At 41.4% G+C, this 121,896-nt stretch overlaps 1 protein-coding gene and 1 non-coding gene across 4 annotated transcripts; one reads left to right on the top strand and one right to left on the bottom strand.

The window, feature by feature from the left end:
• The first annotated feature begins 57,231 nt into the window (after positions 1-57,231).
• SMAD5 (SMAD family member 5) lies at positions 57,232-106,390 on the top strand. 3 transcript variants are annotated; one of them, XM_005557848.5, is made up of 7 exons: positions 57,232-58,335; positions 77,077-77,648; positions 84,358-84,609; positions 86,786-86,905; positions 95,867-96,088; positions 97,807-98,063; positions 101,025-106,390. In XM_005557848.5, the coding sequence occupies exons 2-7, from the start codon at positions 77,246-77,248 to the stop codon at positions 101,166-101,168; spliced, it is 1,398 nt and encodes a 465-aa protein (XP_005557905.1). In that variant the 5' UTR covers positions 57,232-58,335; positions 77,077-77,245; the 3' UTR covers positions 101,169-106,390. The 3 variants fall into 3 exon arrangements, with proteins under 3 accessions (XP_005557905.1, XP_073850375.1, XP_005557901.1); XM_073994274.1 differs by having other exon boundaries at positions 57,232-57,483; XM_005557844.4 differs by having other exon boundaries at positions 57,232-57,349.
• An 8,683-nt stretch (positions 106,391-115,073) lies between these two features.
• Positions 115,074-116,731, bottom strand: LOC101865158 (small integral membrane protein 32). Its single transcript, XR_006698866.2, has one exon. It is a non-coding gene; the product is annotated as a small integral membrane protein 32 (transcript).
• Positions 116,732-121,896: the final 5,165 nt, after the last annotated feature.

Consider the following 121,896-nt stretch of genomic DNA (forward strand, 5'->3'; position numbering starts at 1 on the left):
CTCTGAGTGGCAAATACTTCAACAGGTGTGGAAGAGCTTCCCTAGGCTAAAGTTTCTAAAAGAGTAGTCCTGGGACTAGCAGCATCACCTGGGAACTTGTTAGAAATGGAAATTGGGAGACCCCCCTCAGCCCTACTGGATCAACAATTCAAGGAGTGGTGCCCAGCTGTTTGAGAAAGTCCCCACCCCAGGTGATACAGGGTACAGTTTGGGAACCACCACCAGAAGGGACCACATCTGCTGACAGCCACTCAGGGCAAGCAGAGTGTAAGGGTCTTACAGGTCTCTTCTTTGCTCAAAGGCAAAACTCTGTTTCCCCAGGGGGCCCAGTCAGGTTGAGTAGTAAGAAGATTAGCGTCCTATCAGCCACATCTGGAACCCAGCATGAATTCTCCAGTTTCCCGACAAGGTCAGGGGCAGCCATGTTGGTATCATTATGTAAATATGCAAAAAGCAACATTCTTGAAGGAAAGCGCTTGACTTTGATTTTAATGAGATCTGGCTCAGTCCTCTCTCCAGATGTCTATTTACTGGCTTACCAATAGCTGCCAGGGAGATGCAATGCAGGGTTGGTTTTTTTGTTTTCTCTCAATTTAATGCATCAGTTTCTGGAGCCTAAATATACCTGGAAAGCTGTGGGATTTCCATGGCCTGGGGACATACAGAAAGTTAATACCTTCTTGAAAGGAGGAGTAAGATTATCATTCTGAACATGTATTGATTTATTCATTCTTTCAGTAATCATGTATTGAATGCCTGTTGTATGCCAAGCACTATGCTAGGGAGAAATAATAATACCCTTTATTGTGTTAGTCATATCTTTATCATTTTCACATCTCACTTCTATGAGGTAGACAATATTATTAACCTCCCCTCGATTTTGTAGATCAAGGAGTTGGGGCTCAGAGAAATCATCACATGCACCCAGTCACAGGTTGATTGTGGGGCCATGAGGCAGGGAGGAAAGTGGGAAGTAGGGTGGCTTTATCCATTACCTGTGGGCCTGCAAAACTGTGGATTGAGGCACTTGTTAAAGATCCTAAAGCAAATGGCTACTTGTGCAGAATTAGCCAGCTTGTGTCTGCTAGGTTGGCATACAGTGACTCCCTGTGCCACTGCTCCATACAGGTCTATACCATCCCCAGGAGAGCTAGAGAAAAGAAGAGCTATTGACTCTGAATGTCCTCCTGGGACAACCGCCATTTGGTAAGCTGTCTCTAATTTGTCCATTTATTCACTGTCTCTTCATTGGCCCCTACTTCATGCCAGCAGTTTCTCATCACAGGGGAGTGAGAAAAACAAGAGAGGGATGGAGAAGACAGGTTAGACTCACTGGTCCACTTCTCAGGATAGGTGGGATCCCACAGCATCCTCTTCCTTCTCTACTCTGAAGAGATCCATCCCACCAAGCCCACACCCCCTCCAGGGTTCAGGTGCCAGGATCCCCTCCCCCAAAGGTCATCAGGTACCCTTTTCAGGGGTCTTTGGCCTGGGCAAGAAATCTAAATAAGCTCCCTTAAAAAGCAGAACCAAGAATGGCTGTGCCTCTCTGAGTTGGAGCCCTGGCCCTCTGAAGACAGCGTGCTCAGTTACAGTTGAATGTGGAAGGAGCAAGAGAGCTGGACCTCAGGATGGGGGTCAGAAGTGGTTCCTTCTGCTTTCTCGGAAAATGGTTCCTGTCCTCCAGTTTCCCACCCATGGGCTCTGGGGAGATCACATGAGTCTCCCATTTAAAGCTCAGCTGCTCTGCCTGGCCCTGAAATGGAAGCTTTCAAAATCCAGGACACCTACAAGAGGAGCCAAACAGGCAGCAGGGCACAACCCCACCGAGAAGTCTCTTATAGCTGAGGGATGAGTTCCGCACTAAGAAGTTGTGTTGCCGTAATGCTGTTTCAAGTCTGAAACAAAGGGAGCATTAAGAACCATACATCAACAGCTTCAGAAGGCAGCCAGTTAGAGTTCCCTTTGAGCAGGAAGAGGAGAGTGCTGTCTCCATTTCATCTTCTGCCAAATACATGCGTTTTTCATCATCCACTGGTTTCCTGCCTGAGGCTCTTTTGGATTAAGATGGGGTGTGTCTCCAGCCAATCTCACAAGGTTCAGATGTAGGGATTTAAATAGACTCAGAGCATCCCCCCACATCCCTCTAGGCCAGCTAGCTTCTATATCCCAATATGACCCCAGGAGCTTTGAGCATTTCCTTGCCTTTTTCATAAAAGAAAATTAGAAGGAAAGGAGGATCAAAATGGATCATCAGTCCACTCTACTGTGTGAAGAATGGGCCAAAGGGTGCTCACAGAAAGCAGGGAGCCCAGATAAATGGCTGTTAAGTAGTCCAGGTGAAAAGGAATGGAGTCAGAATTTATTTGGACCAGGTTGCGGTGGCAATGATAAGTGATTGAATTCAGGATGTATTTTACAAGTAGAACCAACAGGACCCATCCTCCCCTCCCAAAGACCTCTTGTCTAGAAGCCAGTAGTCACCAGGGTAAAGGAATATATGTCCCTGAAAAGGGAATGTGGTGATCTTATGAGGGAAGGGATCCCGGTACCTGACCCCTGGAGTAGGTGTGGACTGGTGGGATGGATCTCTTCACTGTAGAGAAGGAAGACCATGCTGTGGGATCTCACCTATTCTGAGAACTGGACCAGTGTGTCCAAGCTGTCTTCTCCATCCCTCTCTTGTTTTTCTCACTCCCCTGTGATGAGAACTTGCTGGCATGGAGCAGAGGCCAATGAAGAGATAGTCAATACATGAATCAGGTAGGGACAGACAGGCTTTGCCATAAAGGGGACAAAGAAATAGATGTTGTCAGGAAGGGACATGGGTTAGGGGAGTTTTGTTTGTGTTTTACTTCGTTTTGTTTTTGCTGTGAGGGGGACCATATTAAGGCGAGTTTGAAGGTTGATGGGAATATTTTGGTAGAGCTGGGGAGCTGGTGGTGTGAGAGGTTAGGCAGGGGTGTTCAATCTTTTGGCTTCCCTGGGCCACATTGGAAGAAGGAGAATTATCTTGGGCCACACGTAAAATACACTAGCACTAATGATACCCGATGAGCTTTTAAAAAATCGCAAAAAAAAAAAAAAAAAAAAAGAAAAGAAAAATCTCATAATGTTTTAAGCAAGCGTATGAATCCGTGTTGGCCTGCATTCAAAGCCGTCCTGGGCCAGGTATGGCCTGTGGGCCACAGGTGGGACAAACTTGGGTTAGGGGCTGGGATCTGGAGTTGCAGGAGGCGTCTCCTGTAGTGATGCCCCTACCCCTCCACTAGAAATGGTGAGAAGGCAGGCAGAGAGCCTAGAACCATTGTGGCAAAGATATTGGCTTTGATGGTGGGAAGGTGAGGAGACTCTCAGGTTTACATAAATTCATTGCATGAAATAAAAGGCAGATAAATCAGTTTGGGAGAATGTTTGAGGAGAGGAAATATGAAATAGTCATACTAGTGTTCTTTAAAAATGCAGGTTCCTGCGCACCACCCAGTGATTCTGATTCAGCTGTCTGGGATGGGTCAGGGGAGGAAGTTGAAGTTTTTAAAAGACCCTCAGTTGGTGCTGGTGTGGGGCTTGTCCCTTTCCTACCCACAGCAGGAAGGATTTGGTGTTGGTTTTATTTTACATTAAGTAATCTGTGTTCTTTACGGTAAACTGGAAAATGAGGATTGACCAAATGTCGAGTTGAATCCCCCTACTCCCTCACTCCGCCACCACCATCACCACTGCTGATGTCTCGGCTTCCACCATAGGTCTAGCTCAGTAGTTTCCCCTTAGCTCAGTTTCTCTCCCTTAAAAGGTTCAAGTTTGGGCTCCTCTTTCTGTGCCTGGGTTGCTTCTCTCCCAGAGGGAGGTGCTCGCTCCTGATGGTTCGCTCTTCTGAAACCCCTATAAGGATCCTTCAGTCAAACCTCTTGGGTGGGGAACAGAGGGGGTCCGTGAGTCTGCAAAGGCCTTCTCCTGGTTGCCAAACTGAGGGAGGAACTCCCACTAGCCCTAGGTGTAGCAGGGGGCCTGCCAACAGTTCCCGGGGCTCTCTGCTTGTGGGCGAGCGTAGGAGGGGAGGCGCACAGGGGAGGGGAGGCGCACAGGGGAGGGGAGGCGCACAGGGGAGGGGAGGCGCGCGGGACCGGAGGCGCACAACGGAGGGGAGGTGACCCCACCAAAATTTAAGTGTGGCACAACGTGCACCACAGGTAGGGGCATTACCGGGCAAAAAGACTTGGTGAATGCGAGGGCCGGGCCTGATCAAAGGTGCCTGTGGTGGTACCAGAGCAAGGCAGAACAGCTGCTCAGTGGTCCCCAACCGGGTCAAGGGACAAGAAGACAATTCTGGATTGTAGGCCGCCCGAAAGCGTCCCCAGGAGCCCATCACTGCAAACACCCACTGCCTCTGGGCTTGCATTCTCTGCCTCCCTAGAGACGCAGGCATTTTCTCCCCTGGGAAAGACCCCTCCCCATACCAGCCCAACCTTTCCCAAGGGAACTGAGGCAACTTCAATCTAAAGCCTTGAGTATAGGCAAGTTGTGTTCCACAGTTCTACTTACAGGAATTTAATATGAAAAACACGTGTGCTTGTCCCTGTGCATTAAGCTACTTAAGTCAGCTAATACTCAAATCTGGTCAACAATGTACTAGACGCTGTGAGGACAGCAAGGGCAGACGCCTCTGCCCTTGTGCGGCTTCTAGCGGGGAGCCCCCACACTAAAGGAAAAGAAAAATTGTGTAAAATGTCTGGACACCATGCAAACAGGTGAGAACAGCGTAGGCACAGGCCACCAGGGAGGAAGAAACTTGGAGCTTTCAAAGATGTAAAGAAAAATTCCGAGCGGGTCTCACTTGCTGTGGTCCAACAGGCAAGTCCTGGTGGGCGGCAATATATGTGAAGAAAACAGTCATACAGATAAAATAATAGACGGCAGCTATTGCTGTTAAACTCCCACTCTACTTGGGACGAAATCTGTAACGCATTCCGCGGTCCGAAGTTGTGGGGTCTTGGAGCTTCAAGGTGTGTCTCGTGAACTGCACGAGCATTTTTTTCTCCCCCTGCGTCCCACCTGGCAGTACAGGCCGGTCACGCACTCCATGTAAGACCAGTGGCCCACCTCCATACTTTCTGTCGCACCATCAAAGCGACACCAACTTATGTTATCAACCTATTAATTTAGCAAAGTTAAAAGAGACAAAAAGTAACAAAGTCTTCAAAGTGACAGAGTATACCGAATTTAGTGCATAAAAGGGTCAGTAAGCACCCGCGGGTCTCGAACCCCAGCACAGAGATGGACAGTTAGAAAGTCCGGCATGAGGAGGTAACCGCTTGAGCTAACTCCGACCCGGTTAGAAGTGTGCGATTGAAACTTCTAAACCATAGAAGAGTGACGACGTGGAGAGGGACGGGCTGCATGTGCTCCCCGCCCCCAAGAGGCCTGCGTCATGCGGTCCCGCCCGCTCTGCGCCAGGCGTCCTGCTAGCGTGTCCTGGAGGGCCTCTCGGTTCCTCCCGCTCCCCATCCTGCGCAGGAACCGTGGAAGGGGGCACAATCCACCGCAGGAGGGGAGGCGACGAGGGCGCGGGGGAACATGTGGGCCGCCTACCTAGGTCCAGCAGCCAGGCTGCTGAGGAGTACCGCCACCAAGGGCTTTTTGGGGTTCTCTCCAGCAGACCGGGGCAGCCTAAGGCCTCCATAAAACTGCCCCCAAGCAGCCTATGAACTTGCCGAAGGCAGGGGTTCTGTGGTTTCATTTCTAGCCAGGTCCTGGGCTGGACCCTGGAGACGGAGTTCATGATCAGCAAATCCTCTTTGGATGGGGAGTTGAATGAATTAATGAGTGATTATCAGGGCGCCAGGGCCCAAGGAGTAAGCCCAGAATTGAGACCACCGGCTGAAGACGTAAAAGCTTCATAGCTCAAGAGAAACGCTCTGTTAAGACTGAAGGAGAATGAATCATTCCTCTTTTTCCCCAACCCACCCCCTTGTCTACACTACTTTTCTTTTGAAAGATTCAGGAGCTGGATGGAGACAATTGCTAACAAAGAAAATGGGACCTTCAGGATATTAATAATGTCCCTGTTTGCTGAGCACACACACACCATGTGCCATGCTCTGGGTTAAACATTTACCTCATTTCATGGTCAGAACAACTCTGTGAGATCCATAATGTTGCCCCCATTTTGCAAATGAGTAAACTGAGAATCAGTGGTCGTAAGTAACTGAAATGTTAGGAATTACAAAAAGTGACATATTCAGGAACAGAACCAAAATTTGAACTCTCAAGAAAAAGAGTTGCCTGTAGCATCTGTTTGTCTGCCTGTCTTGCTTAAAAGTATCTCAAACAACTGGTAAACTGCACTAGACAGGGATCTTCCATTCTGTCCTTTTCTGTTTCTCTATATCCTCCTTAGTTCCTAGCCTGGTCCACAGTAGACACTCAATAAACATTTAAGTGAGTGAGTGACTGGGAATAGTAGGACCCCATTATACTAGAAACTGTGCTGTCCCTACCTGGGTTTGAATCCAGCTTCCCTTCTTCCTAGCTGTGTTTCTTTAAGCTTTTTAATAATTACTTATCATATTCATTTTGTATTAAACAAAAACCATGAGTACAGTAAAAATTAAAACAGTAAAGGTAGTGAAAGCCAGCCACCCTTGACCTAATTGCAGCTTCCAATCCAGATCCCTCCCCAGAGGTAACCACTGTTTTTTAAAATTTTGCTGTATCTCCTTCTAGTCCTCTATTATATAAAGATAAATAAAAATATATAGCTTTATTTGGGTTATGGCTGTGTTTTGATATGAAGGACTATACTGTACACATTGTTCTGCACTTGCTTTGTGGGAAATTCCACAGCATGCCTGGGAGGTCTCTCATTATTTATAATGGCTCCCAAGAGTGCATAAAGCATGATTTGTTTTGCCATCCTCTGTGAAGGCTAGACATTGAAGTGGTTTTTGTTTGTTTGTTTGTTTCCATGAGTTTACTAATAGCGCTCCAATGAACACCTTTGCACAAGCCTTTTTGTGAACATGAGCAATATCATGAATGTGAGGATAAACTCCCAAAAGTGGAATTGCTGGGCTGAATAGCATATACGTTAATTGTAATTGCCACGTTGTCATTCAAAAATGGGGCTATTGATAATGCACCCCTGATGGAGGGAGGTATGGGAAGTTATGCTGAAATAACACATTTTATTCAGGCTGGGTACCTAGTAGTCTCGGTAAACAATTACAAAAATAACTGCCAATGACCATTTTCCTGCTAGCCATTTCCAGCCCCTGATCTGATCCAGCCCTGGCTTCGTTGCCTGGAGCCTGGGTTTAGGAATGAAAACTGGCCCGCAGAAAGGAAAGGACCCAGCGGGTGCGTTCCAGGTGCTCCCCCTGGTGGGGAAATGTCCCTGGACAGTAAGGAAAATCCCCGTCTTTGTACACTCTAAATCAAATCACATCCCTCCCAGCTCAGAACCTTGAAAGACCTCCTTTCATACTTATAATCCAATCCAGACAGGATTTGCTGGATGATTGGGTGCCCACCTAACTTTCTGACGGTACCTGGTGCCTCTCTCCTCTTTCCTTGCTCTGCTGCAACCACCTTGCCTTCTCTGGTTCCTCAGACATGCCCTTTCCATCCTGTTCACTCTCAGAGATTCCCCACCCTCCAGTCTCATTCTTTAACACTCAATTCTTATGTCACCACCTCAGAGAACTCTGTTGAACACTGTCTAAAGGGCCAGACCACCTCTCTCCTCTCTGCACACCCTCCTTACTGTTTGTCACATCAGCCTACGTCTTTCCACCATTAACAAGACATTAACCCAGACATTGCCAAATGCGGTAGAGACAAGCGTCATGAAGACAGAGACCATATCTGTCTTATGTATGCTCCTTGTCTCCCAGTGCCTGCCACAGCACCTGGTAGTAGAAAGTGCTCAACATTTGTTACATGAATGGATGAATTAATTAATAAATGATACCAACAAGCAGGAGTAGAATCGAAATTGAAGGCTAGCAGCGGATGAGGCAGGACATACCTCCCGGGGGTTTGTTTCCTCCCCTTCATATACCCTTTCGTGATCAATATAATAATTTTTTCCTGGGGTAGCCTTTAGCCAGAGGCATTATCCTGAGTGCCCTGGAATAGTGAAAAGAAGATAGAGGAGCTTTCCACACCTTTACTTCCATAATCTTCACCAAAATCTGCAAGGTAGACCCTTTTATTTGCTGGATGAGTAAACTGAGGCTCAAAGGCGAAGTAGCATGTGCAGCTAGTGTTGCGCTCAAAGAATGGGAGTACCTGGTGAGGGGAAGGTTAGAAAACAGTCTCTTCCTCTAGTCCAAAAGGACATATAGCCCAAAAGGAAGTACAACCTCATGCTTGTGGAATGGTGGTACTTCTTAGCGGGGAAATGCTGGCTAAAGTGGCAGGCTATTCAGTACATCTTTAAAGATCATCTACTTTGTGCCAAACCCTTCAGAGATGATTAAGGGAGTAATTTCAGCCTTCAAAAGCCTTACAGCCACGACATGTAACAGATCATTGTTCTGTAGGATGTCAAGTGATATGTTTGGAGTATGTACAGGCAAGGCTATCACATATGGCCAAGTTGTGCATAACTCAAATTTGGGTGTTGCCCTTCAGAATGACTGTGATGTGAGTGGTACTCTCTGGAGTTATACAGTATACAACCTGAGCAGACATACGTGGCTGCCAGTGGGAATGGGATATGTCATCTGGATTTAGGGGCACAATCTGATGAGTGAGAAGAGAAGAGAAACGAGATCTCAGAAGACCGTCAATATGTAGGGTTCTATGCAAGAAGCAGAAGCTTAGAACCAGGGCATTAGAGAAGTCAACAGAACAGAGATCAAGATGGAGGTGAGGCCAGCAGTGCCAGAGACTGCAGACAGTCAAGCTCCCAAATGACTGGCAACAAGGAGTTTGTTGTTCACCTTGGCAGGAGAGGTGAGACTGAGAGTCAGCTTTTTGATGGTTGAGTAATGGATGGGACATGGGACAGAGTGAGTGTGTTCAGCTCTTTCTGGAAGTTGGGCTGTGAAAGGAGAGAGGGAGCAAGGGTTGTAAGGATCTTCAGGACTAGGGAGAGCTTTGTTTTGTTGTAGGTTTTTCAGATGGGAGCCTTGCACATGTCTAAACATTGTTGAGAAGGAGCAGTAGCAAAAAAAAAAAAAAAGTGGAAAATACATTAGAGCATATTTTCACTAGCATAATTCATATAGGAAGGTTGCAGAAGAAGTGGAATTCATAGTAGGCAAGGATTCCAAATGATAGCTAGTCAGGATTCCAGAAGGCTTCATGGAGGTGGCATGCCTTAGTCCTGGGCCGAAGGGGCCCCTGCCCTAAGCCTAATGCTTTAAAGACCCCTCCCTGTAACCCTCTCCACAGTGCAATAAGGAACTGTGAAGGAACCAAGGGAAAGGTTTGAACTATATCTCCTTCCATATACAAAATGCAACCATTTAAAAAATAAAATATAGGTAATGATAGAGCATAGATTTAAATGTATAACCTAACCCAGAAGTCTTTTAGATCATGCTCTACATAACCAGAACACTCAAATCACCTGCCAGAATGGCCCTGTGCCTGCCTGCTTTCAGCATCTATGTGGGCCTTTTTCTCAGGGCATCCTTCCAAAGACAGAGCATGCCAACAGGGAAGCCAGCTCATTTTATGAGCCAGACAAGCTCATTATAAGAAAACAGCGGAAAATGTCCCTCATGAACATAGATGCAAAAATTCTAAATAATAATTTAGCAAATAAATCTAACAATCTACACAAAGGATAATACAACATGACTAAGTGGGGTTTATCCCAGAAATGGAAGGTTGGTTAGACATTTGAAAATCAATCAACATAGTTTACTATATTAAGAAACAAAAAAAGAAAACTCATATTATCATAACAATAGATACAGAAAAGGCATTTGAACATTTTAACATCAGGAATGCCTGATTTTTTTTAAAAACCTCCCAGCAAACTAGGAATGATAGGAAACTTCCTTCACCTGATAATGGCATCTACCAAGGGGATACCACTAATACCATACTTAAATAGAAAAGATTAACTGTTTTCCCCCTATGATCACAAACCAAACAGGAAAACCTGCTCTTACCATTTTTAAATATCATGTTGAAGGTTTTAGCCAGTGCAATAAATCAAGTAAAAGAAATAAAGGTTATCCAATTGAGAAAGGAAGAAGTAGAATTGTTGGCAGAATATAGAAAATCTGATGGAATCTAGAAAAAGCTGCTAGAACTAGTGAGTGAGTTAGCAAAGTTGCAAGATACAAGATCAGCATACAAAAATCAATTGTATTTTCATTTGTTAGCAACAAGCAATTAGACATTGAAATTTTTAAAATACCATTTATAAAAGCACAAAAGCTTATGAAATACTCAGGAATGGATATGACAAAATATGTGCAAGACCCGTACACTGAAAACTACAAAACACTTCTGAGAGAAATTAAAACCTAAATAAACAGAGAAACATCTTGTCCATGGGCCAAAACACTCAATATTGTTAAGTTGTCAGTTCTCTCTCAATTGTTCTGTAGATTCAGTACACTCCTGATCAAATCCCAGCAGGCTTTTTTGTAAAAAGTTGACGAGCTGATTTTAAAATTTATATACAAAGTAAAGGACCTATATTAGCCAAATAACTTTGAAAAAGAAGAATAAATATGGAAGCCTATCACCACTCAATTTTAAGACTACAGAAATCAAGACAGTGTAGTATTGGTATAAAGATAGACAAACAGTTCAATGGAACAGAATAGACTCCAAAAATAGGCTCACACATATATAGCCTCCCACATATATAGATAACTGATTCTTGACAAAGTTGCAAAGGTAATTAGATGGAGAAGGTGTAGTCTTTTTAACGAATGGGGCTGAATCATCTGGTTATCCATATGCAGAAAAATAAAGTTTGAACCACACTTTCTGCCATACACAAAATGAAACCATTAAATAAAATTAAAAGTAATGCTGAATCACAGATTTAAACATATAACTTAAAAAGCATAAAGCTTTGGCTGGCCATAGTGGCTCACACCTGTAATCCCAACACTTTGAGAGTCCAAGGTGGGAGGATTGCTTGAGGCTAGGAGTTCCACACTAGCCTGGGAAATATAGTGAGACCTTACTTGTAAGAAAAAATTAATTAATTTAAAAATATTTTAAAAGTAAAAACCATACAACTTCTAGGAGAAAATCTTTTTGACCTTCAGTTAGACAAAGATTTATTAGATAAAAGATCAAAAATCAAAAGAATCACAAAAGAAAAAAAACTGACCAACTGAATTACATCAAAATTTAAAACTCTGTTCTCTAAAAGATGCTGTTAGGAGAATAAAAAGACAAACCACAGACTGAGAAAATATTTGTAAATGGCATACATGATAAAGGGCTTGTATAAAGAATAAAAAACAACTCAATAGTGAGAAAACAAACAGCTCATTTTTCTCCATGGACCAAAGATGTGAATAGACATTTTGCCAAAGAAGATACATGATAGCAAATAAGCACATGAAAAAAAAAAAATCTCAGCATTGTTAGTCTTTAGGGAAATGCAAGTTAAAACCATAGTAAGATACTACTACACATTTGTTAGAATGATTGGAACAAAAGACCATTTTAAGTGTTGGCAAGGACGTGAACACATATGCTGCTGATGGGGATGTAGAATGATATCATTACTTTGGAAGAGAAAGAGTTTGGCAGTTTCTTAAAAAGCTAAACATACACCTATGACATGATCCAACCATTCTACTATAAGATATTTACTCAAGGGAAAAGAAAGCATATATAGAAACAGAGTCTTGTACATGAATATTCCTAGTGCCTTCATTTGTTATAGCCCCAAAGTGGAAATGACTCAAATGTTCCTAAACAGATCAATGGATAAACAATCTGTGTTATATTCATACAAAGGGATACTACTCAGCAACGAAAAGAAATGAAATAGTGATCTATGCATCAACGTGGATGAATCTCATAACAATTTTGCTGAAAGAAACCAAATGAAAAGAGTACTACTATTTTGTTCCATTTATATAAAACTCTAAAAAATGCAAACTAATCTATTTTGACAAAAGTAGATGCAGAGCAAAAGTTGCCTGGGGCTGGAGAGTGGGTACAGTGGGACGGTGGGAGGGTGGACTCACAAAGGGGGCAGAGGGGGGATCTTTGGAGTGTATTTGATATGTTCCCTATCTTGATTGTGATGATGTTTTCATGGAGGTATATATAGGTATATACAATGTCAAAATCAATTGCGGACAGTTTATTGTGTATCAATTTCACTTCACTAAAGCTATTAAAAGACTATATAGTATATGAGTCTCCTTATGTACTGTAGTCTGGGGCTGCACAAATGTTAGGAACCAGCTTGGTGATAAGACATCAGTGGAAAAGAGTTAAACATTCAGAAAGGTGAGGAACAAAGAGCCTTTTCTGAGTGTGTCTGTGTCAGCGTGCTGTGTTTGTGAGACAGAGAAAGGATGTTTTTCTCAATTGCCCAAATACCTGGAGGTTTCAAAAAGTCACCAGGTAATATAATTAACAGCAAGTATTTATTTGGAAACCACCACGTCTCCAGCCTGTGTTAGATTCTTGACAAACTTGTACACTAATCATTTTGATATTCCCAACAAATTTACACTATTTTGGCAGTTTACAAAACCGAGGCTCAGAAATCTCGAGTCAGCTGTCCGAAGTTGAACCACAAGGAAATGACAGGGCCAAGACCTGGACTGACAGGGCTGGACTTGTTTCCTCTCCCTTTCTCCGGCCCCTCCCTGCAGATAGCTCCCAGTTGGGCGGCTCCAAGTCACTGCACGTGGGCGGGTGCTGAGACAATGGGCCAAGCCTGTCCAAGTGCTCAGCCCTCCAAGGTTAGATATTGTGTGAGGAGCTATATATAGCTGATTGTTGGGTGGAAATAGAAAATAAGATTTACTTTTTTGGAGGCTCAGAGGATTTGGACAACTTGAAGGCCTTTGCAGGACAGAACCGAAAGATCATTGTCTAAGCACAGTTGGAGTGTGGTTTCTTGGCAGGGGGGAGATGTCCTGGCCCAGGAGGTGTGACACGTTCCTCTGCTCAAAATAGAGACAGGCCATTTCCTGAGTGGGAGTCAGCTGAGTGTGGGGCGGCAGCCCCAGCCCTACAGCCCTGGTGGGGAATGGGAAATGAGGCGAATACTCAGGGCCCTGAGGTTCTAGGACTGGAGTTGGGGGATGCAGACAAGGCCAATGGGATAGATAGTTGCTATATTGCAGAAGGTGCCGGACGTGGCTCCCACCTCTGGTTTGGCGGGGGTGAAGAGGAACGGAGCATGGAGTGAGCCTTGAGACTCACTCAAGCTGGCTCGCAGGGAAGAATTTCCAGGGAGAGACTAGTCCCTGCAAAAGTGTGAGAGTGGAGGTGGGGTTGAGGCTGCCAGTCGCTGGCTGTGGAGGAAATGATGGTTCCTGTGCAGGAAGTGACTAAAGAAGGGGTCTGGATAAGGAAGCAGAGGCCAGATAATGACCCTGACGGTGTGAGCGAGCATTCAGAGGTGATTTTCTAACTGGGTGAGCACCAGCAGCACCCTTGGGTTTAGATCCTCCGTAAGATCCAACTTAGTAGTTGGTGGTGAGTTGGTTTGCACTGGTATAGCCATTCTGGTAGTTAAATGTATAAATAACTGGGTGGTAACTAGCCACTTCCCAGATCCCCCAAAATGGCCCCCCACCATGATGGCCAACCTTGTCCTCCCCCTTCATCCCATGGGCTCCTCCTCTTCACTTCCCACAAAATCCAACCACCAGAAGGTTAATGCCTAGCCTCCCTCTGATTGGCCAGTGCCAGGGTTGCTAAATATTTCAATATCACTTTCTCTGGACCCCAAAGAGCAACAGCAGTCATTTATATTCGCTATGTGCCAGGTACAATTCCAGGGGGTTTACCTATATTAACAAAAACAGCAATAACATTAAGACAACAACAATAGCTAACAAGTATTGGGTGCTCATTAGATGTCAGGTATTGTGCTCTGTTTGGCATTGATTATTATCCTTAATGCCCACTCATTCACTATAACCCTAAATGGTAGGTTCTGATATTATCCCCCATTTTCAGAAGGATAAAACACTTGAAGCCTGAAAAAGGTTAAGTAACTTGCACATAGATAGTAAGTGGCAGGGCCTGATCCAAATTCAGGCATTGCTGACTCCAAAGCCCTTGTTCTGCAATTACTCTATGCTGTAAGAAATAATCCGCAGATGCTCATAAAATTGCTTGAAAACCATGGTTCTAATAATCAAAGTGCTCCCTTCTCTTCTGATCTGAGAGTTTAGCACCTTCATTAGGCAGTTCCTCCAACTTCACTGCTTAACATTCCTAATACATTCTCTGAATTTGGTGGACACCATTTGCATGCTGTGAAAATAAATTTGATTGTACCAAGAGTTTCCCACTTAATCTGATTTAACAGTGGCCTGTAACACTCTATATAGGAGATGTACGTGAGCCCTGGCCACTCTCTGCAAGGGACTGATAGGAACACAGAGCCTTCCCTAGTTCCATGCCATTCATTTGTTCTTTAGACGCTAGAGCTTTCCTGGAAACTCTGTTTCCGGATTCTTTTTTTATTGTTGTGCTGAAGTCAACGCAAAGGCCATTAATCTCTGCAGTGTCTCTTTGGCAAGCCTCATAAAAGATGCCCTGTTCCTGAAAGCAGCCCTCTTGCTGACTGTGTTCCAGGAACTGTCCAGAGTATTAATGGCTAGCCATGAGCATGCACTCATCCATTCCTCAACCATCTAGAGAAGGTCAACCATGTGTCGGCACTGGGGACCAGGCTATGGGCCACATAGACGCTGTTCCTGACCTTGTGGGGCTTATAGTCTAGAGAAAGAAGTAGATATTAGGCACATGAATACAGAAATACAGGTAACTATGTAATTATGTTTTGTGATAAGTGCTATGAAAGAACAGTGAAGAGTGAAATGAGAGCTGATGTCAGATCTTAGAATGGAGTGTAAGAAAGTAGGAAGAAGGAAGATTACGAATAATATTCGGACTGACATACAAAACGTCAGCCAAGGGAAAGGAGAGGATCTCAGAATAAAGTAAGTTCCAGGCAGTATGAACAGCATGGTGAAGGCCCCAAGGTGAGGTAAAAGTTTGGCATTGTTGAAGTCAAGAAAAGAAACCATGGTGTCTGGAGTTTAATGAGCAGGGGCAAAAGTGAAAGAGAATGAGGCCGGAATGGGGTGGGGCAGATCTCCTATGGATGGGGATTTCTTAGGAGGTGCAGATGAGGATTTAAGACCTGTGGAGAGGGGGGAACCATCCCAAAGCAACACCTCTGGGAACAGATAACCCACTTGATAATGGCAAGAGGAGGAGCCCAAAAAGACTCTCTATGCCCACAAGGAGAGTGAGAATGGGCAGTTCATTTCATAGAAAAACTTATCTGAGGCTAAAATCATAACATACTGGCAAGGGAAAGCATTCTTGATTAAAGTAAACCCAAAGAAGCCATGATAGAAATGTGTTCCTGACTTTTAGAGGCTGGGACATTGCCTGAGTCAGGATTCTTTTAGTTAAATGATGGAAACCAACTCAATTAGCTCAAGTGAAAAGATAAATGTATAGGCTATGACAACAGAGGAGTCCAAGGAATAAGCTAGCAGAGTAGAAAGGTTCACCTTGTTCTCAGTTGTCTTTCTCTGTGTCTTTCCTCTCCCTTACCTTCTATCTCCTTGCCGATTTACCCTGACATGCCTTCATTCCTGCACAGGTAAAGATGACATTGTGCTACTTCAGATAAAAGAGCTGGATTGTCATCTGAATTCTGAGTGTCTGGCTTGGATCATGTGCCTGTCCTTGAGCCAACTGCCAGGAGAACAGAGCAGTCTGGTGGCTTTGGATCAGTCCCACCCAAACCAAGTGGATCAGACTGGAATGCCAGGAGTATGAAATGTGAGAGGGGTCATTCCCCCAAAGACATACTGGCAGACAAATAGACCACCTGGTATCACAGAAAACAAAATTTGTCCTTGCTTCCACATGTAGAATGTTACTGTTCTATTATATATATACTTCTATATATATTGTTCTATCATATATAGAGAGACTGAGTCTCACTCTATATATATTATATTATTTTATATATTATATAGTTCTATATATTATATTGTTCTCTATATATTCTATATATAGAACAGATATAGTTCTATGTGTATTGTTCATATACACACACACACACACACACATATATATATTTTTTCGAGACTGAGTTTTGCACTGTTGCCCAGGCTGGAGTGCAGGGGTGCAATCTCAGCTCACTGCAACCTCCACCTCCTGGGTTCTATATATATTATATTGTTCTATATATTCCATATATATATAGAACATACAGAATATATAGAGAGAATATATATAGAATATGTAGTTCTATATATATTGTTCATATGTATGTGTGTGTGTGTGTGTGTGTGTGTGTGTGTACATATATATATGTAGAGAGAGAGAGAAAGAGACTGAGTCTCGCTCTATCGCCCAGGCTGGAGTGCAGTGGCACGATCTCAGCTCACTGCAACCTCTGCCTCCTGGGTTCAAGCGATTCTCTTGCCTCAGCCTCCTGAGTAGCTGGGATTACAGGCACCTGCCATCGTGCCTGGCTAATTTTTGTATTTTTAGTAGAGATGGGGTTTCACCATGTTGGCCAGGCTAGTCTCAAACTCGTGACCTCAAGTGATCCACCCACCTCAGCCTCCCAAAGTGCTGGGATTACAGGCTTGAGCCACCATACCCAGCCTGTTCTATTATTTTTATAAGTAAAAAAGAAGAAATAAATTACCCATACTTCTACCATTTCTTGTTAACATTTTTCTGTACATCCTATCAGTTATACACACACACACACACACACACACACACACACAGAGATACACATATTTTATTGGTTTGTTCTTTTTTTTTTTTTTTTTTTTGAGATGGAGTCTTGCTCTGTTGCCCAGGCTGGAGTACAGTGGTGCAATCTCAGCTCACTACAAACTCCACCTCCCAGGTTCAAGCAATTCTCCTGCCTTAGCCTCCCAAGTAGCTGGGATTACAGGTATGCACCACTATGCCTGGCTAATTTAGTATTTTTATTAGAGACAGGGATCCACCATGTTGGCCAGGCTGGTCTCAAACTCGTGACCTCAAGGGATCCATCTGCCTCGGTCTCCCAAAGTGCTGGGATTACAGGCTTGAGCCACCGTGGCTGGCCTATTCTATTATTTTTGAAAGTAAAAAAGAAGAAATAAATTACCCATAATTCTACCTTTCTTGTTAATATTTTTCTGTACATCCTATCAGTTATACACATGCGCGCGCGCGCACACACACACACACACACACAGACATATACATATTTTATTGGTCTGTTCCTTTTTTTTTTTTTTTTGAGATGGAGTCTTGCTCTGTTGCCCAGGCTGGAGTGCAGTGGCACAATCTCGGCTCACTACAACCTCAACCTCCGAAGTTCAAGCAATTCTCCTGCCTCACCCTCCTGAGTAATTGGGATTACAGGCGTGCACCATCATGCCCGGCTAATTTTTGTATTTTTAGTAGAGACAGGGTTTCACCATTTTGGCCACGCTGGTCTCAAACTGTTCCTTTTTTTTTAAAGTAGCCATTTGGTAGGAGAATTTAATTCCGATAGTATTAATATTTAATTTTTCCAAAGAAGCATAAACCTATATTCCTGTAATCAGTGATGTCCTAAATGAAACTTCCGTTGGCACTCCTCTATGTAAACATCATTCAAAAGCTTTAACTCCCTCCTATCTTTCTTAATACTTAACGACTATTACCACTATCCCCAGTCACATTATCATCATTGGTTTGATATTTAATCATAAATCTTACAGTGTTCATGTTCCCAAATGTTAACTCGTCGTCTTACTTTAATTTGCATTCTTCATTTTGTAATTTAAATTTAACCTGACTAGAGTACTTACTACTTTTTACCTAGGAAACACTAGTGTACTTTCTAAGTCCTGGTACAGTGAGAAAAATGGTTTTTACATATGAATGATAACTTGGTTGGACATACAGTTCTTGGAATGTAGTTCTCTTTTCTCAATGTCTGGTATCATTGTTTCACTGTCTTCTAATTTTCGCTGTTGTCGATGAGAAGTTTCTTACCAATCTGATTCATTTTCCTTCATAAGTAAACTTCTCTTCACCTGGAAAAGTGTTGAATTTTCTCTTTAATCTCAGATTTAAGAAATTTCACCAAGAAGTTTTGGGCTTTTTGTGCAGCTTGGAATTTGATTTGCAGCCTTTTAGTTCTTAAAATGCAAATTTTTCTACATTTAGAGTTATCTTGCATTGTTTCTTTAATATTTTTCTCCTTCTGTGCTTTTTGCCTTAAGGATCTCCTGTTATTTGTTTATCAGATATCCCAGACCTACTTGTTATGAATCTTATCTTGTTCTCATTATTTGCATTTATTTGTGTATTTGCTTTTGGTTTTTGTGGATATTTTTTGCCTTTTGTAAGTGTGTGAGTGAGAGATGCTTCCTTTATTTGATTTTCCAGAACACAAATTCCATTTTAATCAGTAATTGTTCTTTTCCTTTGTTCCTTGGTTAATTTTAAAAATTGCAATTTTTACATCATAACTTCCTTAAAATATTCAATTTTAGAGACCTCTTCTTGTTCTTCCATTAGAACTGCCTCCATAGGTGTAATCCGTGCCTGTTGGGGACAAGGCTTCCCTCCTTAAAATAGCCTGTGAACTTTCTTTCTCCAAAACATTGAGAGTTTTGTCTCCTATTAAATTGTCTCCTGCTATTTAGTATTGTTGAGGACAAGTCTAATACACGCCTGATTTTTATTCTTTTTTGGGGCTCCAGTATTTTCCCCCAGTGCTTAGAAAGCACTCAGAAAGCAGTGCCTATAATGGGGTGGCTCATGGGGCAGCTTCTCTCTTTATTAGAAAAAGAGATATCTTACAAGTGGTTGCCTCCACTGAGATCGGTTGGAAACTCCAATATCTCATTTATCTCCCCATTGTCTCCTTGCATCCCAAACAATCAGCCTTTGGACTTTATCCAGGCTGTCACAGATGGAGAGTCCCCTGATGTCCAGAATCATTGCCCAACAGTCTGGTGTCTAATGTTCTAATGAAATGTCATATTTACTTATATGTTTGCATGGATATGTCCATGAGAAAATGGTTTTGGGGGAGGAGAAATGGTTCAGTATAATAGTTAAACTGCTTAATTGCAAGCAATATAAACTCTGTTATTTTATTTGATAGTTACTGGGAAGCTCCAAGAAGGGATGGACAGATTAGAGAAGCAGGCTTGGAAAATGGGTAGGAACCAATGGAAGTGGGATGATGGGGAACTGCACTATGGAAGCAGTCTGATTATGACATGTTGCCAGTTGTCTGCTGTTCCCAGACACTCACTGTGCTTCTGCTGGACTTTGAGCTTGGCTACTGCCACCATAAATAGTCACTGAGTGTGCCTGAATCTTTGTGCCACTGCCTGGCCTCATATGCAGCAGGCAGAGTATAATTATTCCCCATTTGGGCTTTCTCAGTGGCAAGGGGGCTCAGTCTCTCTCAAAGACATGCAGAATAAAGAAGTCTCCCCCAAAGAAGGGAGTTTTATATTCTGGGCTGCTAAAAATTGGCATGTGTCATCTAGGCAAACATCAGTAGACTTCTGATTTCTATCACTAAGTAGCAGTCTTCAGTTCTGTTGGAGACTGTGATACTTCCCAAAAGATGACAAGGCAGAGGTTGTCACTGCCCCGCTCATCCTCTCTGCACTCACCCCTACCAGGCAGAGGGGATTCTTTCCAACACCTGCAGCTCTCTGCCAGCTGCAGAAGCACACTTGACCTCTCCCTGGAACAAGTGGAAAGAGCCAGATACCTGAGGCCCCTTGATTCAGTTGTCATCCAACAATTCGATATGGTCATGATGAATGAATACCACAGCTTCTGTGTCCCACAGCTGGGGTAACTCTGGGGTGTTTACTACACTGTTTCCCTGCAAGATTAGTCCCAGCTGCCCACAGTGAGAAGTGGCGTGATGAGACACCCTTTCTTACCTGTCTCACTTCTGCACACCCCTACTTGTAGGCCTGGAGATCTCCTGCCAACTAAGCTACTGGCACTTGAATACTTGCCTTAGGGTCTGCTCTTAGATATGCTCTCACGCTAACACAGTTGGTAAAGCCCTGTTGAGTAGTCAAGAGTACTTGGAATAAAAGGACAAGGCAGAAGAGAGTTCCTGATCTTATTCTCACTTCCTACTTAAAGTTTTTGAAGAAGTGGATTATCCTGAAATTCTACCTTGTGTAAGCCTTTTGACCCAGTCTTTTCCCTCCTAGTCATTTATCCTACAGAAGGACTTACACTCATGTGCAAAAGTAACACAAAATGATGTTGTTTGTGGCTTTGGCTGCGACAGAAAATAAATTGGACGCACCTAAGTGTTCATCAATGAAGTTAAATAAATTACAATGCATCCCTACAAGGTAATACAAAGCAGCGATTAACAATGATGCTACCAATTTCTAGGAGCTAGTAGGGAATGAGGCCCAAAATATGTTGTTAAGAGAGAAAACCATATTGCAAAGGAGAATTATAGTTTTATTTTGCCAACAGATATTTCAATACATATTTCCTGAGTGTCTACTGTGTGCCAGGCCTTCACTGTCCTGTTTGTAAAAATTTCATCTGTTCTTTTGCCTGAACTGTGTTTTGTTTGAAAAATTGTGTCTCTTCCAATAGTATTAAAAGAAAAGGGGAGTATGCTTGAGGGTAGCTTTTGAAAACTGCTTAGAGTTAACAGTGTGAATACCTTATAGAAGCATTTTTCTCCAATTTTTCATAAATGACCTAATTTGAAGATAAACATTGTATATGTGTGTGTGTGGAGAGGGGGAGGAGTTGGGGGGCGGTGGTGGAGAAACAGATTTTCTGACTATAATAAAACTTAAATCACCTTATGCCTTCTGCACTATTTGAATTTTACCCTGAGGATGAATTACTTTCATAATACAAAAAAACATACTAATTCAGGCCAGGTGCAGTGGCTCACACCTATAATCCCAGCACTTTGGGAGGCCAAGGCAGGTAGATCACTTGAGGTCAGGAGTTCGAGACCAGCCTGGCCAACACTGCGAAACCCCGTCTACCCCAGCTAAGTGCAAAAAGTAGCTGGGCATGCTGGTGCGTGTCTGTAATCTCAGCTGCTCAGGAGGCTGCAGCAGGAGAATGGCTTGAACCCAGGAGGCGGAGGCTGCAGTGAGCCGAAATCATGCCACTGCACTCCAGCCTGGGTGGCAGAGTGAGACTGTCTCAAAAACAAACTAGTTCATTTAAAAAGCTTGACACCCACACACACACACACACACACACACACACACACACACAGTTTTTCTTTGTAACAGAACTCTGTCTTCAGTGACTTGCTATTCTCTGGAAGCTTTGCCCTTTCTCATGCACTGCCAGATGCCTCAAGGTCTCCTTTGAACTGTCTGCCCCACTAGGGAGCCATATTCAACCACCCTGATCTGTTGGTTTTCTTTTTTCAGGACCCTAACAATTCTATCTCTTTCAAAGACGTTCCAAGAAGATGAGGAAGAATATAGGGGAGTGTTTTAGAATCGTCTGAGTCCCTATCTTGAATACCTTAATAACAGCTTTAAGAAATGTTTTTCTTCATAAAAACCTTGAGCTGAAGAAAAACATGCGCTGAAATAATTTCCTAAGCCCCACCCTGTGCATGACTGGCGTAGGGAATTGCTCATTGTAAAGCTATTGGTTATTCTAACTCCTTCCGCAAATTAATTTACCTCAGGAAGCCATGTTCCTCCATAAATGGGGGGAAACAATGGGGTCTTTTACATTCCCAATAGTATGGTGCTCATTAGTTAAACACTGACTTTGTTGGGCTCTGGAACAGAACAAAATATCCTAAAGCAAGGTCATGACTGTAGCAACCCGGGAAGCAAGGGGACTATGACACCTGTGTCTGAGCCCTGGTAGGGAAGGAGCCAGGCTGACTGGTCTAGGACAGGAGGGATGATACCCAGGTATTCTCCTCCTCCCCTCTATGGTGAGGCCCCAAAAAGCCTGGGCCCAGAGGGATCACTGACGGAGGGAGGGAGAGTGGCACCTGGACCTCCTGAGCCAGAAGTGCCAGAGGGTCTTACAGACTGGTGGTCTTCACACTGGTTCCCTCCCCCCAGGCTGTTTTGAGCACAACTACTTCTATTGATAAAAATGTCTGAGCATATAATTCTAATGTATATTGTCATGATATATTGAATATCTTATAAACCAAAAACTGTCAAAAATTTAAAGGATACAATTTAAATATAAAGACCACTTCTATAGATGAGGCAGGAGCAGTGCCCATGGTCCCCATGATGTCTACTCAGTCATGAAATAATCCTTGGAACTTGAACTTTTAAACACGAGCAAGCAGCTTCGTACTAACTCCTATCCCAAATTTCCCACCAAAATACCCCTGAAGGTACAGAAAAGGCCCCAAGGCTCACAATGCCTGGCAAATAGCCTATAAATTGAATTTGGGGAGAATTTCTACCAAATATAGGGCAAATGGAGTAAGACTAAGGGGAAAAACGAAGCCAACTGTGCTCACCCATGAAGCAGGGCATTTCTGCTTCCCCAAAAGAAGGCAGAAAGAATCTTCGGCAATCTCCCTTTTTACCCGCTAGAGGTTTCTGCAACAGCCATACAATCAGGCAGGCATTTCGGAACAGCAGGAGGCTGCCTTTTGAGGTGCTCTGAAAACTATCATTTCCCACTCCCTGCTGACACCACATGTTTCTACCTCCATTCAGAGTGCAAATCCCAGAAAGGAGGGAGCAGGGAGATTGGGGGTAGGCAAGAGAGAAAGAGGGGGGATGGAGCATTTTAGAGTGGCAGAACCCAAGGTCAAAGCCTTAAAAAAGAGAGGAAATCTTCATAACAGCACATGATGAAGGTTCACAACTCTCAGGTATTCCATCCTTTCAACTCTTCAGAGAGCCAAGAACTGGGAAGCAGGAGAAAATGTGCCTTAGGGCAAGAGAGGCACAGGACAGGAATGCTATTCTGAGCTCTTATCTGTCACTTCACTCAAGCATTTATGATTGCATAGATTTTTATCTTGAGGTTTTAAGTAAGGTATTTTTCTGAAAAAAAAAAATGTTTTACTGAAAGCCACGACAGTTATTCCTCCTGGACTTTGGAAATTGGGTCATGAGCTATTCCAGCCACCTGCTCTGCTGCTGAATTAATGGGAAGTGGGGCTGGGCACACATCCACTCATCTGTCCCCACAGTTCCTTCTTTGTGCAGAGCCAAGTGGAGCAGGGGAATCCTGACAAGGAACAACAAAAACCCTAGTGAAGACGACAGGAGCACCACAGGAAACGACAGCCTGAAAATTCCGAAGAAGAGCATCACAATGAAAATAACTTATGGCAAATCCCAGAAGATTTTAGAAAACTGTTCGGCGCTTTCCATAAACATAACTTTTATAAAAATGGAAGTAGAAAGCCATGAGAAGAAAACTAGATGAGATGAAAAGGGCTATAAGAAGGGCAAGGAAACTCATATATTAATGATAAGATTAAAATCATGAAATTAGAGGCAATAAAAACTATAATTAATGCCAGAAAATTAAATCATTCACATGGAGGATAAATTTCAACAGCCTTTACAAAATGCAAAGGAAATGGGAAAAGCAATAAAGATTATGAGAAAGGAAATGATTTACTTGGAGGGCAAATAATGGAGGCAAATTCCAAGAAGTGTAGGTTATCCTAAGTAAGAATCAAAATATGTGGGTGTAGAACCAATAAAGCATCATTGAATAAAACCTTGCAAAGATGTTTTTTAAATTTTTGAGTATGTGAATAAAAACCAAAACCATAAAAAAAAGAAGAAAATACAGGTGAGGATTTATCTGATGTCGGAAGGACACTAACTCTCTAAACAGATAAAAAACCTCAACAACAGTATATTATATATACTAATTTATTGTTTTTATATGGAGGAGGCTTGTATAGACAGATTTCTTAAAGTTTAAAGAACATCCCAAAATTGAGCTAAATAACAAATTTGGAAAAATGTCTATGATAAATGTGACAGAGAATTAATATACTGACTATATAAAGAACTTTTCAAAAATAAACAGGAAAGATACTACCAATAAAAAACTTAAGCACTTTGGGAGACCGAGGCAGGTGGATCACTCGAGGTCAGGAGTTCGAAACCAGCCTAGCCAACATGGTGAAACCCTGTCTCTACTAAAAATACCAAAAAAAAAAAAAAAAAAAAAAAAATTCACCAGGCATGGTGACGGGGCCTATAATTCCAGCTACTTGGGAGGCTGAGGCAGGAGAATCACTTGAACCTGGGAGGCGGAGGTTGCAGTGAGCCAAGATGGTGCCATTGCACTCCAGCCTGGGCAACAGAACGAGGCTGTGTCTCAAAAAATAATAATAGTAATTAAAGACTCAAATGACTGTCACAAATATTTGTATCTCTGAAAACAGATTTTACCTTATTAATAATCAAAGACATGCAAATACAAAATAGTACTGACATACACGTTTTTGCTTTTTACGTTTGTGGATTTTCTAAAGTTATAATACTTGAGCATTCAAGGTGATTCTGATACAGTTGGTTTTTGAAAAGCACAATTTGAATAGTACTGCCCCCCTTCCATTTGACAGACTCCTCTCACCATTTAGATTTCAGTATTACCTTCACTTCCTCCTGGGAGTTTTCTCTGACCACCCAGGCTAGATTCTGTCCTCTTATTGAGATTTTTCATTGTACTTTACACTATGTGGCATTTATCTCAGTCATATTGTGATAATGTGTATGATTTATTTATTCAATATTTGGCATCCCAATGAGACTGTAATAATGCTTATATTGAGAATTTGCTTTGTGCTAGGCAATTTTAAATGCTTTAATTTCATTTAATCCTCTCAATAACCTTATGCTGAAAGGACTTACCTGAAGCTTAGAGAGTACCTTCAGTACCTTGTTCTAGGTAACAGGTCTGATACCTACTCCGTCTAAATTGATCACACAGAAGCAAAGCTCCCTGCCTCTAGGAAGACACTGGATCTTTCCTTTCCTGAGCTTCAGGCAGCTCCATAACACCTTCTTCTGAGGCTACACTAGCAGACCAAGGTTACTTCTCAAAGATGTAAAGCAAGTAGGTGAATTAGAAAATACTCAAAATCGATTGACCTTCATGTGTTTGTTTATTTCAGGAAGCAAAACTTTTGCCCCTGGCAATCATATCCATATTCCAAGATGTCACATTCTGTCATAAAGATACAAAGCAAAACTGGGGCCACTGCATGATTCAAGTGTCCAGATCCTTTCTCAGTTCTCCAAAGGAAAATACCTTGCCACTTTCATAGGCTGCTTTGTAAATGTCAGAAACATTTTTTTTTAGGATACAAGGCACATTAGAATGATTCAAGGTAAATTCAAGTGAAGACAGGGTTATGTCCCTTTGTTCACAAGGAGATAGACATGAGCCTCCACCATGGTATGGGCTAGTGCGAGGGGCTTTGATTTTGGAGGAGACGGGTGAGTGGGCAGTTGGAAGAGAGAGAGGGGTTGTCCAGTGAACATCTGTAACTGACGGGAGCAGAGGAAGGCACACTATTTTATAGGATGGAAACACTTCTACGCACCTCTAATCTGCCACAACTTCTTTAATGCAAGATTCATACAAAAAAAACTAAGCAGCTAGGGCAATTGTTTAAGAAGCAGACCTTCATTGCTAGAAAGTTCTGAGTTTGAGTCAGCTCTGTAGCTTTCCTGTGTGCCTATGAGCAAGTTTCTTCGCCTTATTGAGCCCAACTCTCCCATAAAATTAGGATAATAAAAAAGACCACTTTATATGATTGTAATGAGAAGTACATGAGATAGGTAAGAAAAGTGCTTTGCCTAGAGCCTGGTGTAAGTTTTCAATAGGCATTAAGCATATTTCATAGAGGAAACTTGACCTGCCAATGAAAAGGACCCTTTCCTTTATATCTTAATTATTTTAAATGGAAACATTCTAAACTGAAGTGTATATTTTCCAAGCTCATTAAATATAACATACTGAGTGATTTTGTTTTTGTCCAGCTTTTGTTATGGTTAATATACCTTGCTGTACAAACATAACAATGCAAGAGTCTAGGCAGTCAGGGCTGAAAGTCTGCCTGGGCTGCTCCTATCCTCCAGGAAACCACCCTTAAGAGTTATGGCAAAGTCCTTCCTGACTTTGAATTTTCCCACAAGCTCCATCAAGTGCTGTGATGCAGAGAGGCTCTATCTAGAGCTATGACAATACATGGGGCCATTCACCCTTACACAGCATGGCCTGGCCAGCCAATCCCTGCAGGCCCCAGGCCTGCTTCTCTATCTTCTTGCCTGACCCTTGACGTCAGCTTTGCAGCAGATGGGTCAGTTTTCCCCAGTGCTGCTTCCCGTATTCATTATAGTTTCTAATCTCCTTTATTTGGGAAATTAAAACTTGTGTTGATTATAAGCGTGGGCTATTTGGATAACCATTTCAGATATTTCTTATATATGATATTTCTGAGCTTAAGATTATGCCACAGAAAGAGAGGTAGTATCCCAGAGAGAGTTCTAGAGGAGAAATCTAGGGATCTGATTTCTAGCCTAGCCCTACCATTTAATACCTGTAAGAACTTGGAAAAGTTGCTGAGCCCTGCGAAGCCTCAGTTGTCCCATCTGTAAAATGGGATTCATTAATTCCTTAAACTCATAGTTACTGATTGCTTACTATAGGCCTGGCATATTTCTAGATGCTGTGCACACAACAGTGACCAAAAGAGACAGGTTTCCTCAAGTTTACATTCTAGAAGTAGGAAAAGAGGTGATCAACAAAATATATCCATGCGTTAATATCCAATGGTGCAATCAGATAAGCACTATAAAGACAAACAGGCTGGTATAATTGACATGGCAGGTTGCCTACCTCCCAGGGTTGTCAGGCCTTTAAGTTTCATCAAAGAGTTTTTAAGACTATACAACATGATATATTAAATAGAATATACTTAAATTCTTAGAAAACAGTAACGTGCCCATACATTTGTAATACCAGTGACCCAAGATTCTGCGATTCTAGGAGGAGTGGTATACCAGAGGGGAAATGACACCCAGATGGCAAAGGGTGGAGAAACGCTGCTTTACAGTTGGTAAAACACTTTTGCTCGTATTTATCTCAATGTGCCTTCTAAGCTTTCAAAAAGTCTTCCAAACACAGAGGCAAGGAATGATATGAGAAAAGAAAAAACTTTTTTTTTTTGAGACAGGGTCTTTCTCTGTCACCCAGGCTGGAGTACAGTGGCGCAATCATGGCTCACAGCAGCCTCAACCTTCCAGGCTCAAGCAATCCTTCCACCTCAAGCAATCCTACCCATCTTCCGAGTAGCTGGGCCTATGGGTGTGCACCGTCACACCTAATTTTTTAAAAATTTTTTGTAGAGATAGAGTCTTGCTTTGTTGCCCAGGCTGGTCTCAAACTCCTGGCTGCAAGCAATCCTCCTGCCTTGGCCTCCCAAAGTGTTAGGATTACAGGCATGAGCCACTGCACTCTGCCAATAATGTTTTCTTCTACACACAAACAGCAGCCTTATATATTACTAATGCTAGACCCCTACCATTTGTACTGGAATGCTTTTGAGTCATAAATTAGAGGGTGACACAGTGACTAGGACCAAAGTTCTACGGCATCCCTGCATGGTGCAACCCCTCACGATTTGTGTATGGATCATTTAACAGTTTAGGGGCAGGAATAACCCAAAGCAAAGTGCTCCAGCCACCACTGATGAAGATCGGGAAGACATTACAATGAAGCAAAGCTGGTGTGATGACAAAGGCACATTTGCATATCTTGATTTCGGATTTGCATTTTACTGGGCTGGAGCCTAATCATTCTCTCAAACATCTGGTATGGTTAGTATCACTCTCCTAACTTTACAGATGAGAAAACAGAGGTTCATAGTGCAAACAGACTCCACAATGTGTTCCTGAATGCATTTGTTGGTTTAGCCACCCCCTGTGGAGCCTCTTAGGAACTCAGGCCACACTGGTGTTCCCCAGCTCCAGCTCCTGAGAACAGCCTGTCTTAGCCTTTGCTGGTATCTTCCTATTGTTTATTCCTCTCTCGTGGCCTCTTTGCCTCCCTCTTCATCTTGAATACAGGCTCTTCAATTAATTTTTTTCTACCATAGCACACTTCATTTCTTCTAGGCACTTATGAAGACTTACTGTATTTTCAGATGTGTCTATTTCCGTATTGTCAGTCTTCCCCATCATGAAGTCAAAGTTCTTGCCTGTTTGATTCACTGCTGTGTCCCTAGCACCAGACTCAGTGCTTCATAAATATCTGTGGAATGATGAATGAAAGGAGAGAAGAAAGGAAGGCCAATGCATCACTTTTATTTGAAGGTTTAAATATAAAATAGAAACTCTTTTCCCAGATATTGTATTAATATGATAATGCTTAAACATTAGATGTTGAAAGAATGGTGTAGCGTTGATGTAACAATTGTTAATATAAAATAAGAGCTAGTAATTGGAGTTTATTTCAAGGAAAACTGAATTTAAGGTTAGGTTGGTTGCTTGTGACACAAATATTCATTGGGTCAGAAATTACTCCAAAATGCTACAGGAGTCATCAAGATCAAAGAATTAGTTCTATACCATGTGGCTCAAAAGCAACGCTTTGGACAGAATGCTACAGGGGCCACACACAGAGCTCAGGCTTCTTTACAGCTCCTGGTGACCTGAGATATTAGGGGACAAGTTTGGGCCTGGAGACCTAATCAAGGCCTGATAAGGCTCTACAATGTGGGTCAACTTGCTTCTTTTTTCTGAGCCAGTTTCTTCTGCTGTAAAATGGGGGTTAATAGTCCCAACCTGCCTTGTTTAACTCCAGATTAATTCGTCCTTCATCAACATGGGATGGTTGGAATCGGATGTTGGGCCTTGTTCTTTGTAAAAGCATAAAACACAAAGTGCTGTTAAAATGTGAAGGATATGGCAATAAGGCACGCACACACAAAACATCTGGGTATCTGTTTTTTCCCTTCTCGCTAATCTGCAGTGGTAATAAAGAATTCCAGGTTAACTCCTAGCTTCTGTTATCAGGCAGAACTTTGAATTGCAGTCTTGTAGCTCCTCCTGAAAATGCAGACTTGAGCCAAGAGCAAACCTGCAAGGGCCTCTCAGATACTGCTCACTCCCCGGAAGCTGGATTGCTTTGAATATTTTGCCAAATCTCCTTCCCACTCTTGGAAGAAGATTTGAGTCGAAAGCACATAGAACAGTTGTCTTTGCCTGTCACTTCCCCCTTCCCCGGCTGCAGGATTCCTGTCTCACAACTACCCTCCTACTCCCTTTCTTCTTCTCCGTCCCAGACCCAAACTTGTAGGGGACCTTTTGCCCTGAATTTCAGCCGGAAACACAACCAGCAACCAGATGTCTGACTTTTTCACCCCATTGGCAAGGATCAGCCATCTTCCCTGTAAACTTCCGGCCTTTCCTCTCTGTTAGATCTTTCAGCTTCTTCATGCTCCGTCTCCTTTAGCTCAGATGCATGAAAACCCTCCGGAAGAGAAACAAAAGGTAGCCTGCAAAGTGCCACAAACGTGCACAGTATTTATATGCTCTACCCAGCAAGTGGATTGTTGGTGGATGTCAGAGGGGGTGGGGGTGAGAGGGTAGCAATTCAGCTTTTAGATTCATTTGGTCTATCAGTAAATTCAGATCCAGTGAAGAATAGGTGGCTTTGATCAAAGATAAAGATAATTAAAAGAAGTTAACAACTTAAAATAACACACCGAGGGAAACAAACACAGATTCTGTTACCATCAAAGTGTTTAAGTGTGATAAAATAATAGGTAAGGTAGCTTTCTCAACTTCAGGAATAATGAGAGACCCAGATCTTCTTTGACACAGCAGAGGACTTGGAACTGGGGGATACCTTAGACCTCATTCAGTTTCTTCACTTTCCAGGTGTAGAAACTGAGGTCCTATCTGAGTGGAAGGACTTGCCCCAGGTCCCTTGCTTGATGGCAGAGTGGGGTGTCCCCGCTCAAGGGCCCGCCTCTGGCACTGCTCATACCTCCCCTGAGACGTTTCTGGAGAAAGACGGTGGTCACGGGCCTCAGCTTGATCTGCCGACTCTCTCTGTCTCCTGTCTTCCTGCTCTTGGGGTGGTTGGCTGGTCCCCCTTCTCAGGAATCCAGTCTGATCTGCGGCTCTCGGCCATGAGGCAGCAGCAGTGATGGGGCTTTTTTTCCTGTGTCCACCAACCATCTAATACACACCCCAAAGGGGAAAAGCACAAGCCTTTTTTTTTTTAACATCAGAAACATACCAATAAACATCTCTGGTTGTCGAGTCAACACTTGTTCACTATCTATAGGCAGTATGGAGCAAGTGTTTCTCAAAGAAATGCATGAAAAGCAGGTGAGGAATCAGAGGAAGACTTCAAAATAAGATTTTAAGGAATTATCACTCAATTGCACAAAGTCCTGTATTACCTTATCCCCTTCCTCCCCCGGCCTGACTTTCCCTGCTTACCTCTGTCTTCACTGGTGTAAATCATCATTCCACCAATCCCAGATGTGTGGCTTGGGGCAAGTTTCTGCCTTTCTCTATGCCCCAGTTTCCTCACCTATCAAGTGAGAATAATAGGGCCAGGCGCAGTAGCTCACTCCTATAAGCCCAACACTTTGAGAGGCTGAGGTGCGAGGATCACTTGAGCCCAGGAGTTTGAGACCAGCCTGGGCAACATAGTGAGACCCCATTTCTAAAAAAAATTTTTTTTTAATTAACCAGGTGTGGTGGGATGTGTCTATATTTGCAGATACTCAGGAGGCTGAGGTGGGAGGATCACTTGAGCCCAGCAGTTTGAGATTATAGTGAGTTATGATCATACCACTGCATTCTAGCCTGGGTGAAGGAATGAGGTCCTGTCTCTACAAAAAAGAAAAAAAGGCATGGGGGAATAATAGTTCTTAGGGATATAATTGCCCTGGGGTGATATGAAATGAGGGCTATCACACTTAGCATATAGTAAAAGTTCAATCAGCTTTAGTTCTCTTCCTTCTGTAATGGGAGACTGTACACATGTCCCTTAAGCAGTGGGTCCCAACAGAACAGGAGGGTGCCCTCTTCTGCAAGTCTTACGACACCCCGCCTTCCCACACACCTGAATCTTTGTCCTGCAACTTGTGCTGAAGGATGTGTTCAGCACATGCTTGAAGGATGTGTTCAATTCTCCTGGGCACCTCCATGGGCACCTCATCCTGGCAGGGCCACAGTGGAAAATGTTTGCCTTTTCTGTCCCAGGCCCACAATCAGGGGCTTTAGCCCTGATGTTTCTAATTGTTTACTTCACAACACTTGAATTTTCATTCTAAAAAAAAAGGAAGGAAATAAAAAAGAAACCAGGGCCCCAAGCTTAATGCAAATGAATCTCAAGGGGAGCCTGTTACCTTTGGGCTCAGAACAACGAGTTAATTGAAAGTGGTAATGGGAAAAAGCAGCTGGCATTCATAAACCCACGGGCCAATGAGCAGTTCAATTCCTGGGCAGCAGGTGAGAGCCAGGCCTTCTAGACAACCAAAACGTCAATTTGTTTCTGAAAATAATTGCCCGAGGAATACCAAGCCGCCAGCAAGGACTGAGCCTGTCCACAGGTCCTGTCACCTGGCTGGGGGCCCCCTGTGATGGCCCCAGCACCCAGACCTTCAAGTCTTGAGAAAACTGTGCTTTGCAGACTTACCTGAGACTGAGGACACACACCCACGATGGACACCCAGCTGGAGAGTTGTGTGAGAAGCCCCGAAGTCAAAGGACTTGCTTCACATTCCAGCTCTACCACTCCGGTGGGGTGGGGCCTGAGGCAAGGCATGCCACCATACCTCAGTTTCCCCACCTGTCAAATGAGTACACTAATACCTGTCCTCCCAGTCTCCCAGCATTGCTTTCTCTGAACATCAAATGAGATGACATATTTGGAATGCTCTGTAAAATAAGAGATGTGTTGTGAAAATAGAAAAGTCCAACAGAGTGAACTGAGGGGTCAGACTACCTGGTTAACTCAGATGAGACTCAGAAAATGATTCATACCTTATGAGATTGATGAGAGAATTTGATAAAATTGTGTGTGTGTGTGCGCGCGTGTGTGTGTGTATAAACATACAAAGTATTTGGAAAGGTAAACACTGATGTTTAGCACATATGGTAAGCCCTGAATAAATGTTAACTAATATTGATTATTAGTTATTATTTTCAGGACAGCCTCAACTTGTAATGACTAAGCCAAGCTTATGTCAGATGCCTAGTTTGGGTTTCTATGCACTTTGCTTCATTTTCTAATCATTTCTGGCCACATGAGTCAAATACCTACTCTGCCCACAGTAGTCCTGCATCATACAAAGAAGGTTAGGCTGAGCAGACAGAGCAGTAGATGGTTTTAAAGACAAAATGATTCACAACACAGCTGAGATCTAACCAGTTGAGATGGCATGTTTTTCTAAGACCGGAAAATTACACTACACTGTGAACTCATTGCAGTCTTGTCCATCTGCTGGGCCATGGAGCCGTGTCATGGAATCTCCAGGGAGTCTTTTATTTGAACCACTGATGTAATCCAGAGCACAAGAACCTGGGGAGTGTGATTGTGCATGGGTGTGTTTGTTGGATGAGAGATGTGGAACAGCCACCAAGAAAAAAATCATATGCTCTTTGGATAAGACAGAGGATACTTCACACAAGGGTGTTCCTGGGTGTCTATCTGCCCACTTCTCCTGCCTCTGCCTGTCTCTTAGAGTATCTCAGAATGTCCTTCTGAGAAAGTCCCCTTAGATCATGTCATTGTTCATGAGCAACCTCAAGTGGGGCTTTTTGGCAGGTGCTAAGGGATGTCAACCATACTCTGCTGAGCATCAATCCCACAGCAAGTGCAGGAATGAGTCTGTGGGGCTGTGTCTTGGCATGTCCTTCAGTAAAAGCCAAGGGCAATATTAAAGCACAACTGCGTAATTCACATGCTGCCAGTAGGAGTGAAAATTGGCACAACCTTTTTAGAGCACAGTTTGGCAGTATTTTTCAAAACTAAAGATTTACCTACTCTTTAACTCAGGTTTTACTTCAAAACCTCCGTTCATCAGAAGAAACATGCCCATGCATGCACAGAGGCATAGGCACAAGCCTGTTTATCACAGCATGCCAGTAATAGGAGACAACTGGAAACAACCCAGGTACTCATCCAAGTGCACAAAGATGCAAGGATGCTCGCTCCATCAGGTTTATAATAGCAACAAAAAAGCAAGACGGTGCAAACTCATTTGTAGGAGCTTTTTAAAAAATTGAGGTGATTTAGTATGTAGCCTACAGTGGCATGGAAAGGCTCCAAATATGTATTAAGTGGAAAAAGTAGATTGCAAAGTGTTAAATGCAGTACAATCTTTTTTGATAATATACATATGGAAACAAGATCTGAATGAATGCACGGAGAAGTATTAACAGTTGCTGTCTTGGTGGGGGAGGGTAGGGAGGTTACAGGAAACTTGTACTTTCTACAGTATTTATTTCTATAGGGCTTGACTTCTTCATGATGAGAATACATTAATTTTGAATTTTAAAACAGTAAGAATGATTAAGGAACTATACATAAGCAAAACTGAGGATAAATCAATCCCAGAGCAGAGGTTATAGCAGTATATGCTTGACAGCTGGGTTAGAGCGCAGTTTCAAAGACCCAGACAGGCGGTTTGATTTGGGCTCTTTTGTGAGATCTTTAGTAGGCAGTGGTCAAATTTTGCTAGAGCCCAGGAGATAGGCAGTTCAAGGGCCTGTTCCCCATTGAAGGCAGCAAACACCAACCAACCAGCACCTTTCAAATCACTCACTGATAGGGGAGCTCTGAGCATCAGAGCAGAGGGGTGGTTGTCTGGTCACTTAAATGCAGGGGCAGCCCCATTTTTTTCTTCCCATGGAGCTAGGGTGCAGAGGACGTGGTCAAAGCCTGATTGCCCCTTGAGAGCAGACCTGGGTCTGAGCCAACCGGGAAGGAAGGGTTTCCTTATAGCTCCATCCGTCACCCAGGCTGGGAACACTGAGCAGATGATTTTCCATTCTTTCCTTCCCCCAGAAAAACTTTCATGTTTCCCTTTATGGCTCCCTAGTTCTTCAAGTTTTGATTCAGGGTGAGCTAGATGAGAAAGATTGGATTACACACTGGGGGTGGGTCAGTTCTGGGATCCAGATGGCTGAGCAGACTCTGCTCACAGCTTCTCATGCTCTGCTGCTGTCTTAGTCTGTTCAGCTGCTGTAACAAAATACTCTGGACTGGGTAAGTTTTAAACAACAGAAATTTATTGCTCCCAGTTCTAGAGGCTGTGCCAGCAGATCAATGTGCCAGCAGATTCAGTGTCGGGTGAGGTTCCTCACAGATGGTATCTTCTGTGTCCTTGTATGATGGAAGGAACAAACAAGTTGCCCCAGGCCTCTTTGATAAGGGCACTAATACCCTTCATGAGGGCTCTGCCCTCATGACTTATTCACTCCCAAAGGCCCTACCTCTCCATTACCCTGGGAGCTAGGTTTCAACATATGAATTTACAAAGAACACAAACATTCAGACCATAGAATCAGTTCTTGCGGATAAGCAAGCCAGGACAGAGGCCTCCTCCCTAGCAAGACATTATCAACTTCTCTAGAACCTGAGTCTGAGGAACAGCACGTGTGCCTCTTTTGACTCAGTAAAGTCAGCTGGACCTGTTGGAAAGGTGGCATGAGGTGGGAAGTCTTTGCTTCCCTTAATTTTGCCTCATCTGAGATCTGCTTCCAAGTTTAATGTTGTTTCTGGGGAGAGGCCCAGAACTGTCTCTGAGGCTTTTTAACAGTGAGAAGATTTATACAAGTCATGTGAACTTTCCTCAAATATTTAAAAGCTATCTCATGATAGAAGATCTTAGATCTATTCTGTGGGTTTCCAGAGGATATGGGATACGTATGCTTGTCAATAGTGGGAATGACCACCCTGGGCAACAAAGCAAGGTCCCGTCTCTATAAAAAAAAATGTAAAAATTAGCCGGGTGCAGTGGTATGTGACTGCAGTCCCAGTCATCTGGGAGACTGAAGCAGGAGGATCTTTTGAGCCCAGGAGTTTGAGGCTGCAAGTGAGTTATGATTGTGCCACTGCACTCCAACCTGGGTGGCAGAGCAAGACACTATCTCAAAAAGAATAATAATGATAATAATAATGGGTATGGGTTATAGGGGAAATGGGGCATTTTTGACTCACTGTGAGGAATTACCTAAGAAACTGAGTATAGAAAGGAATGAACCATTTCCTGCAGCAACAGTGAGTTCCCTGTCACAGGAAGAGTGTAAGCAGAGAGCTGATGGCCATTGTCAGGTCTGTTAGAGGATGACTAAGATGCTCTAACAAGGAGGGAATGTTGTTCCCTTCCAGAATTTCATTCGAGTGTGAGATTTGTGAGAACGCGGGCTGCATCTGCTTGTCCATGGTTATATACCAATTACCTGAGCAATGCTTGTGTAGAGGATGTTTGGTGTGTATTTTTGAACAGGGAAGTAAAAGAATGAATGAAGGGAGGAAACTGAAGCTCCATGTCATCTTTGCCTACCACACAGCTTGTTGCATAGCAACAAAAACTTGCCTCTCAGGGTGCCTACTTGGATCCTTAGAATTCTCTTCTTTTTCCACAAATCCAAGTTAATAGCCCTATCATCTGAAAACCTGGATGCTCTATGATCTTCAGCATCATTCAAATCTGTCTGAGTTTCAGAAATGACTACTCAACCTTGTAGATGAATTAGGCTTTAAAATATTCAGATTTGGGCTGTTCTGAATATATAGTAGCATAGTAAGGCATCAAAGTTTTGGGCTCTGGATTCATACAGACTTGACTCTATCACTTAAAAGTGTGACTTTGGCTGGGTACGGTGGTTCACACCTGTAATTCCAGCACTGTGGGAGCCTAAGACTGGAGAATCACTTGAGCCCAGGAATTTGAGACTAGCCTGGGCAACATAGGGAGACCTCATTCCTGCAAAAAATAAAAACAAATAACCCAGGCATGGTAGCATCTGCCTGTGGTCCCAGCTACTGGGGAGGCTAAGGTTGGAGGATCACTTGTGTCTGGGTGGTCGAGGCTGCAGTGAGCTATATGATTGAGCCACTGCACTCCAGCCTGGGCATCAGAGTGAGACTCTGTCTCAAATAATAATAATAATAATAATAATAATAAGAAGAAGAAGAAGAAGAATATGACTTAGAGCAAATGACTTTCTCATGTTGCTCTCAACCTCAGTTTTCTCACCTGTGAAATAGGGGCAATAGCAATACACGTAACAGTACACTCAAATTACTGTTAAAATTACTATTTCATATGCCCATCTCACAGCCATACGAGGGAAGGATCTCTATTCTAAGCTGCTAATCACCCTAAGCTGCTAGTCCCAGGATCAGAGCTTGGTGGCAGCTCAAATTGCAGACCTAGAAAAACAGTTTGGGAAGAGACTCAGGACTCATCAGGCAGTTGTCAGGCAGTGAAGATCGGTGAGTAGAGGACAGGACTGCCACTCACCTTGACATAGTTTGGATGTGTGTCCTTGCCCAAATCTCATGTCCAAATATAATCCCCAGTGTTGGGGGCAGGGCTGCCTTGTGGGAAGTGATTGGATAATGGGAGTGAATTTCTTTCTTTCTTTTTTTTGAGACAGAGTCTCACTCTGTCACCCAGGCTGGGGTGCAGTGGCATGATGTCAGCTCACTGAAACCTCCACCTCCTGGGTTCAAGCAATTCTCCTGTCTTAGCCTTGTAAATAGCTGGGATTATAGGCATGCACCACCATGCCCAGCTAATTTTTTGTGTTTTGGGTAGAGATGGCATTTTACCATGTTGCCCAGGCTGGTCTTGATCTCCTGAGCTCAGGTGATCTGCCTCCTCCCAAAGTGCTAGGATTACAGGTGTGAGCCACCACACTCAACCAAGGAGGCGAATCTCTTATTAATGGTTTGGCACCATCCTCTGGGTGCTGTCCTCATGATTGTGAGTTCTCATAAGATCTGGTTATTTAAAAGTGTGTGACGCCCTCCCTCTCTTGCTCCTCCTCTGGTTATGTGACATGCCTGCTCCCATTTCGCCTTTTGCCATGACTGTAAGTTTCCTGAGGTCTCTCCAAAAGCTGACCAGAAGCCTGCATCATGTCTCCTGGACTGCCTGTGGAACCATGAGGTCATTTCGTGACCTCTTTTCTTTATAAATTACCCAGTGTCAGGTATTTCTTTATAGCAATGCAAGAATGGCCTAATACACACCTGTAAACACTTTAGGAAGCTCACTAGGGACAAAAACAAGGTGCCTTCTTGTCTTCAGATTCCTTTATACATCAGAGAGTTGGGAGGGAAAGTTGTCATGCTCAGAATTTCACATGGGCCCTTGCAAAAGGAACATGTTTTTCTATGAGAGGTGAGGCCAAAGAGATTGTCAGTATGGGGAAGTGTCCCAGGACTCTTGATTCACAGCTAAGGGAAAGAGGCAGTGGAGGGGGCAGCAGCCTTTGTGAACCTGCAGGCAAGGGAAGCCCCTAGAGGAGCAGTTGGTTAAGTGGGAGTTGAGGGGCCAGCTTGGGGTATGGAGAGTACCAGGAAAGAAGCAGCTCTGGGGGAAATAGTCCTTGGAATCTGCTGCCTTCTGCCAGCTAGGGTTCAGTCCATAATCCCAGCCCTGGGATTAGGAAGGCTCAAATGTCTTCAGTGTCACCATCACCATGAACTAGAGCCAAGACCAGCACCCAGGTTAGCTGATTTCTGGGCACTGTGTGTTCCCTTTAATTCCTGCCCTCCCAGGGGACACCCGGAAAGCTCTGGGGTCCTGTGGTAATGGGGGCTTATTCATTTGATTTTGGAAATATTTACTGTCATTCACTCTGTTCCAGGCCTGGTGGTAAATTTGGGGGATACAAAGGATAGCAAATATACTCATTTATTCACTTGATCAGTGAATAGTGAGTGGAATTGATGGGCTCTGTACTATGTGCTGTGCTGGGTTTGAGGACACAAAGACAGGTGACTTCGTTCCTCCTGTAAGCACACATTGAATGCATGTTGTATGATGCTGGGAACAAAGATAAACCTGAGCCTATATTCTGCCCTCAGGGAGCTCACAGTGTCAGGGCAGACAGACACACAAATGCAGCGGTGTAAAACAATGCCAGTATGGAGGCATGGAGGGAGAGATGCTCTCCAAAGAGGGAGACCCAAGGCGAAGTTGCAAGTGAGGCTGGTGAGCCAGTTTGAGGGGCCTGGGGAGGCGGTGGTAGGAAATGGGGCTAAAAGATGGTTCATGCCTGATTGTAGGGACCTTGCTAGGGTGTTAAAGCTGATCCTTAGGCAGGAAAGACTCATTGAATGATTTTTAACTCAGGAAGCAACAGGCTGAGACTGGATGTTTATAAGGGGCCTCCTCCTGTTGTGTGGGTTGTAGACCATAAAGGAGAAGCAGAGAGGCAAATATGTCAGAGGGTAGCAGCTGCTATCCAGGTGAGAGAATCAAGGCCTGTGCTGGATTTGGGGGAGTAATAGAGATTAGATTCTGAGATCCCTTCTTCCCTAACAGGACATGATCCCTCCATCCCTGCCCTCACCCTTAGCACCTGGCGTAGTGTCTGGGCCCCAGCAGGAGCTCCATGGATGTGTGGGAAGTAACTCATTGATGCCAAAAACCATCCCCAAAGTCCTGCCCCCAAGGTCACTGTAAGAGAAGAGGAAGGAGCAGGAGGAAAAGAGAGCATAACAGGGTACTGCCAATTTCTGTCTCCCTAGCTATTTTAGGAATCTGAGGCACAGGAAGATGGGACTTAGGGGAGCTAGAAGCAGCTTGAGTCACTTATTCAGTAAACACAGCCTGTTGTCTCTGATTTGCCTTCCTCCTCAGAAATCTTATCCCATCAGCCATGCCCAGGGTTTACTGTCCTCATCCAACTTGACCCAACTTTACCTCCTGCCATTCTGTTGACTATTCCCTCCTTGAAATACTGTCTTCCTTCAGTGTGTACAAGCCATCGCTCCTGGATTTCCCTCAATCCTACTCACTGCTCCTCACCTACTCGGCCACCCCTCTTCCTCTAGTTGTTGTTTAATGATAGAACCTCCTCAGAGCTCTGCCCTTACATGTTTACGCTCTTCCCTGAGTGAGCTTGTCATACTACTGTGGTGTAGTGGCTTACAAGGCAGCTGCAATCCCTCCCTCTCTTCCCTGCACACATGCCTCTTTGCAATGTAACTGCCATTCCTCTTATCATAAGGTAGAATCCATTTCTCCAGTCTTTAGAACTGGGCTTGCTTTGGCCAATGGGTAATTTTTAAAAGTGATGAAAATAAAGACTTGAAAAGCATTTGTACATTGGTGATTGCCCTCTCTTGCTGTGCTTTTGGACACTAAAACCGTCTTGTAAATGAGCCTAAGCTAGCCTATAGGAGTGGCCATGTGGAGGATAGCCAAGATGCTCTAGCCAACAGCCTATCAAACTTGTGAGTGAGGCTATTCTCACCCAAGAGAGATCAGCAGATGAACCACCCAGCTAATCCCAGATGAAACTGCCAACTTACAGAATTGTGAGCTAGTAAATAACTGTTGTTTTGTGTCACTAAATTTTGGGGTAGTTTGTTATACACCAAAGGCTACTTGATACTCATGGCTTTAAACAATATCTTTATACTGACAATTTCTAAAATTTACATCTCTACTCCAGACAACTGCCTAAGTTCAAGATGTATACTATCCACTTACAACCATGTGAATATCTCATAGGCATTTCTAATTTAACATATCCAAAAGAGAGCTCTTGATCTTTTCTCAGAAGGAATCTGCCCTTCCTCTGGTTTCTCTCATCTGTACGTGACACTTTAACCACATAGTTACTCAAACTAGGAACCTGGGAGTCATTCTTGACACCTCATTATTCTTCACCACCACCCCACATCTAGTTTGTCACTTAGTACTTTCAACCAACCCTACTTTGAAAATTCTTCTTTAATTTGCCTTCCTGTCTATCTCCACTGTCACCATCCTGGTTCAAAGCAAGTGACGATTCTCTTGCCTGGACAACTCCAATAACTTCCTAACTAGTCACCCACTTCCATTCTTACCCTTTGCAATCCATTCTCAGCCCAACAGCCAGCATGAACAGCTCACGTCACCCCACCCCCAGCTCACTTGCACCTTCCAGTTTTTTCCCATTGCATGTAGGAGCAAGTACAAACTCCCCTTCACGTTCTCTGACACCTGCAAGAGTGTGGTTCTAACTCTCTGGACTCATCTCCTACTGTGTTCCCCTTTACTCGCCCTTTCTTTTCAGCCATGTCAGCCTTCTTTCATTTCTTCGAACTCTTCAAACTTTTCAAGACCTTCAGCCTGCCTATATGCTATCCCTTTCCCTGAAATTCTTTCCCCTCCTTTCTCGGCCTGGCTAATTTTACTCTTGCTTTGGTTGTCATCTCAAATACTACTTCTTTAAAGAAGGCATATATATTTTTCTGACTAGACTGTATGTTCCTTGAAGACAGGGATCTTGTCTGTTACATTCACTACAGAATACACAGCACCTAGCCCAGAGTCTGGCACCGAGTAGGCCCTCAATAAAATTTTTGTTGGATAAATAAATGAATAAGTAAGTAGTTGCTGAATGCCCTCATTCATTTATTTGCTTGATATATATTTCTTGAGTACCTGCTGGGGACCAAGCCCCATGCTAGCTTCCAGAAGTACACTGATGAGCATCAGCAGGAATATCCAACTTCATAAAGCTTACAGTTTACCAAGGGAGGCAACCTGTGATCACATATTCCCCATGCTGAATGTATAATAGTGAAGGGAGAGATGTGGTCTGAAACAAAAGTTATCTGGGAACCTAGAAGGAAGGAGCCACTCGAGACTGAGAAATCCTGAAAGGCTTTTTCTTAAGGAAGCTATGCGGAGATCTGAAAGGCAAGTAGGAGTGGATGGTGGGGGAAGTATATAGTCCAAGAGTGGGAAGGGAGAATGTGCCCTGCAAGGAGCCAAGAGAAGGCCAGTGTGGAGGGATGCAGAGCATGGAAGAGGGAGGAAGAATTGAGGCTTGAAAGCTGGGGACAAGCGAAGGATGCCGTTTATCCTAAAAGCCAAGTGAAGACTTTTGAAGTGTTTGAATCTGGGAGGGGATGGGGATTTGACAGGATTATATTAGCAGTTTGAAAACATCACTCTAGGCCAAGTGTGGTGGCTCATGCCTGCAGTCCCAGCACTTTGGGAGGCCAAGGCAGGTGGATCACCTGAGGTCAGGAGTTTGAGACCAGCCTGACCAATATGGTGAAACCCTATCTCTACTAAAAATACAAAAATTAGCTGGGTGTGGTGGCATGCAACTGTAATCCCAGCTACTCAGGAGGCTGAGACAGGTGAATTGCTTGAACCTGGGAGGCAGAAGTTGCAGTGAGTCGAGATCACGCCACTGCACTTCAACCTGGGTGACAAAATGAGACTCCATCTCAAAAGAAAAAAATAAAGAAGAAAATGTCATTCTGCCTACTGTGTGGAAGATGAATGGAAAGGGTCAGGAAGACATGGAGGAGGCTATCGTAGACCCTCCAGCCAGAGAGGATGGTGCTGTGAGTTAGAGGCAACAGGAAGAATGGAGAGAAGAGGACAGAGGAGGGAAGGGGGCAATGAGAAAGAGAAACGAATTATTTTATGAAAATAGGTATGACTACCAGGGCAGGGTGCGGTGGCTCATGCCTGTAACCCTAGCACTTTGGAAGGCTGAGGCAGAAAGATCACTTGAGGTCAGGAGTTTGAGTTCAGCCTGGCAAATATGGTGAAACCCCATCTCTACTAAAAATACAAAAATTAGCTGGGTGGGGTGGCAGGTGTCTGTAATCCTGGGAACCTGTAAGCTACTCGGGAGGCTGAGGCAGGAGAATCGCTTGAACCTGGGAGGCAGAGGTTGCAGTGAGCCAAGATCACACCACTGCACTCCAGCCTGGGCGACAGAGTGAGATTCCATCTCAAAAAAAGAAAATAGGTATGACTACTATGACCACTGCCCCCTGCGCGCGCACACACACACACACACACACACACACACACAGAGCCTCTGCATATCTTACTTGGAAACAGATGGAGGGTGAACTTATCAAGACCAAAGGATTCCTCAGAGGGCTGGAACCTTTCCTTTACTGAACTATTCAGTTCTTTACTGAGGGAGAAACTAACAGTTGGAGTGACTCAAATGCCTGCTCATTAAAAAATGATGAGAAATTAAGGATCTGAAATGAACATGACAGAAATGCACACTGGGTCATCTGGTTTAATCTTTGTCATTTTTACTGGATGGGAATCTAAAATGCCAGCTGTCTGGTTCAATACTGCATACTCTTCATCCGGACTCCTGGGCCCTCTTCCTTCCTCAGGAAACCTAGGTCATTGCCCACGGGCTCAGACACCCAGACCCTTTCTCTCTTCAACCCAAAGAGCTCTCAGCTCAAAGCCTGGAGACTTCTCTCTCTCTGCCAGGTAGCCAGCCTTCCTGCTGCTCTCGCAGACCCCAACTCCTTCCTGCTTGTTGACTCTGAACACCCCTTTCTGATCACACCTCCTCCCAACATGCAGCCTCCTGTTTGCCAGGCAAGGCCCTCCTCACACTCGTCCCATGAATCCCTAACTTCCCTTTTCCTCACACGGTCCCCGTCCTTGGCTCAATGCTTCACGTCACCATTTTATTTTCTTTGTCTGGCATCAAATTCAAAGGCCCCTCTGACCAGACTCCCCAGGTTGGAGGCTGTGAGTACATGGGAGGGAAATGTGAAGGACTTGCTCAATTTCCCCACCCTGGAAGAGGAGCAGCAGACCCTCAACTCCCCACCTCACATCCTGCCCCTTTCTCTCCACTTCTTCCTCAATTGCCAATCTCCCAGCAGAACCAGGATCCATCGTGCTGCCTGGGATAAGGAAGGATGCTGTGGATATCTGAAGGTGCTCTCCTGGTACTAGAATCCTGGAGTTTTTGGCCAAACAGTGCAGAGCTTTGGCTTGGATGTGGAAAGCTCCTAGCAGAACTAGTTGCGAATTCTGCTTCAAAGAGGGACAAGTATTCTCCCAGACAGAGCCACCTTTTATCCCCACAGGGAGTTTCCTACTTTGTCACCTCCATTCATGGATTTGGTGGGCCACTGTGTGCCAGCTCTCTCTGTGGGGGTTCTGAAATAATCAAAGAGAAATAAGGCCATGCTCAGCTGGAGTTCTGGAAGATGAGATAAAATGTAAAGAATACCCTTGATAAAGATAAGAGGTTCTTAGCTTCTTGGGGATCATAATCCCTTATGACAGACAAAGGGTTCTCTCACCAGAAAAATGTACATGTGCAAAAGCGCTCAAGGCTCTGCACACAGCAATAGGGCCCCACCCTCTCGAGGGCCAGGAGATCAATTGGCAGGTAGGCAGAGCACCAAGGCCCCCTCCCCCATGCAGAGAGGGTGAGGGAAACCTGGCCCCATCCTAGATTCAGTCTCCAGGTCCTGGTTGCAGGAAAAGAGCAGGCAAATGAACACATTTTTTTCTTTTCTTTTTGGGGGACAGCCCCATTAAACAGGGGCCTTCATCCCTACTGTTATTTAAATTGGGGCTCCAGAGCTGGGATTTTCCTCCAGTTCCAGAGGTGAGTAAAATGCTCTTCACAGTGTTTCATAAGGGAACATCTACATAATTCTCCCTATGGCCTTGGACCAAATCTGTTACTCCTGACTGGTGAGCCAGACCTGGGGCCTTCCTAGGTTACTAGAGAGGAGAAGACTCCCTAGACAGACACACTGGTGCACAGACACATACGTGCACAGACACACACACATATACACACACATGCACACAAATACATAAACATAAAGGGCCAAGAGATTCATCTGCACAGTGAAAACTTCTCTGGACTCTAACCTTTACCAAAGCACTGGCCTGGGCAAAATAAATGAAGTCTCCATAGTTAAAACAACAACAAAAAACTCAAACCAAAACAAAAATCAATGTCTTATAAGTAAATGAGAGCAAAGTCTGCAGGAGCCCCATTTTAGTCCAGAACTTCTCCACCCATTCAAAGCATTTATAATGGACTCATCTACCTAACTCTCGGCACAAGAAGTAGGATGGTTTTCACTGTTAATTTGGAGTGTTCTTCCCAGGTTTTTCTCTCAAGGTAGTAAGAGAAAATAAAAGGGTCTTTCCTATGTTTTGCATTTATAATTCAATTAACAAATATTTACTGTGGGTAGACTATGTGCTAGTATGTGCCAGGCACCACAGCAAAGAATTGGACAGACACATCCCAACCCCTACCCCACATTACAGAAATAATTCCAGGTGCACTGAGTCTTCCCACAGGTGCTTCAGGCTGTCTTTTCATCCAGGAGTCATGGAAGGGCCACCCGAAGGGAAGTGACATCCGACACCCGCTGGAAAGTAAAAGTAGCATGTGGGTCTCAGTCCTCCCGTGGGGTCTGTGTGCCCTAGATGTGCCTTCTCAGTGCCTCTGACCTTCCTTCTCATTCTTGCCCTTCATGGCAGCAGGTATGCATGTGGGCTGGGAACTTGGTCCCTACAGTTATTAGCCTGTGGCACAATAGGGAGCTGTGCAAGGTTTTGAGAGTATCAGCTGTGGTAAATTTGGGATGGCAGAATGGTCCCCAGCTAGCCTGGGGTTGGAGTCACAGTGAGATAGGGCTGTTGCTGCTGAAATGCTGGGGGAGAGCTTGTCCTTTGAGCAACTCCGTCTTCCTATCTCCTTCCCCTCTGCACCTCCAACTCTTCCCTGATACCTCTAGCCTTCCACCTCACTATGAAGGCAACTGCCTGAGGCCCAGAAGAATCCAGTAAACAGTCCTAACATGTGAGGCACCATTAGGATAATTCCAAAATGCCACCCATGGCCTACACGGGTTGTCCTGCCCCCCTCTCCAGGCCCATCTCCCCCTGGCTTTCTCTGTCCAACACATTAGTTTTTCCTCAGTTCTCATTGTCACCACCATGTTCCCCCATGTTGTTAGGGTCTCCATGTACACTATTCCCTCTGCCTACAAGGCTTCCTCCACTCTCATCCCCACCCAGATTTTTCCATCACTTCATGAGGTCCTGTTCAACCACTAGGTCTCACCTCAAGCACCTACGTGTCAGAGCAGCCCACGTTGTCCTTTGGTTCTGTGCATTGGTGGCCCATGCTCCTTTTGATACAGTGTGGTTATCCAATTATTACCCATTCCTCCTGCTAGGTTATATGATCTGTATGAGCAGGGACAGGTCTGCTGCTCACCACTGTGTCTGGCACCTGTCACAAAGCCTGCCATATAGTAGACTGTCTGTAAAAGTGTGAGTGTTTGGGTGGATGCATGAATCATGGAAAGTCTTGTATGGGGAAAGGTAGTCATGCCGAGCAGATCCCCAGCCCTCACTTTGTGTACTGGGCTGGCAGTGTTGAAGTCCGGGAAGTCCATGGCGTCCACCATGCCCATAGTCATCAGGAAAGTGACCTGAGATACTTTGTTCCTGGATCAGTGATTTTGGCTTATGCCATGTGGTTTGAGTGGTAGCAACCCTGTAGCTCTGTCCATCATGGCCTAGATGAGGACTGATGTGCCTACCAAATTGCAAAAGGACTGGGTGTGAGATAAATGCTTTCTAAGGAGGCTTGGCATGAACTTCTAACCAATAGGGGTGCTTCACTTTGGGTAATGGCAAACTTAGGAGTTTCTTTTGAGACAACTAACTACAAAGAGCTCTGTAAAAGTTCCAAAAAGAGAAGAAGGGCCACTCTAGGGCTGGCTGGATCCCCAACTGCTGGACAACCCAGCCTCAGTAGACGGATACCATAAAGTGTGTCTTTATGGTCAAGGAAACCGTGTTCTTTGTCATCTCACACTCTCATGTGTCCTTACAAAATGCCTCTTCTACCTCTGCTAACTTGTGTTCACCCCTTCCTTTCCATTATAAGGAGTAAGAAGAAAACAAGTATAAGGGTGAGGAATGAGTTTCTCTTTGTATGTTTGTCTTCATGTGTGCTGTGGAGAAAAGGACTTCATTAAGGCACTTTTTAAGGCTTCCTACTTAAGGGTGCTAAGAGCCTTTGAAGGTAGCAGCCAGGCCAGGCACAATGGCTCATGCCTGTAATCCCAGCAATTCAGGAGGTTGAGGTGGGAGGATCCCTCAAGCCTGGAAGGTTGAGGTTTCAGTGAGCTGTGATTGTGCCACTGCACTCCAGCCTGGGTGACGCAGCAGGACTCTGTCTCTCAAAAACAAAATTATCATAAAATAAAGGTAGTAGCCACAAACTACTCAGCATACAACCTATGTCTACTGTCTGTTTTCCTGTGCAATTTAGCTATAGGGGATTAGCCTGCTGATTAAATTGTTTATCACATCCTAGTAGTTCTAGAACTGTTGGAGTCTTCAAAGTGAAACGTCACAGCTCAATGATGACATGACTTGCTTATGAATCATGGTAATCATCAGCACCCTAGGTGCTAAATCCTTCAAGAGTCAATGTAGATGCAGGTGTTTGGGTGTCTGGCTGCCTTGTTACTCCAATTTGTCTGTGGCTGTGTCAATGTTACAAAGACAACAAGCAAGCCTTGAGAATATCTGTTTCTCTGAGGCTGGTTATAGGCCTCAAAAAATGAACTCCAGGTATTGATGATGAGATGAGTAGAAAGAGAGAAAAAAATACAGTTTAAAAAGTTAGCTCAGTCAATGCTGATCAGAAAAATCAAAGGGGTGTTTGGGATCATCTTATTTAGGCAAACTAGAGATTAAGTGATTTATGTCTGTCTCCCTGATTTGATTTTATTCCCTGAGAGCAGAGGCTTTGCCTGTTTTTACTCTATAGGGCATTCCCCAGGGCCTGGCACATAACAGGTACTCAGCAAATGTTTGTTGAATGAATAAATGAATCAAAAAGGGAGTTGTAATCATGATACTACAGATTAGGACAGAGAGCTGACCGAAGGAAGAGATGGGGAAAGAGGTTCACTGGGAGAGGTGCGTATTCTTTTCCACTGATATCGTTGTCTTTGAATATCCTTGTTTTTCATGAATAAATAGAGAAATGTATAGAATAATTTCTTACCTTATAATTCCTAGCATATAATGGAAACTCATCTAGCAATCATAAGCAGGTAAAGTAAATATTTACTCTTATATGAGAACAGACTTCTTTCCAATGGTCCTAGAAGAAAGAAGCAGTCCCCAGATGGTTTTCGCTCTGACCTCAGAGACATTACAGCCAAGACCACTTTGGAGCTCAGAAGTCAAACAAATTCTCATTTCTGACAGAATGACCTGGCAGGGGGCTCTTTCTGCTCCATCTGTGGCACATATGAAGCAGAGGACTTTGTTGACTTTTTACCCTCTTTTTAAAATGTTTGAAATTTAGTTTTCAGTACACAATGCAACAGTGCTCTATCAAAGCAGGTCTGTGGAGGCAACACAGATGAGATCAACATCCCTGGACTGCTTAGCATGGTCCCTCTCTGCAATGGAAACCTTACACCACATGAGGTGGGTAGCTAGAGTTTACTGAGAAGAGCTTAACTGATTTGATTCAACACTTTAAATCACCTCTAATGTGGCACATTAGTAATGCCACCATATTGTAAATGATACATCCACAGAAGCATTAGTCATTATACAAATAGAATGAATAGGTTTCACTATACTTCAAGATAAACATGTCAAAACACTAACTCCATTCACTCAGGGCCTTTTGAGCTTGCTCAGGGCCCTTACCTGGCTGTTAGAATAAATACAGTTTTATGGCTTACTTTCTCTGTATGACTTCACCATCACCCAATACAAATTCAGGTTAGAAATTGCAGTTGTGCACATTGACACATTTATTTATTCATTCTCTTACTTAGTAACCTATTGTTTTCTCAGCTTGGTTTACAGAGTATTGTAGTTCCCTGACATTGATCACAGGATTCATAAGTACCATTTTTGTTAGAGTGCAAAAGTTTAGAATGATTCTGCATCTCAAAAAGAGTGAGTCAAGAGAGCAGGAAGTATTGTGTCAAGATTAGAGCAAGAGCTTGAGAGTTAGGTTCACTTGGATTTGAATTCTAGTTTCATCGCTATGTGTATAAACTCAGGAAGTGACTTCACTTTTCTGAACCTCCATTTTCTTATCTGTAAAATGACTGTGAAACCCTCACCTCTTTCCATTTCAACATTGTGCATCTCTTTTCCTTTTTACGCACCTCCCAGAATATCAAGCATCAAGAAAAGATCTTTGAGAATCAGCCAGATCATGAAGGAGAAGGAGAAATGTAAGGTGGCCTGGGAAGGAAAGGTAGCACTGGCTACAGGAAGGGACATCTCCTTTAGTGATTACTATAAAAGTAAAGCTGGGCCAATGGCAACGTGATGGCCAGGTGGGAGATGCGAGCAGTGGGGACAGCAAAAACACCAGTTTAATGGCAAGGAGAAGGAAGGAGGTATAGGAGATGCTAGGAGAGGTTGGAAGGGACTGAGCTGTAGAAAGCAAAGAATGCAAGATTTTACAGAATGTAACAAAGAAAGGGGCTTCGTGTACAAAATATTTCAAACAAATTCTCTTATATCCTTTAATGATCAACAAAGCATTTTGCAAACACCAGTTTCTAAAAAAAGGCAGCTTCCAAGGCAGGTTAAAAACACTTCTGAGGGTTGGAAACCCACACAGGCTGTAGGAATATGTGCATTCACAGCAGCTAGTTCTTTAATGGCTTTTGCCTTAGTTTCTTCCTTTATAAAAAGGAGAATGATAATGTTGGTAATTATGACTACATTGTAAGGTTATTGTAGCATTTTGTCAAATATAAAAGGCATGTCGCTCTGTACTTTGCATAAAGTAAGTGCTTAATCAATATCGGCTATTTGTGTGTGTGTGCGTGTGTGTGCGTGTGTGTGCGTGTGTGCGTGTGTGTGCGTGTGTGTGCGTGTGTGTGCGTGTGTGTGTGTGTGCGTGTGTGCGTGTGTGTGTGTGCGTGTGTGCGTGTGTGTGTGCGTGTGTGTGCGTGTGTGTGCGTGTGTGTGCGTGTGTGTGCGTGTGTGTGCGTGTGTGTGTGTGTGTGTGCATAAAGAGATGTCTTGTAAGATGTTCCATCAATGTATTGACCATGGTCATTTCTGATTCATGGGATTTTAAGTAATTTTTACCTTTTTTGAACTTTTTGCTACAATTTGAATTTTCCCAATAAACATGCATTATTTGTGTAAAAACTATAAAACGATTTTTAAAAAATCCATACTTAGCAATGAAACATTTCAGATAATGTAGTTGAGTGGGATGCAACTTTACTTGTAACAGCCTTTCCATTGATCAGACTGAATAGTTAACCCTTCAGTGCTAAAAACTCTATTTCGGAAAAAGCTCCTTGTTTCACATTTTTCGTAATTAAATGGTCTATTATAGGTGGGAGCTTTTTACAAAACAAGGAGTTCCTTAAAGGTAAGAAGAGTCTCCTCCACTGAGAATATGTAGGCTTACAGCTTTGAAAGGATACATTTTTGATTTTTAGTCTGGGAGTCTTCCAACCAGTGTTCATGGATTTTGAAGACAGAAGACAACAAAACCTCCCCCAGGAGACTGTTAGCTTTACTAGGGTAGGGAAAGTATAATTCACCTTTGTATTCTCAGGGCTTGACACAGTGCCAGGCATGGAGTAGGTACTATATAAATATTTTTATATTGAATGAATAATTGAATGAATGAATGATAACTTTAAGGGCTGAGTTTCTGCTTGGGAGATGGAGAGAGTCACACCCTCTTACATACTAATATTTGAATAGGAAATTTAGAAAAATTAAATGGGAGCAAAGTAATTTTAACTAGGAGCACACATAAGACCAAAATTGAAGTAGAAAATTCAATGCCCCTTTATTGAAGGCCTACAGCACACGAGGCCCTGATCTATGTGTTGAGGACAGTTGTGAAGAGGAGCTTAATTACAGTAGGGAATACAGACTTTGATCAAGTCATGACATGTGGGAGCTGAGTCCCAGCAGGGAAAGAGCTGGATGCTTTGGCGGCATATGATGGGGGCACCCAGTCTAGGCTGCAGTGGGGAAAGCAGACATGGCCAGGGAAGGCCTTTGTAAGAAATGGACATTGAAGTTGAGACCCAAGTTTGATGAGAAGGAGCAAGAAGAGTCAAGAGTGGCAGGCAAAACATTTCAGAAGCTTCCAAGGTGGAGAATAGAACAAGCAAGGTGACCACACATACAATAATCCTAATCTGGGGAAGAATTTGTGATATGTGAGGAACAGAAAGAAGGTCAGTGTGAGCAAGGCACCTGCGAGAAGTGGGCCATGGCAGGGATCATATCACTCAGGTTAGGGCCCATGTGGAGAAAGTCAGGGAGGAAGTTGGGATTTGATAGGAAGTGCAATGGGAAGATCTTGAAGAGCTTTACTGTGACAGTAACCGTAATCTTATTTATATTTTCAACATGGAATAGCTGTTGGGTGATAGAGGGCGTAGAGTGAGGCTGAGTGGAGGCAGAAGATAGTTCAGGTGAGAAATAAGGGTGACCCGGACTATGACCTGGGACTTTCTGTAGATAATAGACATAGAGAGAAGTGGATGGATTTGAGCTATGGTTTGAAGGTAAAACTGATAAGACTTGGCACTGGATTGAAAGTGAAAGGGCAGCCCTATTTAACTCTGGCTGTTCCATCTAACAGCAGCCATCCTTTCTCATCCCAGCACTCTCTCCCTCAACCTCCGTTCATGGTTTTATTTTTCTACCAGGTACTTGTTACCATGGGACATATTAAGTTTTATTTGTTTTCTCACTATTAATAATCTGTTTATTACAGCTTTAACTTTTGTCTGTTTTGTTTAATGTTTTATTCCTGATGCCCCAAACATTCTTGATACATATTAGGTATTCAATAAATATTTATTGCCTTATTGAATAAGGGCATTAATTTAATAAATGAGTAAGTAAATGAGGGTGAGACAACATAAGTGAAGAATGTTTTTAGTTGGCTATTGCTTCATAACAAACAAACCTAGAATCTCCGTGGTGTACAACAACAGACATTACTTTTTCTTACTCTTGGGTCTGTGAATCAGCTTGGGTAGCTGTGCTTCAGGCTTGCAGGTCTGTTGAGCTAGGCTCTGGACTGTGGGTTGGGATCCACTCTGCTCCATGTGTATTTTCATCTTCCTTCAACCAATGGCTACCTGGAGTCTGTTCTTCTAAATGGTGGGTGGCAAAAGCACAAAAGACCAAATTCAATTTCAAATGAGCAAGGAAGCATATTTCACCTTCTCTAGTGGAAGATACTGCATGGCAAAGGGTATGAATGGGTAATTCCACAACAGGGAGAGATTGAGGGTTAAAGACCTATAATCCAATCTTCCATTATGACAGCTAGGTATGGCTTGAACAGCTACATGGATGGAACTGCCATTTATTGGTATGGGGAAGACTGGAGCAGGAACAGGTTGGGGAGAGAGGATAAAAATTAGGAGTTCAAATTTTCACCTGATAAATCCAGTGAGACTGCTGATGACAGGAATCACAAGTGGTAGAAATGTAACTGGCTTAAGCAAAAGCAGAATATACTGGTGAATGTAATTGGGAAGTCTAAGGAGGATCTTCAGAGCTTCAGGTACAGCTGGATCCAGGGACTCAAAAATTTTTGTCAGGGATTTGACTTAGCTTCTGTTTCTTTGATCTGTTTCTCTCTTTTGGCTTCATTTTCAAGCAAACTGCCTCCACATGGTGGTGAGATAGCTCCAGGCAGCCTCAGAGTCACCCTTAGCTTAGCAATGATAGTAAAAAGAAGGACTTTTCTCTCTCAACATCCATATATCAGTTTAAAAGATGATACTGTTATTTTGCTTATGTCATATGTCCATTTATCAACCAATCACACTGGCCTGGGTAGCTGGGGCACTATGATAACCCTCCTGGGTCATGTGCCCATCTCTGGGGTAAGGTGTCTTGTGCTGTAGTTAATACAGTAAGGAAATGATATCACAAAGGAAGCAGGAAAAAGAGGATTGGGAGGTATCGAGGCAGACAAAATCCAAACTACTGCAGTCTGGTAGAGATGGTAAGAGGGTAGTTGAACTTACGGGTCTGGCATTCATTAGCCACATTCAAGGTGGAACCAGAAATTTGGGAATTGTCTATAATAGATGGTACTAGAGGCCTGGGAGTGAATAAGATTACCTATTGGAGTATGAAGAGAAGAGGGTTTATTGTACTGTAAAATGAATACACATTTTATATGACAAATAGATTTGCTAATTCATTCTTAGAAATTGCTGGCATATCAGGACAATACATGTGTTTTTTTAAAATAAACACCTGTATAGAACTTACTATGTGTCAGGAATTGTTCTAAGAATTTGCAAGTCTGTATGCATGTAATCCTCATAATTCTATTAAGTTGATACTACAGTTATACCCATTTTACAGATGAGGAACCTGAGGCAGAGATTGGATTAAGAAACTTGTGAAGGAGAAATGTAAAACAGGTAGTGAGACAGTCAAACAGGTAGTGAGATAGTCTGTGTTCAAATGAAGAAGTCTGGCATCAGAGTTCTCATGATTAAGACTTCATGTAGTTAAAGAGCTTCCTAGAGAACATGAAGTTTTCATCTCTTTCCCCTCTCCTCAATTCCATAACACTTTCAGATTTTCACCTGCTGCTCTGGATTTGTGGTGGGGTACACATGTGGTTTGGCTCATCTGATACTATGTTTCTGAGATGAAAACTGAGAAGGTAGAACCCCGGAGGTTATTCCAGTTAACTTGGGGAGTGTTCGCCATCAGGAGAAACAGATGCTGTTTAAGTCAGGAAGAAATGAGTGTTCGCTCCAAGGCCTGCTTCAGAAAGCCTCTTTGTTTTATGACTCTGGGTGCAAGCAACCCTTTTAATTTTGTGTCTTGGATTCCAGCCATAGGAGGCCTTCTTTAATGTGGCAGATGGCTGGAGACAGGCAAACCAGGTTTCTACACTCTACATTAAGCTGCCTTCCCTAGAGAGGAGTCTCCTAATTATGTTGCTCTGAAAAAGAGAAGAAAAGATACCTTAAAATGGACACATTAAACCTACACCACGTGTAAACTAACCACCCTCTTAAGCATCTGCAAACATGTGGAGGTCAGGAAACCTTTGAGAATCTGATGAAAGCTATAGGCTTTTTCTGCAGAAAATTTGTATGTAGGTATATACACAAAAATGTGCACATTAATTCCTGGGGGTGGGGTCACGGATTCTCTGATATCCTTCCCTGAAGCTTCAGGGAGTCTGTGGCTGCCAGATTCCTGTGCTTTGAGTGGAGGCAGCTGTCATTCTTTTACTTTTTCCAATACATTATGATCTCAACTTCTGAGTTATGAAAATAAAGGGTCTGTGGATTATAAGGGAAGTGTTTCACACCAGAACACCAAAATTTTACTGGAAAAAAACTCCTTTCAAATATTGGATAAAATTACTTTTCCATATTCTCTGGTCAGCCTGGAAGCTTGGCTCATTCTGTTAAAGACTGACATGAAAGCTCTTCTGACAAACATGATGAACTTTTTCTTTCTGGATTGTGGGGTGTGCCTCTGCACATCATTTCCTTGGAACCTCACTCATCTCAGAACTCCTCAGTTGAGTTCTGGTTTCTGCACTGTTTCCAATATTAAGAATTGTGTGCAGTCGGCAGTCTGTCAATTAAAGAATAACACACAATTCTCAGAATTTGGAAAGGAAGCTTTATTGTTTCCGAGGACTCTGCTGGAGGAGTCATACATACTTCGCCATTTCTTCCTCTGATGTCCATTTGCCATGATTGTCTGAGGAAGGGAGAAAAAGTCTTTGAAGTGGCTACCAGGATCCTTTGCAGATCTCTGGGATGTCATTGACCTATGCTTCTATGGTGGGTGACTCCCAACATCATCACATTCTTCCAATTCTCCCAGTAGGGTATGCAGTAGTCATATAGGCAAAGCTTTCTGAGCTACAGCAAACTATGAAATTAAGATATTTATTAAAGATTTTCAAACCAAAAACAATTTGCCTCAATTACCACACATTTTAAAATAAAAAATACAGAAATATTTGTAAATTATTCCAGTTCTTCATCTTCCATATGTTGTCTCACCTTTCCCAAAAGTTGCCTCCTTCTTAGACCTGAAAAACTCAAGGTGGGAGTAGGTCATGGGCTAAACATTTGGGCTAATTCTCTACATCAGATTGATAATATAAAAGATTATTGAAAAAATTCAAAGGAAAGGATTATTTCTTCCATAAACATCAACCCAACCCAAGAAAAACTATTTGGGATTTAAATCAGCGTTTCTCAACCATAGCAAAACTGACATTTTGGGTTGACTAATTTTTGGTAGAAGGAGGCTGTCCTGTGCATTGTAGGGTGTTCAGGAGTGTCTCTGGCCTCCACTCCCTAGATGCTAGTAGCACCGCCCTCCTAGTTATGACAACCAAGAACATCTTCAAACATTGCCAAATGTCTCCTGGGGGTGCAGTCACCCCTGGTTGAGAATTATAGGCCTAAATTGTACAGAAATGGGTTTCTCTACAAGTAAAGTAAAATTGAGTATTGGAGTTGCTTTTATCTGGTCTTCTCGATCAGGTGAATGGCTGAATGAAAAAAGCAATTTTACTATTTTGATGCCCCACTGACTATGTCGATCTGTTCAGATCATACTGTTCTACATTTGTTCTTAGATCCCATTTGATTGCCAAAAACAGGGACTTCCTTACTTCATTCTTATGGTTCTGGGATGCCTATTCATTTGCTATTTTATAATGTTTTTGACTATATAGATATTTAGTGATCCCTCTGATTTTCTATAGCCTTTGAGGTCTAGGTAATTTCTTAGACCTTCAGAAGGCTGCTGGTTTGGTAATAAAATTTCCAGTCCTCCCTTCTATGTTATCTCTTCCAACTTTAGACCTAAACTGAGCTCAAACAGCAATTTGGAGAGGTTGGAGTCTCTGGTTGATTTGATCAGTATGTGGACACATAACTTAGGAAGCAAAACTGTTGGCTGTGAGATTACATATGTGATTATGAAAAGGAATCTCGTAATCACAAATTCTTCTGACATATGTATAGTGACTGCAAAACAGCAAATAATTTGTTTTGGGAAGGATTTTACTGGCTGTTTGAAGTGAGGAGTATCTCTACCATACAAAATATTTAAACCAAATTGTTATGTCCTATAATGCTCAACAAAGCACTCTGCAAACATCAGTTCTGGAAAAAAAAAAAGTATCCTCCAAGGCAGGATTATATGCACTTCTGGGAGTTGTAAACCCATGCAGGCTCCAGAAATATTTGCCTTCCAAGGGCTGGAAACTTCTGAATTAACAACAAATAATCAGTGAGTGTGACAAAGAGTTAAAGTACACAGACTTTACTTTCTCAAAGTTTATGATGTAGTAAAGAAGTTTAAGATGGAGACCTGAAATTGCAAACTGGTGGCCAGTAGGCTAAATCGGGACCATGGATTTGTTTTGTTTGGCTTGCATGTAGCTGGCCTCCAGAATGTCTAACAGAGTGAGAGGAAGGGGGCGGGGGGGTGGGGGGGTGGGGGTGTGGCGGGAAGGAGACAGGCAAAGAGAGGGAAAAATAGAAAGAAGTTGCTAAACAGATATAATTGAGATTTTTGCATAAAAATATAAATTTCCAGCTTTGCTTGAAAAATCAGAATATCTGCCAACACTGGGCCCCTATTCCCACATTTCCCTATGGTAACGGTTGGTTGGAATGAAATAGCAGTGACCCCTTTGGTCTCTGGAACTAGACACTAGCTCTCTGGTCTCTTCCCCCACTTCCCCTTCACTCTTTTACTAGGCCTCTGTCACCATTTGAGATGGCCACCCCTAATGCAGAGACTTCTGGATCATTTATTTAGCTTCTTCTCCATTTAAATAAACTTCTAGAGCCTGGAGCAAAATAGCAGCTGAGGCATTTGTGTGTCAGATGAGATGACCCTGGCTCAGGCCATGGAGGTGGCAGTTGAGGTGTGAGAAATGGTCAGATTTAGGATATATTTTGAAGAAAGAGTTAGTAGAATTTCCTGATGGATTGGATCAGGGTGTGAAAGAGGATTCCAAAATGACTCCGATTATGATTTTTACTTATTTTAAAAAGAAAACCTATACTAGAACATTGGAGAGCCAGTATTGACCTTTTAAAATAAAAACAAAAATATTCAAAAGCTTTTTCTTACTAGCGCACTTCAAAGCGGGTTTGCTATGTGGTACCAATATTATATTCTGGGGAATGCTGACAGTTTTGGAAATTTGGAGGAAAAAGCATTGAGAAGAGCTCCAATTACTAAGAAAAGAGAGTCCAGGAGACGGGGTGGTGTATATAAGCCTATGGATGGCATCTCTGCACCTCAGTGGCCCCACCTGTCCAGGGGCTGGGTCCCCACGGGATCTCCCTCCTCACAAGGAGCTGGAGAGGGAATGTGTCTTGAACAACTGGGGTTGCAATCCAGTGTATGGACAGTCCCACTCCTGGAACTCCAGGGTGGGCACTCGCTCCATTTCCATAGGCCCGCAAGGGTTCCAGGATTGCCCCGTGGGAGGGGTTTCAGTGCTGCATCTAGTAAGAAGCTGTAAGATGCTCAGAAACATGTTTTGAAGCTACTTTGCGCAAAAAGAAGATTCTTCATTCAGATTTGTATTACAAATCAATAAAAGTAGCTAAGTAGTATCTGAAGATGTTTTTGTTTACACTTTATATGTGACAGAAAATCTCCAGTTGTCTGTATCAACGACAATTACTTAATTTTATTACAATGTATGCTGATTTGGTTAGTGGAAGCTACTAGCGGCTACTGTGGTGGTGGTGGGAGCTATCTGACTCCCATTCCCAGGCCTGGCCATCGATGCGAAGGCCTCCAGCTGATCGGAAGTCGGCGCTGGCCGGCGCGGAGCCAGGCGCGCAGGCTTCTTTCAGCCGCTCTGGCAAGGCACCCCTCCCTCCGTCCCGCAGCGGTCACTCGGCCTCTGGCGCGCATGCGCCGACCCCAGCGGGCGTCCTCCCGGGCTCCCTTTCCCTCCCTCCCTCATCCGGGTCCTGGGCGAGCGGGCGCCGTGCGCGTGTCCCGCGGCCGAGCTGCTAATAAAGTTGCAGCGAGGAGAAGCGCAGCGACGGCGTTGGGAGAGCGCGCCCAGCCGGCCCTTGAGTGAGTGAGGGTCCCCGGCACGCGCGGGCTAGCGGAACCAGGGGCTGCGGGCTCTTCCCCGGCGGACTCGGGCCGAGGCGGGGGCGTTCGGCCGCGCACGGAACGGAAACGATCCGGGGCCTGTCGGGCGGGAGGTAGGCCGAGTCCTGGCCTGCCGGGGTCCCGGCTGGCGGACACGGTGCGGCCCAGCGGCTGCGGAGGCCTCGCCGGGGTGTCCTGAGGCGGGGCCGGGGCTGGCCCTTGTCCCAGCCCCGCCGTTACCGCCCAGACTTTGGAGGGAGGCGTCTTGGACGCCTTGGAGGGGACCCCCTGACCCCGCTCTGTCCTGGGGAGCGGTTTGCTTTCCTAACTCGTCTGATGTACCACCCTCGATACACACCCCTGATAGGACTGCGGTTCTCGGCCGGACAGCCTAGGCTGCTGCACTGCGAAGTTGTCCAATGGCTCGATGAATCCGTGCTGCTGTCGCTTTGTGTTTCAAAGATAAGGATCCGCGCTTATCGGTGGGAATTACACTCTGGGCAGTTGTGACCGGCTACTGCAATCAGCTGGTGGTTAGACCTGGTTTCCGCCACTTGCCATGTCAGTTTGCACCACTGCAAGGATTTCTTCTACTTCATGTAAACTCTGTGCTGCAAAGAGAATGCCAAAGCAGCGTCTTTTTGCCTTCATCATATTCAGCCGCTGGCCGGGTCCTATACTTTAATATCAGGGCTTAAATTAATATTCCAGTCTCTTCCCCTCCCCTTTTCCCCTCTCCCCCTTTCAGCTGCTGTTACTACGTGGAGTTTGGAGCCTAAGCTTTGAAAACTCCCATGTGGCGCGCCCGTCTTAATTCTGAGCATGCTCAGTAGGCAAAACAGATTTTTGGTTGCAGAACTCGGGCGAGGATAGTCGGGGTATTTGGACGTTTGCCGGCTTCCTAACAGAATGTTCCGATTCTGGTGGTGATGGCATTGGAGAATGGAGCTTAGGCTGGCCTGTAGGTGAGGAATGGCTGAACACCCTGAGCCAGATCTTTATCTTGATTGTAAAGACAATGTTTCCTGACCAGCTGGAGCTTTGGGGGCGGGGGGGTGGTGTTGCGGGGGGAAGAAGCAATTTTGGCTGCTTGTGCATTTAAATGGGTGTGGTGCTAAGTATATCTTGTTTACCTTATCTTTCTGTGGAAAAGTTTTGATGTCTAGGTTTGTCACATCATGCCTGTTGCCTAGCACTACCAAAAGAGTTCTTATCTAGCAGCAAAGATTGGATAGGTGGAGGTCGTGGCTTGGCCTCACAGAAGTTGAGAGGAAAGGATACTTGGGTTGCGTTTTTTAAAATTCGTATTTAAAACTAGAGTACTTGAATTTCCGCAGAATACCTGAATTGCCCAGAGTGAATTAGTTTTTAATTTTAATTTGAAAGGCAAAAGTTTGAAAACCTTAGTCCCAGTAGGTTTAGTAACCTTCCAAATAACTTACAATTTCTGCTAGATGCCAGTGCAGTAGTGTCCGTTGTGGGGAAAACAGTACCTACACTCAGTGTGACAGTTTCACATTTATTGATCCAAATATCATTATGAAATTAGTGTTCCAAATTCCATAAGGAGCTATCTGCAGATGTGTAACAAATTATTTTAATCTTTTATTCCTTTGGTAACTATTAATATTTTTTTCTCTACGGTGAAAACTGTAAAAATACAAAACTTAGAAGAGACAATTTAACAAAACTTAATCTTCATAAAGGTTGTAGATATTGTGTTTAGATTTATAAAGTTTAATTTTGATGATGATTTGTATGATTGTTCTTATTCATCTTCCTTTCCTTCCCTCTCCACATTGCTGCTCCCTCAGTCTTTTTTACATTGCTGCTGTTAATTTACCCATGTACCTTTGTTAAAAATACCTCATTCATCATTTTGTGCATTCCTTTCAGATCTAGCTGAAATAAGCAAAAAAAGTTAGATTAACCTTCTCAACTGACTTTTCTCTCAGGTTTTAAAGGCATCCACATGATATGGTCTAGTTAAAAGGAGGAAGAGAGCAGCAAACTGGAAAAAAAGAATAAAGTATTTTCGTAGGTTCTGTACAGATCTGGTAGTATTATCTGCGTGTCTGGTTCACTGTGGTAGGCGCCACAGAAATGGGTAGATTGATAATGTGTTGCATTTCTTTCCCCTCTGGCAAAGTCAGCTATTAATTTCAGTGGGAGACAGTGGCAGAATGTTGTTACTAATGAGGTTTGAATCAGATTGTTGTTTACTGTTGGTTATGTAACATGTTGCTGGGAGTATTATTAAAAGTTGCATTCTGTAGCAGAGTAGAGGCAAGTAAATTCTGCTTACCCTCTTCACTGGGTTTTAATTCTTGGCTGAACCTGAAGGCACATTAGACTACAACCATAATTATACCTGGGCAGCCTGTCTGTTTCCTGTTTTCATCATGAACCCAAACATTATGATTTGCAATGATGATCTTTTTTGTCCTTTGCATTGAACGGAGGCAGTGTGTTTTCTCCCTCTACTGAAAACAGATTTGTAACTTGGTCAAATTAAAGATTTTAGTGTTTTGGAAACTAGGCAGTGAAATACCAGTTTTTCATTTCTTAATACAGTAACTTAAATTGAAATACCATCTAAAAAAATCTATTTCATATATATTCTTTGTATTTGTAAATTTTAATATTGCTAGTACTTTGTAGAGTTAAGGAAACTTTTTGTTTATGACATATCAGTGTTTATTATTACCAGATGTATATGTTGGTCTAGGCAATGAGCCACACATCTGGGTGAATTTCAGAGCTGACTTGAGTACACTTGATAATATAGGTGTCTGTTCTCTTGGTTTATCAGTCTTCTCTATTTTTATTTCTAGAGGGTCTATGTTCCTTGTATCTGTCTGTCTCTCTCTGTGTACACTAAGCACAAAGAAGAAGGCAAATAGTTTATTTCTTCAGGTGTTACAAGCAGCTTATATCCTATGGTTTGCCAGTCTACTCATAAGGTCAAAGACATTGAGTAAGATTCCCTTTTATAAGGGATACTAGTAGCCTGAGGAATGATTCTTATCTCTACCAGTCTGGATATTCTAGAGAAAAGAATACCTGGGAAGGTAGGGCCCAAGGAAGCTGGGGTGCAATATAGGGTGCTTTCCCATCAAAACAGATGATGAAGGACCCCTGGAAGCTGACCCGTGTCTTCCCCCTGCCCGACAGAGTCTTGCTCTGTCACCCCGGTTGGAGTCCAGAGGTGTGATCTTGGCTCACCACAACCTCTGCCTTCTGGATTGGAGCAATTTTCCTGCCTCAGCCTCCCAAGTAGCTGGGATTACAGGTGCCCGCCACCACTCACGGCTAATTTTTGTATTTTTAGTAGAGACGGGGTTTTACCATGTTGGCCAGGCTGGTCTTGAACTTCTAACATACTTTGTTTTTTCCAATTCTGAAGTTGATAGAATGATAGTCATTGGAATTTGCAGTTCGTTGGTGGTGTCACACACCATTTACCTGCAACCAGAACTCTGAATCTGAGAAGTACGTTTACTAAATGGGAGGTCAAGATTTAGAACTCTTTTGGAAGAATTGTTAAAAACTAGATTGTTGTTAAGACTAATCTCATAGGCCACTTTCATATTCTAATAGCCTTTGTTGTTTTCCAACTTGGAAAGATGGGGTAATTACAGAGTTCTTAGGTTTTTCATAAATTATCAGCTAGTTCTGGGCTATTTATTTGAGAGTGTCTCTCTCTGTAGCCCAGGCTGGGGTTCAGTAACGTGGTCTTGACTCACTGCAATCCTGCCTCCCGGGTTCAAGCGATTCTCCTGCCTCAGCCTCCGGAGTAGCTGGGATTATGGGCACCCACCACCACATCCAGCTAATTTTTTATATTTTTAGTAGAGATGGGGTTTCACCATGTTGGCCTGGCTGGTCTCGAACTTCTGACCTCAAGTGATCTGCCCGCCATGGCCTCCCAAAGTGCTGCGATTACAGATATGAGCCACTGTGCCTGACTGGGCTCTTTATTTACTTTTGATTTTCTTTTTTTTTTTTTTGCCTTGGGCAGCTAGGTGGGGAAGTTTTTGCCCCAATTCTAGTAGAGTGGTGTTTTCAGTGACTTTTCTTTCTCCTTTTACTGTATCCTAACTTGGTTGAGATGATATTTTGCAAGAAAGAGTTCTTTATTAAGTCAGTTCTGTATGTGCAATACTGTAATTGTAATTCACTTTTGGAAGCTAGTTATTAACATACATTTTGTAAATGGGTTTTGCTCTTGAATTTTTTGGGATCCCCCCCTCATCTCTTCCTATAGCATATACGTAATTTATAGGCTGGTACTCTATAGAAGTTTGAAAATGACTTGACCTGTTAAGATTTTAGCAGGGTTTTTTTTTCTTTCGATATCCATATATGTTGTTTTGTTATACTGAAAATAATATTTAAAAACTAGTGTCCCATTCTCACCTTTTCTCTGAGCATAGCAACTGGAGTCTTGTGGCTTACATTTTTCAAATTTAACTATGATCTCAGAATATGGCTGGTGTTTTCAAGGCAAGTTTTGTTTTGTTCAGTTTTGTTTTCATGATGTGTTAGGATCTGCCTAGGATCCTATCTGGTAGGCTGTATAACTTGAGATCTAGTTATTCTGGTTTGTGTGTTCCCAGGAAGAGGGAGTTCTGCAAAAATATTTAAAAGCCAGTCTTCTTCTATTCTTCTTAGTCACATCTTCTGCCCACTTGTCTACTTTACTCATTGACCATTTCTTATTCTTTGGAGTTGAAAGTGTAAGTTAAGTGAATGGTGACACTAGAGCTGAAAATGTAGCCAGAGCCATGTTTATTCCCTTTTCTTCTAAGCAGGGAACTAGAACTCTGGGTGCACATGGCTATCTGGAGAACATCTTCATAATGCACTGTAATATATGTCGTGTACACAGGTTAGCTCTTTGTGCTCCACAGACATATTTTACAGTCATGATTTGGTATCTGCACTTGATGGTTTTATAATTTAAAGGAAATCGCTATAAAGATTGACCAGCTCTGTGTCTGTTCCTGTGCCTACACGCCTGTACAAGCATACTCAAACACATCTGGTAGCAATGTAGGAAATCTTGCAGGCTCTGTGAGGGTGAGTGATACATTTAGATCAGGCTCTGTTTAATTAGGGGACTTAGGGGAGCAGGTGAAGCTTAAAGAATGATTAAAAACTGGGAAACAAAAGTCTGGCTGTGGGAGATAATAAAGTAGAGAATTCTGTGGGCACAGAGAGAATAGGCAAGAAGATTATGCAGTGAGAAGTATTGGGAATCATGAGTTCAGCTCCTGAAGGGCTTTGAAATCTGCTATGAGAAGTTCTGATGTCTTTGGAAATCGCGAGCCACAGTTGAGGAAAGTGGTGATTTAAATGTTTCTCTGTGAAAATAATTTTGGCGCCCATGTAATTGTATCCTGTCTTTCTTGTAGATGTTCCTGTAAAGAATAGGATTTCTGAATCTAGAAGAGCTGTGAGCAGACATGCTTTTGGTTTCCCTTTCCTCTCTGTGTGCAGTTGTGAATGTGGCTTACAAGTTTTATAGCAGTTGTATACCTGGATCTAGGGATGGTTTGACAGCGGTGGTGGTGGTGGTTATCTACTTGCTGACACTTGGTGAATACTATTGATAATTAGAACCACAAGGGTAAGAGATTTTTAAAGCTTTACCCCCACATCCCCCCTGCCCCCCAAAGTTACCCTTAGGTTGTATGTATGCAAGTGTCTTTCTTCCATTGCAGGGGATCTTGAGCACCTTGGTTCCCAAGCCTGCTGCATGGTCCGAGATTCTTGTTAAAAATGTGGGCGATAAGGCCCTTCTGCCAAGCCTAGTGAATCTGAATTTTGAGGGCTGGTTCTAAGGAATTCGTTTATTTAAAAACCCATGTCCGATTCTTTTGTATAGGTTTGAATTAGAATACGATGGGTTGCGACCCATACGGGCATTTATTTCATGGGATGATGTGCTCAGGAGATTTTTGGCCAATAGTGTTGAGGAAAATTTGGGGAATTGGTTTGCTTGCCTTTTTATTTCAGATTGAAGCAGTCATAGAGATGTTGGAGCAGAAAGTGAAGGAGTCGTTTCTGTGAATTTACTTTAGAAATCTGGATATGAGCTCTGTGTGTGTGTGTGTGTGTGTGTCTTTATGTATGTATGTGTGTCTGTATGTATGTGTGTCTCGGGGAAGGTATTGAAGTCAGTCTGTGTGGGTGTTTGTTATGAAAGTTGGTCAGTATGTAGTACTTCCATGACCTGAGGTAAGAACAGGACCTTTGGGTTATTGATTTAACATGAATTCATTTGAAATAGAAGCCTTGTGAAGCTTAGCAACATTTTATTGTATGGTTAATGTGTATAAAACTTAACCCTGAATCTTCCTTTAGCTTTCTTACCTGCATTTTCCAAATCAGTTGATGTCAAACCCCATTCTTCCAATTGTCCAGACTGATACCTTGGAATCATTGTTAACTCCTTTGTTCTCACACACCCCATGATCTCCTTCATCAGGAAGCTTACTGTCTTTCATATGTCTGCTGCTCACCACCCCACTGCTATCACCCTGGTCTAAGCCATCGTCATCTTTCCTCCGTCCCCTAGATTACTGCATCTGTGAGCTGGTCTCTCTGCTTTTATCATTGCTGTCCATCTCTCCTCCTGCTTATTCTCAACATACCAGCCAGGATTTATTTGTTTATTTATTTTGAGACAGTCTTGCGCTGTCACCCAGGCTGCAGTGCAGTGGCGTGATCTTGGCTCACTGCTACCTTGACCTCCTGGGCTCAAGTGATCCTCCCACCTCAGCCTCCCAAGTAGCTGGGATCACAGGCATGTGCCACTGCACCTGGCTAATTTTTAAATTTATTTTAATTTTTTTTTTTTGTAGAGACGGAGTTTTACTATGTTGCCCAGGCTAGGCTCAAACCCCTGAGCTCAAGTGATCTTCCTGCCTCGGCCTTCCAAAGTACTGGGATTACAGGCATGAGCCACCATGCCTGGCCCAGGATAACTGTTTTTTTTTTTTTTTTTTTTTTTTGAGACAAAGTCTTGCGCTGTTGGCCAGGCTAGAGTGCAGTGGCTCACTGCAACCTCTGCCTACTGGGCTCAAGCAATTCTCCTTCCTCAGCCTCCCAAGTAGCTGCGATTACAGGCGTGTGCCACCACACCCGGCTAATTTTTGTATTTTTCGTAGAGATGGGGTTTCACCATGTTGGCCAGGCTGGTCTTGAACTCCTGACCTCAGGTAATCTGCCCACCTCGGCCCAGGATAATTCTTTAATAATGTAAGTCGAGAACTATCATGTCTGTTCTCAGAGCTCTCTACTGAGTCCTCAGTTTCGTTAGACTACTGTAAAAGCTAAAGCCTTTATATCCAGCATGGCCATTCTGGCTCTCTGGTACCTCTTTGACCCCATTCCTTACCTTTTCCCCCTTGTAGACTGTATTCTCAGGCTATACTGGTCTTCTAGCTCCTTAAGTATGCCAGACATGCTCCTACCTTAGGATCTTTGCATTGCCTGTTGCCTTTACCTGTAATGGTTTTCCCCCAGATTACATGCCTGTTGGCTCACTCTTTTATATCCTTAAAATTTCAACTCAGTTGGCACTTTCTTGGTGAGACCCAGCCCAGCCACCCTGTTTAAAATTACACCTTTCCTCCAGGACTTCTTGCCCACTTTCCCCTGTTTTAATTTTTCTCTATAGCACTTTTCACCTAACAAACATACCGTTTACTATATCTCGTTGGCCTCCTCCTGCTGGAATATAAGCTAAACGAGGACAAGTGTTTTGGTCCCTTTTATTAACTTCTATATTCCCAGCTCCTAAAATGCTACCTTAATAAATACTCTTTTGGATGAATGACTTGAATGAATTTAACAAGTTACTGTAATGTATGCGATACTGTTTTTTAAAGATTGTATTCTAGTATGAGAGATAGAAATAAAGTTAATGAACAAATTATTGTGAATCAGTTAATACTGTGATAAAATGAACATAGTATTGGATTAGAGATTAGGGAAAATCTACTTTATATAGGATTACAGGGTGATCAGGGAAGGTATCTGGGATGAGACCTAAAGCTGAGACTTAAATAATGATAGAGCTAAAAATTAGTGGCCAGGGATTAAGAAAAGTGGTATAAGCAGAAAATGGCATTTGTAATATCTGAGGTTCAAAAGACATTCCAGTGTAGGAAGATAAATGCTTTTGAAGAATGAATTCTTACTAATATTTATTGGGAGCAGGAATAATGCTTCTGGAGTTTCATTTCATTGTTTTGAGGAGCAACAACTCATTTGTAGTAAGAGGACACACTGTGAAAAGTGCTAGATACCTGGATTACATGCCCTTCTTTTGTCTCTCTGTATTTCTGTAATAACTTGAGTGTATCTCATTGTGCTTACATATAGGGGTATAGTTTGGTGTCTGTCGTGCTACGTTATTCTGTGAAGGGAGATTCTGTCCTGTTTGCATTTTTGCTATTCCCACTGTTCACTCACATAGTACCGTTGTATGGGACTTAGAAAAAGGCCTTCTCATTTATTTATTCCGTCACCCCTGCCCGGTCCTGATAAACCCCCGCATGTCCTACAGTGTCTGCTAGATAGTAGGTGCTCAATAAGTGTTTGATGATTCATGGCTATTATAGCTGTTGAGTCAGTTAATGCACATGTTCTTAAAGAAGTAGGTGTACTTTATGATAATCCTTTCTGTATTTCTGTTGATTTACCTAGAGTCCTATAGTTACGGAAGTATTTGTACCTAGTTTCTGATTTGATTTTTCTTAGTTTCAGCCTCCAAATTTGTATAACCCCAAGTATATTAGAGCGAATTGTTTTGAAGCATGAGTGACTCATGATAATGTGAATCCTCTCTTTAGTAAGGGTTCATAATATGGCTGAGGTATAGCTGCACTTTAGTTTTGAAACCTGTTTTTCCTCTGACTCTACAAGAAATAGGTTTACTTTAAAAAATATAGAATTGGATGAAGCAGAAAGTGAAAAGTACACCTAACCCCACCACCAGAGCTAATATCACATCCCCTTTCTTTCATTAAACAAATATTTATTGAGCATATGTATCACTAGGCTTACAATGATGAGTGAAAACAGATACAGCTCTTCTTGTGGAATTTACATTCTTGTGGGGACAGACTGGAAAGGTAAATGTGAAAACATAGGTGTGGTAAGTGCTACAAAGTAGCAGTATGTGATGCAGTAAGCATATAAGAGGGGGACTTCTTGCCAGGACGGTTTGGGAAGACTTCCCCAAAGAAGGGATGCTTGAGCTGAAAGAGAGGTGAGGTGTGTGTGTGTTTTGTAATGTGATAGGTTCTTTTGTAATTCATGAGATACCATAATTTTATAAGGTTTTCATTTATGGCTGAGGTACCACTGCATCTCTTTTGATTTACTAGTGACATTCTGTGTTGTTCAATCAGCGGTTGCAGTTTTTCAGAAGAATCAGGGAACCTCACATACATAGGAATTTCTAAATATTAATACCTTGGTTTTCTTTCTAGCTTTGAGGTCATTTCTCTAAGAAATGACAAAATACATCAATAAAAGGGTATTATTAAGTCAAGTCTTCATAAACCAAAGGTATACTTGTGAAAGGCCAAGATAATAGCAGATAATGGGTTCATAGCTGTTAAGTCCCTCCAGTTTCTAGTATAAGAAGTAGCATATATTCCTGTCTGTTTAATTATTGGCTCTCTGTGCTTGGTGTACATTTTTTTAAACTCAATTTTAATGCCCTATTTCTGTTGGCTATCATATGGAAATAAATCTAGGATAAAACTAAGTGATAGGTTAAATGGCATATGAAACTCTTTATAGCACTTGTTCTTTTTTCCATTACTCTCTAAGATCTTACAGAGATTACGGGTAGTGTCTTTTAAGCCTGAGTTCCTAGCATGGAGTATTCCTAACATAACACTAGGCACCCAATAAATTTTGAATAAATCAAGTATCTCCTCTGTCTAACATCACAGTTCATCTCTCCAATTAATATGATCCTCAAAATCTATGTATTTATTCCTTTTTTCCTTGAGCTTTTCTCTTCTTCCACTTTCCAGTTATACTGTTCTTTCTGTTCCATGTATGTACTCTAAATACCTCATAAACCAGAGGTATACTATGAAAGGCCAAGATAATAGCAGATAATGGGTTCATTATCTGAGTCTGAAAGTGTTTGATCACTCAGATTTAATTCCATTCATTCATACGGCAGTTTTGATGAAAATTGACTGTCTCACCTAACACAAATTGTCCTGTGGGTTTCCTAATGGGATTTTAGATTTAGATTTTGGGGGATTCTCTGGTTTTCAAGCTAGAAGTGGGAATTTCCCTGAAAGGTTTCATAGACACTGTTCAGTTTAGTTTGTATTTTTCTTTTATGATGCTCATGGTTAGCCCGTTCTGAATTATTGTAACAAGGCTTGGCTTTTAAAGAAAAGGCTGTTTGACACTTAACATTCTGAAAGTTTGGTTTAATACGGCCCTAGTAAGAGCAAAAAAGAGAAAGCAGAATTTGTCTTCTATCCCTGATTATATTATTGAAATAAGACTAACATTTATAAACAACTGTTTTACAATAGGTTTCTATGGAGGTTTATTGCAAAAGAAAACAGCTTGATGATTTAAGTTCTTTGAAGCCTATTGACTTTTTGGTTTTTTTAGTAACTAAATATATTACCTCTTTATATCTTTAGATATATATTAATATGTCTTACTATATTGGTATATATTAATATATATTATTCTCACTGGTGTACTTTAGGATAGGTATGTCAGGTGACTCAAGATGAGGATTACAGAGGTGCAAATAGAATCTGCTCAAAAGCCAGATTGTCCAGGGCATTATTTCACCTATGTGGACTGTCAGATGCATCTTCCCTTGACTTACTAGGGAACTCAGAAGTAAGCAAGCCCTGGAGCACCTGAAAGTGTCAAGGATACAAATCATGTATTCTATGCTAATTGGGTTCTTTTTGAGACAGAAGGAAAGTTCATTTTCTTTAGGTAATTTGTCAAGTTTCTCCAAAAGCAACACTGAGGAATATAGGATAAGCTATGAGAAATATAGAAAGAGAAAAGAAAAAAAAAGAGTTAAAAGAATGAGAACAAAGGAAGGGGGTTGAATGACAGATACTGGTGGCAAGTGATGGGGAACATCAGAAAGGACTTTGAGAGAGGAAAAAAGAAAAAGCCACCGTATTTCTTCTAAGATGTACTTTTGTTTTTTCACCTCATAACATAACAGTAACTGTCGTACAGTTAATGGCGTCTGAGTATTGCTTTTGGCCAGGTGGCAGTTTTGATCTAGTTGTCATTGTACAGGCGTAGCTCTGACTTGCTGTTTCTGTTGCTGTCATTTCAGTCTCAGTGTGGACATTGTTTTAACTTCTCGTGTTGAGTAATTGCCACTTAAAATATTTTCTTAGTTGTTGTTTTCACATCTTCATTTACATGCTCTAGGAACACCAAACAGGCACCAGTATCAAAATTTGCAGGATGGTTGTCAGTGGCTTGAAAGACAGTCCTGGAGCAATGTCAGAACATTCTTTATACTTAACATTGTTGATGGCAGAAGGTTGATACTGTGAAGAAAAATTTTAAGTGATAAGAAAGCATTATGCTGTTTAATTTGCAGCTTTTTCTTCCTTCAGGGTTCATAAAATAATGCAGACTCTTAAAGTACATGACTGTATGTTTGTTGAAATAAAGGAGTCCCCTTTATTGAGTATGCACTGTGTACTGAGTTAAGTGTTTCTCACTTAATTCTCAGAACCTTTTAGGGCTATGGTATTCACGATACAAAATAGGAAGAAATGGAGATTTTGGGTGTAAGTGCTAGATCCAGAATTTGAACCCAAGTTTATTAGGCTTCAAATGAGGTGCTGTAGCTCCTTATCCTGGTAAATAAAATATTACTTTGTGAAAGACATAGACGTTTTTATGCTTAAGATAAAATTGTCTCCCTTCATCCTTCTCCCCAGAAGGTGATATCCTGACTTCCTTTTAGCAGCCTTTACATCTTTAGGTCAACTCCATTCTCCACTGTGTATCGTAGATAGATATGGGCACATTTCAGTTGTTCTATTAATTTGTAACTATTTAGAGTTAGTCTGGATCTGATTTATATTTCAACTGTTTATTATCTAGCTTAGTGCCTTGCCTTTTATAGGCACTCAGTAAATATGTGTTATATAAATAAGGCTATAATAAGTGGGAGCTTAAGTTTAGCACTGGTTATTATGTATATTTGTGCCTCAGTAGACTCTGAAAGCATTTAGAAAAGGAGTATAGAGGACCAAAATTTAGCTGTCCAGTAATCTGTAATGTGTAAAGACTGTAGTTGCTAAATACAGTCTTTTGGGGTTTTTCTCTATTATTGGAATAAGTGTAGAGATGATGTAGAAGTGGGGTGTTAGACACATAGCTGATTTAAATTGAAGATGGGTGTTCTCAGTGTTTCTAAATTTGTTTTATTTAGTGAAAGGCAAAGGGGGCATGAAAAATTAAATCAACTTTTCAGGAAAGAGACTCATAAAATTTTCAGAGGTATTGCAGCTTCACTTGTGGCTTGTGTAGCATGTGCTAATATATGCAAATCAGAGCGTATTTTATTTTTTGTATACATAATGAGAAATTTTTTCATAACTGAGTACTTATGTGAGGATACTAAAGTAAATCTATTGCTGTAACCCAAGCTCTCTGATTGTTTTATTTCAAATTGTGGACCCAAGGTGTTATTTTGAATATGGTATAGTCTGCAGAAAAGACTATAGGACAAAATGCATCCATTATATGGGTACTATAAAGAAGTTTTAATCTCAGTTTAGCAATTTTACTTCTACTGTAGGTGGTTTAGTTCCTTCAGAAACCTAGGTGTTAAATATTAAGAAAATACATGAGTGAAATATGATTGCACCATTAAAGGCATTTTAAAAAATCTATATATTGGGGTGAGGGAAGAGCAAATGCTTGTGGTGTTAAATGGAAAATGCAGAATACCAAGTAGTATCATGGTATATCCTGTTATGGGCAGTTGTGGGCAAGACTATATATATGCAGAGGAAACAAATATAAGCATACCATATGTTAATGGTATGATTATAGGTGAGTATACTTAGGAAAAATATTTTTTAAGGAAAAACATTTTTTAAAAAGTGGTACATTTTCTCATCATTTCTGAGATCATTGTGTTCTAGTGATAAGTGTGCTAAAAATATCCTAATGATAATTAGAAAGGCTTTGGAGTAAGACCACCATAAAAAAATATGTATTTTTATGCAGTGGTAGTAAGCATATAGATAAACCTTTCATTCCTGCTGATTGACCTAGCACAAACCTGGAAAGGTTGGGTTAAAGTTGATAGGTTGATGACATACATTAAGTGGTATAAAAATAAGTTTGAAAATGCGCAAATTAAGCTGGATTATTCTTGATCTCTTAAACTGTACAATCTTATGATAATATTGAACAATTTCAATGTTTTGGAGAAGTCAAAGGAATATGGAGAACAATTAGAGACCTTTAAGGGAAGAAAATTCCTTGGCAGGCGGCTTTCTTTTTAGGAGGCATTGTGTACAGTGGTTAGGAATATAGATTCTGCAGCTGGACTGCCAGGGTTCAATTCTCAGCTCTGTTTCTTGCTATCTGTATAATTAAGCAAGTTGCATTTAATTTCCCTTTGCCTGTTTTCTCACCTGTAAAATGAGAATAATGGAATTTACTTTATATGGCTGTTTTGAAATTTAATGATTTTTGGTTTCTAAATGTAAAGTCCTTAACAGTACTTGGCATAGTGAGTGCTCAATAAATGTTAGTGGTTTATTATTATTATTACCATTATCAAAGGAATATTATGATTCCTTTGCTTAAGCAATTGATTTTGTTTTAGAAAGGAAGCTGTTGAAATTATTGAAGTACCTGTTGCTATATTGTAAGAAAGTAAAATGTACAGACATCTGCCTCTGTAAGTAGCCTTTTAAGATCATTCATACCCCTCTGTTTCTTTAGGCGGTAACAATGCAGCCCATGTTTTATGCCTTCTATAGAGAATTTCATTTAAAATGAAACCACTGAAAATTGTAGACCACCATTTTATACTAAATGGTGAGTAAAAGGTCTGATTTTATCTTGAAGAATGAAACTAAAATTCTAGGAAAACATTAGCTTATAGTAACTGTAAACATGCATAAATTGTTATAATGAACAAATAATGGATCAAGTGTGAATGGATAAACAATTTTTCCCACAAAATAATTCAGTATCATGATATGACAGTCTTTAATTTGACATTTGTGGCATTAGCTTTAAGTTGTTTTTTTTTTTGCAAAAATATAAAAATGTATATACATTTTTCCAAGGACCTCTGTTAATTCTTTGATAGTCAAACTTTTCTTACCCACCCCCCAACAAAGAATGTCTTGCTTACTGATTACTATAAAAGTGGTAGATTCTCCAAGCCCAGTGTTCCTCATCCATGCATCAAGACTACAAAAAAGCACAAACTAATACATAGAAAACATGGAGAATCTTACAATACTGAAGGAAAGATTACATGTTATTCCTTCTGTACAACATTTACAAACAGGCAAAACTATAAAAGACATCACATTATCCCCATGGGTCTTAGGGACAAACAAAACCTCAAATATGTTGGTGCTTATGCTGCTTGCTGTCCCCTGAGTAACAGAGTTTCTAACCCAGGAGCCTCATGTCCTTTGGCGACATGCAGAAGACAGTAACAGACTAACTTGTAAGTGGGGTAAAATTAAATGCTAGATCCTACATTGTTTGCCATTATTTTTATAAACTTTGGAAATCTTGGAATTTTTGCAAAATCTGTAGTCTCACTCATGGTTCATGAGCCATTACGGTGAGGGAGGCACTTGTGAATAGGGACTGATTTTATAAGTGATCAGTCACAAGTATGTTTTAAAAATATTTTTAAAAATTGAAATAATCATATAGTAAAGCACACAAATTTTAAGTGTACAGCTTAATGAACTTCTGCATATGCAGAAGTCATCTGTAGAAGTCATCTTCTACATATGCATGTCATCATCACCCAGATCAAAATATGGAAAATTTCTAGCTCCCTAGAAGGCTGTCTCATGACCCTTTTAGTACTCTTCTGGCCTTGATGGCATAGGTTAGTTTTGCCTGTTTTTAAATGTTGTGTAATCTTTCCCTAAGAATATATGAGAATTCTCCATGTTTTGCATATACTAGTTCTTTCTGTAGCTGTGAAGTATTCCATTTTATGAATTTATTACCAGTATTTACCTGCTCTACTGCTGATGAATATTTGGGTTCCAGTTTGGGGCTATTATAAATAAAGTTGTTAGGAACATATACTTGTCTTTTGGTAGACACAACACTCATTTCTGTTGGATATATACCTAGGAATGGAATTGCTGGGTCATAGGGATCTATGTTTAGCATTAGTGGATACTGTCAAACAGTTTTCTAAAGTGACTGGACTAACGTATATTCCTACTATCAACATATGAGAGTTCCAGTTCTGTATTATCATGAACAGTTAATCTTTTTTTTTTTTTAAGTGTAGCCATTCTGGTAGGTACCGAGTGAGATTTTACTGTGGTAGTTTTTGTTTTCTTTTTGCATTCATGTGATAACTAATGATATTGAGCCCATTTTTCCATCCAGTGGCTATTTTAATGTCCTCTTTTGTGAAGGATCTGTTCAGATCTTTTGACTCTTCACTAGTGAAGTTAATTTTTATGATGAATTTTTTTTCCTTTTGTAACTTTGTAAGTTGAGATGTAGATAACGAGTACTTGGGTAGCTTGCACATACCACTTTACCAGTTTGGGAAGTATAGAAAACATTTTTAGAAATAATTTCATCAAAAGTGCTAAATTTTTTAGTCATTCCATATTTAAAGAGTTGAGTGTAAGATTTGCTCCTCTCCCTGTGCTAGTTTTACTAGTAAGAGTTCTAGCTTTTTAAAACTGACACCTATTGTTCTTTTTGAAACTAATCTCTTGAAATTTAGTGGCATACCATTCACCAAACTCACTGGCCTTTTCTTTGTTTACATTCTCTTTAAACTCTCCCATATGTTTAATCTTTTGCAGTACCATTGTATCTAGTTCTATCTTTTTAATAATGCACTATCAGTAACTCATTATCAGGAAACTCTTTCCTAACAGTGAATGCTTCCTAATATTTAAGTGTTTACTTACTGTTCTTTTCACTGTTGAAAACATATATATATATTTGTTTCAGCTCTTTGTGCAAAATCTTAAATCTGTTTCTCATCTTTACCTAGCTAAACTTGTATCTCCAGTCATGACCTTTTCCCAGTGGAGTTTACCACCATCTCTACTGACAAAGCTGCCTTATGAGTGTTTTTAATTCTGTGGGTAGAATTCTCATTTTATCATGATCTTAGTCAACATGGGTTTAAAATTTGAAGTTATCTCTAATTTCAAAATACAGTTAATAGAAAAATCAGTGACCATTCATTAAGTATCATAGTGTGTGTTATGGCACATGGAATGGTCCAGGTGCTGAAGACTACTTCTTAGGAGGATTTTGTACTGTATTTGGGAAGTTAGGATATTATTTATGTCTTATTAATTAGTTTTTATTATAAATGTTCAATGACTGTAGCCTCTTCAGCAAGGGGTGGTAGAGGAAGTCTTCACAAAAGGGGATAGATTGGAGCCTATCATTAAGAATGACTAAGATTTCTCTTGGAAGACACAGATGGGCAGAGGGGCAGGGATTTGGATTGGATCAGAAGGTGTGTCTAGTGGAAGAGTAGTGGGCAAGGTTAGATTAGGACTAGACCTAGCCAGTCTCTTAAGTCTTGGTTCTTCTTCTTTCTGAATACTAATGATTATAATTCATGTTTGAATAGTATGGTTGAGTTTGTAAAGCTTGTGTTAGATAGACATTATTTATTACTTCAACATTTCTGTGACTTAGGAACCATCATCTCTATTTTACAGAAAAGTTAATAGGCTTTGAAAAAGTGATACTAGTAAAGAACAGAATCTGGTGGGCACAGTGGCTCAAGCCTTTAATGCCATCAACTTGGGAGGCTGAGTCTGGTGTGTTTCATTTCCAGGCATATTTTTATTCTTTCATATCATAGATATCCATAAATAACAATTTTTTTGTTTTAAGTTTGATATAGACATCCTTAGAAAGGTATATATATATTTTTACAAATTGCTTTTTTTACTCATTTATTTGATAAATGGACACTATTCCAGGTCCAGGGCATCCAGTGGTTTTGAGGGCAGATGAGGCCACCTGCATACTAACATGTCATTGGGGAAAACATAAAGTAAATAAACAAAATTGATAATGTAATATCAGATTAGGGTAAATGCTATAAAAAATGAACAGGGTCGAGGATAGCGAATATTGTGAGAATGGGCTGTCATGCTATTTTCAATCAAGTGGTCAGGGAATTCCTCTTTCAGGAGGTGACCTTTGAACAACTGAATTAATTTGAGTGAGTATACTGCGTTAAGTTACAGGAGAAGAGAATTTCAGGGGAGGGAACATCAGATGCAAAGGCCTCAGGTAGAAATAACCTTAGAATACTTGAGAAATTGAAAGAAGTCAAGTGTGGTTAAATGCAATTAGGTAGGATAATGGTTAAGACATGAATAAGGAGAAGCCAAGGGCCTGATCATGTATGATATTGTATTCTGAATTCTGGTCTTGAAGCTGCTTTCTTTTTTTTCTCCCTCTTCCTTAACTGTCTCTCTGTTGCTCATACACATACTCTGTCACACATATGTACACCACCCTATCTAGCCCCCCATTGTATTCTAGTGTTCATGAATAAGGTATCAGCCAGCCAGCCCTGTCTCTTATCCTAGCCTAGGAAATGCTCTGTTCGTGTCTGCCTATATGTACATATATATATATATATATATGTTTGTATGCCTTTGCCTTTGACATTTCCCATCTCATCTCAGGCAACCAAACCATGGTTTTACTTCCTGACCCACATGGATTTTACCATACATCCTTGATGTAGAGGCAACTGAGGTCAGCTTTTCTTACAGTTCGTTTAGTATATAACACTGTATACTCTGTGACCTGTTAGTGACAATTATGCTTTCATTCTCTTTGTTATTATTTCTCTAGTTTAATGTGGCCAGTTTTGTTTGCCTAGCAAAAATCATCCTATATAGGGCTGGGCAAGACAAGGCACAAGGCATATCCATACATAAGGAGGATATCTTTACTTCCCTGTACCCTTCCCCACCATGGTTCCAGCATAGCAGACTGGATAGCTGCCAGTAGTTGATCAGCATCCAGAACTGTATCTGGTACTTTAGTAGGCTCTCAGTAAGTATATTTTGAATGAATCTATCGACTGTTGAGATTAAACCCTATTTGGCATAACTTTTTTTAAAAAGCCCCATCATGGCTATTCACAATACATGGGACGTAACAAAGAATCAATAATTATTTGTTGAGTGTATGTCAGTTTTAATTTACTCTGTGTGTTTACATTATCTTTATTTACTTTATGTTATTGTCTGGGCTTTAACTGAGCACATATATTCTTTGCTGGGAAGACACAACCCAGTCCAGAGTAATATTGTTGCTAGAATTTTTCAAAGACAGATCTATAGCATTTGGCAATTTTAGGCACAAGAAAGGAAGCATCTTTTGTTACACCGTTTTTCCAAACATTATTCTTGTTACTTCAGTAGGTATTTATTGTCTGTGGTTGGCTGTGTAGTGATCTGCAGGAGATCTTACACATTCTTTTTATTCTTTATTTAGAGATGGGGTCTCACTATGTTGCTCAGACTGGACATGATAGAATTCCTGGGCTCAAATGATTCTCCCGAGTAACTGGGATTATAGGTGTGCGCCACTGAGCCTGGTTTTTACCACCTCTTATCAGTGGAGTGCCTGTCACTTCCTCCTGTCATCATCAGGAACTTCTTAATGGTGCAGAATAGTGGTTTACCTGGAGCAGGCTCATTAACCAATATGCTTAAAGTATCACTTAAAATAAGCCAATAGGAATTATAAAATTAGAAACTGACCCTTTTAAAATGAATTTATTCTCTTTAAATTTATTCAACATACTTAGTTTTAAAAATAGATACTTGCCATTTTACTAGCAGTTATAATGATTTATTTCAGGGTTTGGTACATCTTATACAACCATGAATACAATCTGCATCTAATAATGTGACTTCAGTAGTATCATGGTTTTTGTCCAAACCTTCTCAGTCTGGGAAACATTTTTTAAAGAGAATAATGACCTTAGAGAAGAGCTGGATTTCTTTTAAGACTTCTATTCACATCAGGACATAATCACGTTCAAAACTGACATAGCATGTAACATGGATTTCAATGAATAAAAGTACTTCCGAATCAAATTTTAGAAGAGTGTTTTAGGGTTTAGTGGCCTAATCAAAGGGAGTCCAGAAGCTATTTTTGGATAATACATAGGAGGGTAGAGCAACCTGGTTTTGCTTTTGGTTATCATTTGACATTGCCAGTGTCTTACTTGTTCATATTATGGAGAAGGAATTGAGTGGTCGCAGAACTTTTGGAGAAAATTTATCAATTTTTTGTTTACTTCGTAATGCTTTTCTGTTCTTATTTAATAATAATATACCTTTCAGTTATATTAATTTAAATGTATATAAATTGAATTGCTTTAAACTAGGATCCTTTCCCCCTTTCTCTTTCAGGACTTGACCCAATGAAAGAAGCATATGGCATTTGTGAAGATAAATGTCACTCCTCCCTTTTTAATTGGAACTTCCGCTTAGGACCTGTGTATGACGTTTCACCTGTGATCTGTTCTTTCAGTAGCCAGTGACTTTGAGTTACAGGAAGGTCTCTGAAGATTTGTATCAAATGACGTCAATGGCCAGCTTGTTTTCTTTTACTAGTCCAGCAGTAAAGCGATTGTTGGGCTGGAAACAAGGTGATGAGGAGGAGAAATGGGCAGAAAAGGCAGTTGATGCTTTGGTGAAGAAGCTAAAAAAGAAAAAGGGTGCCATGGAGGAACTGGAGAAAGCCTTGAGCAGTCCAGGACAGCCGAGTAAATGTGTCACTATTCCCAGATCTTTAGATGGACGCCTGCAGGTTTCTCACAGAAAAGGCTTACCCCATGTTATATATTGTCGTGTTTGGCGCTGGCCGGATTTGCAGAGTCATCATGAGCTAAAGCCATTGGATATTTGTGAATTTCCTTTTGGATCTAAGCAAAAAGAAGTTTGTATCAACCCATACCACTATAAGAGAGTGGAGAGTCCAGGTAGGTCTTACTCCTGAGAAGAATTTAGAAAAACAAAAACAAAAAACCTCTCTTCCTGATATGCATGTAACTAGATTTAGTAATGAAAATGTTATATTAGCTTTGTGTTTCCATCTTAAATATTCTAATCTTGGAAGGACTATTGGATTTTGAGTTTAGCTGTTTATATGCAGGTGATGCAATTCATTATTCACTGTAAGCACCCATATATCTACTCTGCCTTTTCCTGTGGATGACCTGTCTCAGTTTTATTTAAAGTCTAAGCTCCAAGTGTGTACTATATCCCATTCCTTTTTGTCAAATAAAGAACTTTGTTCCTACAGTTATCATCCTTCTCTCCAGCATTATTTTCCCTTTCTACCACAGTATTTCTGATAGCATACAGGCATGCCATGATACTACCCATCCTAAAATAAAACTTAAAAAAAATTCTGCTTTTCACCTCATTCACATAACCCAACCCCGATCACTGCACTGTTTCCACTGGTCCTTTTAGAGGATTCTCCGTTTATATTATCTTTATGTTTCATTTTTTTCTTGTGACCTCTCTAGTTAGTCTTTCTTTCCTACCATTTAACTTGTCAAGATCACTAGTGACTGCCTTTTTATAGGTCAAGGGGTCATTTTTCAGTCTTACCTTACTGTCTGTTCAACTGCATTTGATACAGTTGATCTCCTTCCATCCTACTCAAAACTTTTTCTCTGTTTGGCCCCTAAGACAGTATGCTACCCTGGTCTTCCTACCTCACTGACTGTTCTTGTCCCTCTTTGCTGGCGTATTCTGCTGTTTTCACAGGAGTCAGTCCATGGACCCTTTCTCCATTTGTATTCTTTCTTTATGTGCTTTCATGCTGTCACATGTCTTAAGATTGTCTATAAGCTGATGCTCACATTTTGAAGTCAAGTCAACTTCTCCCTTGAGTTTTAGACTGATGTATCCAGTAGCCTACTTGACACTTCCACTTGAATATATATTAAACATACCAAATGTAATATGTCTAAGCGAAACTTCATTTTTTTCCTCTGGTTTTCCCTGTTGAAGTGAATGGCAACAGCATTCATGTAATTGCTAATGCCCTAAACCACAAGTTCATCTTTTATTTTTCTTACTTAAGTCCTGTATTTAAAATATGAACAAATGCTGTTTGCTGCACCTTCAAAATATATCTTGATAGTGTCACCTCTCATCATTTCTGACGCCACTACTTTAGTACAGTACATCATCATCATCACTTACCTTAAGTAGTGTCCTAATTGGTCTTTCTGTGTCTATTCTTCCCCTTAACCCATTGTGTTTTCTATGCAACAGCCAGAATGATTTTTTAAAAACATACTAAATCATGTCAGTTCCTACTGAAAACACTTTCAAGGCTGTCACACTTAAGAGATTTCCATAAGACTCTGTATGACCTATCCACAGAGTTCTGTGTTTGTTGGACTTGCCATACTCCTGTTTCCAGGCTTTAACTCTTGCTGTTTACTTATTCTCCCCCAGGATCTTTCCATGGCACATTTTCTCATACCATTCAGTCCTTGCTTAAATATCCCCATCACTAATTGACTCTGTATTAGATATTTATTTTGTTTATTGACTGACATGAGCAGAGTCTTCCCCTATTTCATTCATTACTCTATCCTTACTGCTTAGAATAGCATATTGTTATCTGGCACTTGGTAGGTGATGCTCAGTAAATATTTTTTTGTAATGAATGGTATAAGCTGAGCTACTAGCTGAGTGCATTAGTCATTTATTGCTGCATGACAAATTGCCACAAACTTAGTGGCTTAGCACAATGCATGTTTATTACCTCACAGTTTCTTTGGGTGAGGAGTCCAGTCACTGTTAGCTGGGTCCTTTGCAAGGCACTGTAATCAAGGTGTTGGTTAGGGCCGAGATCTTATCAGAAGCTCAGGTAGGGAAGGATCAGCTTCCAAGCCCATGTGATTATTGACAGATTCAGTTGCTTTCACATAGCCTTCTTTATAGCTAGTTCACATTCATGACAGCTTCTTCAAAGCCAGTAAGAAAGAGAGGGTCTTCTGGCAAGAAGGGCATTATATTCTTATGGAATGTAGTCATACACACCCTGCCACCTTTGCCGTATTCTGTTGGTTAGAAGGAAGTGATAGGTCATACTCATACTCAAGCAGGGAGAACTACCCAATGGTTTGAATACCTGGAGGTGGGAATCATAGTGGTCACCTTAGAGTCTATCCGGGTTTCACATGGAGGTAATATAAACCCAGTGTGGTAAAAAGACTGAAAATAACATTGGATGTGGAGACTAATAGAAAGGATAGCAGATAGCAGTGATTATGCTATCTGGGAAAGTTCAACTTAAGAGCTTTAGAGTGACTTTAGACAGTTGGTATGATGTGATTCTCAATTTCTTACTGAGTCCAAGGAGAGCTGATAACCTGAAGGAATTGATGAAGAAAGGAAGATATGAGGATTTAATAGAGAAGTATAGGCTGAAAAACTCCCAAGCTTGCTGTTTGCTAGGAGTAAGTCTAGGAATTTTATGTATTCCCCTATAGCCAAAGTGTAACTAATAATCAACCAGCCAATGGAAGTGTCTTATTTTTTGTATACATTTTTCTCAGCTATGATGCATTCTATAGAAAAGACTGGGGCATAGCTCTGATGCTTTTAAATGACTGAAAATTTCATGTTTTAGTAGTTCAACTATTGGAAAGAGACTATAGAGACCTCATGTTTTGCTCTGAGTCCAAACATCTGGGGGAAGGGACAGATTACCCAGCTGGATTAGCTTGCTGACCCCCCATGATTAAGCAGCTATGACACAGAATGGATCACTTCATATTACCAGTATAATAAAGTAGTAGAAGGTGGTGGTAGTGGTAGTAGTAACAGTGATAGCAATTAATATTTATTGAGCACTGATGGAATAGTGATTCCTTCATGGGGTTAGAAAAGGGTACTGACATTTTACACCCCTTTCCGTTTATTTATAGGTTTATAGATAAGGAAATGAAGACTTAAAAGGGAAGTAACTTAGGCACACTCACACAGTTAGAATATAGTGGAGTAAGTTTGCAAAAAGATAAAAAGATGGAGGATAGTTGGAAAGAGATAATGAACATAAGAAAAATAGAGGGCCAACCTAGGTGGCCCTAGGTGTTTAGTTGAATACAGTGCTCCCTAAGCTTTTTGGCGCCAGGGTCCAGTTTCTTGGAAGACAGTCTTTTCATTGAACAGGTTGGGGGATGGTTTTGGGATGATTCAAGCACATTATATTTATTGTGCACTTTATTTCTATTATTATTACATTGTAATATGTAATGAAATAATTATACAGTTCACCATAATGTCAAATTAGCGGGAGCCCTGAGCTTGTTTACCTGCAGCTAGGTTGTCTCATCCAGGGGTGATGGGAGACAGTGACAGATCATCAGGCTTGAGATTCTCATAAGGAGCGCACAACCTAGATCCCTCACATGTGCAGTTGGCGATAGGATTTGCTTTCCTATGAGAATATCATGCTGCCACTGATCTGACAGGAGGTGGAGATCAGGTGGTAATGAGAGCAATGGGGAGTGGCTGGAAATACAGATGAAGCTTCGCTCACTGTCACTCACCATCACCTCCTGCTGTATGGCCTGGTTCGTAAGAGGTCATGAACTGGGGGGGTGTTTAGGGACCCCTGATGTAATAGACAGTATTGTCTAGTGATTAGGACTGTGGGTTCTGGAGCCAGGCTTTCTGGATTTGAATCCTGGTTTTACCAAATACTACCTCAGGCCTTAACCTTTCTGAGATTTAGTTTACTCATTGTAAAATGGGAATACTACTACCTACATAATTGGTTGTTATGAGGATTAGATGAGTTGGTACATTAGAAAGTACTTGTTAAAACATTAAGTGGCCCAGAATCAGTTTCAAATTAAATATCAATTCTAATAGAATAATATATTCTGGAAATAGAGCATTGAGGAAGATGGCAGAGAGAAAATTTTCCAAGAAATAATATCAAACAATTCCCCAAACTGAAAATTGAAAGGACTCAGTGACCAAATAATCAGAACAAAGGATAAAAGAAGCCCCACATGAAATTTTAGTGTATCATAGATTAAAAAAAAAAAAAAAATTCTGTAAACTTCCAGAAAGCAAAGACAGGAAACATAAAGGACTAGAAATCAGAATATTGGCTTTCTCAGTGCAGTTCTGGATTCTAGAAGAAAGTAAAGTAGTGCCCTCAAAATTCAGAAGGAAATGTTATCTGCCTGCAGACAAGCAAAAAAAATAAGATTTTTGTACATGCAGGAAGTCAAGAAAATTTAACTTTTTACTTTCTCTTGGGACACTAATAGAGGATGAAGTCCAGGAAATGTGATCCAGCAGTAGAGAAGGGAAGTCCAAGGATTTCAGACTTGTAGGAGACTTGAGCAGTAACCAATGTAGGTTGGAACAAAAAGATGGAAGATCCCGGTCTGGCGCAGTGGCTCACGCCTGTAATCCCAGCACTTTGGGAGGCCGAGGTGGGCGGATCGCTAGGTCAGGAGATTGAGACCATCCCGGCTAATATGGTGAAACCCCGTCTCTACTAAAAATACAAAAAATTAGCCGGGCGTGTTGGCAGGCGCCTGTAGTCCCAGCTACCTGTAGTCCTAGCTACTCGGGAGGCTGAGGTAGAAGAATGACGTGAACCCGGGAGGTGGAGCTTGCAGTGAGCGGAGATCGAGCCAATGCACTCCAGCCTGGGCGACAGAGCGAGACTCCGTCTCAAAAAAAAAAAAAAAAAAAGAGGGAAGATCCAAGGGAAAACATGGAGTGAATATAAATTATTTGATGATTTGTTATATCCAAGAAATAGTGATGATAGACATTTAACAGATTTGTTGGAATTCTGGAAATATTAGTGGAATGTACTTAAATGAAGAAACAAGGCAATGGTTAACTTTAGTGAAAACACTGTTCAAGAAAAAGTAGACTCATAGTACACTTGGTTCAGCAATGGATTACATATATATGAATACTGGCTATTGATTTAAGCAAAATGTTATATTTAACTCTATTTTGGAGATGGGAGTGGGATAGAATAATATAAGAAAGCTGCCTCATTTGCCATAAGAGCAAGTCTACAAATAATATCTTGACTAATAGTAGCAATATAAGCATATTATTTAGCAGTACACAAAGTAAATGTTGTAAGAGATGGCTAAGAGTTTGAATTTGTTTTCTATAGAAACAGTATACGGGAGGGGGCTAGGAATTGCAGTTTTTGTTGTAATCTCTAATAGCATGTCTTTTTTTAAACTGTCCACATATTAACATTATTTTGGATGAATATAAAATAATTTTTTAAAATCATGTGCATAGATAATGTACAAGTAAAAGAGAAACCAGTAATTTTAGCATGCCTCTAAAAAAAAAAAAAAAAGAAGCAAAGAAATTCATACTGAACTGAATTCCTGAGTAGTTATCTCACTAAGTCTCTCAGATTGCTAGCCTGCTATATGTAGAAATTCTTACTGCCTAATGCCCTCCTCTCCAGTGGCAGCTGCCTCGTTGTGTAAGGGGAATAGCAGTTGTTAACACACAGCAGAACAAAACAATTGTAGTCAGATGTTAACCACATATTTAGTATACTAATGTGGTAGAATGAAATGAAACAATAGACAAAAATAGCACAAATACTGACTTAACAGAAACACTGAATCGTTGGGTACATCCCTACTTCAGGGAGGTGAAGTATGACTTAGGTAGCTTAAAAACAAACTCGTTTTGTTGATGCTGAATGATAACGGAATCAAGTTGAGATTTTTCTAAGTGAAATTACATTGATAGATACAGGACAGTTGTTAATGAGATGAATTGTAAATGTTTGAAGAATCAGGTTTGTTTCAGTTTCCTGTAGGGAAAGGTAATCAGATATTTGAATGAGATTGGTCACTTGGGTCTTTAGAGAAAGTGAATATTTGAATAAAGTTTATCTCTTAAAAATGTATCTGTTAAAAATGTTTAGACTTTGTTGTGTTTTTCATTATGATCATATTTAGAAGATTGATTTTGATTGGAAGGCTTTTACCTAGAGCATATTACCATTTTCAGTATGGAAAACCATGCTGAGCAACGTAAAACATGAGATCTTTCAAACTAAGAAAGATCAAAGTGTTCATAATTGGAAATGTGGACGTTTTTAGGGCATTCACATAACAGGTTCCAACTTCACTCTGTAGTCTTAACTCCTTGTACGTAGGCCAGCTGATTTTCTCATCTCCTCTGCCACCTTCCTTTTCTACCTCTTCCTAGCCCCAGCACTCCCCTGTGAAATCCTCCTGTATCTTTAAGGTTCAGTCAGGTATGTTTTTTTCTTACAGTATTTTGTTTGATTCTCTGCTAGCTGGGAACACTCACCTCTGTTTAACTCCCATTGTGCTAAATTCTCTGTTTTATGGTTGTTTTTTAATATCCTTTATCTCATAGGACAGGAGTATGGTATCTTTCTCTGGATTTTCTGTCTTCCAGGGTACCTTATTAAGCAAGCTAAATGCTTACAGAGTTTTGGATTCGGTTATTATCTAAATAGAGATTCAGGGCTCTATGAAACAACCCTTTCTAAAATTAAATTGTTTTAATAGGTTTACAGTTTTAGCTTTACATGAATCCTTTCTACCAACCCATTAGTGTGGATGGGGCATATGTTTAGTGATTCCTGACAAATGACTTTTGATTTTTGTTTTTCAGTCTTACCTCCAGTATTAGTGCCTCGTCATAATGAATTCAATCCACAACACAGCCTTCTGGTTCAGTTTAGGAACCTGAGCCACAATGAACCACACATGCCACAAAATGCCACGTTTCCAGATTCTTTCCACCAACCCAACAACACTCCTTTTCCCTTATCTCCAAACAGCCCTTATCCCCCTTCTCCTGCTAGCAGCACATATCCCAACTCCCCAGCAAGTTCTGGACCAGGAAGTCCATTTCAGCTCCCAGGTAAGACTTTATTTTATTGATACCAAAAAAAAAAAAAAAAAAAATCCTAACAATCACAATTATTCCTACTGTGGGCCCTCTGGGTGAACTGTTACATGCCAAGGTATAGCTGTTTCTGACTCTTTATTTTTTAGGTAATTGTTTGATTTCCAGAAGAGTTTAGGTTTTATTTCACCAAGTACCATATGTTTAAAAAATGGAAGTAGCCCTATTTGACTTAAACATTTTCTTATATTTTATGACACTCAGTACCATTTATTGTCTTTTATATAACTGATACTGTGATGAAAACTATGGCATTAAATTTAATCTTCAGAATGACTGTGTGAGATAGATATTCCTATTTTACAGATGGAAAAAGAAATTCTAAAGTAAATTTTAAACTTTTAAGTACCTTACCTAGGGTAGAGCTAAGAACTAGAGGTTCAGACCCAGGTTTTTCTCACTCTAAAGTCTATGTTCTTTCAACTTTACTGTGTGGCTTTTCAAATTATTTAAGACTTTAGAAGTTTAAAATGAATCCTCGTTATCTTTAGTTAGATAACTGATGAACTGATTTCACTGGAGAAAGATAAGTAGATTCTGTGAAGTTCCTAAATTTTGTTAATGGCATGTCATATATGGACATATCATTATGTCACTGTCAAATATTTGAACACCTACTGCTGATTTGTAATAGCTGCATATGTAAGTACAGTAAGTCCTCACTTAATGTCATTGGTAACTTCTTGGAAACTATGACTTTAACTGAAACAGCATATTACAAAGCCAGTTTTATCATAGGCTAGTTGATATAAACAAGCGTTAAGTTCTTGTGGTATATTTCTGGTCACAAAAATATCACTAAATTTATAAATAAAGACCCAAAATTCTTCTAATATTAAACATTGAAATAAATGTGAGCTGTGCATATATTTAAGAAAGATCAATAAAAACAACTAAGACAGTTATTTACTTAATTATTCTAATTCACGGTCATAGGTAGCCAGAGCGCATTCCAGCAACTCAGAGCACAAGGTGGAAACCAGTCCTGAAAGGGACATGATTAAATCACAGAGTGCACTCACACACCCCTGCACTCACACTGGGACCGTTTAGACATGCATGCCAGTTCATCTAATGTGCATGTGTTTGGGATGTGAGAGGAAACTAGGGTAACCAGAGAAAAAAACAAACATGGGGAGAATGTTCAGACTCACACAGACAGTGTCCCTGGCTGGGAATGGATTTTTTTTCTCATCAATGTCATAACAAAATGCAGCTGAACAAAACAATATTGAACAAAACATTATTCGAAGACCTACAGTATATCCTTTGTGATTTCTCTACTGCAGCAAAATATCAGTTGGTAATACAGTTTTTTCTTTTGAAGAGAAGTTAAGTGCCAGCTCTTTAACTTGCTATTAGGAATTTGCTCAAACACAAATTTTCATAGTTTATCTTAGATTCAGTGCTGATTGTAGTTCTGTGTCAAAATACATCCTGTACAAAACATTGGGATAAAAGACAAATTCGGTTCTTATTTATAGTTACTGAGACAAAAAAGTATAGCTGTAGCTTTTGCGAAAATTTTCAACTATGAGTGTTGAAACTCAAAAGATTTCTGGTTAACATTTAGTTTCCTAAGGGAATTACCTAACCATTTAATAGGATATAACAGCCATGTTTGGATGTTGCACAAGCATTAGACAATTGCTGTTAGTATTGATGGCAAATTTTGAAGGGACATAGTTTTACTTTCCAGTTTTAAATGACAATATACAGTATGTGCTGATCTTAATAATTTAAAGGTGTCTATAGTATATATATATATACCCAAATGAGGATTATCTGTCCTTCAGATTGATTTGTAATAGCTGCAGTTTCTCTGAACACATAAAAATAAAGGCAAAATTCTTGACCTTGAATTCTGTTTTACTGAATTTTAGGACTGATCCTTGTATCCTGGATTACCAGGGATCTGGGCTAAATAAACGGGGACTTGTAGTAGGTTTTCAATTGCTATTAGGTGTGCTGTCTGTTCTCCTTTTCCCTTGCCCTAGGATAGTATCCAGCATTTTTGTGTGTGTGATGTTCAGTAATGAAGCTTGCTGGTAATCTTAAGAATTTTCTAAAGCTTTTAGAGTAATAATTTTGAACAGAATGAAGATTTTAACTATTATTTTTTTCCTCTTAGCTGATACACCTCCTCCTGCCTATATGCCACCTGATGATCAGATGGGTCAAGATAATTCCCAGCCTATGGATACAAGCAATAATATGATTCCTCAGATTATGCCCAGTATATCCAGCAGAGGTAAGAGAAGTACTCACTTCATTTATTTTGTGGTAGTAGTTGTTTTTAACTTATTGGCTACTCTTTTAAAAACAGCTTTATTGAGGTATAATTTATGTGCTATAAAATTTTTCTGTTTTAAGTGTATGATTCAAAGATTTTAGTAAATACACAAAGCTTTGCACCACAGTCTAGGTTTAGAACATTTCCATAACTCTTTAAAAAGGTTTCTCTGTGTATTTGCAGTCTATCCTCCTATCCTCAGCTCCACATACCCTCTAATCTGTTTTCTGTACCTGTAAATTTTATCTTTTCTGAACATTTTATATAATTGGAATCATGTAATAATGTAGTCTTCTTTCACTTAGCATGTTTTCAAGGTTCATTCATGTTGTAGCATGTATCAATAGTTTGTTCCTTTTTATTGCTGAACCGTACTCCTTTATATGTATATATCCCATTTATTCACCAGTCAGTAGGCATTTGAATTGTTTCCATATTTTGATTATTATAAACATTTGCGGCCGGGCACAGTGGCTCACACCTGTAATCCTAGCACTTTGGGAGGCCGAGGTGGGTGGATCACTTGAGGTCCGGAGTTCAAAACCAGCCTGGCCAATATGGTGAAACCCTGTCTCTACTAAAAATACAATAAAAATAAAAAATTAGCTGGGCTTGGTGGCAGATGCCTGTAATCCCAGCTATTCGGGAGGCTGAGACAGGAGGATCACTTGAACCCAGGAGACTGAGGTTGCAGTGAGCTGAGATAATGCCACTGCACTCCAGTCTGAGCAACAGAGCGAGGCTCCATCTCAAAAAAACAAACAAAATCGCATGTAAGTCTTTTTGTGGACATTGTTTTATTTCTTTGGATAGATATCTAGGAGTGCAATTGCTGAATAACATGGTAAGTTTAACTACTTAAGAAAACTATGAAACTTCTCTGAAGTGGCAGTACCATTTTATATTCTCACCAGCAAAGTATGAGGGTTCTATTTTCTCTACATCCTCCTAACACCTGTTATTGTCTGGCTTTTTAATTATAGCCATTCTAGTGGGTGTCAAGTGCTTATTGTGGTTTTAATTTGCATTTCTCTAATGAGTAATGATGAGCATTTTTTAAATGTACTTGTTGGCCATTTATGTATCTTCTTTGATGTGTCTATTTTAAATCTTTTGCCCATTGGGTTGTCTTATTGAGTTGTAAGAATTTTTTATATATTCTGGATATGAATCCTTTATCAGATATATGATTTGCAAATATTTTCTCTCAGTCTGTGGATTTTTCATTTTCTTAATGATGTCTTTTTGAGGTGTAATAACTTTAAATTTTGATGAATTCCATTTTGTCAGTTTTTTCATTTCTAGATTATGCTTTTGGTGTTGGATTCAAGAAATTTTTGTTTGTCCTAAGGTCATGAAAATATTATTTTATGTTTTATTTTAGAAGTTCTATAGTTTTAGCTCTTACATTAGGTCAGTAGTTCCTTTTGAGTTAAGTTTTGTGGTATATGGTAAATGTCTACATTAAGTTTTTTGCATCTAGAAATCCAGTTGGCTTTACCATTTGTTGAAAAGAGTATCATTTCTTTGTTGAATTAACATCTTTGTCAGAAATCAATTAACTGTAAATGCCAGGGTTTATTTCAGGACTCTGTTTACTTATATATCTATACCTCATAGTCTTGATTACTAAAGCTTTCCTATAAAGGTTTTTCTCCCTAGTTTTTGTTGTTTTGTTTTGTTTTTAATTTTTAAATTATTTATTTATTTTAGAGGCAGAGTCTTGCTCTGTCATGTCCAGACTGGAGTGCAGTGGCGTGATCATAGCTCACTGCAGCCTCAAACTCCAGGGCTCAAGTGCTCCTCTGCCTTAGCATCCTGAGTAGCTGGGACTACAGGCATGCATCACCATGCTTAGCCAATTTTTTTGTTGTTGAGATGGAGTGTTACTGTGTTTTTTGTTTTTTGTTTTTTAATTATGGCAAACTATACATAACATAGAGTTTGCCATCTTAACTGTTTTTAAGTGTACAGTTCAGTGGCATTAAATCCATTTATAATGTTGTGTGACCATCACCACTATCCATTTCTATAGCTCTTTTCACCTTGTAAAATTGAAACTATACCCATTAAATAAAAATTTCCTATTCTCCCTTTCCACCAGCCCTTGGCAACTACCAGTTTACTTTCTAATCCCTATGATTTTAACCACCCTTAAGTAAGTACTTCATTTGAATGGAATCATACAATGTTTGTTTATTTTTTGTGACTGACTTATTTTTCCTCAGGGCTCATCCATGTTGTAGCAATGTCAGAATTTCATCTCTTTTTAAGGCTGAGTAATATTCCATTGTATGTATATACCAAATTTTGTTTATTCATCCATTGATAGACACTTGGATTGCTTTCACTTTTTGGCTATTGTGAATAATACTACTGTGGACATGTGCATACACATTATCTCTTTGATATCCTGCTTTCATTTCTTTTGAGTACATACCAGAAGTGCAATTACTGGATTACATGGTAATTATATTTATAATTTTTTGAGGAACAGCCATACTGTTTTCCACAGTGGATGTACCATTTTATATTCTCAGCAACAGTGCACACAGGTTCCATATTCTTCACATCCTCACCAGCACTAGTTTTCTATTTTGTAGACATTGACCATTTTAATGCATATGAAGAGATATCTCATTGTGAGTTGTGGGTTGTTCTGTATTTTTTTGGTTTTTGGGGTTTTTTTGATAATTGACAAATGAAAAATTTTACATCTTTATGGTGTCATTGTGGCTTTAATGCCACTTTGAGACCTAAACCTCCTTAGTTTGTCAGAAGTTTAGAAATATGTACTGCTATTTTATACGTTTCTTAAAACAATGTGTTTTTATGCATTTTCTATGTTTGTGATAATACTGAATGTGTGTTGTACTGAGTGCTCTGTATTCCTAGGAGCAGTTAAATTTCCAGACTCCTTATAGTTTTGTTAATGTTTATATAATGTCCAGAATTTATCAAGAAATCTCATTATGTTAATTTGCATATAATTCATAAAAATCTACCTTCATTTATGATAAAATAGAACATGAATTTCTGGATTTGAATTCCTGTTTCTCTACTTATTTGCTTTGCAATATAGGTAGTTTTTAAGTCTCTAAGCCTGAGGTTCCTCATTTATAAAATAAATAGGTATGATACACTGGAATTATTAATATGTTGATTAAATGAGACAATACATGTAATGATCTTGGCACACAACATTAGGCCATACACAATAAATAGTATGATTATTCTCCTTTTGAAAATATGGACTGTATTTACTCCACTTTATTCTCCTTTTGAAAATATGGACTGTATTTACTCCACTTAACCTTTTCCTTTTCTTTTCTCCTGATTTTCCAGAGATCATAGTGCCATTTGATAATGTTCTATGTTTAGATGTCCATTGGAATATAATTTGTGTCAGCCAAACAACTGAGCCCTTAATTGGAACTTGATACTCACATTTTCTCACTCTTGTAGATATCTTTTTTCACTAGAATTTCTTCTCATTTCAGTCAGATTATGTGTATTTTCTCCTTTCTTTTTGACAAGTGAAAAAAAGAAAATCAAAGTTAAACAGCAATGCCTGGAACCATCTGTTAGCAACAATATGTCTTCTGCCTGAGCAGAGGCAGTGCTTTTCTGGTTCTTCTTTTCCTTTTAACCAAAATCGCCTTTTTAGTTTTGCCTAGCATTTTTTTTTTTTCTGTAACCTTCTGCTCGTTCTTAGCTCTAGTCTTCCTGATGTTATTCTTATAACTTCCTGCGACTCATTTGTACCTGTCTTTGGTTATGGGCCTCTACATGTAAGAACTTTAAAATCTGAGCTCTTAAGACTTCTCTCTATGGGTTTACATTGGTTTATTTTCCTCTCTTCCTTCTCATCTGCATCCTTTGCCATTGAATACTCAGAATTGATTTATTTTCTTCTCTTCTCATCTGAATTCTTTGTCATATAAAACTCAGAATTGAGTTTTAAAAGTTAAACTATTCTATTAAAAAAAAAAGTTGGCTGGGCACAGTGGCTCACTCCTGTAATCCTAGCACTTTGGGAGGCCAAGGCAAGCAGATCACCTGAGGCTCAGGAGTTCAAGACCAGCCTGGCCAACATAGTGAAATCCCATCTCTACTAAAATACAAAAATTAGCCGGGCATGCTGGTGGGTGCTTGTAATCCCACCTGCTCGGGAGACTGAGGCTGGAGAATCACTTGAACCCAGGAGGTGGAGGTTGCAGTTAGCTGAGATTGTGCCACTGCACTCAGTCATGGGTGACAGAGTGAAATTCCATCTCAAAAAAAAAAAAAAAGTTAACCAATTATTTTAAATTTCATACATAGACCATGTGATTACTCTTACGTTTTCCTTAGTGTTATTTTATTCCTGCCCCTTTTTTTTGAGACGGAATCTCGCTCTGCCACCCAGCATTGAATGCGGCGGCACAATCTCGGCTCACAATTCTGCCTCAGCCTCCGAATAGCTGGGATTATCATATGCACGTGCCACCACACCTGGCTAATTTTTGTATTTTTAATAGAGATGGGGTTTCACCATATTGGCCAAGTTGGTCTTGAACTCCTGACCTCAGATGATCTGCCCACCTTGGCCTCCCAAAGTGCTGGGATTACAGGTATGAGCCACCGCACCCAGCCATATTCCTCCTTTTTTGAAAGAGAATTGAGGGTCCATGATTTGTTTGCTTGATTTTGGCTCCAGGAAAGGTGCTGGGATGTAGAACTTCCAAATGTCTCTTCTATGCTTTGTGTCAATTGAGATACTGACTTTTATATTAATGAGTTTGGCCAGTATTTTATATTGTTTATAAACCTTTTTCTGTAGGCAATTCTGGCATGTAAAATTTAAACATATACCTCTATTTACCCAAAGAAAATGTTCATTTAGTTGGTTTTTTTTCTTTCTTTCTTTCTTTCTGTATAAATAGACTTTATTTTTTAGTTCAGTTTTTGGTTCACAGCAAAATTAAGTGGAAGGTACAGAAAATTCTCACATACTCTCTTCTCCCACACAGGCACAGCCTCCTCCATTATCAGCATCCCTCACCAGAGTGGGTACATTTGTTATAGTCAGTGAGCTTCCATTGACACATGATGATTATCCAGTGGGGTTCGTTCTTGGTTTTTGTACATTCTGTGGGTTTTTAACACATGTATTCACCCTTATGATATCATACAGAATCATTTTTTACTTCTTAAAAATTATCTATGCTCTGCCTGTTCACCTCTCCTTCCCCACAACCCCTTGCAACACACTGATCTTTTTACTGTCTCTATAGTTTTGCCTTTTGCAGAATGTTGTAGTTAGAATCATACAGTATGTAGCCTTTTCATACTGGCTTCTTTCACTTAGTAATATGCATTTTAGTTTCTCCATGTCTTTTTATGGCTTGATAGCTCATTTCTTTTTAGCTCCTCCATTAGGGTTCTCTAGAGGGACAGAACTAATAGGATATATGTAATATATATGAAAGGGAGTTTATTAAGGAGAGTTGACTTATATGATCACAAGGTAAAGTCCCACAATAGGCCATCTGTAAGCTGAGGAACAAGGAATCCAGGGGTGGATCAGTCTGAGCCCCAAACCTCAAAAGTAGGGAAGCCGACAGTGCAGCCTTCAGTCTGTGGCCAAAGGCCCAAGAGCCCCTGGCAAACCATTGGTATAAGTCCAAGAGTCCAGAAGCTGATGAATTCGGAGTCTGATGTTTGAGGACAAGAAGCATCCAGCACAGGAGAAAGATGAAGGCCGGAAGACTCAGCAAGTCTGGTCTTCCATCTTCTACCTGCCTGCTTTATTCTAGCCATGCTGGCAGCTGCTTAGATGGTGCCTGCCCAGATTGAGGGTGGGCCTGCCTCTCCCAGTCCACTGACTCAAATGTTAATCTCCTTTGGCAACAGCCCCACAGACACACCCAACAAACAATACTTTGCATCCTTCAATCCAATCAGTTTGACACTCAATACTAACCATCATAGCACCAAATACTATTTCATTGTCTTGGTTGTACCACAGTTTGTTTATCTGTTCACTTACTGAAGAACCTTTTGATTACTTCTGAGTTTGAGCAATTATGAGTAAAGCTGGTATAAACATTCATGTGCAGATTTTTTATGTGGATGTAGTTTTCATCTCATTTGAATAACAAGAAGCACGATTGCTAGAGTTTATGGTAAGAGTATGTTTAGGTTTGTAAGAAACTGCCAAAGTGCCTTCTAAAGTGGCTGTATCATTTTGCATTCCCAACTATGAATGAGAATTCCTGATGCTCCTCATCCTTACCAACATTTGATGTTGTCATTGTTTTGGATTTTGGCCATTCTAATAGGTGTGTAGTAGCATCTCATTGTTGTTTTAATTTGCAATTCCTTAATGACACAACATGTTGAACATGCTTACTTGACCAATCTGTAAGTCTGGTGGGTTCCCTGTTCACATCTTTTGCCATACGTTAATCAGATTGTTTTTGAGTTCTTTGTGGATTTTGAATTATAGTCCTTTATCGGATAGATCTTTTGCAGATTTTTTTTTCTTAATCTCTGGCTGGTCTCCTCATTCTCTAGACAGTATCTTTCTCGAGCAAAAGTTTTAAATTTTAATGAAGGCCAGCCTATCAATTCATTCTTTCATGGATTGTACCTAAAAAAAGGCATGATCATACTGAAAGTCATCTAGATTTTCTCCTATATTATTTTCTAGGAGTTTTATAGTTTTGCATTTTACATTTAGGTCTGTAATCCATCTTGGGTCAGTTTTGTGAAGAGTGTAAGGTATAGTCTAGGTTTACTTTTTTGATGTCCAGTTGTTTCCTGTATCATTTTTTGAAAAGATTATTTTTTTCTTCCATTGCCTTTGCTCCTTTGTCAAAGACCAGTTGACTGTATTTATTTGGGTCTGTTTCTAAACTCTGTTCTGCTCCTTTGATCTTTTGTCCTTTTATTTCATCATGATCTTGATTACTGTATCTTTATATTAAGTCTTAAAGTCAAGTAGTGTCAGTCCTCTGACTTTGTTCTTCTCCTTTCATATCGTGTTGGCTATTTTGAGGCTTTTACCTCTGCATATAAACTAAGAATCATTTTGTCTATATCCAAAAAATAGCTTGCAGGGATTTTGATTGGTATTATTACTCTATAGATTAAGCTGGGAAACACTGCCATCTTGACAATATTGAGTCTTATTCTTGAATGTGCAGTGTTTCCGCATTTATTTAGTTCTTCTTTGATGTCTTTTATCAGAGTTTTGTAGTCTTCCTCATAGAGCATGTTCCTACTTTTTTATATTTATGCCTAAGTATTTAATTTTGGGGGATGCTAATGTAAATTATAATTATTTTTGTTATTTTAAATTTCATTTGTTTATTGTTGATGTATAGGAGAGCAATCAACTTTTGCATATTAACCTTGTGTCCTGCAACCTTGCTATAATGCTTACTAGTTCCAGGAATTTTTTTGGTCAGTTCTTTCTTATTTTTATGTAGACAATCATGTCTTTGGCAAACAAAGACAATTTCCTCCTTTCCTATCTGTGTACCTTTTATTTCTTTATGGCATTAGCAAGGACTTCCAGTATATGTTGAAAAGGGGGAGAGGAGGCATCTTTGCTTTGTTTTTGATCTTAGCAGAAAATCTTCTAGTTTCCTACCATTAAGTATGACGTTAGCTGTAAATGTTCTTTATCAAGCTGAGGAAGTTACCCTCTATTCCTAATTTGCTGAGTCTCACTTAGTCTTGTAGTTTAACTTTTTGTTTAAAATAATTTTACAGATACTGATTAGAGTTAAATCTTTCAGGTCTCTGAAAAAGAATTTTTTGTCTCAAATTTAAACCCGAATTAGTTTATGTTAGAAAAACAATAATGTGTTGTTGCTGCTATGTTCTGAATTGTGTCCTCCCAGAATTCATGTATTGAACCAAGGCCTGGGCACCCCCTCACTCTACCCAGAGGGTTGGGAGGGTAGAACATCAAACCAAAGAGGTTTATTCTCCAGCCTTAAGGCCTAATGGAATTTGCTTTGCTAGGTTTTCACCTTTCTTGACCCATCATCACTCCCTTCTTTTCTGTTTTTCCATTTTGGAGTGGGAACGTCTATCCTGTACCTGTCCCACCATTATAGTATTGAAGCATGTAACTTACCTGGTTTCATAGGTTTACAGCTGGAAAGGAATTTTGCCTCAAGTCTCAGCCATATCTTATGTAGATGATATTTAGATGATACTGGGCTTACATTAGAGTTGATGCAGAAATCAGTTAAGATTTCAGGGGCTGTTGGGATAGAATATATGTGTGTATTTTGCATGTGAGAAGGATGTGAATTTTGGGTTGCTGGGGTAGAATGCTAATGGACCATGTTGAATCTCCCTAAAATTCATATGTTGAAGTCCTAACTCCCAGTGTGATGGTATTTGAAGATGGAAATAAGTAGGCTTGAGAGTGGGATTGTCATAATGAGATTAGTTCCCTTACAAGAAGAGGAAAAGAAACAGATCTTTCTCTAAGAGCATGCACTGAGGAGGGGCCATATGAGCACACAGTGAGAAAGCAGCTGTCTGCAAGCCAGGAAGCAGGTCCCCTCTAGTTACCAAATCTTCTGGCACCTTGATCTTGGACTTCCCAACCCCCAGACCTGTGAGAAATAAATTTGTTGTTTAAGCCACTCAGCCTTACGGTATTTTATAGCCCGAGCAAGCTAAGACTATTGCCAATCCTGGTATTTCTATAATTTTTTAAATCGTCATATTCAAGCCGATTTCTAGTGCCTGTTTTCGGATATAGATTCACAGCTAGGAAGGACAGTGAGACTTGTGAAATATCTGAAAATTTTCTTTTTCATGTAATACTTGGGTTGGGTTAAAAGATAAACACATGGACAATCTAAGTTTCTGATATTTATTAAACTTCTTCTCTGTCTGGTTTGTTCACAGATGTTCAGCCTGTTGCCTATGAAGAGCCTAAACATTGGTGTTCAATAGTCTACTATGAATTAAACAATCGTGTTGGAGAAGCTTTTCATGCATCTTCTACTAGTGTGTTAGTAGATGGATTCACAGATCCTTCAAATAACAAAAGTAGATTCTGCTTGGGTTTGTTGTCAAATGTTAATCGTAATTCGACAATTGAAAACACTAGGCGACATATTGGAAAAGGTAATCTTGTCATTTTCCTACATTTAATCAAATTCAGTCATTTGTTGTACTTGCCATGAACCATGCGTTGTGAAAGGTGCTAGAAACATACAAAGAAGTTTAACACATGGCCTCTGCGTTGTTGCCAATATTGAAGAATGTGTTAATCAAATAAAGACATGATCTTCCCTCATTTTTTTGTCCTGCTTAGTTTTTCTTCCCAGTGCTAAGTTTCTGAAATCATACTACCACTTTGTTTTTTGAGTGTTACCCTGACTGGAACATAAGCTGTACAGGAACTTGCCTTGTTCACAACAGTATCCCCAGTAGCTAGAAGAGTGCCTCAGTATAAATACGTGACACATATTTATGGAATATTGTGTATGAATGCTGGTGAAGGATTAGAATTTTATAATTAAGGTATTTGTGGAGTATTTTGGGTTGAGATGACTTGTAAGGGTTACCATGATGTGAGAGAAGTGGAATTAGAAATGGGAAATCTAGTGTGAATGATGTTCCAATAGCTTCACCACCACTGCTCCCATCTTTTAAATTTAGGCAATAAGGTTTTATTAATAATTTGTCCTGCAAGATAGTTGCCACAACAAACTGGGCCCTTTTCATACTGCAATAAAATGTCAAAGTCTCATGCATCAAGTGATCAGGAAGGAAACCCATCCCAGGTAGAGTGTATTGCCTATTTCTTGAGACGTTTTGTTTTTACCCCTTGCTGCGTTTTGCTTCTTTAACTTGAGGGAATCTTGGTCCAAAATAGGAACAAAAAGTAAATAAATATAATTGTGTAGGATTTCTTATAGAAGTGATTTTAAAAAATCCTATGGCCAAAAATAAGTTGAGAAACAAAGTTCTCATTGTCTTTTGAGTTTACTGCCAACTTGCCTTAGTTTTTTTCAGTGAAGCGCCTCACTTCTAGGCATTTATTTTTTTTTTTTCTTCCATCACAGTAGAAGTAATTTAAGGGAAATCTATTTTGTGAATTTTGAAATTCTAGAATCAGTTTTTTCTTTTTCCCCAGCGTATAGTTCTAGGACCTTTTCTTTCATGGGTTAGTTTTGAGGTGGTGGAGGGATATGTTGGGAAAATACTAGATGACTAGCTTTAGTTATATAATTTGAATATTTAATGTTAAAACTATTTCCACATATTTATGTATTTTTAAAATTCTTTTTTTTTTGCCCTCACGTCTTGCAAAGGAATACATATATTTTTAAATATAAATTTTAAGTAAGATAAATCTGCCATTTCAAAGCTCTTCTTGTGACCTGAAATTATATATGTAACTTTGGGTTTTTTTTTAGTATTGCTGTCCTCTTTGTTAGCACAAAGAGTACAAAAGTCTGTCAAATGACTGTTTATGATAGTTGATAGCACTGAGCATTTGTTTGAAAGGACTCATCAAAAGAAGGTTTGGGTTTTTTTTTTTAGTGCTCTCTTTCTCTTATAGAGATGATAAATAATTGTTGGAAAAGGAAAAAGAGAACAACCTAAAAATGGATAACTTAATATGCTGCCTATTTGAGGCTTCACTCTTGTAGATGCAGGCAGACGTTAACCTCTTGATTATCTTTGGCAGCAGAAGGCCATCTAGTGGTAACTTCTGTCTAAAGACTGTTGGAAGTTTGCTGTGGATTAATGGGTACTTCGTTGCTCCATACAGTCTATTTGGTTTCATTATACTGATTCTTTAACCTGACTCTTGTGATGCTTGTCTTTTTAAGGTGTTCATCTGTACTATGTTGGTGGGGAGGTGTATGCGGAATGCCTCAGTGACAGCAGCATATTTGTACAGAGTAGGAACTGCAACTTTCATCATGGCTTTCATCCCACCACTGTCTGTAAGATTCCCAGCAGCTGCAGCCTCAAAATTTTTAACAATCAGGAGTTTGCTCAGCTTCTGGCTCAGTCTGTCAACCATGGGTTTGAGGCAGTATATGAGCTCACCAAAATGTGTACCATTCGAATGAGTTTTGTCAAGGTGAGTGAGTTGTGATCTCTAAAGTAATTTGAGTCACTATAATTATGTATATTATGACTTTAGGTTATAATTTTAAAAAATTATTTGTTAAATGAAAGTTGATAATTGCTTTTGACCTGATTTAACAGGGTTTTAAATAAAATTATTGAATTTGTCATTTTAACTACATAATCTAAGATTTCATTTTGTAATCTAGACGTTATAAAATGCATGATTGATATTGATTTTGATATTGAATAGGGGCTGAGATTAAAAGGAATTTTAGTTAAAAGACTAAATTTCTAGAAGGCATTTGTATTAGTCCATTTTCATGCTGCTAATAGACATACCCAAGACTGGGTAATTTATAAAGAAAAAGAGATTTAATAAACTCACAGTTCCACGTGGCTGGGGAAGCCTCACAATCATGGCAGAAGGCAAAGGAGCAAAGTCATGTCTTACATGGCGGCAGGCAAGAGAGAATGAGAGCCAAGTGAAAGGGGAAACCCCTTATAAAACTATCAGATCTTATGAGACTTTATTCACCACTACGAGAGCAGTATGGGAGAAACTGCCCCCATGATTCACTTATCTCCCCCTAGTTCCTTCTCACAACATGTGGGAATTATGGGAGCTACAATTTAAGATGAGATTTGGGTAAGGACACAGCCAAACCGTATCAGCATTTAATATTAAAATTGCTATTTGAGGCTCTTAGCTTCAACAGTTTTGATTATTACTAGATTTCATTAGGGTGACTTGGTGGAATTCTTTAGAATATTAAAATTATTTCATTTCTAGCTAAGTACTGTTAGTAAAAGTAATGGCAGAAGCCACGATTACTTTTCCACCAGCCTTAATATTAAGGATTTGCAAATTTCAAAGGAACTTTTCAAGTTTATCATCTACTCTCTTGACCTAATCGTATTGACATTCCAAAGATTTGTGCTTAAAATTTGAAAAGAATTTTAATCTGTACTATATCTACATGGTTCTTAAGAATTTAGCACAAGAAGAGTACCTGTCACATGCTTTGCATGGATTTTTTTCTTTTTGGTATTCAGCCCCAGTCCAGTGTTTTCATGATACTTTGCTGTAGGTCTATTGTATACATCAGTTTACTGGTTACCCTGAAGGCATTTCTCCCTTCTTGTACCGTAGTGTGACTTTTGCATATTTATTTTATTTCATTTATTTATTTTTTTTGAGACGGAGTCTCGCTCTGTCGCCCAGGCTGGGGTGCAGTGGCGGATCTCAGCTCACTGCAAGCTCCGCCTCCCGGGTTTACGCCATTCTCCTGCCTCAGCCTCCCAAGTAGCTGGGACTACAGGCGCCCGCCACCGCGCCCGGCTAGTTTTTTGTATTTTTAGTAGAGACGGGGTTTCACCATGTTAGCCAGGATGGTCTCGATCTCCTGACCTCGTGATCCACCCGTCTCGGCCTCCCAAAGTGCTGGGATTACAGGCTTGAGCCACCGCGCCCGGCTGCCTATGTATTTTAATCTGTGCTCCCCAATCTTCTTCACTCCCCTGACCGCCCTCCCTCCCCCACCCAGTTTTCCTGGGCCAGGACTATCGTAAGCAGTAAACCAGAGAACTTGATAAATCCAGGAAAATAAAAGTGAAAAATTTGTATTTTAATTTTTATCTGGAGTTTTAGGCTAAAGGTTTCATCTCAGTTCATCCCAGTAATTTCCCACCTTAAAGGATAATCACTATGTGATTGCCACATTAAATTATACATGCATGTATTTATCAGTATCTACGATACCTTATCTGATTTTCAGACAACTTGAAAATAAAAAATTTTTGGTTAAAAAAAAAAACCTGGGCCAGGTGCGATGGCTCACACCTGTAATCCCAGCACTTTGGGAGGCCAAGGCAGGTGGATCACCTGAGATCAGGAGTTCGAGACCAGCCTGGCCAACATGGTGAAACCCTGTCTCTACTGAAAAATACAAAAATTAGCCAGGCATGATGGTGGATGCCTGTAATCCCAGCTACTCAGGAGGCTGAGACAGGAGAATAGTTTGAACCTGGGAGACAGAGGTTGCAGTTAGCCGAGATTGCGCCATTGCACTCCATCCTGGGCAATAAGAGCGAAACTCCTTCTCAAAAAAAAAAAAAAAAAAAGTCTGACATGATCTTACATAAGGCTATTTATGAGTTTTATTTTTATTTTTTATATATGATTCCTTTATTAACATTTAAGTGACATCTTTTTACATTTTTTAGTGGTTTCTCTGGGAATTACCACACATGTATCTTTAACATGCCCCAGTCTACCTAGAGTTAATATTGTACTATTCTTAAAATGTAAAATATGAAAACCTTGCTGTTGAAGAGTTTTAATTACCTTGTTTTATTCTTTGTGCTATTCATACATTTTACATCTGCACATTATATATCTTATAATACTGTTATAATTTTTCCTTTAAATAGTCATTAAGTCTTACAAAGAAATTAAGAGAAAATAGTATTTATAAATATTTGGAGGCAGATTCTTTGGGGCTATGTAAATACACTGTTTCTCCTTTATATTTTACCCACAATTTTTGCATTCTTCAATATATCTTGTCTACAGTAATTATTACTGTGGTGCCCTAGTGGTGATTTTCTATTTTGCATTTATCCCATTTAGGGAGAATGTCTCTCACTGCAGAAATATTTGTTTTAATTATGAGATACTGTACTGTGTTACCTTTTTAAGATTAAAAAAATTATGAAATATAACTGATTCCAAGGGTTTCTATTAAGGGAATTATATATTATTTTAGAATTCATGTATCTTTAAATAATGTAGCTGTTGTCTTGCTTTTAATTTCATGATGAATACTAAGACTGGTTTTGTGATCATTATTCTCTTTACGTAAATTCTACATGTCTCTACTGTTAAAAGCTATCTTTTTGTTATAGTAAAATTGGTTTAGAGTGGTTAACAGTTTAAAGAGGGATTTGTGATGATATCTGTTCATTTTCATAGGGTTGGGGAGCAGAATATCACCGGCAGGATGTAACCAGCACCCCATGTTGGATTGAGATTCATCTTCATGGGCCTCTTCAGTGGCTGGATAAAGTCCTTACTCAGATGGGCTCCCCTCTGAACCCCATATCTTCTGTTTCATAATGCAGAAGTATTCTTTTCAATTATATTGTTAGTGGACTTGTTTTAATTTTAGAGAAACTTTGAGTACAGATACTGTGAGCTTACATGGAAAACAGATATTACAGCTTATTTTTTTCTACATAATTGTGACCAATACATTTGTATTTTGTGATGAATCTACATTTGTTTGTATTCATGTTCATGTGATTAACTCTCAGAAGTGTTGTAAAAGATGCAGAGTAAGTATTATGCCCCAGTTCAGAAATTTGGCATTGATCTTAAACTGGAACATGCTTTTACTTTATTGCCCTAAAATTTTTTTATTTGTTAAATTTATTTGAAAATGCATCACATGATGAAAAGTTATAGTAGCTTATAAGAGGGTATATACAGTGAAGAGTAAGTTTTCCCTCCTACTCTTGATCTTCCAGAAGATGTACTTTTACCAGTTTCTTTGTCCCACCAACTTAAAGTATAATTCATTGTTTTGCAAAAGTGTATGGTAGGGGCTTAAACGAAACTATAAACAAAGTTTTATTTGAAGGAACACTATGCACTGCTCTAACCAGTAGTGTTCAGTAAAAGCAAAATGATAGTTTTCTAGATGACATAAAATTTACATTTAATACAGATAAGTGTTCTTCAGTGTAATGTGACTTCATGCTATATATCTTTTGTAAAACATTTCCTTTTTTAAAAAAAATTATTGCAAATAACTGATCTCAAGTATATGTCATTTACTCAAAATCTGTCATAAGCATTACTTTATAGCAAGTGACAGTGCATGCACAGCCTTGTTCAACTATGTTTGCTGCTTTTGGACAATGTTGCAAGAACTCTATTTTTGACATGCATTAATCTTTTATTTTGCACTTTTATGGGTGACAGTTTTTAGCGTAACCTTTGATAAAATACACTCAAGTGACTTGGACTTAGATGCTTATCCTTACATCCTTGGTACCTTTTTTGTATTAACAAACACTGCAATTTATAGATTACATTTGTAGGAAGTTATGCTTTTTTCTGGTTTTTGTTTTACTTTCAACCTAGGTTATAAGACTGTATATTCTATAGCTCCAACTTAAGGTGCCTTTTTAATTCACTACAGGTTCATGGGTGTTACCAGTGCTGACGAATCATGTAGTTAATCCCATTGCTCTTACTTGTGTCAGCCTCCCTATGCAAGGACCTATGCACTGGAGCCGTAGGAGGCTCTTCAGTTCGGCCCCAAGGATGAGGCTACTGATCTGATACTAAATGAATCAGCAGTGGATGTAGGGATAGCTGATTTTAAAACACTCAACTGGGCGCAGTGGCTCATGCCTGTAATCCCAGCACTTTGGGAGGCCAAGGCAGGCGGATCACGATGTCAGGAGTTCGAGACCAGCCTGGCTAAATGGTGAAACCCTGTCTCTACTAAAAATACAAAAATTAGCCAGGCTTGGTGGCACGTGCCTGTAGTCCCAGCTACTCAGGAGGCTGAGGCAGAAGAATCACTTGAACCTGGGAGGCGGAGGTTGTGGTGAGCCGAGATCACACCACTGCACTCCAGCCTGGGCGACAGAGCGAAACTCCGTCTCAGAAAACAAAACAAAACACTCATTCATCAACGAATATAGACTCTTCTCTCATTTATCAATGATGCTCTTTTTCCATTTTTTAAGTACTTACGTGGAAGCTAGTCTCCCAAAACACCAATCTTTAGAGAGAAAAGACATGAATGAAAACTCTAAAATATCCATTTAATCAATCATGTTTTTGGCTTTGGATAAAGGACTTTGAACCAGTTTTTTTCTCGGGAGTCGTCAAATGGACACTTAGTTATGACATGAGAATGAAGAAATTATTTTGGAAAAAAAAATACCTAATTTACCTATCAGTGAAAGCTTTATTTTCTGGTGCCTTTCGAAAGTATATGGAGTCATGTAATTCTTCTGTTTAAAATGTTAGTTTGGTTTGACTTCCACTTTGTCCTTTCTGCTTTTGTGAAGAAAAAAAAAAAAAAAAAAGCATTTTCGAGGAAAGAATTATGCAATTTCTTTTGTTTTCTGTGTCATTATTTATTGCTTTTTCAATGTGCAGCCAGTGGATGGTTTTAGTTCTTTCAGATGAATTGCCATTTGTGTTTCAGCTCACAGTTCTTTGCTGGGTAAAAGAAATACTTTCTGACAGTCACCTGAGCCTTAAATGTAAGTATTACATGACATGCATTCTGTTTCTTCCAGAGTTCTGTCGGCCACATGAGAGAGAATATTTGCTTACTTGATAGAACTTTGACATTTTCATCATTCTTTTACTTACCAGGCTTACGGCACGATCTCTGGAACAAATTTGTGGAAAAAAATTACTCCGATTGAATAATGGATGTATGTAATCAACTTCATTGGGCTGCAGTAAACTAGTGGAAATTAAAGAGTTGTTTTATTGGTGTTTTCTACTGTGAGTTAATTAAAAATTGTTTTTATTTGAGGTCGTTATGTCACAGTATTGAGTTAAAAAGATCTTACATGATTGGCTTTTTCTTTGTTTTCTCTTAGGAGTTGTGTCTCATGAATGACAGTACTAAAGTTATTAACAATTAAGAGTTTGACAGAGAACTATAAGCCTGTTGTATCTCTTAAAAGTTGTCAACTCCACACCCTCGGACTTTAAATGAAAACTTTATTCAGTCCAGCTATTCTTACAGTCCCTAAGGATTTTCATTTATCTATATATAGGAAATAAAATTTGCTAGTAAGATTTTTAAAAACTGGCTACTGAAAGGAAAGTACCTCTGAAAGAAACCATTTTAGCAAATTATGGTTATACGTTTTAATCTACAGAATGTTTTATAGTAAAATTCTAGCACCACTAGAATAATCACATAGCATGTACAGTATGTTTATGCTGGCTGAAAAGACAGAATCTGGGAATAATAAAATTGCAACCAGTTTGGTAATGCAAAAAGCAGAATAGAATGAAATCTCAGTAATGAATTAAAGCAACAAAAATGTTGACTGGCAAAAAAGCAAGATATAAGAGATGCAATGGCTTAACATCTGTACATAATATTTATGGTCTGGTCAGTATTGGTCTGGTCAGTATTGCCTGGCTGACATGAAATGTAAACTAGTAGGCACGTTATTGATCTACTAACATTAACCTTTTTTTTTTTTTTAAAGAGGAAATTTAAGGAAGACGTCAATCAAAATGTCAAATATGTGTGTCAGAATATAAATAATTTTTCACAATGTATTGTTGCTATATTAAAAAAAATAGAATTGGTTGGGTTTCTGAGGTGAAATCCAGAGTAAGAGTACTAGACAGTTCAACAAGCCACATCTAATAGCACAGATAGAGGATGTAGCTATTTTATACCTTTCATAACAGTTGAGAGTAAGATATCCTTCAGGATATGATCATTAAGTACTCATACCTGAAATCTGTTGTCAAGATTAGAAATGGGGTTCATGTTAAAAACCCTCCATATTACCTGAGGGTACCTGTGGGGAACAGTTCCTTCCCATGTGGTAGTATTTTGTTGGAAGAGAAAGTTTATACGAAAAATGAAATTCTACCAACAGCAGAGAAACTCTAAAAAGTTTGATAGTACCTATCAAAGTGCTGTACTTCTGTGATAGAGAACATCTGATATACCAATTTAGATCTATTTCTTTATACTTTTTCTAGTCATTTGCTTGATAGTGCTTTGGATCATTATCACCTTTGCCACTTAAAATATATAAATACCCTTTTTACTTCATAAGGAAGAAGAATTTTTTTGATAATTACTGAGTTCAGCCTTTTGTGATGACTTATATTTTGGACCTATATTTTAACTTTAAAGAATGTCAGATCCCTTCTTTGTCTTACTAGTTAAATCCTCACCTATTCTCTTGGGTATAAATATAAATGTGTGTCATCGTTATATTGTTCAGCTAGATGAGCAAGTGTCTTAGGGTAGTAGGTAGCCTGGTGGTTTTAGAAGTGTTTGGTGATTTTTATGGAGAGAGTTTTCCTAAGTGGTGGTTTATAGGTGGTATCAGATATTATTAGGGCAGCTTTTGGGGGACTAATCTCAGGTCCCCCAGAGCAGCAGCATTTTTCTCATTGATATAAGTAAAATTCTTAACTTTTCTTATCATACAAGATGCATGAATCGAATGTGAGAATTGAAGGCATTTCTTCTGCATAAACAAAGAATTCAACCTGCTGGAAAGAAACCTGGACAGTTCTTTGGAATTTGCTAAATTGCAGTTTAGTATGTCCTGATTACAGAGTGACAATATTTATCAAGCCTTTGTTATATTGGATTATCTTATCTTCTAAAATACAACTGTATTATAATTGAAATGACAGCCCAAAATTGGATGGTTTACCAAAACCAATGAAAGGGGTTTCACACATCAGTTTTTATTTCTGTTTTGAAGAGCACATGCTATATAATAATTGCTAGTAGCAATTGCAGTAAAACAGGTGATAAGTTATTTTCTATGAAAAGATCCAGTCCTAGAGCAGGATTCTTCGATCATTCATGGCAGAGTGAAAAAGGTTTGTATGGTTCTTGTCCAGATAACTCAGTTCTTAAAATTCTTCAAATGATCATAAACCATTATCCTTTAAAGGTTTATTTGAAGATGCTGTTAAAGTACATAATTTTGTGTACAGGTAGATTCCCCCCTCATTAATAGTGCCTTAATTAATACAGACTGGTGTTAGCTATAACAAAACTCCAGTAAGGCCAAAGAATCCGAAGTTCTTTGTAAAAAAAAAAAAAAAAACTTTTAGGGTCAGATTTTCCCTTCTAATATCATTGGAGATAATGTTGCGTTGATTTATTCATAAAGTATTTTAACTATAGGAACTCTAGAAGATAATGGTTAGGGAAGTGATTTTTTTTTTTTTAACATGGTTGGCGTAAGTTGTATTTTGAAATTCACTTATTTTAAAATTGAAGAGGATTGTAATCATGGAAACAGATGTTTGTGTCTACCTGCCCACATTTTCTTAAGATATTTCATATGCAGATAATGAAGACCAAGCTGATGGCTGCACTGTAGGTCTGCTGCTTATTTGTATTTGTTTTGCTTCTGTTTATGTTGTAGAAGCTGAAATTCTAGCAACATGCTTCAATTCTGTTATTTTGATACTTATAAAAATGTATTAGGTTTTACTATATTGTGCTTTTCAAAGCCATAACTCTTAAGAACTTTGTTTTTGCATATTGTTTGCTAGTTCTTTATTTTAATAAACCTCAAAACTTGCTTAATGTGTCTTTTTTTGTTTTGTTTTGTTCTGGAGTTGGCCTGCCTGCGTTTGAGTCATGGGCCTCATAGCTTAGACAAGTTGCTTAACCACTCTATGCCTCACTTGCCTGACCTGTAAAGGAAAAGTCTACTTCATAGGAAGGATTTAAGGGACGATTAGTTGAAGTGTAATACAAGTACAGTATTTAGAACAGTACTTAGAACGTAAGAACTCAAATCTTAAAATTATTACTATCTTTTACATTTCTACTAGTTCTTTAATTCAGAATAATTACTTCTGATGTTGCTTAACCTCAGTGTATCAACCTTTGATTATCCACTTTGTGAATTTATGATTTTTTATTTTCTTTTGTCTTCTTTTTTGAAAAAATTTTAAATCACAGACTGACTTTGCATCATTGTCACTGTGGTGCACACTTTCACCAACCTCTGAATTACATATAGAAGACGTGCAAACTCATTCTAATTAGAAAGGAATGGTGGGCGAGGCGTGGTGGCTCACGCCTGTAATCCCAGCACTTTGGGAGGCTGAGGCAGGTGGATCACCTAAGGTCGGGAGTTCAAGACAAGCCTGACCGACATGGTGAAACCCCGTCTCTACTAAAAATACAAAATTAGCCGGGTGTGGTGGCGCATACCTGTAATCCCAGCTGAGACAGGAGAATCGCTGGAACCCAGGAGGCTGAGGCTGCATCGAGCCACGATCATGCCATTGCACGCCAGCTTGGGCAACAAGAGCAAAACTCCATCTCAAAAATATATATATATATATATGGAATGGTGAAAAATCATGTGCCCTTGCCAGAAATGTAGAAAAACCAAACTACATATTTTAACCCTAAAAGGATAAATGTAAAAGCACTCGTTCCCTTTTTTTTTTTTTAAGGAAAGACTTCCGGTATTCAAGCTTGTCCAGCCCGCACCCATGGGCTGCATGTGGTCCAGGACAGCTTTGAATATGGCCCAACACAAATTGGTAAATTTTCTTAAAACATCATGAGATTGTTTTGCAAGTTTTTTTGTTTGGTTGGTTTTTTTTTTTTTTTTTTGCTCATCAGCTATCGTTAGTGTTTAATGTATTTTATGTGTGGCCCAAGATAATTATACTTCATTGTGGCTTAGGGAAGCCAAAAGATTGGACATTCCTACCAATTTCTGAGAATCAGTTCATTCCTATGCCTTTTTTTACTTAAAAGGCATTTTGTAAGGTATTTTGTAGCAACATCACTGGTTGTTTTAGAAGTGTATTTTTTTAAAAAGCACATTTGTCCTGGCAGAAGAAGGTTCAGTGAGCACTAAGGATGTTGGCTTCTCTTGGGTTTAAGATAATTAGTTTTCAGGTTGCTATAGCCAAAACAGTTCAGGTGATGAGACAGTGGGTCTCATCAGGTGATGGGACAGTGGCTAATACTATTTGTATTACAGCAGTTTTGATGCAGGTATCATTTTATAAACATTTTTAAGGTTGTCAGTAGGCTGCAGCAATGTTTATAAGGGAGTACTTATTTAGAGCTCTATAGTATTTATGATTGAAAGAAGGAAGCATTTTTAAAACACTCCTCCCATTTAACGTTTTAAATATTACTGATTTTTGTCGTCGAATTTGTAAGTCTATAATAAACTTTGCAAAAACAAAAATAACTTATTCTTTCTATCTAAATTGGTTTTTTTTTTTTTTTAAAGGGTAATGGGCAATACAAAGAAGAGCTATGGGCCGCTTGCTTAACCGTCTCCATGTTAAAGTATGTCGGATGGGAGGTGGGAAGAGGGATTTAGACTGGTGGTTAAGACTTATTATCCATATTGTATCAAGTGGGTGTGTGTGTAATTCCTAGTGAGAGATTTTCTGAGAGGGTTTATTGATGTTTAGAGATGGATTTTGAAAAGATGCTTATACTTTGTCTTAATCACCCCTTCCCCATCTAATAAGTTGCCTCCATTATTTCATTTTAAATAATACTTTCATCTGAGATAAATGCTGAGAATTTTAACGGTGAGAAAAGTAAAAACTGAAACCCCCAAACCAGTAGCAAAGGTTTATGAGTGTGCCCTTCTAACCTGTTCTGGTAGTCACTGTACATTGATCCTTGGCTTTCTTTCACAGATACTTTACTGATTATGGATGGAGCAGCTCTAGCTCCTTTTTTGAAAGAGTTCTTAGAGAAGTTGGTTTGGTTCCAAAGTGTTTCTTGAGTTCTTTGTACCTAAGAAAGCTTTTCATTCTGTGTAGCATTTATCACCATCCAACATATTATATATTTATTTACCCTGTTTATTATTATCTTACCTCATGGGAATGTAAGATCTGTGAGGACAGACCTGTGTTGCCCCTGCTAGAACAGTTCTTGATATAAGTAAGCATGCCAGTATTTGTTGAATTAATGAGAGTACTGAAGCAGGATGTGAATTTTTTAAGTATTTAGAATTTACCTTTTAAATAATGTAATAATATACTTCTTAGTTGAATTGTTTCTAGCTCAATGTTTTATTAGATCTCTTTATGCCTGAGAAGTGGTTTGATGTGGGGTGGGGTATTGAGAGGGTTGGCTAAAGTATAATTGAGAAGAAAGGGGGAAATTCAGCTAAGAAAGCTCTCATATCCTTTCTCTTTGAACTTTTGGACTTTGCTCCAAAGTTACCAAATTCTTGGAATTGTTGCTTGTAGAACCTGCAAAATTAATAGTCAAGTTAGAGCTTTTAACCTGTTAACATTTAATATTTTCCCAAAGAAAGTAGACAGGGCATAGTTTCCTTGATACACTTGACAAGAGAAAATAACCGCAAAAAGTATACTTTTAATTTCAGAGCTTACAGAAGCTGAGGTGTTAAAAATTTTGTAGTGTGATTTTAGTGCCATGGTTTAGACTCCATAATATCCTTCCCTAACTGTTGTACATAAGGGGCAAGCCTTTCGTTGCACTCAGGTGGGAGTGGGAACATAAGATAAAACCAATATATGAACCATATTTGTGCTTCAGAATAAAAGATTAATTTTGCGGAAGAGTGTGTGTGGGTGATATAGGGGGAGAAGTTCAGGAAGAAGAAACAACAAAGGGTCTGGAGGGCTTTTTAGATTTTATCCACTTTATAGTTTTGCCAACATTAGTTCAGAAGTGTAATTAACAGTAGACTTTCCCTAATTGCCTTTTGTTTACATAAAATTTTGTGAAATGTGGTTTTCATTAACTTAGAATTGTTTAGACCAAGTTAGTGAATTCAGTGAAGGTGAAGAATGCAGGCACAAACTAGTAATGTGTAAATAGTAAGGCTGGAGAGATGATGTTCATATGAAAAGAAGGTCCTTTCCTTTTATTGTCTGTTTAATAAACTGCTGTAAGCTTACCAGTGCCCATTTGCCCTTTCATTGCAGAACACCTGTGTCCAGCTGGATACCACATTTCCTAGCTTTCTTTTCAGCTAGGTATGGTCATGTGACTAAGCTTGGCCAGTAGAATATTAGCAGAAGTGATAGGCACCACTTCTGCATTATATCTGGAAGAGGAATGCGCCCCTTGCTCTTTTCTCCTTCTCTGGCTGGAATGCAGATATGAAGGCAGGATCTAGAGTATGCACCTTGAAGTGGACATGGAAGCTGAGGGATGAGGATAACAGTTGTGCTACCCCTGAAACAGTACTGTGAGAAAGAAACTTGAGTGGCGGATGGCTTTGTTATAGCAGCTTGGACTGTAACCCAATTAATACTAACTTGCCAATTCAGTGATTACTACAGGTCAAGCTTTATGCTAGGCAGTAGAGCTGGAATCATAGTTCTTGTCCTCATGGAAAGTGAAGCTATAACTGAGTAGTTCCAAGTTCATTAGGTTAATCGGTTTTGGAGGGTGGAGAAGCAGGACCCACAAATGAGGGAGATTTTAAACTATAGACTCTACTCCTGTGTTTCTGAATATTTTTATTTTTTCTGGCCCTGAGCCGTATGAGCTTGTTCATTCATTTGACTAATATTTGAGGGCTTGTTAGATGTCAGGCTGAGGAATAAGAGTGGTTAAAACAAAAATTCTTTCTCTTGAGGATCTTCATTCTGGTTAATGAAGACACCAAACAAGGTAAAAAAAATATATGTGTGTGTTTACTAGTAAGTTCCAAAGAGGAAAAAAAAAAAAAAAAAAAAGCAGGAAAGGAAGATACCAGGGTTGGGGAACAAGGTGGAATTATAATTTTAGATATAGTAGCCAGGGAAGGGATCAAAGTCCAAGAAGATGAGGAAGTTGTTATGTGAAACAGTGATTTAACCAGTTCTTATTCAAGGCAATTCAGAAGGCATGTGAATGTTACTGCAATGATCTGTGCTTTTCTGCAGGAAAAGGAGTAATTCAAGCAGAAATAGCTAAAGGTACAAACTTTTAAATTGTTTGTTCTTTAGTCTCTGCAGGAGATACAGTAATAACTGAAGTGTTACCTAGGTGGAGACAGGAAACGTTAGTTGCTAACAACTTTGGATTACCACCCCTAGGAAACTAGCCACTTGGAAGACCAGTCAATAAAGGAATGTTCAACTCAGTATTTCACCTGATACGAGGTTAGTTTAAGGTGGAAAATCAAAGGATACGTGCTTAGATGTAAATATACCTTTCAAATTTACTTTAACCTCTAGCTCTGTTTTCCCACTGTATTTCATTCAATAAATATTTATTGCCTATTTTCTGTTTAAAACTATGCTAGGCATTGAGAAAACAGCAGTGAACAGGATAGATGATATCCCTGTTCTCTGTTCATACAACTTACAGTTACTAGTGGGAAGAAGCATTGGGCTACTAATTATGCAGTTATTTAGTAGCTGTGATTGGGGAGGCAATATGGGGTTTTGAGCGGATATAATCTTACCTCAGGATTTAGGCAAGCCCTTTCTGAGGAAGAAACATTTACCTGGAGACATGAAGGATGAGAAGGCATCAAGCCAGAGGAAGGAGGAGAGACAAATAGCTTAGGCAGAGGAGCTTTAGGGATTGAAAGGCCACTGGAGTGTAAGAGGAGTGAGAGAAGACGAGGCTGGTGGGACCAGATGATTCTGGTCCTTATTAGGCTTTTGTGTTTAATCCTGAGAGCAAAGAGAAGCCATTGGTATATATGCTGGAGCTGGAGGCAGATGTGTTTATTGAGTGAGGAGAGACAAAAATGGAAGTAGAACTTTGAGTTAGGGTTGTGATGGTGGACATGGACAGGAGTAGAGTGGTGCCTAGGGGGTGATGAGTTACATATTGGAGGATGAGGAAGAGTTTAGGGTCAATAATGACCACCATGCCTTTTTTACTTTGGGCAGCCATACGCTGGTGCAATCTATTCAGATGAAGACTGAAGGAGGATCTAATTTAGACAGATGATGAGTTTTAGGCTTGTTGAGTTTGAAGTTTCCCATGAGATACCCAAATGGAGGTGTTGAGTGGGCTCAGGGATAGTGTGGAGAGAGTCATCTGAAAAGCAACTGAAGCCATGAGAGCAAATGAGATAGTTTAAGGGGAAAGTGCAAAGTGAGAAAAGATCCAGAATAGCTGTCCTCCAATTCTGGGCATACCTGTTGGGAAGTACAGACCTCTTTACTGTTTCCTGATAGCACGTGGCTGATAAAGGACAGGTCACTGACAGGAAGCAGTTGTTTGTACCGCTGCACGCACTTCTGAAATGGCCATCCTGGTTAATAATGATAGCTCACATTCAGGGCATTTACTACATGTCAAACATGAGCTGAACACTGTACTGATCATGTTTCACTCCGTATTGAAAATCCTTTGAAGCAGGTATTGTCATCTCTATTCTACAGATGATGAAACGGGCTATCAGAAATATGATGAAGGCATGGAGTGGACAACCAAGCTCAGGTCATTGGCTCCAGGACTCAGACTCTTGGTCACCACTATGCTACCTCTCCTTGGCTCCTAGCATCTGCAACTACCTCCCCACCATGATCTTCAGCCTCTCCCCCAACCCCCACCAACAAAAATGTCTTCCTCTACCCTCTTGGCTGCTCCTGGTGGCTGGTTATAGCAGAGGAAGCCAAACACCTGTGACATGGGCCCTATTCCTATTTTTAGCCTGCCATGCCCTGTCTCCAAAGGTGATTTCAAGACATCTTGGAACTGGTGGGAGAGCAAAGGGCAGGAGGATGTGTGCACAGGTCTACTCCCAGACAGTCATCTCTCTTAGCTTGGGCTGCTTCAACAAAATGCCATAGACTGGGTAGCTTAAACAGAAATTTATTTTCTCACAGTTCTGTAAGCTAGAAGTCCTCCAAGATTAGAGTTCCGGCTGAGTCGGTTTCTATTGAGGGCCCTCTTCCTAGTTTGCAGATAACCATCTTCTCAGTGTGTCCTCATATAGCCTTTTCTCAGTGCCTGCGCCTGACCAGAGTTGAGAGCTCTCTGTGGTCCTGCAAGGACACTAATCCTATCAGAACAGAGCTCCACCCTTATGATTTCATATAACTTCACTTTCTTACTCTAAATACAGCCACTCTTGGGGTTAGGGCTTCAACGTAGGAATCTTGGGAAGACATATGCGTTCAATTTTAACACCATCTAAATATCCAATCACCACATTGTAGTCCACTTATTCTAAATATCTGTAGAGGGCAGATGTGAATTCAGACACATCCCTGCTGCTCAGAAGAGAATCTGGGGCTGGGTTCAACATGAGAAAGAACCCATTACCTCTCAGTCCAATACTATCCTAGAAAAGAGAACCATGTTACTTGGGTTCACAATGCTGGGAGATAGTACCCTTACTGACCCTGTGTGTTTTCTAGATTCCAGGTCTGTGCAGGCTCAATTACCCAGAAACTTATTCCCAAAGTATCTATTCATCTGAAGTGGCCAAGCATTTGACTTAGGTGGCTGAGGCCACTGCAACCCTGTAGAGACATCAGAGAGATCCCAAAAGCCTCCTGGATTACTCTGGTTTGAGCTGATTCTGGCCCAGGAACTACAAGTGAATCTTAAGCCAGTCATGAGTAGATGATGTTCATCTACTCATGTTCTTCCATGAAGGAACCAGTCTTTGCATTTGTTTGTGGTCACAAAAGACAGTGGGCCCTAGTGAGAGCACATCCTGTTGGGGGGGGGTCTCCTTCTCCCAGCAGCAGTGCTGCTTCAAGCCTATAGCTCAGTTCTACAAATAGCTATCATTTGGACGCTCATTTTGTACAAGCATTATGCTAGCATGTTATTGGTTATAATAACTTTGGTTACACTCTATTATTCAAACTTGTAGAGCTAGGTGATATAATACCCATTTTGCAGATGAGGGAATAGGCTCAAATAGGTTATTTGCACAAGGCCATACAGCTAGTGAGAGGTGGAGCTGGGATTTAAAGCCAGGCATTTGAACTCCAGAGCTTGTACGTTTGACCGCTCTGCATACTGCCATCAGATCTGGCCACCACCACATGTGGTGGAGGGATACTCTGCCTCTACATTAGTCTCCTAATCCCTCAGACCAAGCCCTCAGACCAAGGCTGAAGGGTCCCCCATTTCAGCAGCCTGTGATTTTGTATGCCAGCCACGGGCCCTCATATTTCTCACATTTATTTCCATCTAGTCCTCTCTGCAACCAAGGTTCATGGAGATTAGCTTGGGTTACCTTTATTATAGGCTGCAGAGGTTTGGCTACCTTTCTGAAGACCAAACTGAAATGCTGTATGAGGTGATCATAGAATTGGCATTGTTAGGACCTGGTGGGTATTAGTTCTGGAAGGCGTGGAGAATCAAGCCCGGGGAGGCTTTTCTGGTTTCTATGCCTCCTCTCCAGTGCTTCCTGGGATAGGAGCCAGGAGGGAATCTTGGGCACTGACTGGCTGGGCTGGGCCTCAGGAGCCCTGGCCAATCTCTCTTCCCCAACCTCAATCTGGCCTCAGGAACCAGTTTCAGTGTCACAGCTCTTAGAATTGTTGCAGAATTTTGTGCCTGTACGCATTTGGCCAGAGCCAAGAGTCCTTAGTTGTCTAAAGATTGCCAAAGCCCAAGTGACCCTGGCGTGGGTCAGAATGACTGGATTAGCCAGTCTGTCAAATTCATTTTCAGTCAAACCTTCTCTAAGCTCTAGTGCTCTAGAGCCAGGTGACTCCTGAAACGGTTTTAAAGCCCCATAAAAAGACTCCCTATAATTGGGTTAACTTTGGTTAAGGTTTTTGTAAGGTTATCACAAGCCTTTCTAGTCCCCCTCAAGTTCTTTGAAGCTGTTTTCCCCTTAACTGGGTTTATGCATCCATTTCCCTCCTGCCAGGTTCTCCAGGGCAGGCCCCCATCTCCTTTGGGAGGAAGTGCCCCATCTCCTTTGGGAGGAACTGCCACCACCTGACCTTCAGGCTCTTCCTTCACCAGATGGTTCTGGTCCAGATATGGCTCTTCAGGGGTTTCAGGCCCAGGGAAGCCCAGAGCAAAAGGGAAGATGCCAGGTGGAAGGAACTGCCCTGCAGAAAGGGTCCCCAGGAGCCCTGTTAATGGGAATTTATTCAGCAGGTCAGGCAGCAATTTTCCCTGGAGACCATCCTGAAAAAAAACTTCCCGAGGAAGTAATTGACCGACCCTGGGGAAAAGCTGAAGAGGGGGTAGTATCATCAAAATGTCCTGGGAGGGGAGGTGGGTCTCCCTTGGGTCTCCTACTCGGGATCGATCTACCCTTATCCCCTTTTCCAAAGCGGCGCAAACAATTACCAGCACGTTCTCAGCACTAGGTCTAATTGGGTGAGTTTTTATTGTAGAAATGCGGCCCCTGAAGATGTGAGACGCGTAGGTGGGCCCCTGCGCCTTTCCACTGGCCTCCCACTGCCCGTGCCCACAGAAGGAACACAGGGTCCTTAGACCCGGGCGGGACCCACTGAAACCCCGCGTTCGGTCATTTCCCCAGGGGGATGCGGCCCCGGAGTGCCAACCTTCCAAAGTTCAGGTGAGTTCACGACGCTGAGATCCTAGTGGGGTCCTCCTCGGTGTCAAGGAGCAAGAGAGGTGGTGGCAGCAGTGGGGAAACAGCCACAGGGCCTGCGAGTCCAGACAGGTAGCTCCAGGCTAGTTGCACGCTCGCGGTTCCTGTCCCTTCCGTGTGCAAAGTAAGGAAGTCAGCAGGCGGCGAGCAAGCCTTCTGTGCCCGGGCTGGCGCGCCGCCTTTCAGGAAGGTTTCCCGACTGGACCCTTTGTCCAGAGGAAGAAAGATTCGGCCAAGGGATGAGAACTACGGTACCTACAGGTACTGGAATCGAGACCCTACACAGCCTCCCGACGCCTCGGTCTCCCTTTCCGCTGAGGTTGCCACTCTAGTTCAGGAAGGGTCTTTGGGTCAGGGCGCAGTGTTCCCAGGGGCCAGCGATCCCCGGCATCATGCCCTCTCTACCAGGCTCAAGCTGGCTGCTCTTGGCTAGGTTGGGACTGGGCGCCCGGCGGCCGTGGCTCAGTCCCACACTACACCGGCCGCGTCTTCCAGGGCGCGCGGGCATCGCGCAGCGAGCGGTCGTGGGGCAGCGCGGCAAAGGCCGAATGGCGCAGCTGGCAACCGATGAAGAGGACGACGAGCGCCACCGAGAGCAGCAGCAGGAAGAAGAGCAGCAGGTAGGTGGGCAGGTCGGGCTTTGTGGCCGCGCCGTCCCGCATACCGCGCGCAGTGGCCAGCTCCAGCGGCAAAGCGCCTTCTGCCTTGACCGTGGCTCCTGGGGCCAGCGCGCTGTCTACCGCCGCCTCGGGGCCGCCCGTGGCGTTGAATATGTCGCCGTACATGGCCCGCGGGTCCCGCCGACCCCAGCCGGACCGCTTCACTTGGCCTGGAGCATACTGGCGAAACCCGGCGCCTCCATGGCGCGCCTCTCCCGCCCTGCCGCGCTCAACTGACCGAGAGTCAGTGCCTTGGGCTGGCGGGGACTGCAAAGACCCCAGGACGCGTCCGCTCACTCGCCTCTGCGCTCAGCTGCCTTCCCTGCCGGCGGGCGGACCCCAGTGCTCGGAGCTGGAGAGTTCTATGCCGCGTCCTCGGGCTCACCGTTTCTCACCGTCGCCACCAGGACAGAGGTCCCAGTCACTGACTCGTCTTTCGGCTTTACAACAGCCAGCTCAGCTCGGACCCTCAGCTCCAGTGAGCTCCAGGTGCCGGGCACCTCTGGGCTGCGGCTGCTGGGAGAGGCACTCAGCGAGTGCAGCCGCAGCCGGGGGTCTCTGCTCAGCGCTGGTGGCAGAGCGCACGGAGGGCGGGTGGCCAGAGAGTCCTCCGCATCCTCCGGCGCTGCCGTCACCGCAGCGTCTCGGAGCAGTCCTGCAGCCTCGGGTCCCTGTCGAGACGCCCGGTGTTCGGCGAGCTTGTCCCCACTCGCTCCGGCTGCTGCACTCCTGTTTTGAGCAGGAGACTGAGCTTTCTGGCGGCTCTGAGCGCGCTCTGGTCCCGGGCGGGGGTGCGGGGGAGGGGCGGGACTGGCGGCGGCTGCCCGGGGGGACGGCTGCGAACCAATGAGGGCAAGAGAGGACGCGGCTGCGACTGCCCCCGGCCTGGCCTCACATCACTCACGGACAGAGGGACAGAGACAGGGACAGAGAGAAAGAGAGAAAAGCACGGGGTCACAGGAAGACTGACGGGCAAAGACACAGTTACAGACCTATGAACAGAGCCACACGCCAAACAGGGACAAACCGTTGAGGTAAGCAAACCAACTCAGAGACAAAGCTCAGCCGAGCGTGCACACCTGCATTCATCCTCCTACTTGACAGGCTCCCTCCAGGTATGGCCTGGTTTGTTCCGAGTGCCCACTGGCTGTTGGGTAGCTCAGGCCGGGCACACCACCTCCAAGGGTGTGCAGACGCGCTCCTAGACAAGCATATTCAAGCTGAGACTGGTTCCATGGACCCCGTGTCCTCTCCGGCTGCGTCCTGCCAGTCTGTGTGCATTCTGCACCGTGTGCACAAATGTTCAGCTCTCTTTTGCCTATTCTGCCTGGGCACAGAGGGGCAAGAAAAGGACACGGCGCTAGTAGTTCCCCCCCCCCCCCCGCCCGCTCTTGGCAGCCCTGGAAAGGTGAGGTGGCCAGGACAGAGGTGTGCAATCAGTTGGATTGAGTGGGGAGGTATCTCCTTTCCCAGGAGTCTGAACTGCTCACTTCCTCTGAGAATTCTTCCAGGCCCCCCAGACCAGAGTGGGAACAACTACCCTGGACCACCACAGCCCCTGCACTTCTTAACAAGCACCACCCCTCACTTCTGGCCTGGCATTTTCTTTCAGGGCCAGAATTAGGGGGAGGTGGGTGAGAAGCCTAGGGCGCAATACTGAGTGACACACTCACTCTCAAGAGTCCACAAGTGCAGGGCTGGGAGTAGGCGTCTCCTTCAGTTTTGCCCCTAGATGCGTCACCCCTCACCCTGGTCCAGCCCTGTTGTCTGCTCATTTGTCAGAGACCCTCAAAGGGTCAGCCAAGTTCACATCTGTGTCTTCTCCTCTTTTCCTCTTCCCACATTCAGGTGTGCAATACATGGGGAGAGCTTGGTGACACCGGCTGAGAGAGCCAGTAGAAAGATGAGTTCGTTATTCTCTCTTCCCACCTCATGCCTGGCCATCAGCATAACAAGAACAACCAAGGTGTGCAGACCTTGGCCAGAGCTCATACCCACAAATCCCTGCTCAGCCCGGCAGAGTCACCTCTGTGAGCTCTTTGTCGAAGTTGAAACTGTGGTTCCAAGTCCTGACTCTACAGTGTTTACCAAATGAGGTACAAAAATGCCCTCTTTGATGTTTTTCACTTAGTCCCAGAGATAGGCCTGTGGGGGTTTCAGCAGGGCTTGACAGGATTCAGCACTGCCCCATCTGCCCAATCAGCATCCCAGGCAGAGCCCTCCTTGGTCCCGGGGGGCTGCCCGGTCTGCTTCCAGTGCACAGGGTGCTGGGCCCCTCCACGTGGCTGCTGCCACTGCCTCATTTTCCAGATGGCAAAGTTGGCTCTGAGAGGGTCCAGGGCTTATCCGTGTTAGCACAGGACAGCCACCATGTATCCGTGACATAGTAGCAGCAGTGGCAGTGGGCCCTCGGGAGATGGGGGGAGTCCCTTTCTCTGAAGACCTGACCTGTTTCAGACAGCATTTTTCTCAGCCAGCAGCATGCTAGAGAACATTATGTGAAGCCAGAACAGGCCTACTCATCAGGACTTTCAGCCAGGGGGAGACTTAGCTCGTCAGTTGGATGGAGGGGGTTGGGATGGAGGTGATGCTCCTGCTGTCAGTAACTTCCTGGGTCCTGGGAAGGCATGAATGGCTTCACCAATGAGTGGTGAGACCTGATTCAAAAATAAACGGCATAACATTCACCAGCCTGGTGAATCTCGAAACTGACTCCATCCCATCATCTGATCTGACCAGAGACTGGCAGGCTGACAGGACCACAGGACAGAACTGGAGACACCCTTTCTGGGATAGGAGACAAAGCCCTTTTGGAGCTTTCTCCTTGCAGAATCCTTTCTCCCTCACACCCCATCCTCTCTCCAGTTACCCCACTCCACTAACCAAACTGCAACCACTTCGAAAGCCCTGGCAAGACCATTCTCCAAGCCTCCTATGGACTATTCTCATTAGGAAAGCCGCTTCATTCCAGAGTCTGGGCTTGCTCTACTTGCTATTTAGTTATTAAAATGGTTATTGTAGGCTGGGCGTGGTGGCTCACACCTGCAATCCTAGCACTTATGGAGGCGGAGGCAGGTGGATCACCTGAGGTCAGGAGTTCAAGACTAGCCTGACCAATATGGTAAAACCCCATCTCTACTAAAAATACAAAGAAATTAGCCAGGTGTGGTGGCTGGTGCCTGTAATCCCAGCTACTTGGGAATGCAGGACTTGGGTTGCTCAGTTTGGGGTTTGGCCTAGAATTTCCACCTGGGGTCTATATGGGAAGTGGCATGGCCTACCTTCCCCACTTTCTCTCAGGTCCACCATAATCCTAGATATGAACCCAGGAGGGGGACTTACTGACACCAGGCAGCTCATTTGGGAGGTTCTAAGTGGAATCTGGGTAAGGCCTCAGCCCTTTGGGCTGTAAAATGAGGGGTGATGGTAAATAGGTGTTTTCTGGTCCTCCTCTGGAAACACGCTGTGATTGTCCAGGAAATGGTGTGGAGCAGGGTGTCTGCAAAGGGTTTGGTGTGGATGAAAGGTCCCTGCAGCTCCACTGGTCACAGTGGCAGGACGGGGATGGTGGTGAAACAGGGATGATGGTGGTGGTGGTGGTGGTGGTAGTTGTGGGCAGGGAAGTCTTTGAACCTGATGTCCCCAACACTGCTCATTCCTTCCCCACAGCCGCTGCTGTTCCCATGCTGCATTTTATAGAAATGACACACGCAAGGTCTCCCACCTGTGAATGAAGAAGCTGGGACTCGGATGCGGAAAGTGGGGCTCCAGAGTCCATGCACGTAGCCACTATAATGAACCATCTGCCATGGCAGAATGATTCTAGTAACTAACATTCCTGGCCCTCTTACCACAGGCTGAGCACTAGGTGGGGGCTTAGCATTCATCTTTCTCCCCACAGCAACCTGTGATAGGCACTTCTATCACCCTCATTTTCTTAAGGAGAAAGCCAGAACCCCAGGAAGTGGTGTCACTTGCCAAGATCACATAGCTGGTCATGGTGCAGGGGACCCTCCAACTGTGGTCTGTGCTTGTCCACTCAGTCTGAAGCTGCATTTTGTAAAGAGAAGCTCAACAGAGAACATGTGGTCAAACTGCCTTCCCTTTTAGTACAGTCGGAGGAGGTATCTTGCCTTTTGGGGGGGCCCTGAAGTGGGGAGGGTACTGTTTCTTTTCTGAAAGATGTTCAGGGCCCTGAGAGGGCAGTCACGTTCCCTGCACATCCCCGGGCAGGAAATTAAACAAGGCTGGTACTGAGTAAATGCAGAGATGAAGTTTACACAGCTCTTTATACAAGCCAGAGTGACTTTCCATTAAGGGAGCTTTGTGTCACCATACATTTAAGTCTTTGGAAAAGATTATAAAAAGGGGCTTAGAGGTTGGCTTTGACAGGCAGAGGTCACGGGGTGGGACCTCAGGGCAACCTCTTTCCCATTATGTAGTTGTTGAGTGACACGCTTTTCTTCCCTGCTGACCTGTCTGCGGAGAAACCGAGGGAGGCAAGGCAAGGGTGCCTTTCCTGCCAGTGAGAGCCATTTGGCAGCTGTTTAATGGAAACTTGGGAGACTGGGAGCATTAGAGGCCCAGGATTTCATAAACTGTGCCACGCAGGCCTGTGGTGCCTGGTGGAGCTATTTCTGTTTCTTCCACACACCAAGGGAATTATTATTAAACTACTCAGCGTGACGCAGAAGCTGGGGGTGAAGATCAAAGGTGAAAAATCGCTGTCTGAAGGTTGAAGTCGGTTGCTGCTGGCGTGGTTTCCCCGTGTGGTGTGAGTCTGCCGGGTTGGGGTCGGTGGCTGCTGGCGTGGTTTCCCTGTGTGGTGTGAGTCTGCCGGGTTGGGGTTGGTGGCTGCTGGCGTGGTTTCCCTGTGTGGTGTGAGTCTGCCGGGTTGGGGTTGGTGGCTGCTGGCGTGGTTTCCCTGTGTGGTGTGAGTCTGCCGGAGCATGGAATGGCCGCTCCCTCTGTGAGTACGGACGATGCCCTTGCTTTCAGAATCGTTCTGTTTGTTTTTTAAATCATCACCCTGTTAGTGACTTTCTGTTTGTTTGTTTGTTTTAGATGACTTTGGCAACCATAGTGGTTGGTGACTTTAAGGTTCCATTTTAGAATGACCTTTTCTTTTTTTTTTGGAGATGGAGTCCCACTCTGTCGCCCAGGCTGGAGTGCAGTGGCGTGATCTCAGCTCACTGCAACCTTCGCCTCCCGGGTTCAAAGTGATTCTCCTGCCTCAGCCTCCCAAGTAGCTGGGATTACAAGCACCAGCCACCACACCCGGCTAATTTCTTTGTATTTTTAGTAGAGACGCGGTTTCACCATATTGGTCAGGCTGGTCTTGAACTCCTGACCTCAGGTGATCCACCTGCCTCCGCCTCCATAAGTGCTAGGATTGCAGGTGTGAGCCACCACGCCCGGCCTACAATAACCATTTTAATAACTAAATAGCAAGTAGAGCAAGCCCAGACTCTGGAATGAAGCGGCTTTCCTAATGAGAATAGTCCATAGGAGGCTTGGAGAATGGTCTTGCCAGGGCTTTTGAAGTGGCTGCAGTTTGGTTAGTGGAGTGGGGTAACTGGAGAGAGGATGGGGTGTGAGGGAGAAAGGATTCTACAAGGAGAAAGCTCTGAAAGGGCTTTGTCTCCTATCCCAGAAAGGGTGTCTCCAGTTCTGTCCTGTGGTCCTGTCAGCCTGCCAGTCTCTGGTCAGATCAGATGATGGGATGGAGTCAGTTTCGAGATTCACCAGGCTGGTGAATGTTATGCCGTTTATTTTTGAATCAGGTCTCACCACTCATTGGTTAGCACCTCAACATTTTTTTCTATGGCCTCAATGACATGTGACCTCATCTGCCTCTCTGAGTCCCTTTAGCAGTGTAACCTCAAGCCAAGTAGGTTACAGCCTGTAGGACCC

Source organism: Macaca fascicularis, chromosome 6 (assembly GCF_037993035.2).
Source record: "Macaca fascicularis isolate 582-1 chromosome 6, T2T-MFA8v1.1".
Lineage (NCBI taxonomy): Eukaryota > Metazoa > Chordata > Mammalia > Primates > Cercopithecidae > Macaca > Macaca fascicularis.

What these genes read in the sequence shown, in the direction of transcription:
- SMAD5 (XM_005557848.5), top strand. Translation starts at nt 77,246, where the DNA reads ATGACGTCAATGGCCAGCTTGTTTTCTTTTACTAGTCCAGCAGTAAAG. An exon ending in AAGTCCATTTCAGCTCCCAG is followed by an intron (nt 84,610 to 86,785) that starts GTAAGACTTTAT and finishes TTTTCCTCTTAG; the next exon opens with CTGATACACCTCCTCCTGCC. An exon ending in GCCCAGTATATCCAGCAGAG is followed by an intron (nt 86,906 to 95,866) that starts GTAAGAGAAGTA and finishes GTTTGTTCACAG; the next exon opens with ATGTTCAGCCTGTTGCCTAT.